The sequence below is a fragment of the Halichoerus grypus genome, chromosome 10, assembly GCF_964656455.1.
Source record: "Halichoerus grypus chromosome 10, mHalGry1.hap1.1, whole genome shotgun sequence".
Taxonomy (NCBI): Eukaryota; Metazoa; Chordata; class Mammalia; order Carnivora; family Phocidae; genus Halichoerus; species Halichoerus grypus.
The window spans coordinates 113,542,281-113,681,577 of record NC_135721.1 but is presented as its reverse complement, the minus strand read 5'-3'; the positions used below and the strand labels follow the sequence as shown (position 1 = coordinate 113,681,577).

Here is a 139,297-nt window from a genome sequence, read left to right as displayed (position 1 = left end):
CTCACCCAGCCCCTGCGGGAGGAAGATGGGGCACATGAGCCCGACGTTTCTGCCTCCTCTCTCCCAGGGCAGCCCTCCCGCAACTGTTGCTGATCAGAAGAGCGCATCATCCCGGGGTAAGAGCTCTGCTCCGGCAGGAGATACGTCTCCCTAAACATTCAATGCCCCTGCTGACCTTGACTCATTGTGTTGTTTCGGTCAACTTAGCTCCACTAAACCTCAGTTCCTTCATCCATAAAATGGAGATGTAACATCACTCTTGCAGAGCCGTCGAGTGGGTTCGTGCAATAAAATCTTTACAGTGTTTCATATGGTGCTGGTAGTCAGGGTGAGTGATGAACAATGAAAATGAATAGCTTACGTGGCTCATTCACAGCCCTTATTAGATGACAGGCACCATTGTAAATGTTTGACGCTATTAACTCATTTGTTCCTCACCACAACCTCAGGAGGTAGGAAATATTATTGTTCCCATTCTACAGACGGTGAAACGGAGGCACAGAGAGTCTAACGACTGGCCCAAGGGCACATAATTAGTGACTGGGATTTGAACAGAGGCAGTGAGGCTCCAGGCTGTTCTTACAACCACTACACTGTGCTGACTTTAAAAATGGTAGCTGTTATTTTTCTTTTTAAGATTATCTATTTATGAGAGAGAGCATTTGCACACGAGGGCAGGGGGAGGGGCAGAGGGAGAGAAAGGATCTCAAGCAGGCTTCACACCCAGCGCAGAGCCCGAGGTGTGGGGCTCAATCTCACGACCCTGAAATCTTGACCTGCGCTGAAATGAAGAGTCAGGCGCTTAACCGACTGAGCCACGCAGGTGCTCCAAATGGTAGCTATTATGAATTATAATAACAAATTTATGTGGCCAAGATCATGTTGACCCATTTCATTTGCTCCATAGCCCTATGAGGTAACTTCTGTTACTACCCCACTTGATGTTGGAGCAAACTGAGGCAAGAAAGGTGATTTGCCTCAAGTCACAGAGCTAGTAAGGAGCAGACCTGGGATTCAAACCCAGGCAGCCTGGAGTCAGAGCCCTCACTCTTAATCTCTACATTATATTACCTGTGTATTTGATGATAATGAGAAGGAGAGGAGGGAGGAGGAGGCGGAGGAGGAGGGGGACGAGGGGAGAATAAACCTACCTTACGCTAACAACCTACAGTGTGTCCAGGTGTCAAAATTTGAGTGGATCCATCAAGTCCCCTCTGTACAGACTCTGACGTAGAGAGATAGCAGGAGGGCAAAATCTTTCGCCATAGGAGTGGAGACTGAGAAGATGCAGAGAGAAGACCAGAAAGTAAAGCCCAGGAGGCATAGTGACCAGAAGCGGAAGCCACAGGGTAGGACAGACTGTGCAGAACAGGCTACAGCCCCGGTTCCCAGACTTCCCCTGGGTGGGGGGTGGCGGGTAGGGTCATGCAGACTCGGTCCCCAGGCCCTCACCCAGCAGCTCGGATTCAGCAGGCCTGGGTGGCACCCAAGTGCCAGCATTTCTAATGTGTGCCCGAGAAGCTTCTGATGAGAGACTGATGAGGACCCGCTGTGACAGGTGAACAGCTGATCTGCGCAGAGAGAAGGGACGTGTGTCCGAGATGAGGGTGCTCCCCATCCACTCCCCACCCGTCCCAGCCTTTTGCTGGGACAGACCACATGACTAAGTCTAGCCAAAGGGCTGGGGGCAGAAGGGACATACATCCCTTCTTGGCTGACGTGTCAAAGAGCCAGCGAGTGACTCTCCAGATGTATCTTCCCTGCTGTGGCATCTGGTGACATTCCGGATGGTGACTGGGTCCCTGAGCAGGAGCATATTCCCCGACCAATGCACACGTGGCGTGAGCAAGAAGTGGACCTTGGTTGTGTCGAGGCACTGAGCTACCAGGGTTTGTCAGAGCAGCAGAGCTGAGCCCACCTGTCGGTACCACGTTGTGACACTGGAAAGCTGGGACAACAGAGTGAACTCTTCTAGATCCAGGCCTGTCCTTCACCACCAAGAGTTTCTGCTCCTGGATGGTGATGACATTCTACCTCTCTTATCAAGCTGCCTGTCTTTGCAGCAAGCCCTGCTTGAGTTAGCGCCATTCCTTGCAGCCCGTGTGCCCCACCAGGAAGATCTCTGGCCCTTCTGGTGTGCTGGCCTTATAACATGCCTGCTAACTCTTTACACCCTCCCTCAAGAGGTGGAGTCTAATTCTCTTCCTCTTGAATATGAGCTCTCTTGTTGCCTGACTTCTACTGCAGGGAATGCAATGTAGTGAAACCATGTGACTTCCAAAGCTATGTTCTTGGCACCAGCCACCACTCTATGAGGCCACATGGAGGGGGCATCTGTAGGCATTGCAGCTGACAGCCTCAGCTGAGGTCCCCAGCAACAGCCAGCATCCGCTGCCAGACACGAAGAAGCCACACACACAGCCACCACGTGACTGCAGCCACCCGAGGGACCCACAGCAAGACCCGCCAGCTGAGCCCCGCCAATCCCCAGAAATGTGGGAAATATGATCTACTACAATAATGACAGGTTGTTGCAATAGTAAAATGATTGTCGTTTTAAGTTTGGGGACAGTCTGTGACATACTAGACAGCCAGAAAGGGGGCCCTGCAAGGTGTCCCGCCTGGCCCAGGACTGGAAGCTGGCACCATGCAAAAGTGAGCCTCTGATCATTTCTCATTAGTCACAGTGTAAGTCCTGAGCTGCCTGCCCTAACCCGCTCTGGCTATCACATCTTGAATGGCTCTTCTTCCTGCTCCTCATTTTTTAGCTTCCAACCTCATCTTTCTTTTTCACATCTCTGTCCCATCCTCTCCTCACCCTTGGATGCAAGGCTTGGGTGTATAGTCTTGTTTTGCTGCTTTAGCAGAGAAAACATTGGATTTTCCTTTCTGAGACCACGACGTCATGCTCCCTCTGGTGCGTACCGTCCGTTCCGGACATCCGTGATTTCCAGCCCAGCCCTCTAGGAGCCCATGCTGAAGATGCCACTTATACTCCAAGTCCCCGTGCCCCAGCCTCTAGGCTTGGGCTGAGTTTGCTCTGACCGGGGATCAGGAACTGAACCTTGGCTCCAGATGTGGGGTCTTGGAGAACAACAAATACCCCAGCAGAGAAGACAGGCCAGGGGTCTATCTTCCTAGATTGGTAGAGGGACACTTGGCACGGGTTTTTGGTCTTGGGGCCCAGCTGTGGGAAGCTGGGAGGGGCAGTGGGTGCTCGTGGTTGACATTGGACATGGCAGACCAGTGTCCTTCTGCTTTGCACGGCCAGGCAGGTACCTCGCTCCATGATGCTTGCCAACAAGCTTGTCTAAATGTAATAGTCACAGTTTCATGAATTAGCACATAATCACAAGACAGTAACGACAAAGTTGCCATTTATTAGCCTTTCCAATGCCAAGTGCTGGGTCAAGTGATTTCTATGCATTATCTCATTTAATCTGTACAGTCATCCCAGGAGGTAGATATTATCCTTTTTTTTTTTTTTTTCAGATAAGATAACTGAGGCTCAGAGAGGTTGAGTAACTAATTGAAAAAAGTAAGAAGGGACTCCTGGGTGACTCAGTTAAGCGTCTGCCTTCAGCTCAGGTCATGAACCTGGGGTTCTGGGATAAAGTCCTGCATGGGACTCCTTGCTCAGTGGGGAGCCTGCTTCTCCCTCTGCCTGCCACTCCCCCTGCTTGTGCACGCTCTCTCTCTCTCTCTCAAAAATAAATAAATAAAATCCTAAAAAAAAAAAGTAAGTTAATGGTGGAGCTGGAATGAGAACTCAGATTAACAACCATGTTTGTAATCAGGAGCATGCACGTTAAGATCACGATGTAATATCATTTTGCACCCATTCTCTTGGCAACAATGAAGACTGATAATACCAAGTGTTGGTGAGAATGTGGAGCAACAGGGACTCGGAGACACTGCTTTTGGGAGTGTAAGTGGCCCACCATGGAAAACGGGTTTCTCGTAAACTTGAGCATTCACCTACCTCCAATTCAACCCTCCATTACACGCCCTGGAGAAACTCTTGTTCTTGTGTACCCATGGACTTAGACACCAGGGATTCCAGCAGCACTGGCAGGACTAGCCAGAACTGTGTCAGTCAGAGACAGGCAGGAGACAGAAGCCGCCGCCGTTATTTAAGGGAGAGAATTTAACATAAAGAATTGCTGGGGCGCCTGGGTGGCTCAGTCGGTTAAGCATCCAACTCTTGGTTTTGGCTCAGGTCCTGATCTCAGAGTCATGAGATCGAGCCCTGTGTTGGGCTCCGTGCTCAGAGGGGAGTCTGCTTGAGATTCTCTGCGCACAGCTCCCACTCATATGCACCCTCACTCTCTCTAAAAAAAAAAAAAAAAAAAAAAAAAAAGAATTGCTAACTAGGTATAAAGTTGTTAACTAGGTGCCTGAAGGGTTGTAAAAAGAACTCTAAGATATAATGAAGGTAGTGCTTGCAGGAAGCATTTACCAACCCCGCGCTGAGGGTAAAAATTATTAAAATTTAGAAACAGAGGAGGAGGCCTGGGGAGTAAACTTCAGAAATTTGAGAAGGGAGTTCTGCTCACCTGGGGCTCACGTCTCGCCCACTCAAGAAGGCCCAGATGGGGCAGCAACTGGGCTTTAGGGGAGGAGCCTCCGGCCATCCGGAGCTGGTGTCTCTGGCTTTGGGAGAAGGGCCCCTCGGGGCGGGGACCTGGAACCTTGGGAAGAGAGATGCTCCTGTGAGAAGCAGCCCTGCTGGCTGGTGCTCCCAGGAACTGGGGCCCATGGGCAGCGGCAGAGAACGGAGATGAAGAAGCAAGCTCGTTCTCTCTGCTCTAGCCCTGCGGTGTCCCTCCAGGCTCACCCTGCTTGCTGGCAAAGCCTCTCAAAGTCGAACCCGGAGCAGCTGGTAACACAGAAATGTGGTTTTCGGGGTCCCAGACCCAGCATCACAGTACAGGTATTTTTTTTAAGTATTTATTTTTAATTGTGGTAAAATATAACAAGGTAAACGTTACCATTTTAACCATTCTTAAAAAGATTTTATTTATTCATTTGAGAGAGAGAGAGAGAGTGCACATGAGCAGGGGGAGGGGCAGAGGGAGAGGGAGAAGCAGACTTCCCACTGAGCAGGGCTCCATCCCAGGACCTGGAGATTATGACCTGAGCTGAAGGCAGGTGCTTAACCGACTGAGCCACTCAGATGTCCCCATTTTAACCATTTTTAAGCATGCAGTTCAGTGGCATCAAGTATATTCACACTGTTATACCACCACCACCAGCATTTATCCATAGAACTTTTTTCATCTTGCAAAACTGAAACTCTGTACCCTTTAGATACTAACGCCCCATTGCCCCCTCCCTAAGCTCCTGGCAGCCACCCTTCTACTCTATGTCTCTACGGATTTGACTACTCCAGGTGCCTCATGTAAATGGAATCATACAGTGTCCTTCTGTAACTGGCTCATGTCACTTAGCATCATGTCTTCAAAAGTCACCCATGTTGTAGCACATGCCAGAATTTCCTTCCTTTTTAAGGCTGACCGGTATTCTATTTTATGTATGTACCACATTTTGTTTACGCATTCAGCTGTTGCTAGACAAGTATTTTTTATACTATCAAATATTGTATTAAGATCCCAGGTTAGTCTGACTATAAACATTGTACATATAACACACCTTCCCCCCTTTGCCTCTGTATACAATGGGTTTACTTTTTCAAAGCCATAAAAATGATATTCCAACAACATGCAAGTGGATTTTCAAAAATAAAAAGTCCTACCAAGAATTGAGCCATCTTTTTTATTATTATTATTATTATTATTATTTTTTTTTTTTTTTTTAAAGATTTTATTTATTTATTTGACAGAGAGAGACACAGCGAGAGAGGGAACACAAGCAGGGGGAGCAGGAGAGGGAGAAGCAGGCTTCCCGCCGAGCAGGGAGCCCGATGCGGGGCTCGATCCCAGGACCCTGGGATCACGACCTGAGCCGAAGGCAGACGCTTAACGACTGAGCCACCCAGGCGCCCCCATCTTTTTTATTATTATTATTATTATTTGACAGAGAGAGACACAGCGAGAGAGGGAACACAAGCAGTGGGAGTGGGAGAGGGAGAAGCAGGCTTCCCGCGGAGCAGGGAGCCCGATGCGGGGCTCGATCCCAGGGTCCTGGGATCATGACCTGAGCTGAAGGCAGACACCCAACGACTGAGCCACCCAGGCGCCCCAAGAATTGGGCCATCTTAACATGAGACCTTTTAAATTTTCTGCTGTCTTATTTAAAGTCTTTCTTATAGGCAGACATAATCTGTCAAAGTGATGAGGCCAGCACCCCATACAACTGAGCGTTCTGCCACATCATAGACCTTGGTCTGCGGCCGCGGGGCTGTTGCCAACCCTGAGTGAGCGAAGTGCCTTTTTTTTCAGCATTTCTCTTTGCTTTCTGGAATATCTCGATTGTGTTCCTCAGGATAGTGTCGGTTGACCTGGAGGGAAACCCTCCTCAAGTCAGCTTAGGCAAAACCAAATTGGTGTGTGTGGTGGAGGATGGTGGTGGTGGGATTTACTGGTTTCTGTCGTGGAAAGAATGCAGGAGTAACTCACAAAACTAGGGCCTGAAACCAGGGACTAAAAGGAGCTGGCACCTTCCTCTCTGCCCAGCTCTGTGGCCCTCCCTCTACCTCTCTTTCTTTCCTACTGCGCTCAGGTGTCCTTCACCTGGCACGGCACATGGCCCTTGGCCGTCCCCGGCTTTGCAACTCCAGCGGCAAGACCATCCAGAGAGGGATCCCAGAGAAGGGCTGTGATTGGCTGCTCTGTTGAGTCCCGTGGTCCCCGGTTGGGCCAATCATGTTGTTAGGGTGATCGTGAGTTATTATTGGCCAGGCCTGGTCACATGGCCATCCCTCGGGCCAGAGTGGTGGCCTATGGCTTTCAGACAGAGGAAAGCGCAGGTGTGCCGGGAAGCCAGGAAACAATGGCTGAGTCACTATGAGGGGGGCGGGGGCTCTGTTTTTCACCATAGCAACGCGAGACATCCTGGGCGCACACTGAGTTCTTTGTTCTAAATGCCGGAGGGCAGGATTGCTGTCATGGCACTGGCCAGAGGCGTGTTTAAGAAGTATGTCCGCATCTGGTATCTTATTTGTGCCTCACCAAAAACCCTGAGGAACAGCAGAAAAAGAGTCGAGTGACGGGTTTAGGGACACGCCGCGGATGAGGGCAGAGAAGAACCCAGAGCCCTGGCTCCCTGACTCCCATTGTAGTGCTCTCCCCCAGCAACATCACAGTCGAAGTTTGGACAGGTGGTGGGAGGGTTCAAGCACCAGGGTCAGGCCTGACCAGTTAAGGGAGGGAGCTTCGTCTGCTGTCTGTCCCTTGGAGGAGCTGGGCGAGCCCCTGGGAGGAGATGGGGGGGCGGCCCCTGCTTTCCGAGCCTGCTCGAGCTCTGCGGGGGGACGTCCCTCCGCTGGACCTGGCGTCCTCCCAGGGGGCACTCTCAGTGCGCAGCTCCTGCAGGACACTGTGAAGATGCCTCAGTGTGAGCAGGAGTCTCTGGTCTTGAACTTGCATCTCAGCCTGGGAGAGAGAATCAGTGTGAGGGGGCTGGGCGTTCCCCAGAAAGCTTATTCCCACATCACTGTCTCATTGGAGACAAACCCACAGCCTCGCAGAAGCCGTGTCCACCCAAGCCTCAGTTTCTTCATCTGCAAAGTGGAAAGCAAATTACTTACCTTTCAAGGCCCTTAGGAGGACTGAATGAGTTAGCCCGTGCTCTAAAATACGAGATGCTTGGGGCGCCTGGGTGGCTCAGTAAGTTGGGCCTCGGACTCTTAATTTGGGCTCAGGTCATGATCTCAGGGTCATGGGATTGAGCCCTGCATCCTGCTCTGCGCTCAGCAGGGAGTCTGCTTGAGATTCTCTCTCTCCCTCTCCCTCTGCCCCCATACTCATGCTCTCTCTCTCAAATAAATAAATAAATCTTTAAAATACGGGATGCTCAACTACCAAGCTCTGTGATCATCTTCATCATCATCATCATCATTATCAAATGTTATTCTTATTTACACCCCCACTGTATGCTTTAATCCTCACTGCAACAAACAAATCACTTTATAGGTATTAAGGTGAAAGTGACTTCATATTAAAACAAAGTGGAGTGCACCCTACAGGCAGGCAGGAGCCCTTTGGAACAGTGATCCTCAACGTAAGGTCCAGGGAACCCTTGGATCCCAGAAACCCTTTCAGGGGTTCAGAAGGTCAAAATGACTTTCATTACAATACTAAGATATTGTCTGCCCTTTCATCCTCTTATGAGCCTACAGTGGAGTTTTTCAGAAGCTACGTGATGCATGATATGGTATCTGATTGCATGCAGAAGCAGATAGGAGAACCCAGCAGTTTTCTACCGTTAAGGAGTTTACTATTGTTCTTTTTTTTTTTTTTTAGATTTTTAAAAATTTATTGAGAGAGAGAATGATAGAGAGCATGAGAGGGAGGAGGGTCAGAGGGAGAAGCAGACTCCCTGCTGAGCAGGGAGCCCAATGTGGGACTCGATCCTGGGACTCCAGGATCACTAAGCAGTCGCTTAACCAACTGAGCCACCCAGGCGCCCCTACTATTGTTCTTTTTAAATGCATTAAGTAAACACTAAAAATTTCTCCTTTGTCCACACTGGTAGATAAACTCACATAATAAGACGTTAAAACTTTCCTTTTCTGACTAGGTGATTCTCACACATGATGCAAAATTGAGAAGCTACAAAAGGGCATGTGGGGAAGTTTCCCGCATCTCATCCCACCCCTGCCCGCAGCTCAGTCTGCTCCCCCAGAGGCGTCACTGGGAACAGTATCCCTCCCATCTGTCTGTCTCTCCAAGAGATAATTATTAATATTATTTCTCCACTGGAATAGCCTTTTATTTTCATGACAAACTAATTCTTTCACAGTGTGAAGATTAAGCCCATCTCCTGCACTCCAGCCGTAGCTTCCTTCCAAGAGAGTAGATGGAAGGAGGGAGAACCACCTCCTGAGAACACTGGGGCTCCCCAGGCTGCAGTGCGAGTGGTAGCAGGGCCACCCTTGCCATGCCTTCCCAAATTCTTGGGAAAACATTAAGTCTGTGTTTTCTCAATTTTAGGGTTGTCCTCCCACACGTTTTTATCATTCAACCTTTAGCGCTGCTCTGGGCCCATGCTCTCGAGAACGCAGTGAGGCACCCAGCGGGGAAGCAGTGGTAAGGGAGGTGGGAGACTCCATGCCCTTGGAGTCGAGGGCCAGGAATCCTGAGCAAACTGGCTTCCACAGGAGGGAGGTGTCCCATCGCACGGGGCAAGAGGTCCTGCGGTGATAAGGCGTGCTCTGGGCTCAGTTTGCTCAAGTTCCGCACTGAAAGCTCTTTCCTGCCTCTGAGTGAGTGTCCCTTAGGCATCAGGCTGGTTTGCCTTGTCACAAGATGGCAACAGTTCTCTCCCCTCTTTTAGATCCCCCCAGATCTTTGGGGCTTCCATGATCCTCATCACATAAGGGCCATAAAGGGAGGGGACAGCACCGGACTATTGTCCATAGTAGTCATGTTACCGATTTGTTCCTTCTGCTGCATGAAGTCACTGTCCAGGACTGATCCTTCCCTGACCGTCAAATGGAGCCTCTTGGCTGAGCTTAGGTGTCCTTTTGGAGTCATATAAATTCCATGTGATCGAGGATAAAACAGCCTCGCCTGGGAAATTTACAAGTCTGGCATCTGTAAGTGGAGACTCATGGCTCCCGTCTCTTGGCATCATGTGGGGGGAGGTGCTTGGGCCTGGGAGGCTGTGCCCCAGGTGGGCTTCCCCCAGCCCTGCCTTGTTTTCCCTCTTTATGTGGTGAGAGAGAGTTACCTTATCAGGTGGATATTGGCCTTTTGTGTTTAGGCACCAAGCAGACTCAGTGTGGGAGCCCAGTGTTTAGGGGAGCATAGGGAAGTCCCCTGCCCAGCCTCTGGATCCCTGTGGACTATGAGCAGCTGCCCCTCCTGCTGCTGGAGTCCCCTGGTCCCATGAGAGGCCCTACTGGGTCAGCCCTACCCACTAGGGTGAGGACAGGATTGGGTCCCAGCTGGTCTGTTACCTGGCAACCCAGAAAGGTCATTTTTGGATAATCCCATGTGTCTCTCCCCTGACTGAGAAGCTGGCCTATTGGGATCCAAACCTTGGGTGCTTTTTGAGGTTCCCCGAACCACTTCTTTCTCTCTCTTGCCTGGTGTCCCCATGCACTTTGGGGGCATCCCTCAATTTTTGGACTTGGAGAAAACAGCACAAAGAGGGGCATAAGGCCTGGCTTCTTGAGCAGCCCCCAAGGGACCAAGTAACATAATCCATAAATTCAGGAGAGTTAATGCCTTCGGGGTGGATCTTTACCACAGCAAATAGGAGACGGCAGTGAGCTGGGCAGGCCGAGTTCCTCTTCTTCCCTCCCCCCAGGGTGCAGCTCCCCTTGCCCTCCTGCAGAGAAACCTGCGGCCAGAAAAACCAGCTGCTGAGAGAGCGCTGGGCCTCTTGAGGCCCCTTGCAAAGTGGTGGCCTGCTTGGTGACAAGGGGCGCCGTCTCACATAGCATCGCCCTTTGCCGCTGCTCCCTGTTTCCTTCGCTCTCACTGCTTTGAGCTGCATCTCCAAATAAATCGTTAGGACCCCAATCCTTGTGTGGGCTTCTGCTTTCTAGAGGGTCTGGGCCAGGACAGTGGGTGTGCTGGGCAACGGTGGTGACAGCCAAGCAGACACGAAGTGGATTACACCTGTCTCCTTCCCAAACTAGTACAATAACCCCTGCACTGTCGGTATTGTTATCATCCCCATTGTATGGTGAGGAAACTGAGGCTCACAGAGGTAAAGCCGCTGGAGGGCCACACAGTACAGAGCTGGGCGCACTCCCAGGACTCGGTGTAATTCTAAGGCCAGTCTGGCCGGCACTGCACCCGGAGCCTCCTCCTATGTAGGCCACGACCTACTTATCCAGGCACCTGAGAGCTTGTGTGCTTTATGGCTGGTATCGGGGGTGGGGGGTGGCCCACAGGACCTACACCCTAGCTGCAGCCTCTGCCCCAGCCGGGGGGCTCCTGCGAGGGGGTCCCAGGGAACCTGAGAAGATATGGGGTGGAGTCATCCGGTGAAAAGAAATGCAAAGCCTTACCAGCTCCTTTCGCAGCCACTCCAGGGTCTGCCCAAGACTTGGGGTTGGCTCTTCTGTTTTCATCGCAGCGTCCTTGGAGAGAAAGTTGACGCTGACCTGTTGATGGGCCCAAGGGACCTTGGATTTGTACAGTCTCTCCTACCGGCTTCTGGCAGGGAGCAGGGTCTGGCTAAGTCACTGAGGATGGAGTTAATGAGAGCAGGACGTGGCTTACGTTGGAAAAATGTAGTTGGTTTTTTTTTTTTTAAAGGGCTTCAGTGCTCTGAACAGAATAAGGAGGGAGGGAGGGAGACCACTGGGGTATGGGCACTTCAGTACCCAGTGGTTCCAGAGTCCAAAGTCTGATGCCAACAGGATCATAGTGACTGTAAAGCTTTCAATGATAATAATTATCAATATATTATGAATTATGAATTAATAATTATGAGAATAGGTGTCCCTTTCTGAAGGCTTAGTTTTCTCCAAGTGCTTTACATAGGTAGGACCCCATTTGGGGCAGATACTGCATCTGTGTCCCTAACCCCTCTCTCCTTCCTCACCTCTCCGAAGAGTCACTTTCCAGGTCCCCTAGCTTCTGGGGTGTCCTTGTGACCCATTTCTAGAAAAGGAGATCAAAGCAGAAATTTGCTGTTAGACTTCTAGGGAAACTTACCTTCCTGATAAAAGGAAAAATGTCAATGAAGCTCCCCCTAAACTCCAACTTTCTTCTCCTTCCTTTGGCCTGGAATGTGGACGTGATGCCTGGAGCTACAGTAATCATCTTGCCACCCTCAGACAAAGGCCAAAAAAATTGCAGAGACATTAGAAACCAACAGCATTGGCCTGTTATGTGAGACAATAAAACCTCATTTTTAATTGGGCAAACACAGGCTTACGGACACACCATTTATTCTTCACAACACACTATCAAGTGGGTATTTTTTAGTTGTTTCTTTGAGTTAACACTTATTGAGTGTCTACCATGTGCCAAGTTCTGCTCTAGGCACTGGGGATACAACCCCAAATCAGAGAGACATAGGTCCCACTTTTCTGGAGGACATTGGAGTGGTTGGAAACAAACAATAATCAAATTAATATTATGATGGAAATAAATAAGGTCTATTCTCACATGGGGTTTAAAATAATTTATTCTAGCCACATGAACTAGGAACCCCAAACTAAGAATTAACACGGTGATCCCAGACAAAGAGCTGAGGGGACCAGTAAAACCAACTCAACCCATTTTGGAGGGACTTGCTCTCAACCCAGGCTGCCCAAGCTGCCCAGAGACAAAGCTCCCCTACAGAGGAATTCAGAATTCAGAATTACAAGGAACCAGCCACCATAAGTGAGAGTCAGCAAACACCGTCAACAGCAGGGTTAGGCCCCTCTTCTCCCAACAACTTCAGATGAAGATAACAACAAAGTATTTTGGAAAGAATTAAATTCATTACAAAAAGGAATAAAAAACAGAAAAGATTACTAAAAAAGGCAGATTCAAAAAAGAACTAAATCAAATTCATAGAAGTAAAAATGAAAGCAAATGTTTATAAATTAAAGAAAAAAAGAGTGTACCTTTAGAGTAGTCCTGGATTCAGAGCTAGGGCGGTGGGTACAGGACCTAGGGAGGCAGACTGGGACTCAGCGGGAGGAAAGTGCCGTGCAGAATTCTCCCCAGCAGGCACTCAGTGGAGTGAGGAGGCACAGCCTGAATGATGGGGGGGGGGGGCTCCACTGTCTTGGAGGCGGGACCTGGGGCTCCTGGCAAGCCTGTGATCCACCAGGCAAGAAAAGGGGTCCCTACAGGAAGCCAGGACACCTGGGATCTAACCCCCAGCTCTACCAAACTTTCTATGTGAACTTGGGCCTCATCTTTTCCATCTTAGGTAGAATGAGACTCAAAATAGTCACCAAACTGAGTTGTAAGAAATGTTACCTTTCAGGGCGCCTGGGTGGCTCAGTCGTTAAGCGTCTGCCTTCGGCTCAGGTCATGATCCCAGGGTCCTGGGATCGAGTCCCACATCGGGCTCCCTGCTCCGCGGGAAGCCTGCTTCTCCCTCTCCCACTCCCCCTGCTTGTGTTCCCTCTCTCGCTGTGTCTCTCTCTGTCAAATAAATAAATAAAATCTTAAAAAAAAAGAAATGTTACCTTTCTTGTGCCCCGGGGTTTACAGCCTGAGATGCATTCTGCCACACGCAGAGAAAATTTTAGGTGCAATTTCTCCTGGTTCCGCGGTCACTCTTTAGAACCAGAGAGGGTCTGAGAAACTCTTGTCTGCCACATTCACATTACCTCCTAACCACAGGGGCCAGAAATGATTTCTTCCAGGCAAGTCGCCAGGCTGTGTGTCCCATGGCCCTGTAATTAGAGGGCAATTGCCTGGGTCAGAGGTGGATGCCCCAGCCTGAGGCAGCTGTCTGCAGATAGGACAGGACAGGACAGTTTGCGGGTATGAAACGGTGTGAGAGAAGCTGGGTCCTGCGTGGTGACCAAATGACTCAATCAGGTCTTCTCTCAGAGAAGGGGAATTTGCCACTGATGGAGAGGTCAGATTGTCACGGAACACTGTGTGACACAGCTCTCCAAAACGCCATACCTTCCAACAACAATCACTTCTTTTTGCTCTTGACTGGGATGGTCTGCAGGGGTGCAGCTCTGAGCCTGCTCCGTGGGCCACTGGAATCACTAAGCGGGTTTTTCTCTTGCCAATGGCAAAGGATGGGAGAGCAAGTGGAACCCTGCAATGTCTCTTACGGCCGAGACTCAAGACTGCCGCGCTACCACTTTGCCGGGTACCACTGGACGGAGGGAATCACGTGGCCCGGCCCAAAGTGACGAGGCAGGGACGCCCACTCTGCCCGCAAAGAGATCCTGCCAAGCGTGTGGAGTCAGGGAGGAGTGGAGAAGTGGGAGCCCCAATTCTAGACCAGGAAGGAAGTTCGGTGAGGAGGGGCCCTGGGTGCAGAGGGGCCCGGGGGAAGGTGGCAAGCAGAAACCAGGAGGTGGCAGGAGCCCGAGGCAGAAGGAATTGCCGTGGCATTGGCGGGAGACGCAGAAAAAACGAGAAAGATGCTGATTTCTGAATGACAGTTGAAGGATAATTTAGGACCACCAACATTTATTGATCTACTCTAGACCAGGCATCATGCTAAGCCCCCGACACACATAACCCCGTTTCAGCCTCAAAACCTTAGGGCTGCAGTTCCCAAACCATGTACCCCGGCACCCCCGAGGCCCTGCAGAAAACTCACAGAGACACTGCAAAATATTTTACAATTTTGAGGGAGGTACAATGATATCTGCTGGGTACTGGGCAAACTACTATTAAGTTGTTTGAACCTAACTGCTTAATGAACAACCCTTTTCTTTCTTTTGGTATTTCTTTCTTTTTTTTTCTTTTTTAAGATTTTATTCATTTATTTGACAGAGAGAGAGAAAGAGAGAGAACAAGCAGAGAGGAGGGGCAGAGGGAAAGGGAGAAGCAGGCTCCCTGCTGAGCCAGGAGCCTGACACGGGACTCCATCCCAGGACCCCGGATCATGACCTGAATTGAAGGCAGACGCTTAACTGACTGAGCCACCCAGGCGCCCCAACCCTCTGGTATTTCTTTGAGCCTGGCACACTGTGAAAAAATTGCAGAGATGCTAAGGGTGCTGTGAACTTCTGCCCATGAGGTGGGTACCCTTGTTTTCCGTGCTTGGTAGTTGATAATAGATAGATCCTATTATTAACCTCTTTCATGGATGAGGAGACTGAGGCTCAAAGGGGCATGGATCTTCCTAGGATCCATCCAGCAGGTGAGCAGCAGGCCTAGAACTAGAACCTGTCCTCCCTGACCTGTCCCTGACCGGGACGGTCTTGCTTGATGTCTCCCAGGAGTGGAGGGTCATGGAAGGGCTCAAGCCAGGCCCAGTGCATTCTCTGCCTGACACAGTAGTGGTGTTGATAGGAACACTTGGCAGTTCGAGTCTGCGCTCTGTCCTTGCATCTACCACTGATGCCTAATTACCCTGGAATTACCCTGGAAAGCCATTGCTTGTGGTTGACTTGTTTTGATGCCCTTTCATTTATTTTTAATCCCACTCTCAAGATTCTGGCTCACAGCACATTTTATACTTCACAGGCTCCGCAAGGCTTGGCACACAGGGATAAGGGGTGGTGGAGCCAGGAGGCCTGAAAAGGGAAAAACTTAAACCCTTGAGTGAGGAAAGATGTCCTCACCAAATACAAAAGCCAGAACGGCCATCCATTCATCATCCATGGGCAGCTAATAACATGGCTTCTGCGTGTCGGTCCCTGCACTGGAAGCTGCAGGTATAGAGCGGTGAGCAAGACAGACCTCACACCAGACCTCGGGGGCCTATGGTCCAGCTAGTGAGAGGATCCATTAGCAATCAAGTGGTTCTTTATACTACAAGCATGGCATATATATATAATATATGTTATATTATATAATATATATGCCAAAACATATGATATCTATGTATCATATTATAAAATATATATGCCAAAATATACTATATAATATATAATGTATATATTAAATAATTATATATTATATTATTATATATTATTATTTTATATATAAATATATTATTTATATATATTATATTATATATATATATTACATTATATTATATTGTATTATATTATAATGAATGAATGAATTTGCAAACGAAGAAACTATGGCTCCACTGCAGATGTGAATTGCCCACACAAGTCAGCAACTGTGGAAAAAATTGTAGGTTGTCCCTCAATATCTCTTCGCCCTTTCACACATGGCGAAAGACTACATTCCCAGACTCCCTTGCAGGTAGGTGTGGCCATGTGATTAAATCCTGGCTGATGGGATATGAATGGAAGTGATGCGACCACTTTCTGGGTTGTGCCTTTAAAAGGAAGGAGAAGGGTTCCTGCCCCCTCCCCTTGTCCTCCTTCTGCTGATTGGAACGTAGACAGAAGGGCTGGAGGTGGAGCAGCCATCTTGGGCCACAAGGGGGAAGATGGCAGAGCAACAAGATAGAAGGAACCTGGATCTCTTGTGATTGGTGAAGCCACCACGCCAGCCTTAACTGCCAAGTATACTTTAACGTGAGGGAGAAATAAGTTCTGTTTTATTGAAAACACTATTGTTTCGGGTCTCTATTACAGGTGTCAAGCCAATGTCCTAAAAATATAACAGCAGAGCCAGCAGCAGAAGCCAGGCTCCTTGATTTTCCCCACTCAGGCCCTTTTCGTAATCCACCCCCCCATATATTTTATTTTCTCCCACATGTTTTCTTGTTCATGACCTGATCTGTTCCTCACAACAACTCTGTGAAGTCCATAGCAGAGACAGGATGTCCGTGATGTTCACTGGGCAGAGAGGGAACCCAGGAGGTGAGAATGGTAGGTGACCTGCCCTGAGGCACATGGGCAGAGTTATTCCTATCTCTTGGATGGGGCAAGTGGGCTCAGAGATGTCATTTAGTTCTGCCTCCATGTCTGACTCCTAGTCTAGGGTCCTACCCAGCCTTTGGTGCTGTCCCTTCTTGTACCCTGGGCACCTTTGCCCTCATCCCCGCTTCTCAAAATACAAGTGAGGTGGAAGTTTAGCAGAGAGAAGCCTCCTCATTGTGACAGCCTCGAGCCCTCCCAGCCTCCCGTCCCACCATGCAAGCACACACTAACACACCAACCAGAGGGGGCACAAAGATGGAGTCCAGCTGGCATGGGGGGCCCAACACCACCTCTCCTTCTGTGGCTGCTTATCCCCTTCCAGCAGGCCCCCCCTTCAGCCCAGACCAACAAGGCCAGTAATCCAATCACTTGTCTGCTCCCCTGCCCTGCGTCTCTGCACTTGTAGGTCCTGAGCACATGCCCCGTACCCCTGTATCCTGTAGCGAATGCTGCGAGAGCCCCACCCATAGCCCCTCAACACCCACCTTCTCCATATGTGTCCAGGCCTCCTACCGCAAAGCACATCTGACTCTCTGCTTAGGAAACACGCTTGACCTACGCAGAGGACGGGCTGGAGCATGCGAGCAACCCTCACCAATGACAAACAGGGGCCAGTGGGTGAATGAATACCTCCCTTCCCTTGGCTCTCAGGAATCCAGCAGGATGGGGCCCAGGTGCCCACAGCAGTCACATGCTTGTCGATACACCTGCAGTGTGTGGGAGGCCTTCCCTTTTTGGCCTCGCCTTCCTACTCCTCTACTGTGCTTCCTGGGACCACCTCCTGAAAAAGCCACTTGCCCTCAAATTCTTATCTCACGTCTACTTCTGGGGGAACCGAACCTACAACACGTCCTATCCTCGCGTGCCCCGTGCACACGAGTCCCATGCACCTCTTTCTGAGCCCACCTGTGCTGCACGTGAGCGTCCTGTACACGGTGCGCTAGCCCCGTGGTACACAGGTGTCCTACACATACCTGTCCTCGGCCAGGTACCCAGTACACAGTCCTACATCCTAGGTCAGGCAAGCGTAGCCCCTGCCCCCGATGAGGCGGTAGAGACTCTGGTGAAGCCGAATGGGACAATGGGAAGAATGTCCTGGACCCCAGCTGGACATGGGTGTGACTCTGAGGCAGCTCCAGTTCCCTCCCCTGGTGGATGAGCCCCACGTGACTAAGCTGTCATGGGCGCAGGGGAGCTAACCCAAGTGGTGTGCAGCACGGGGAGAGGTGGCACAGGGGAGGGGCTCCAGCAAGCCCCCGCCTCCTTTCTTCGTGCGCCCACCATCTCCCAGGGGGTGCTTTAAATCCAGGGAACCCCGTGCCAATTCATTTCCTCTGATCCCTGAACCATGTCCCATTACCGTGACATTAGAGCCTCTCGGTAAGAGCATCAGAGCGCCAGGAAAACCAGATGGGCCAGGTTGGAACCCGAGGGTAAATATAAAACAAGTGAACATACCCAAACACCAGAACTCAGCAGGATGCCCAGAGACAGATGAAAGTGAACGGGGTGGGGGACAGTGGGCATGTGGCCGATCAGCGCTGGAACTTTAGGTCTGCCTGATGTCCCCGAATCAACCTGGAACCCAGAGGTCCTTGGCTCTGCTTGCACTTCTACTAACCCTCAGTGTGGCCGTAGATCAATCTCTTTTCTCTTTGGCACTCAATTTTTCCAAATGTAAAAATGGGAATAATATCAATAACTCGGAAATTTTACATGTGCTTTGAAAATTATGATGGGACCCAGCATGGTGGTTATGGACGCTGAGCTGAAGTTCGGATTTTTTTTTTTTTGAAGATTTTATTTATGTATTTATTTATTTTAGAGAGAGAGGAGAGTGCACGCTCACTCCAGAGTGGTGGTGGTGGGGGGGCGAGAGGGGTAGAGGGGGAGGGAGAAGAGAATCTTAAGCAGATTCTGTGCTGAGCCTCAAGTTTGGCAGAGTTTGATCTCATGACGGTAAGATCATGACCTTGAGATCATGATCTGAGCCGAAACCAAGAGTTGGACGCTTAACCGACTGAGCCACCCAGGCCCTCCTGAGGTTTGGATTTGAATCCGAGGTCTGTGGTATACTGACTGTGGGCAAGTAATTAACTTCTCTGTGCCTCAGTTTCCTCAGCTTAAAATGGGGATAATAGCACCTATATGGTAAGGTGGTTAAGGTGATTAAGTGGGCTAATATTTGTAAAGCACTTAGAATAGTGTCTGGCATATGGGGAAGTTTATGTAAGTGTTTGTCAAACACACAACTCGTCACTATTACTTTATCTCTGTTTAAGTGTTGTTACCTCTTCCAGGAACACTTTTCCTTTCTCCATCCTCCTTCATGTAGCAAAACCTCAATCTTACCTGGGTTATTCTTTCGTATCACCCTCCTGGACACACTGTTTCCAGAGTTTTCTCACTTGGAACACAGGGGGGTGGATTGGATCTGTATTTTTCAAACTTCAGCCACTCACGTACCTCTTTCTCAATTTTTGCCTACCACCTCTACTTTGATTTACTTATATTTGTCTTTAAACTGACCGTATTAGATAGGAATAGTTCCTCTGAGTGACAGAAAATCCCAAGTAATAGTAGCTTATATAACATAGGAGTTTATTTCTCTCACAAATAAAAGTATGGGAAACTATCCTAAGCTGGTTGTCCCATGGTCATCTGGGATCCAGATTCCTTCAATTTTGTTGCTCCTCCATCCTAACGTGCTTCCACCTCATGGTCCAATATGGCTGCACAAGCTCCAGCCATCAGGTCTGCATCCTGGCAGCAGGAATAACAAAAGAAGAGAAGGAGAGCATATCCCCTTCCTTTAAGAACACTCAATACATTTTGCCCACACACCACCTCCTCTGTCAGTCTAATGGCTTACTGTTACACTTGGTCATACCTAACTGCAAGGGAGGCTGGGAAATGGAATCCTTATTTCAAGGGCACTGTGCCAGGTACTGATCAGTGGGAGAAAGGGAGAGGAAATATTAGAGGAAACCAGCAGATTACGTTGCCCCAATTTTATAGAGACTCATATAGTTTTCTCTCTCACTCTAAGCAATAATATCCATGATATCTCTGATTTCACGGGCTAGTTATATGTTTTTCTAAAATACATTAAAATAAATACCTAGCCGTTAAAATAAATACATATATACATATAGGCATGTGTGTTAGGTACAGATATCAATATACACTAGAGGGTGGGAGACTGCTCCGGTCCCCAGTGACCCAGGCCTCTGCTTGTTCATACCCTTATGTAGACCCCTCCCCTTGAATCTGGACTGAACTGTGACCTGCAGTAAAGCAACAGAATGCAGCAGAAGTGACACTAGGCCTGTTTCAACCCCCAGCCTTTTTTTTTTTTTCTTAAAGATTTTATTTATTTATTTTAGAGAGAGAGAGAGAGCAGGGGGAGGGTCAGAGGGAGAGGGAGAGAAAGAATCCCAAGCAGACCCTGTGATGATCTCACAAACCTGAGATCATGACCTGAGCCGAAATCAAAAGTCGGATGCTTAACTGACTGAGCCCCCAGGCGCCCCTCAACCCCCAGCTTTAAGAAACTCCCACAGCTCCTTCTTTTGTATCCTGGGGAAAGTTGAGTGCTATATAAAAACTGTGACCACCTCGAGACCATCATTGTGTGAGGAAGCCCAAGCTAATTACCTAGAGACCACGTGGAAGAAAACAGAAAAACCCAGCTGACAACTGACAGCGAGAACCAGGTCCCAGATACATGGCCATGTCTGAGCTTTTCCAGCCAATTCCCAGCACTATGGACCACTCCAGCTGACGCCGTGTAGAGCAGAACTGAGCTGTCCCCGGCGAGCCCAGCCCAAACTGCAAACTGAGCAAATAAATGGTGATTTTCTTTTAGGCTGTTAAGTTTTGGGGTGGTGTGTTATGCAGCAATATATAACCAAAGCACATTTATCTGTATAACAACTAAAATCATGTTATGCATCATTACTCTTGGAAAATTCTGGATTAAGTGACGCTCTAATGTTCTAGAAGAGCGTGAGCTCTCTCTCTCTCACGCACGCAGACTCAGACATCACCAGATAGATGCACAAGCAGGAAATTGATTGAAGACTTGTGGCATGCCAACATGACCACAATAACCTCCCAAATGGTCTCTGTTTTTTTTTTTTTTTTTTTAAAGATTTTATTTATTTATTTGAGAGAGAGAATGAGAGACAGAGAGCATGAGAGGGAGGAGGGTCAGAGGGAGAAGCAGACTCCCTGCCGAGCAGGGAGCCCGATGCGGGACTCGATCCCGGGACTCCAGGATCATGACCTGAGCCGAAGGCAGTCGCTTAACCAACTGAGCCACCCAGGCGCCCATCAAATGGTCTCTGTTTTTTCTCTTGTCCCCTTGCACCTGGGAGCAGCCGAAGAGAGAACGTTTGCAAAATGCAAATCTGATCACATCACTCCCCTGCTTATCACCCACTGCAGTGTGCACGAGGGGTCTCCTCAGGTTCAACTATACACTCACACTCAACAGATGACCATAAGCCACACTTGGCGTTGACCTACTCTGAAGCCTATACGACAGGAACCTTAGCCTGCTAGCATGGCCCTCAATGAATGCCAGCACCAGGCACTTCTCTCAGTGGGGGGTCCTTCCTGCCGGCCAGCAGAGTAAAGCACGGGTTCAAGGGAATGGGATCCCATCAGTGGGTGCAGGAGCCATCCTAGCTTAAAAGCTTCATGCCCCACGGGAGCCCACATCTTTGGACCTGCCCAGTTACATGAGTCACTGTGCTCAGGAAACCCAAAGTATGATTTTCCACCAGGTATTTATTGTTCCTTCCAGTCCAGATGTAGGTTACCAATCTCTCGATCCTTGTTTTTTAAAAAATTATTTTTTAGAACAATTCTAGATTTATAGAAAAATTGGGAAGGTAGTACAGAGAGTTCCCACAGACCTGGCACCCAGTTTCCCCTGATTATTAACATCTTACGTTAGTACAGGACATTTGTTACAATTAATGAACCAAAATGGATACATTATTATTAGCTAAAGCCCGAATTCAGAGTTCCTTAGTATTTACCTAATGTCCTTTTTCTGTCCAGGATCCCACTGAGGATACCACGCTACATTTAGTTGTCACGTCCCTTTAGGCTCCTCTTGGCTGTGACAGTTTCTCAGACTTGCCCTGTTTTTGATGACTTTGACAGTCTTGAGGAGAACTGGTCAGGCATTTTGTATAATGTCCCTCAATTGGGATTTGTCTGATGTTTATCTCATAATTAGACTGGGGTTGTGGGTTTTGGGAGGAAGACCACAGAGGTAAAGTGCCATCCTCATGATAGCCTATCAAGGTACATGCTATCAACATAATCTGACTGTTGATGTTGACCTTGACCACGTGGCTGAGGTAGTCAGGTTTGTTACGTATCTCTCCTGTAAAGTTACTCCCTCTTCATACTGTGCTCCCTGCAGGTCACTATGCTCAGCCCACCCTTAAGAACTGGGGAGTTATGTTCCCCCCTCCTTGGGGATGGAGTATCCTATATATTTGGAATTATGCATGGGAGATTTATCTTTTCTCCCCCTCTTTTTCATTTGTCATACTTTAGGTTACAATCCAATATTATTTTATTTGACCAAAATTGTCCAGCCTTTGAGAGCTCTTTCAGGTGCTCCCGATGTCCTTTGACACACCCCCATCCTTGTGTGTGTGTGTGTGTGTGTGTGTGAGGGTATTGAAGGACTTCCCTCCTTCCTGGCACCCTAAGGCACTCCATGCTCATCTTGTATATGTCCTGCTCCAGTTCCAGAATCAGCTGTTTCTCCCTGGTTCCTTGTGTTGGTGGATGGTATTAGAAACCAAGTTTGGGTACCATGTGTGCTTGCTGCTGTCCAGTATCATTGTCTAGGCTCTCTGAGCTGATAGAGAAAGGAAATGTACATGTGTATACTAACCTGTGTGCATACACGTATCTATAAATATTTCTGTATGTAATCTTCTGCGTCTCAATTAAGCTAAACATGAGATCATACTGATATCTCCAGTTTTTTTTTTTAAAGATTTTATTTATCTGAGAGAGAGAGAGAGAGATAGAGAGATCACAAGCAGGGGGAGGGGCAGAAGGGGAGGGAGAGGAACAAGGAGACTCCTTGCTGAGCAGGGAGCCCAGTGGAGGGCTAGATCCCAGGACGCTGAGATCTTGACCTGAGCTGAAGTCAGACGCTTAACCGCTTAACCGCTTAACCACTTAACCGTCTGAGCCACCCAGGCGCCCCTGAAATCTCCGCTTCTAATCAATTACCATATGGATCATCCCAGCCTCTTCCTCAGGGGTCATTTTTATTATAGCAATGTTGCCTAGTAACATAGTGGACATATGTTATCTGTTTCCAAGGAAACAGAGCTAGATAGTTAACCAAAGGTCAAATTCTCATGCAAAAGTGGAAGAGGTTTTGTTAACCCTTTACTCACACGCATCAGTGGCTCCCACGGCTCTGTGGGTAAGAACAAACTCCGTGGCTAGCGCTGCAGCCACCTGGCTTGCCGACAGTCCAGCCTCATCTCCTCCCATGTTCCTCCACGGCAGCCACCTCTGCCAAGCCTCACACCGTCCTCCTTCTCTCCCAGGGCCTTTGCGCATGCCAGTCCCTCTGCTGGGCAGGCCTCTTTTCCCTGCCCTCTTTATCTGGCTGCCCCTATTCATCCTTTGGACCTCAGCCCAATCCTTGCTTGGGCAGGGGAGCCATCCCCATCTCCCGGACTAGGTCAGCACCCTGCCGCAGGCTCAGCACAGCACTGCGTACTTTTGCTTTATGGCCTTTACTACGGAAGCAGTGTTACATTTTCTCACCCTTTCCTCCCACTAGAATACGAGCTTCTTGAGGGTAGGGCTGCAGTTTATCTAGTTAACCAGTATATGACAGGTGCTCAGTAAATATTGGCTCATTTGCTTCATTCTTCATTTAATAAATATTCATCAAGGGCCTTCTATGGGTTGGCCCCTTTTCTAGTCTCTGGGGATACAGGAGGGAGGGAGACAGGCAAAGCTTCTGCCTCTTGGTATCTACTTTTTAGTGGGTGTGACAAAAACAAATAAGCTCATGTCAGGAGTTGATAAATGCTATGGAGAAAAATTCAGAGTTAAGGAGTAAAGGGTGTTGGGGCACTGCTAGTTTTAAAAGGATGGTCTGGGAAGGTGTCTCCGAGAAGGGGGCATCTGACCAAGGACTTGAAGGAAGGAAGGGAGCGAGCCCTGGGGATATCAGGCAGGAGAGTGTCCTGGGAAGAAGGAAGAGCAAAGGCAAAGGCTCTGAAGCAGGACTGCACACGCAGGGGGGGAACAGGGAGCGCTTCACACGGAGGTCTCAGCCAATCACCAGAGCCCCTACTACGTCCATTTCACAGATGAGAAGCTGGGCTCCAGGTGACACACGGCTGGGAGTGGCAGTGCCGGGAGGCACACGGGAGTCTGGGGTCACAGCTAGCTTCCCCTCAAGGTCCTGAGCAAGAGGCCAGCCTCTGAAGGCAGGGAGAGACTGAAGCCTCCCCACCCCCGAGGTCCCACCCAGGGCTCCACCACTCAGGCCTCAAAGGCACAGACACCCAGTTTCCAGGCCATCCTGGTTGACAAGGACTGCACAGGCCTTTGGAGCAGGACGTGTCAGGCTCTCCCATGAGGTGGCTGAGGAGCCAGGACAGGGCATCCTCTTCTGCCTATCCTTCCAGGTGGTCGACCCCGGCTGGTCTTCTGAAAGCCCCCAGAGCCCGCATTTTCATGATCCCACTGACAGAGGTGAACGCTGAGGCTCACAGAGATGGGATGACCTAGCTGAGGACATGCAAGTGAGCTGGCCTCCAAGTCTTCGTGGAAACCCCACGATCTTCGGACCGAACTTCTCTCGGGGCTTGTCCTGGGCCTCCACAGACGGAGTGTCACCTTCACTTTTGTGCTCTGGGCACCTCCCTTGATTCCACCTTAATCTGGGCCCTGTAAAGGAAACAGTGAGCGCCTACCCACCTCTCACCTCACACACTGCGCTGGGCTCTAGGGGATCAGACCCGGGCCCTGGCCTCCAGGAGCGGCCGGTCGGATGAGGGAGGCTGACCCGCAAAGAAAATAACTTCCAGAGATCAGAGCGATAATGCGGGCAAAGGGCCAGCCCAGCTGAAGGGGCCCGAGGTCGGCTTCCCAGGGGAGGAGGCACTGCAGCTGGGCCTGGGAGGGCGACCGTGTGTGCAGCCATTGGCAATTCCCCAAGAGAACACCCACCTTGGACTGCGCACCCCACTGTCCCACAAAGAAGAGCCGGCAAAGGCGGGGGGGGTGTTCGTCAGAAGCTTCCTTTCAGCCTTCAGGTGGCGCCCTTGAGCCACGGAGCCGCTCGCGCCTGGGAAGACTGTCCCGACCTAGGGACCTGGGAGAGGACTCGGGTCCCACCTGGGGGCTGTGCGTGTTGGACGGGGTGGGGGCGGAGGGAGCGACGCGGCTCCGTGCGGCAGGGACGTCCCAGCGGGGCATTTGGGGGTGGGGGAGAGGCAGGCGGCGGGGGAGGGGTCTCCCTCAGCACCCACCCCCGCGCCCCGCGCCCCGCCCCTGCACCCGGCCCCGCGGGCTCAGAGCTTCAGTTCCCCGAGCTGGCGCGCCGGCGAAACAGATAAGCCCTCCGGGGACGGGGAGGGGCAGGAGCCCGATCCCCCGCCGGCCCGACACCCAGCCTGCTACCCGCCTCCCGCTCCCTCCCCGCGCTAACTCTCCGGGCACCCTCGCCGGCCGCGGGCGGAGCTCGATCGGCGGCGCTCGGAGCTCCCCGGCTCCCGCCCCTGCCCCTCCCTCCCCGGAGGCCCCAGCGGCCGCCGCCGTACAGCCCGGCGCGGCGCCAGCAGGTACGTGCGCCTCCGCAGCGGTTCCGGGCCGGGCCGGGCCGGGCCGGGGAGGGGGCGGGAGCCGGGGAGGGCGAGGCGGTGGCGGCCGGGCCCGCGCGCGCCCGGGCTGCGCCGCAGCGGAGACACCGGCGGGCGGGCGCCGGTGCGGGGAGGCGGGCGGGCGCCCGGGGAGGACGCGCCCCTGCCCCGGCCCGCGGGCCGCCGGTGCCCGCGTCTCCCGCGCGCGGAGACGGGGAGGGAGGCCCGGCGCAGGTACGCACGCGGACCGGGAACGGCGGGGGCCGGCGGGAGGCCGAGGGCCCCGGGCGCGGAGGGCCGGCGAGGGAGAGCTAGCCTGACCTCGCGGCCCGGCCGAAGGACACGCGGCGAGGGGAACCCGGGCGCACGCGGGTCCGCGGGGAGCCGGGCCTCCCTGGGCCGCCTGGCCGCCCTGCTACCCGCGCCGCCCGGCCGGGTCGGGCCTGGCCCGGCCCCGCCGCGTTTGTGGTCAAGGGCAGGAGCAGGGGGTGTGAGGTGCGGGCAGGCGGGCGCGCGGGATGCGGCGGGCAGCCGGGGTGCTGGGGTTTTCTGCGCGGAACTTTGGGTATAACAGCGTGGACCTGCGTGTGCGTTTGTGCGCGCCCCGAGGCTTTGTGTACAACTCGTGCGTGTGTGTATCGATGGGGTTCTGTGAAGCTTCACCCACGGCCGCTGTGCGTCTGTCTCCCCGCGTGTTAGTGCGCGCGGGGGTGGGGTGGGGTGGGGTGCTGGGCCCCAGGCGGGTCTCGGTGGGTGCCGTCCGGGGTGTAGTTCACTGTGTGTGCGTAACCAGCTCTGCCCCTTCCCGGGGTGTGAGTCCCCGTGTGGTCTGCGGATCTTGGGGTCACACTGCGCCGCTTCCCATGTCTGTGGGCGCTGCCTGTGGTAAAGGTTCCTGGGGGTGTGCATGTGGATCTGGGCTGTGTCTTTCGGGTCCTGTTGGACTGCAGATGAAATTTGAGTGATTGGAGTGTTACTGGTACGGTTGGCGGGGCCGCGGTGCGGTGAGCAGTGGACACCAGCGTCTTTGTCAGTTTGTTTCTGCTTGTGTGTGTGTGTTGGGGGGGGGGGTAATTGGACATGCCCTTGTATAACTGGTGGGGACTGGTGGGGATCTCTGAATCTGTGTGGAGACATCACAACTCTGGGTGACAGGGAGCCTCTTTTTTCTCTGCCCTTTTCCTAACTCTGGCATCCTAAGAAAAAGTTTTGGGTTCCTGCTAGGTGAAAGAAAGCCCTGCTCCCAGAATTAGGGTGCCCTGAGTTTCCTTGGGATATGGAGGTATCAGCATGCTGGTCTGGGAGGGGAGTTCTTTGGGCCACTCCAGGAGCTGAGTTCTGTGGAGGGTGCTGAAGATCTGGGTGGAGGGGGGCACATCTGGACACCCACTGGGCGGGAATGGTCACCGCCCCTCCCTGTTTGTGGTGGCACTCAGGAAAATGCTTTTGGTGCCAAGAGTAAAAAAGCCAGCCAGCACACCACACCACACCTCTCCTCTCCGTTTACTGGAAAGTGGGGACAGCCTGGGCAGAGCCTGGCTCTGAGTAGGTAGCCCACTACCCCGGGTCGGGGGAGGGATTGTCTGCCTGGGCCGGTTGCCAAGCCCTTCCTGAGGGCTGGCTGTGTTCCAAGCCAGGGGGCTGGGACCGGGACGGAATTCAGACACATCCCTGCCCTCAAGCTGCTCCCTGTGGTCTTCAACAGTGGGACAAAGTAGAGTCTACCAGTGGGGGCTGGAAGAGCCAGGGAGGGAGGGTGGAATGATGCCACAGGTGCAGAGAATGCGGGTTTGCAGGTTTGTAGGTGATAACAATTCTTAGGGAAACTGTATTCAACTTGTGGCCCCCACATGCGTGCCAGGGGTCCTGCCACGGTTTGTAAAGCAGAGGTAGTAATTCCTGCTCACGGGGCTGGTAAAGGTTACAGGAGAGACTCCCGAGTGAAGTGCCTGGCTATAGGGTGGGCGGGTGCTCAGCAAACGTTTATTAAATTGGAACTCGGGAAAGAGGGACGTGGTGGTAGGAATGGGTTGTAAGTGGAAATGGGCTTTGTACTCACATGAAAGGCCCTGTGTGTGCTAAGAGGAGGTATCTGCTGCAAAGTCCACGTTGGAGGGAAGATCAGAAAGATTGAAAAACGTGCCTTCTTGCACTGAGGCTCTCTGAGTTTCATTCATTCATTCGTTCCATTCATTTGCACTTCATTTGCTCATACTCTTTCTCTCTCTCGCTCTCTCTCTCTCACACACACACACACGCATGCACGCACACACACAGAACCACAGGGCACGGGAGAATACACTCAGGTGTGGGAATGCAGAGAAACATCTAGAATCGTATATATGTGTGTGTAGACATACCAGGGTGTGCGAGCTACTCTGTACCTGGGGGTCTCTGTACAGCACGGACACTTGGGTCTATGTGGCTGGGCCCTGGGTATATGTGCTCCCAGGTTGTGGGTGTGTACAGGGAAGGGTCGGGAGTTCTAGATGCCAGGTGGGAGCTGGGAGCGGGGGCAGCACTGGATCTACCAAAGGGAGGACGCATCATCCACTCCGGCTGAGGGTGGTTGTGAGGGAATGAGGGCCTACGTTGGCCAGATTCTTCCATTTTGCAAGCGAAGCCAGGAATCCAGAGTTTAAAATGTAAAATCTTTTGCTTTTTATATATTGGCAACTACTTCAAAAATAAGTGAACAGACCAGAAACAACAAAAAAGCAAAACTTTGACGAGCCAAATATGGTCCATTGGCTGAAGCTGGCATTCTCTGACGGGAATGCACGTGTGCCGTCTGGGTGTGGGCGGGTGTGTTCGGATACTTGGGTGGGGTATCTCCTCTTTGAGCAGACACTGACCCCTTCCCCCCGCCCCCTCAGCTCCCCTTCTGTGGTTCCCATCCAGGTCCTCCCCATCTTCTACTTCCATAAAGGCATTCGGCTTTGACCTCAGCCATGGCTCTCAAATGGGCTCCTTCCTCTTTGCCCTCTCAGCCACCATCCCTCCACCCCTGACCACAGCAGATCCCTCCCTGGACCCCTGACCTCCGCTCTCCTCCTTCCAATTCTGTCTTCCATGGAGGAAGGAGCCCGAGAGAGCTTCCTGAAACCTAGGCAGATCAGCACTCTCTGCGCCCACACCTCGCCTCCCTGGCTCCTTGGCCTGGCCTCCAGAGTCCTTTGAAAGCTGGTCCCAGCTGACCTCTGAGGCACCCCTCTCTAGAATGCCCTCACCCCCCACCCCCCACAGCTGGGGGATTTCCCACTCATCCTCTGAGGTCTGGTTCAAATGCCACCAACTCCTAGAAACTTCCTTGACTTTCCTCTTTGTCCCCACACCATCGTCATCATCTCTGCCCCTCCCCGTGCCCGCAGTCACCCTCATTTCATCATGACAGTGTCCATTAATTGAACTGGCTGGGGCCTCACATTATTTTATGAAATCCCCGCATCAACCCTAGGAGGGAGGCGTTTCACTTATTCCCATTTAACAGATGAGAACATTGAGTCTGGAGGGGTCACCTCACTTGTCCAAGTTCGAGTGGTGAAGCTGGGATTTGAACGTGATAGCCATTGTCTTAATGATAACTTACTGAGCACCTACTGTTCTGAGTCCTTTATATGGATGATCTCAATCCCTACGCCAGTCCCATTAAGTAGGGAGGAGTAGTGTTATTGTCACTTAATAGACAGGGAAACTGAGGCCAGAGAGGATAAGTAAATTGCCCAAAGCCGCGCGCCAGCCGGTGGTGAAGCAGGGTCCTGGCCTGGATTGGATGGCACCACTCTGTCATTGTCTGATTCCCCATCTATCCCCACCTCCGTCTGGCAGGCTCCCCCAGGTGGGAACTGTGCCCGGCCGCCCTCACACAACTGAGGTCTGGTGCCAGCAGGCTCCTGGTAGAGGTTTGTTAAATTCGACTGACTTTCTCTTTTCTCTTTTAGCTGCCAAGAGGCCAAGGCATGAGCGGGGGCCTTCCTTCCCAATGGCATCTCCCCCTGGTCTGGAACTGAAGACACTGCGCAATGGCCCCCAGATCCCAAGGAGACCAGCTCCTGTGGGCCCGGCGGCTCTGCCCAGGGAGGGTGTGGAGAATGTCTGCTTTTCCTCAGAGGAGCGCGAGACCCATTTCCAGAACCCAGGGGACACCAGACTGGGCAGATCCCCCAGCCCCCCCGGAGGGGGGTTCCCCTCATGGCCCCGATCCCAGCGGGACGATCTATCCCTGCGTTCAGAAGAGGGGCCAGGCCTAGAGCCCGTGAGCCGCCCGGTGGATTATGGCTTTGTTTCTGCTCTCGTTTTTCTGGTGAGTGGGATCCTCTTGGTGGTGACAGCATACGCCATCCCACGTGAGGCCCGAGTCAACCCTGACACAGTGACAGCGCGGGAGATGGAGCGGCTAGAGATGTACTATGCCCGCCTGGGCTCCCACCTGGACAAGTGCATCATCGCGGGCCTGGGGCTGCTCACCGTGGGCGGCATGCTTCTGTCAGTGCTGCTGACGGTCTCCCTGTGCAAGGGCGAGCTGTACCGCCGGCCCACCTTCGTCCCCGGCAGGGGCTCCAGGAAGACCTACGGCTCCATTAACCTGCGCATGAGGCAGCTCAATGGGGATGGGGGCCAGGCCCTGGTGGAGAACGAAGTTGTCCAGGTCTCAGAGACCAGCCACACCCTCCAGGGGTCTTAAGTAAGAGCCCACCCCGTGTGGCTGCTTCAGCTGCAGGGCTCCAAGGCCCCCGAGAGCCTGGGGTTGCAGACTGAGCTCCACGGAGGGCCCTGCGGAAAGAGCCTTGGGTGGGTGCTGGAGGGGGGAGTCCCGGGGCCAGGCCCAGGCGGCACGTGGGAGAGCGGTCCCCTGATCTGTTTGCAGCTTGAGGTTTTGCCTAAGGTTTGTTTGGAGGATGGCTTCTGCTGCTAAAAATACAAAAATTTGGAAACCACTGCCCTTGGAGGATGAGGTTTCTTGGCATTTCCGAGGATTGAGAGCCCTTTGAAAGGCTGCCCATTCTGTTCCTCATGCCTTGGGGAATTCCGGGATCTCTGCGGTCCTCATCAGCCAAGTGTGGGTGTTGGGCGACCTTGGAGGGACCCCCTTTCAGCCCTGACCATCTGTTGGGAGGTGGCTTCCTGACGACAGGAGAAATCCACACTGAGGTGACCGTCCCCTCTCCGGGCCTCAGTCCCCCCTGCCTGTGAAGTGAGAGGGTTGGACTGGATGATCCCCAGGGCCCCTCCAGTTCTGCCTTAGGAATGGGAGCCCAGTAAATCTCTGCTTCTGGCCACTCTTACAGGAAAGGAGGGTGGTGTCTGGCAGCTGCTCACCATTCTCGGTGCCATTTTCTGGCCCGGCTCTGGTGGCCCCCACTGTCATACATGTAGCAGCCCACACAGTCCTGCCGAAGAGCCCCCTAAGTCCCCTGGTTAGGCTGGGTTCAAGTCCAAAGTTGGCTACAGCCTGATTTGGGTCTTGGGATCGAATTACCTGCAGTGACCAGATCTCAGCACATATCTTGCAAGGTCAAGTGCACAGACAAGAGGGCTCTTTCATACAAGAAAGGGTGAGGGCTTTGTTGTATTTCTGTGGACATGATGTGGGCTTCCAGTACCTCCCCCTTCTCAATACTATGTCTCTGGGCCTCACCTTATTCAGGTAGCAGGAAAAAAAAATTTTTAATGCTGAATTTGTAACCTCCCTTCCCCCCCTTAGCAGTAAAGCGAGCCCCAGTGTATGTGGGGAGAAATCAGGCACGTTCTGGTGGCCTAGAAGCTCCTAGTGACCACCTTGTGTTCCGTTTTTTCCTGTGGCATGTTTGCAGGCTCCGTCCAGACTCTTTTCAACTAGTGACAAGGAAAGGAAGTGGGCCCTAGGGGGCAGGGAGATACAGGTCCTTGAGGACTGGGGGAGGCATTGCCCGGTGTGAACGGCCCTCGGGGGCTTGGAGAGTACGTGCCTTCTAGGCCCCACTGGTGTGAAGACTCTAAAGGCATCATTTCCGTGAGCCCCCCGACCCCACGCAGGTCCTACTCACTCCATCTCAGTTGGCCAGGTGGGCCCTGGATCCTAACTGTCCCTTGGAGGTGGAGGGTGGGGTGGGAATGGGGTCTGTAGGCTATAGAGCCGTCCTGATTAGCTGTAACCCGAGCCTTCGATCCGGCGAGCGGAACATCTGGGCAATGTAACGTCACAGCTGCTAGGACAGATCAAATATCTGCTCCTGCTGGCAGGTTTTGCCAGGAGTAGAGGGTTGGGGGAGGACTGGAGGGGACAAGGGCTGTTCAGCGTGGCCTGCGGGGTTCCGTTCCTGGCGTTGAAGGGGTGCGGTTTGGAAAAGAACAAAGCCTCAAGTGGGTAAAAGATGCACAAGTCAGGGCTTCCCTGATGTGTCGCTTGCCCCCACCCGTGCTCCAGAGGACTGGATGCACAGAGTGGCAGGAGCTGTTCTAGGTAAACTACAGTCGAGTTGAACATCCCAAATGATGGGCTGAGGCCTTTCCAATCCCTACAGTGATGATAACACTAATACTGGTCCAAGCCATATGGACTACCATGACGGCGGGGGCTCATTTGACTCCAACCTGTTGAGTGGATGCATCTGGGACCATCAGTGCCTATCAGTTTAAAGGCAATGAATTGTATTTAGGGGCTAAATCTATTGGAAGATGGAATCCCGGGAATCCCAGGTTTGCTCGAAGCCAGAGAAGCCTGCTTTGCATCTTCCTGCAGAAACTCCTTTAGAAAATGTGTACAATGGATCGAGGCAGTGATTACCTCGTCAGTAAATTAAGAAAACTTGAGCGATGCCAAAAACATTTCCCCAAGACTGCAGCTGAGCTCTCCCAGCCAGTGGGGCAGAAACAGGTTTAGGAAGGAATCGGAGGAGCATGGCGCAGGGTGCCGAGAACTTTCTTTGTAGGTTTTTTTGGGGGTAGGTGTGATGTGGTCCCAGGGGACCCTGTGGTCACTGGAACGTGCCTCACGTGCAGGAACTGCCTCTCCTACCCGACATGCTACTGGGGTCCCCCAAACCTTGCTTCCCTAGTGTGTTTGATAGCCACTTTGGAGTTGGTAAACCTGGCTTTGAATCCAGGCTCTGTGACCTTGGGCAAGCTACTCCACGTCTGTTGTCTTCTCTGTCTGTGAAGCGGGAGAGGTATGAGGTCCAGTCACTAAGAGCCCTCCTTCCCCACTTCAGTTAGGGATAACTGGATTAGGCCTGAAACCTCGGGGCCCACATCCTGCCTGCCTTCTCTCGTACCTCTCATCCTACCCATGAGCACATCTGGTTGGTTCTACATTAGGAATCTGCTCCCTGCCCAGTCCTCGGCCACAATTACCTGCTCCACATTGCACATTGCTATTCTAATTTCTCTCCTGTCCACCCTCTGTGCCCAGTTCATCTTCCACTTTGCAGCCAGACAGATTTAATTGGGTCAGGTCACTCCTCTGCTCAAAACCCTCCTATGACTCCCTCTCACTCTGGACAAAAGCCAAAATTCTCCCTCTGACCAGAGGTGGATGTACTGTCCAGGCCCCTCACTCGCCCCAGACACCTTCCAAAGCCCTGAGTCAAAATTTTATTTGTAATTTTGATTTTTTTAAAGGATGGCCCCTTAAATTGCATAAATTCAGGTCCCCCTAGATGTGGGTCCATCCCCCACGGTGGCCCATGAAACCCTACACGATCCAGCCCCTGTGGCTCTCTGACCTTATTTCTCACCCCTTGCCTCTTTGTTCACTCCAGCCACACTTGTCTCCTTGCCGTTCCTCAACCCCGCCAGGCACACCCCCCACCTCAGGGCCTTTGCATTTGCTGCTCCTTCTACCAGGAAGGCATTTCCCCTTAATAAGTGCAAGGCCCACTCGCTCACCTCCTTAGGGGCTTTATTCACATATCACCTTTTCAGTGAGTCCCCTGCTGACCGCCTATTTAAAATTGCACCCTTCCCCCATCTCAACCTCATTCTCTCTTTTCCTTCCCTGCTTTATTTCTCTCCAGAGCACTCATCGCCACTGCTGTGTTTTATACTTACTTATTGTCTCTCTCTCCCACCACCTTCCCCACTGGATTGTAAGCCACACGAGGGCCCAGGGCTAGAACAGTGCTTGACACATGGTAGGTATTCCGTGTTGAATGAATGAATGTAACCCAAGCTTCTCTGTCTGCTGCACTGCACTCAGGCCCTCCCTGGGCAGGGTCCCAGAGACCCGCAGGCCCTGCCTCACCCCCTGGAACCCCCTCTAGGGGTGGGAGATAGTCATGCAGAAGATCCTGTGGCTGGAAGTAGGGACAGAGTTTGCCCCTGGGACCTGAAGTTGGAGCTTGGGAACCCATTTGCCTTCTTCTCTCAGGCCCTTGGTACTGCTTCATGTCGGAGAGGTAGAGAGCTTTTTCCTCCGATGGAGGAAGGCGGTTCTTCCCCAGCCTTGTTGGAGATGGGTTCCAGCTAGTCTTGGGGGACATTTACTGGATATTTAGGAGCCTGTGAGACACACCAGCCTGATTCTCTCTTACTCAAGAATCTTGAGTGCCCAGGCCTGGGCCTTTGAAACAGTGTCTATCCTCACCTCTGTTCACTGACCCCCCAGGCATCCTGTGAGTCTTCAGGCTGAAAATACCTGCTGTCTGAGATCTACCGTGATTGCTCCCTTCCTTGAGAATAAGCATGACCTTCTCTGGGATTCTCTTTAAAACGTCCCCCTCGGTACATGCACACACCTACACCTATGCACGTGCAGGAGCACATACTTGTGCATGCACGTGTGGGCGTGTGCACACGCGTACACACGACTTTCTCTTGTCTGACCTAGCTCAGAAGCCAGGACACATCCTCTTTTGAAGCAGCTCCAAGCCACGGCAACCTCTGGATTATTGAGAACGTATTCTCTTTCTCCAGAAGTCACAAGCCTTGCAGTTCAAGTTTCCCCTGTCCAGGTGCTGCTGGTGTCCCTATCCTTCCTGCTTCCCTGTGGGGCCGAGGGGGAAAGATGTCTGTGGAGTGTTTCCACCTGGCATTTGGGGAGGAGACTGTGTGGTCCTGGCTGGGGACCAGATGAGCTGGGTCCTGCAAGTCACCCCTTCCCTGGGGGCCTATGGGCCAGTCACTGCCTCTCTGGTCCTCCAGAATGAAATTGGAAACCTTCCCACTCTGCCTTGTCTGGGGACTGAGGAGATCAGGAAACACAAGCAGAGGGCATTCCAAAGTAAAGAGCATGTTACCCTGTGTCTGGAGAGCTTTGGAGGGGCAGAAGGAGAGGGGGAGGGGGGCATTATGAAGCCATAGGAGCTGGAGTTCTATCTATGGGTTCTGTCTGCGAGGGAAGTAGGGTGTTGGTGGCACTGACAAAGTCAAGGAGATGCCCTCCATCTGGGCCTGTTGGTTTCTCTGGGAGAGAGTAGACTCCCCTTGATGTCACCAAGGAGGTAGATTTCAGCTAAGGGAGGGAGAAGCTTGCTGAGACCTTGTCCTGGCTGGAGTGGCAGGGAGCTCCTTGTTAGTGCAGGTATGTTAGATTACTGGTCAGGTGTTGGGTATCTTTAGGGACGGAGCATAGTAGAGTTGGGGAGGATTTCATCAAGAGGCTCCCCCAGCTTCCAACCTCCCTTCTTTAAGGAGAGCCAACATCCCAATGGCCAGAGCCTGGCCCTCTGTATCTTCTTGTCTTTGGCCCAAATACCCTCTTCCCCAGATCATTCCTCTTCCTGGGTCAGGTCATCCAGGAGCAAATGAGAAGGCCCAGGGTATCTGAATGGTGCGGCAGGTGGCAGGGTTATTGCCTTCCTTTTCCCAGGAGGCCTTGCACTTCTGAGCTTTGTCCCTACTCAAATTTCAGAGGTTTGGGGGCAGGGCCCCTCATGGAGGGGGTTGACTGAGATGGCCCATCCGGTAAGAGTATACGGGAACTGGCTCCGGAGTCTGATTACCAGGATGCCTGGTGGATGTCTAACGTCCCCAAGCCTCTGTTTCCTCATCCGTAAAACAGGCTGCTAATAACAGCACCTTCCCCAGAAGGCATGGCGAGCAGTAAATGAGACACCTGTAAAGCACTTAGCCAATTTGTATTGTAAAGCCAATACGACTAGCTATTCACATTCATTCATTCGCATCTAACCAGCATTCTTCCTTGAGCAAGACACTGTGGGGACACATGGCCCCTGCCCCTACGTTAGTCACAGACTGCCTGGGAAACAGGACAGTGCACATCAGGCTGTGTGTGTGTGTGTGTGTGTGTGTGTGTATGTGAGCGTGCGCACGAACAAGTGTGCGGAGGAAGTATCTGATTGAGTTGGGTCAGAAAAGGCTTTCCTGGAAGGGATGACGACTAACAGGAATCTTAAATAGGGAGGCAGTGTCTGATATGAGGAGTGTCTGACGTGGGGAACAGGAAGGGTATACTGGGCAGGGGACCAGCATGAGCAGAGGCTTAGTGGCATACAAAGCCTGGGGTTTACCAGGGAGGGGGAAGTGAGGGAAGGGGGTCTGGAGGTTCTGTGCTGGAGTGTTGCAAGGAAGCATGCTGAAGGGCAGGCATGTCATCATGGGGTGACCACAGTCCTCAGCTCCCAGAGTCGTTATGAGGACTCTTGAGTTTGCACTGTATAGGGCAGGGCACGGGGCCTGGTACACGGAGAGAGCTCACTGCCGACCATCGTGACTGCCTGCAGACAGTCCACCACAGGGCACCAGCCAGCCAGAGCTGAAGCAAGCGCCCCTTGCTGATGGCAGATGTGTTGTAGGGGTGACACTGGCACTGGGAGGCCAGCCCATGGGACTGTGGTCTCCAGCCGCAGCCAGAGGACATGACCTCGACCTCCAGGCTCCGGCTCGGCAGCCCATTCCTTCTGCACCCTCAAGCTGCCAAGGTCAGGTGCTGGCTGCTGCTCACCTGGGCCTAGGGGGAGGTTAGCGAGTGGAAGGATCTTCTGGCAGGGAAGCTGGCCCCAGGGGAATAGGGAGGGCAGGGGAAGAAGGGGCTGCCGTGCTGACCTCTTCCCGGAGGTGGGGCATTGGGGCCAATACTGACTTAGTGTCAAGGGCATTCAGAAAAGGCCGTGTCCCTCCCTCTCCCAACTCTTCTCCTCCTCCTCCAGTCTCCTTAACTTCCTCCTCTTTGGCTCCTTTCTTCGTGTCCACATTTTCTTTCACTGAAGCCACTCCTGGGGGTTAGGGGCCCGCAGGTGAGTTGTTACTATTGCTGACTCCCTTTGAACCCCCAACTCCCCTCCTGAGAGTCCCCACCCTCTCCCATCACAGATGAAAGCAGAGCCCACATGCCCATGCCTGCAGGGCTCAGCAGGTGACATTCACGAAGGAAGCAGGAGGCCGTGGTCAGTGGTGGCAGGATTAAAGGGGCGCTTGCTTCAGCTCTGGCTGGCTGGTGCCCTGTGGTGGATAGGCTCAGGCTTGCCAGAGCTCCTGATTGGTCAAGAGCAACTGGGCATCTGGACATTGTGGGTAAAAGGATGCTGATAGGGATTATCCCACGGCCTGAGAACTGTGAGGCGAAACAGAGGACACGGGAGTGTCTGATGAGATGCTGCCCGCCGGGCCCAGATATCTGCCCCCTGCCCCCTGTCCGGGGCTTACTAAGTCACTCCGAGAGATGGGTACGCCCTCAACAAGTGGACCGACCTTTGCCTCTTGCCTGGAGTCTGAAAGTGCAAGGCCTGCAGACCACCTGAGTGCTGGCCATCTGAGATCCTTCATTCATTCTTTCAATAAAGATTTGAGCACCAATTCTCTGCTAGGTTTGGAGATACAGTACTGACCAGATGAAAAACGTAGAGAGTACTCTGGAGAGGGCTTGAGATATATCTTCTGGAACTCAGGAGGTGTTTGTGAACAAGTAAATGAGGTCTGTTTCTGCCCTGGAAAATTTCTGACGTGGGAGGCCATGAAGTGGCCTGTGCTGGCTTGAAGGGACAGTGGTGTTGGGGAGGAAAGGCAGTCCTGCCTTCCCTCCTGGTGTTCTGAGGCCCGGAAAGGTAGGCACATGGAGGACCCCATGGCTGGAGGGGCCCCGAGTGTTGGTGTAGCGAGGGGAGGGGAGGCTGGAGCTGTGAGGGGGGGGGGGGCACAGGTGGCTGTGAAGCCAACACACTGATTCGAGAAGCAGATGGGCTGTGAGCCTCTGGTGGACTAGACGGAAGCTCCCATCCTATCTGAGGGTTCAGGACAAAGCTCTCATCACCCCCCCAAAATTACACCTGCTGTTACCTGGGGACCCCAGCATCAAAAACCCCACCCAAAGCACCTAGTATGAACTAGAGCAAGAGCACCTCCCCCCCACCCCATCCGCATCAGGCCAGTGAAGAGATACTTCGCTTCTCTGTTTTCCTTCTCCTCATCCTACCACAGAGGAGCAGCAAAGGTCTAAAAGAGGTCAGGGGAGACCTCTTGCAACTGCGGTTCTAACTGGACTAGACTGAGTCTGAGAGTCAAAGAAATCAGTAGTTATTGCTTGGGCTGTAGATGCGGAGATGAGAAAGGGGGCATTGACAGAGGTCAGCTGGATGAAAGAAAACACTTCCTGTTTGTACCTTTCATTGAACCAGTTATGCATTACACACGTCAGTCATCCCATTTGTAAGTGAAATACTGTGTTCTCTCTCTGCCGGGCACTCTTCTAAGCATTTGCCTCTAGTAGCTCATTTAAACCTCACAACTACCTTGCAGAGTAGGTGCTGTCATTACTTCCATCGTACAGATGAGGAAGCTGAGGTTCAGTGACTTGCCCAGGGTCACACAGGCTGGTGCCCAGCAGAGTCAAGACTCAAATTTAATAATATGCCATCATGCTTCTTAATTACATTTAATAACATGCAGGCAAGAGCATGTTGGTGGGTGGATCTGGGCCGTGGGCTGCCACTCTGAGGCCTGTAGTTTCAGTGTGTTGGGAAGCTCTGTGGGGGAGAGGCGGAGGGCAGGAGTGGGGAGGGGAGTACTGAACTGGGCCAGGCCCATGGCCCCTTAAGAATCATGGATTCTCACAGATGGGCAGGATCTTAGAGACAGGTCGACCTTTAACCCCATTGTACTGATGTGGAAACCCATAGGGGGCAGGACTTGCCCAGCATCACCATGGCTCAGGCCCTCTGCCTGTCCCCCTCTTCTTCATAGGCTTCTCACTTGAATTTATGTCCTGGGAACCAGGAAGCCTACAGGATGAAACTGCGTTCCTGTGATTCTAATCTGAAGGAGGGGAGGGCAGGACTGTCTTGGAAGCAGAACACCTAGGTCCGGGTCCCTTTCTCTTAGGGATGCCTGCCTGCCCCAGGAGTGGGCCATCCTGGATTGGAGAGCAGCCACCACGGTCGGGCTTACCCTGGCCCAGAGGCAGCTGCACAGAAGGATGGTGCTGACCAGGGTGCTGAACCTGGATGGCCCCTTCCTCTAACACTCAGCCTAGCTGAGGGGGGAGGGAGGTGGAAGGGAAGGAGACTTCCAGCTTCAGGAATGGGTTTCGCACAGAGATCCATGCTTCTCCCCTGGAGAGGGTGTGGGGATTTGGGTACAGCAGTTCTACGAAAGAGCACTGGCTTGAGAACCAGGCTGACCCAGGTTCCCATCATGGTTCTGCCATCCCTAGAGGGGCAAGCCTAGCACGGCAACCATTGCTGCCAACAGTGTTTACCTTGCGGGTGGCTAGAGTACTACACGAGACTAGGAAAACCAAGCACACCGTGGGCACCAGATAAATGCTTGTTTCTTGCATTGGAGGGCAGCCTTATCTTGAGCCCTCAGCTGTATCCATCCGTATGGCCTCAGTAATAATAACTGGCACCCACTGAGCTCCAACTATCTGTATAAGACACACTATTTGGTAGGACCCTGCAACAATCCTAAAGGTAGAGGTATGGCTGACTTTGCCGATAAGGCCACACACCAGCAAAGGGAAGTCTGTGAGTCATACCCATACCTGCCTGATGCTCAGACTCCTGCTTGGCTTCGAGCAAGCCAAGCCTACTGGACCTTTTCAAACCCTCTTTTTCTCATCTAGAGAATGAGGACACTACCCCATTATGGTTGTTACGATTTGAAGATATAACGTATGCTATTTTACAAGGGTACATGCATATTTAGACACATATATGAAACACATGTGAGTGACCCACGGGGGTAAGGGAATGGAATGGGTACGGGGCCAAAACTTGAAAAACAAAATGAGGGAGTTCTTGCATACGTTAGTCATAGTGTGTCATGAACCAAGAAGACTGGCTGAATCCTTTGCACCTGATAGCCAGGTGAAAGGAAGTGTTACAGGTATTACACCGGAGCGTCTCTAACTTTTCATGTGCACGTGAATCACCTGGTGAACTTGTTAAAATGCAGATTCTCGTTTACTACGTCTGGGGTGGAACCTGGGATTCTGCATTTCTAACAAGTTCCCAGGTGATGCTGCCGGTGCAGCTGGTCTGAGTAGCAAGGATATAGAGAGTCTTCCCTTTCCTTCTCCGGAGTTCTCAAACTTGCCGGATCATAAGCATCTGAGGAACTCATAAAAAACAGATTTAAAAGCCCGACCGTAGAAATCTGGATCGAGGTGTGGGTTGCGGCCAGGATGTACTGTGTACTTTGAGCAAGCACCACAGGAGACTGTTAAGCCCAGGCAAGCTGGGAAGTGTGGCTGTGGTAGTCCTCTCTACCCTGGCCCTGGTGCAGCCAGACCCAGGACACAGAGTAGAGAGAAGCAAAGAGAAACAGGGCCAGCTCTAGAAGTGAGAAGGAAACAAGGCAAGGAACAGAAGATGGGGACGTGGGGGCTGCCAGAGGTAGGACAAGTGGTCTATGGCAGGTCACCATAAGATAAAGATTTGGAATCAAATGTTTCTTTTCCTTGTAAGCCACTGGGTAAACACAGAAATTTCAAACCAAGCAAAAGCAGTGCCATGAACTGCACTAGACCTGGAGAGGTCATGAGAACTTGCCTACAGACAAGACCCATCCTATAGCACATCCTGACCAGAACCTTTCCAAGTTAAACCAACCCCTCTGTAGCTTACCAGCCATGGTCACCCCAAGGTGGCTCCTACCAAAGCCATGCTCTTCTCCCCAGGGGTGACGGGTTCTGGTCTCTATCTTGCTCAGCCTAGGTCAAGTTCTTTTTTTAAAAAACAAACAGAAGACAAAACCACAATGAGATACCACTTCGTACCTACTAGGATGGCTCTACGCAAGAAGACTAGCAAGTACTGGCGAGGGTGTGGAAAAACTAGAACCTTCATGCCCACCGTCAGGGTATGGTGCGGCCAGTTTGGAAAAGTCTAGCAGTTCTTCAAAAAGTTAAACTGAATTGCCACACAATCAAGCAATTCCACTCCTAGGTATAGACCGAAGAGAAATGAAAACCTAGGTCTACACAAAAACCTGTACACAAATGTCCACAGCAGCATTATTCACATAGACAAAATGCGGAAACAACCCAACAACTGTCCATTAACTGCTAAGCGGATAAAGAAAATGTGGTATATATCCACACAATGGAATATTCTTCAGCCGTCAAAAGGAATGTAGTACTTAACACCGGCTACAGCGTGGACATGAATCTTGAAAACGTGAAGTGGAAGAAGCCAGACACAAAAGGCCACATATTGTGTGATTCTACTTAGAAGAACCGTCCAGAACAGGCAAATCCTTAGAGAGAAAACAGACTAGTGGTTGCCTGGGGCTGGAGCGGGGCTGGGGCGGGGCTGACTGTTAACAGGTTATGGGGGTTTCTTTTTGAGGTGGTAAAAAATGTTCAGGAATTCGATGTGGTGATGGACGACTACACTGTGAATACGCTAAAAACCACAGAATCGCACACTTTAAAAGGGTAAACTTTATGGGTATGTGAAGTATATCTCAATAAAGCTGTTATTAAAAAAAAAGTAACAGGTTATTGAGTGCTGATTTTATTGTTAGGCTTCCACCTTTCGAGTTCCACAAGACATACCTGCAACCATTCCCGCTGGCTGCCTGGGGACTGCTCATGGCTGGAAGGAGGGAAGTGGCAGCATGATGTGGAAGCTGCTGAAGGCCCCGTTCACCTCCCCCCACACAACTAAGACATTGTCTGTGTCCTTGATACAAGGAGACCCACGCAAAAAATGGCTGATTCTGCAGATGAAAGTCATGAAGTTTCTGTTCTCAGAAAACAGAATTATGTCTAAGACCATCCTTTCGACCTTTGCTACTAGAAAACCTAAGTGGCAAATCTATTGTTCCAATTATCTTTTCCTCGAATCATGGTTCTAAAAGTGATCTTTCCCTGCTTGTCTGATGGTTTCTAGTGTGATGTTTCTTTAAGTGCTTCCTTTCATAATAAAGGATGCTTGTGTGACCAAAGTGCCCCAAGTCCTTTCCGTAGCAGGTATGAACCAATTCCAAAACAAAAACATTCCACCCATTTGCAGGCCCCTGAGGAAGAAGACTATGGTGATTCCATTTGTAGCTCTGCCCAATCTCTGAGTCTCTCTGCACAGCAGAAATGTTCTCAAGGCTGTGAGGTGGTCTTTTACCAAATCAGTGCTTGAGATGGGGTCTGCCAGAAATGCCCAAGCCTGCTCATGCTAGCCTCCCCACCCAGGCCCCAGTTTAGTGTACCCCTAACCCACACACAGACAGGCAGTCCCAGGCTAGAGCATATTAGCACACACCTCAGGAAGGCTCTGGTAGCCTACCCTCTGCCCATAGATAAATAGTATGCCCTAATATCAGGGAAAGAACCCAAGGAGCTGAGAAGTAAAAGGACCCACCCATGGATGAAATGCTAGTTGTGGAGGGAAAGTGACTAGTGCCTTGATCTCTTGCCTCTGAGCCTGGTGCTCTATGGTGCTCTTTCCACTCCAGCACAGGGGTTCATCACTGACCACGTCTGTCAGGCCTCGGGCTGAAAAGGATCCGGAGAATACCAGAGGTCAGGTGGGCCTGGACAAAGGCCACAGGCTTCTAGAGGCTGGGCTCCCTGCTCCTGCCAGAGTTCAATACCATACCCAGATGGAGCCCATGCTCCTCGGCTCCTCTTGTCTGGGCCCCGAGGGGCACCGAGTTACTGTAGGTAAGTACCGGACAGAGCCTTGAAACTTCATTCCTTCCTTTGCCCCCGTTTCTACAGGTGGCCACACACAGCAGCAGACACCAGAATGTTTTAGAGTAGGAAGGGCCCCTCAGATTTCATAGGCAACAAGAAAGCCCTGGGAGGGGAAAGCCCTTTGGGTCAGCTCAGTAAGTCAGTGGCAGAAATGAGATCAGCCTTCAGGTCTGTTTATTCTTCTGCTTAGAGGCTGCCATCGTCCAGGCACAGACGGACTGGAGGATGTGTGCAGACAGGCGGGACTGGAGGATGCTGCCCTTCTCAGAATGACGCAGGCTTTCTGCAGTGTGCCTGCCCTTGTGAAAGTCATCCTTGTGGCCCTATGGGGTTTCCAGCCCCTCATTTTCGGCCTTGCAACCACACTGGGACCCACCTTAGTGATGTCAGGAGCAAGAAAGCAATTTATGACGGGAAGGGGCCTAAGAAGCAAGAACAGGCCGTGGGTAGAAGAGTCATTTAGCCCCACAAAGATTAAACTCTCGAGTCTCAGAAATGGAAGGAGCTGGGCAGTAAAGAACAGTGGGAGACTGGCAACATGATTTTTGTATTGACATTTGGTTCTTATAATAACATCCAAAATGCGTTCTGTTCTTATGGCGCTGCAGCTGGGACAGCATCGGGCCGAGGGGAGATGTTGCCGGAGTCTCCCTTGAGAAGTGTGGGGGAGCTGGTGGTGAGAGAGACACACTGATTTCTCTTTGGGACCTATATGCAGCCAGGTGGAGAGCTGCAGCAGGTGCTTTGGCTCTGATAGGGGGTGGGGAGGCGATCCCAGCCGGCCCGCAAACACATGGGCAGAGTCCCTTGCCCCCAGCCCGCAAGAACACGGTTGCTGATGGGGCCAGCGGTGGCAGCTCCAGGACAGTGGAGGGAAGGCTGGGATGTTACATTCTTGAGGCCTTCACAGGTACATGTCATCGAAGCCCGGCGGGGGGAGATGGTCTGGGTTAGGTCTGGAATGGAAAGAGGGGCTGGTGAGTTGGGAGTGATGGAGGGGCCGGGGCACACAGGCAGATGGGCCCTGAGGGCAGAGGGAGCCTGTCCTCCAGAACGATGCGGTACTTTGTGGGGCTGAAGAGCATGTGCTCTACAGCCAGGGCTTGAATCCTGATTCTCCCACCTGGGAGAAGTTAATTCATCTTTCAGGGCCTTGATTTCTATAGGATGTGAAGGGTAATATGCACCCAGGAGTGTTGCTATTAGGATCCAGCGAGTCCCCGACACAGACTAAACTTCAGTAAGTGTGAGAAGCTCTTCCTCCTCTGAGTGCTCCCTGAAGGGGGCTGGGGGAAGGGGGGCACCGAGGAATGGGGAGCTCCAGGGAGCCGTCAGGCAGGGGCCCGGAGGCGGCCCCACTCCCTTGGCAGTGGCGGAGGCGGCCGCAGCACCTCTGCACCTGCAGTCACACCCCTCGTTCCTGCAACGCTGGGCGGAGCTGCCATCAGGCCCCACTTCCCAGCATGCATGAGTGAGTACCTACCCAGATGGGCTGGTCCCAATGGGTCCAAAGGGGTCAAAGCGTGCTCCTGGGGGCACAGCTCCTGGAGGAAGACGGTTTGGGAGGCCCGAGGATGGGTCAATGAGTGCTCTTGGGAAGCCAGACCTCAGGGGATCCACAATCATGCCACCTCTCCGACACCTGAAGCAAGAAGAAAAGATGGGTGAGCAGGTGTGGCAAGGAGCTGCTGGAGAAGAGGCGAAGGAGGGGAGAGTGGACTAAGAATGCCTGGGCCAGCTACTGTGGGCAGCTCAAGCAGACACAGGTGGATGGTTACCTGAGCGCCAGCAGAAATGGGCAAGAACAAGAACAACAAGAGCACGCGGCCTGTCCTTGTAGCTCTCCAGGCTCCCTGAACCCACAAAACAGAGATTCCTGCCATGTCCTACACCCAAGGGGGACAATTTGATCAAGAACAGGTGCCAGAATGCCAAGGTCCATGAAGAACCATCACAAGGCTCCGCAGGGCACTACTTTAGGTCTACGGACTAGTAGTAGCATTGAGACAATTCATGATGCTGGCTTTCTTGCGGTTTCCTTAGAGGGCCTCAGGGTGATCTGTGACCCCCCGCTGGGGCCAGCAGGTGACAGAGGAGCTGCCTGCTTGGCTTGCTCGGCCCTCCCCCACAGCAGAGCTCGCCGCAGGGCTCCAGGCACGGCAGAGTAGAACAGTGGGGGGACTTAGCAGCCGCTCAGCCACGGCGGCCTCCTTCACCCCAAAGGAAGACTGACGGAAAGCTCTAAGGTTAGAAGATGAGCAGGGGCTGAAAAGTCACAGGAGTAGGCTGTGTTGCTGACCCCTCCCCAGCAGTACTCACCCAAAGGGGTCCAGGTCCTCTCCCCCGACAGCAAACGGGCCCAGGGGATCACACCTGAAACAAACAAGGGGCAATTACCACAAGTCCCAGAGCAGTCGGGCGCCTGGGTTCCCAGGGGCTTGAACCCGACGCCCGTGGGGTCACAACTCCACTCCCAGGCAGGGGAGAGCCCTGCCTGAGACCATAACACAAGGGATACTTCAAAGTGGTCTTCGGCACAGACTAACGCTGATAATGTTACAGGGGCAATACTGAAAAGAGCTGACCACAAAGCAAACACAAGGAGGATCCCAATACTGTCAAAAATACAAATATTAACCATGGTATCCTCCAGATAAAATTTTATTTATTTACATTTTTCTCAAGTTCCTAAACTTTGTGTAAAGAACCAAGAACTTTTAGATCAGAAAATATCCGAACACTAAAACCAGAACGCCAAGACCAAGATTTAAAAGCTTCCAGGATGGAGTGAGATGGGTGCCCACACACAGCTAGAACAGGGTTCCGCAGCCTTTTTCCATGATGGCCTCTGCAGAGGCCACTTCATTCCCACAGACACTGCGTATCTGTTTACGCACTGCAGCCCACCGGAGGGCCACAAACCACTGTCACCTCGAAGAGTTTTCCACCCCAACACCAAGAGCCCATTTTTACTCTCACTGGGAATGCGCAAGCCAGAAGCATTACGAGGGTGTGCTTTCTGGAGAGCAATTCCATACTGTCTGACATATATACCATAACAGGCGTCTTTCAGAAATCTTAGACTCTTTGACCCAATAGTTTCATATCTAAGTATCCATCTTAAAGAATACATCATTCAAATTAAAATAGCACCAGAGAGACTTTAATCAAGGGAACTGGAGTTGGCCTAAATAGGGACCAGTTAGGCACGTTATGGTATATCCCTAAATGCAATTATGGAGACAATGTTCTTAGAGAGTTTCAAAGTGAGATGAAAAGATGCTTATGCTCCAGTGTTAACTGTGGGGGAAAAGGACAGCCTAGGAATAGCCTAGGAAATCAATGGTGAGAAATGTGTGTGTGGGTGTGTATGTATAAATAAAACTAGAAAGAAGCACACTGAAAATATAAACAGTGGTAACTTACTCCTGAAATGATTTTCTTTATACTTTCCTGCTTTTTTCTATTAAGGATATGGATATAATAAAACAAAAAATATTTAGAATTTGCAAAAGCGTGCTTTAGAGTCTGCCTGGAGTCCTAGCGAGCGATACGAACCTGGCAGTTGTGAGGTTGGGGGTGGGGTGGGGTGTTCCTGCCAGACCTCTGGAGCTAAACAGCAGCTAAAATATGCTTATAGGTAAGGAGCCATTAAGTAAAGAACTGGGAAAAAAATCCAGAAGAAGGTGTTTCTTCAGCCAGTTCTACCTAATATGCTGGAAAGGATACTGTGATTTAGGTGGATGTGGCTAGGTTTCCAAGGGAAGGAATTTTTCCTGACCTAGATGACTGTTCCCAAGTCATGGTTCATGGAGCTGGTGGTGGAAGTTTCTGGTGACCTCTGTTATCATCCTGCCACCCTGGATACACCAGGTGTGCCGGAGAGTTGCGAACACCTTACTTACTATCCCTATGACCTGCCCTGCTACAGATCAGCAAACAGAAGGGGCTTCTAATGGCTATAAGAACACCTGGGAGAACAGAGCCGTATTGTTCCTGAAACACGCAGCCTTCTCTCTTTCTCTCTCCCGGGCCACAGAGCGTGGGGCAGGGAGAACAATGGAGGCTGGAAAGGCAGCTGCCGGGCCCGCCCTGACCACTGGGTACTTGAAATTGTCACAGCATATCCTTTGACTCAACACTTAACACACCCTCACTGTAACACATGCACACTTCTGTGAACTCGTTAAGTGCACGCTCAGAAGCCACATTAAAATAGTCTCAGTCCAGAACGTGTTGAATGAGGCAGGCTACAGGGATTAAAAGAAAGGTAATTTTTGTATATGGTCTCTGGAATCAAGCCCCTACTACTTCATCTGGTAATCAACTGAAGGAGAGTGTTACACACTAACGCTACAGGCGGAAGAGCCTGGCTGGGCCCATGGGACCGTATGTCCCAGCCGCAATGGGGCCCCTCTAGGGAACGTGAGGGTGGTCCTGACCACACACAATTTCTTCCTTCTGTGCTCCCCTCTCCTCTTAGATAAAAACAACACTCACTCCTCATTTCAGGTCAGGTTTTGCTACCGAACAAGGTTTGGCACCAGTCTTATGGAAAAAAACCCCTTGGTTTCCAGAGCTCTTTTGATATCAGAATTGCACATAAAAGATTATGAGCCCAGAAAAGTAAAAATTCTCCTTCTCACCTCTGTTCCCCAGCCTCCTAGGTCTTCTATAGATGACTAAGATATCAGTTTCTCATATGTCCTTCCAAAGATACTCTACATATAGAGTGAGCAAATATGCATCTCTCCTACTTTTTTAACAGATGGATGTGCTGAGCTCCTTATATACATTATCTCCTTTTGTCTTTGCAGCAGCCCTCTGAATACATGATTTTTATTCTTATTTTACAGATGAGGAAACTGATGCTCAGAGAAGCAAGGCTTCTTATACAAGGCCACAAACGTAGTAAGTGGCCAATACAATAGTCATCCCAGGTCTGCCCAACTTCAAAACCCATGCTCTTTTAACTGATGTATTGAGATCATTTACATTTAATGTGATTTTATGTGAGATGTTTAGATTTATATCTATCATTTATTATTTGTTTTCCAACTGTTCCCTCTGTTTTTCATTCCTCTGTTTCTTTCTTTTTTTTTTTTTTAATTAATTTTAGGGTCTCTGACTAGATCTCTTTGTAGAGTTTTTTCCCAAGTGGTTGCTCCAAGGATTGAATATACATACTTAACTTCTTCAGTCTACTTAGAAACAGTATTTTACCGTTTCAAGTAGAAGGCCAAGACTGTACCAGCATAGACAGGTCCACTTATTCTTCTCCCTTTATGCTAGAGTTGATCCGCATTACACCAACATACACCGAGATGCTGTGATTTTTGCTTTCAACTTTAACATATTTTGGAGAATTCAAGAGGAGAGCAGTCAATTATATTTACCCAGACATTTACCTTTTCTATTGCTCTTCTTTCATTCCTGATGTTCCAAGTCTCCATCTGGTATCATTTGCCTTCTGTCTGAAGAACTTCCTTTAGCAATTCCTTTTGAGAAGAGCTGTTGACAAAGAATTCTCTTAGTTTCCTTTCGCTAAGAATATCTTAATATCCTTCGGAAATAAAGCAAAATATTTGCTGGATACAGAATTCTGGGTTAACAATTCTTTTTTTCTCCACACTTTAAGAATATGGATCTACTTCTTCCTGGTGTCCATGATTTCTGATGAGAAATCGACATTCAAGTTCTTATTCTTCTGTAAGCAAGTCATTGTTTTTCCCTAGCTGCTTTCATGATTTTTTTCTTGATCTTTAGTTTTAAGCAGTTTGATTACATGTCCACACATGGACTTCCTTGGGTTTATCCTATTTAGGGTTTGCTGAGTTTTTTGAATTTGTGGGTTTATGTCTTTTGCCCGATCTGGGAAGTTTTCAGGCATTATTTTCTTCAAATAATTCTTCTGTACTGTACTCTTTCTCTTCTGAGACTCTGATCACCCCAATGTTAGACCTTTTATAATTTGCCCACAAATCCCTGAAACCTCATTTTTAAATCTTTTTTTCCCTCTGTCTTGAGACAGGATAATTTCTAGTGTTCTATCTTCAAGTTCACTCTTTCTTCTGTTATTTAACCATTCTGATGATACTCATTCATCCAGTGAGGTTATTTTGATTATTTTATTTTTCAATTCTAAAGTTTCCATTTGGTTCTTCTTGATAGCTTCTTATTTCTTTGCTGAGACCTATTATTCCCCTCATTTCAAGACTGTTTGCCCTCACTTCTTGGAGCATTTTTATAATAGCTGCTTTATATCTTTGCCAGATAATTCCAACATCTGTGTCATCTCGGTGCTGGCATCTGTTGTCTTTTTGTGAGTTGACATTTTCTTGGTTCTCTGCATGCCCAGTAATTTAGGATTGTATCCTGCAAAGTCTGAACATTTGTTATGAAGCTCTGGAGGAATCCTGCTATTTTTGTTTTAGAAGGCAATCAACATAGCTGGGTTCAGGATCCAAATTCTGGTTTCAATGTCAGTTCTGTTTTCAAAGCCTTTTGCAGTGCTCTTCAGTTCTGTACCACATATGTGCTGCACTGTCCGAACCACCTCGGCAGTTCTACTCAAACTGTTATGTGCAGATGAATCAATGCAGGATCTTGCTAAAGTACAGATTTTAATACAGAAGATCAAGAATGGGACTTGAGATTCTGCATTTTTCACAAGTTCTCAAGTGACCTGATTTTGCTAGTCTGGGGAACACAAATGGCTTGGCCTGTCAGAGTACAAGTTCAGGTGGGAAATTTTGGTGGTCTGGGATTATCTACTTTGTTCTGCTAAGTGTGGAAACCTAGGACTGAGGACATGGGGATGCTGAGAAGTGTACATGAAAGTGTGTATACATGGTCATGTGGAGCACCAGTTACAGTGCTCTGAGTAAGTGGGACACTAACCCTTTCCTCTTCCCCACCCTGAGGATATCCTGTGAGTTCAAGGGTGAACTGGGAACTGAGAATGGCTGGGAAGTATTGCATTTAGGCTAGGTGAACAAAGATTTTTAAAAGAAAAAAAAGAGGGCGCCTGGGTGGCTCAGTTGGTTAAGCGACTGCCTTCGGCTCAGGTCATGATCCTGGAGTCCCTGGATCGAGTCCCGCATCGGGCTCCGTGCTCGGCAGGGAGCCTGCTTCTCCCTCTGACCCTCCCCCCTCTCATGTGCTCTCTCTCATTCTCTCTCTCTCAAATAAATAAATAAAATCTTTAAAAAAAAAAAAAAAAAAAAAAAAAAGAAAAAAAAGAAAAAGATATGCATAAATTATACTAACAAATTGTAAGAAAAATGTCACCATAAACACGATTCTTTTTGCTATTCTTTTCTAGTCTTCTTTCATAAACATGCTTTTATAAAATTATAATATTATAATTTTAGATCCCGCTGCTTTCCTCCACTTATGTCCTGTATTTCCCAAGTTGTCTGTCTTTGCTATTGACATTTTTAATGACCAAGTAATACTCATTCAAGTGAAGCAAATTTTTAACATTTCATCTTCGACTGTAGGTACTGATATTGCTTCTGGTCTGTGTAACTATAAATAATGGTGCAATTAATAATTTTTGTGCACATGTTTTTTTCCTGTCAGAGATCAGTAACTGTTATCCTCTGCTTGTCCCACCACTGTATGATGGAGGCAAATCTGTTTCTCTGGTTAAAAGATAGGAGTTGTGTTCAGGAGCTTCAATTGCATCTGACTTAGACAATTTAGAAGGTGAGATTGGGTCCTGCTAGCTGAGGAGATTCAGGTAAGATTTGACACTGAGCTGATACAGTAATGGGTAAGACTCTTAAGAACCTTAGGGGAGGGAAGATGTATTTTGCATTTGGGAGGCCAGAGGGTAGACTGTGGTAGGTAACATTTCTTGAAATGGCCCTGCTCCGAATTCCATGCTGTCTAATCCCCAGAACCTGTGTATGTGATGAGAAATCACTCTTGTGATTGTTTTATGTAATATGGCACAGCTGACTTCACAAAGGGGCGATGATCTGAATAGGCTAATCTACTCATACAAGACCTTAAAAAAGTAGAAAACTTTCTCTAGTTGGCAGCAGAAGAGAAGGTGGAAGGGGAGAGTCAAAGCATGAGAAGGGCTTGACAAACTATTGCTGGCTTTGAAGATGGAGGAGGCCACATGAGAAGAGGTGTTGCAAGTCTTCAGGAGCTGAGAGAGAGGCCCTAAGCCAACAGCCAATGAGGAAAGGGGACCTCAAGTCATACAAAAACAAAGAACTGAATTTGGGTTCAATTAGTTTACAAATGTTATGGGGATGATGCTTTTCTAAATAATTTGAAAGGAAATGGAGACTAATTCCAGCAATATGGCAAGGATAGGGAAACATCAAAATATAGTGGGAATGCCCAGTAGTACAACTGTTCAGGAGGACAACTGGGCAACATCAAAATCTTAAAAACAGGCTTAGTCCTTAATGGAGTAATTCTACTTTCAGCAATGTATGCTAAGGAAATATTCAGAGATGTGCTCTAAGTTTGAAAGTATGTTCACTGAGGTGTTAGCTGTGGTAGCACCAAATTAGAAATGACTTTGGCTAAAAAACCTCATGTGCATCATCCTTGATTTGTCTCTCCTTTGTTAAGCTAACCCATCAGCAAGTCCTGTCAGGTATACTTCCAAATATACCCAAGATCATCTGCTTTGTCTACCATTTACTACCTACCACCACTGTTTCTTGCCTGGGTGCCTGTGTCAGCTCTTGACCTGGTCTTCCTGTTTCTACTCTTGTCCCTTTATGATCCATTCTCTACAAAGGAACCAGAGAGATTCAAAAATAAAATGTAAACAGTATGAAGTCCCTCCTTTGTTAAACACACCCAGGGGTTCCTACTGCTTCTGATCTTGCCCCCAAGGCTCTGCATGCCCTGGCCCATGCTTACCCCTACAGTGTCATCACCCACCTCTCTACCCCACCAGTTTACTGAGCTCCATCACGCTACTTTCTCTTTGTTTTCGGAACAATCTAAGTCAAGATTGTTTCTTTCAAAATGATTGCTGACATGTGTGTTACAAGGAGGAAATACTAAGGGCTGAATCCTGCTCCAGTGTTTATGAGCTGTGTTGGTTTGGGTAAGTTAATTAACCTCTCTGTGCCTCAGTTTTCTTTTCTCTAAAATGGAGATAACAATAGCACCTATCTCATTCTCGTTATGAGGAATAAGAGAGATTACAATTTACACTTAATGTAACTGCTTGGCACACAGTAAGGGCTTACTAAATATTAATAGCTGTCAGAACCTAACTGGGATTCCTCAAAAGAAAAGTCAGTGGTTCAAGGGGTCCCAACCAGACTGCTTTCTACTCCAAATGTTCTGATGGGTCCCATTACCCAGGATCAAATCTAGCTCCTTAGCACACAGCGCCCCTCATGATGTGCTCCTTACATTCCCCTACTCCTTCCGTATGCCAGTACAGGCGAAATATGATGCCCCCGTTCCCTCCCTTGTCCCCCCAACACACACACACACACACACACACACACACACACACACACGAGATGATTTCACAGCCTCATTTATACCCACTGTCCCCTCAGCCATACATGCCAATTACTCCCAATATCACACAATTTTTATTAGTCCTTAAAACTTCGCCCATCAGGTATTATCTCTGTGAGGCCTTTCCTTCTACCTTGTCCCACTCAATCCTTCAGAATAATCACCCTTCTCTCTGTGCTTCAGTAGACCTCAGAAATACATCATTGTTTTTAAAAGACTTATGATCTGGAATGAACAGGGCCATCAGCCTGGATCGACTGTGAACTCCTTGAAGGCTGGGTCCATACCTCGTCATGTATTCCCAGTGCCCAGTACAGTGCTTGACATACAAGCAACACTTGGACCTACTTGGGAATAACAGATTGTGAGAAGGTCAAAGGAAAGGTTTTAGAGTTAGACCCAAGTTCAAATTCTGGCTTCACCACCTAACAGCTGTGTGATTTAGGGCAGGCCCTGAAATCCCTAAGCCCTAGCTTTCTCTCCCGTGAAATGTGACAATACTATCTATTTCTCAAGATTGTTTTAAGTCTCAAATGAGAATGTTTACAAAAGTGTAACACCTCGAACATAACGAAGAGTTCAATAAGTGGTATCCAATATTCTATTATTATATCACAATTTCCGCTTTATACTGGTTGTGATCAAGTTACTTATTATAGATGAACCTCAGTTTCCTTACTTGTAATGGGGATAGCCCTTATCAAACTCATGGGGTTGAGAGGATTAAATAAGAACATATGGATGAAGGCCTAGCTTGTTGCTTGGAATAGCTGACACTCAACAAGCAGAGGCTGTATAATTATTATTTATTATTATTTTTTTTAAGATTTTATTTATTTATTCATGAGAGACAGAGAGAGAGAGAAGCAGAGGGAGAAGCAGGCTCCCAAGGAGCAGGGAGCCCGTTGCGGGACTCGATCCCAGGACCCTGGGATCATGACCTGAGCCGAAGGCAGACGCTTAACCGTCTGAGCCACCCAGGCGCCCAGAGGCTGTATAATTATTATTGAACTAACTTGGCCATCCATGGAAAAAACCGAAGAGATCAAGTTTATTTGGCTCCAAGAGGAAAAGCAATGAGGGCAAATTTTAAGAACAGGGAATAATAGCTTCATGATTAATAATTTAATGAAATTAAATGAAAATTTAATTATTAAGGTGACATAGGTAGAGGATAATTCTTTTCAAAATACGGTGCTGGATATCAATATAGTAAAATATCAACCTATCTTGTACCACACATAAAAATTAATTTCAAATGGATTACAGATCTAAATATAAAAGGTAAAACAACAAAGCTTCTAGAAGAAAATATATGAGAAATTCTCCATGACCTTAGGGTAGGGCAAAGATTTCTCAACAGATCAAAAAAACACCAAACATAAAGAGAAAGCATCGATAAACTAAATTACATACAAATTAAGAACATTTAAATTTAAAAAAACACCACCAACAGAGTGAAAAGGCAAACTATAGAGGGAAAATAGTTGTAATACATTTATCTGACAAAGGACCTAAATCCAGAATATATAAACAATGCCTACAAATCATAAAAAGACAAGACAACGAAAGAGAAAAATGGGCAAGAGATTTGAAAGACTCTTCAACAAAAGGGGATATCTAAAAGGGCTTGTAAACATTTTTTAAAACGAAAAAGAAAGGATGCAAAATGTCCTCCATAGAATCCTGGGGGTCCCCTGAAACTCGTTTCAGGAGGTCCATGAGATCAAAGCTATTTCATCTTAGAAGCTATGTGCTTTTTTTCACTGTGCTGAATTTGCACTGATGGTACAAAAGCAGTGGTGAGCAAAACCACCGAAGCCTTAGCACGAATCCAAGCAGCGGCCCTGAACTAGCTGTCAGTGTGCCCTCCCTCACCCGCCACGCACTACACACATCTAGTGTCACTTGAGAATGTCCTTGATAAAGTAGCAAAAAATTACCAAGTGTTCTAAAACTGCCATCTTTGAACACACCTCTTTTTTACTGTTCTATGTGATGAACTGGGAAACAGGCATAAAGCGCTTCTGCCGCATACAGAAGTACAATGGTACTTATCAATACTTTTGCAGTTAAGTTGCTAGCTGAACTGGCCATTTTTTCATGGAAAACCATTTTTACTTAATGAATGACTTGACAGACAAACCACGGCTATTCAGACTTGGGCTACATAGTAGACTCAAAACAATGTGAGCCTGTTACTACAAGGAAAGCAACTGACATTGTTGCCAATGATAAAACTGAAGATTTCAAGTGAAAATTAGCAAGTTTTCCAAATTTCCAAAATTTGGAAGTTTGTATTCAAATTTGATGGCTTCCCAGTACTGATGGTGATGAGATTGGTAATATTAATAAATGTGATTTGATATTGGATAATCAAATGAGTCAGCATTTAGCAAATCTGCATAACTCAGTGAACCACTATTTCCCAAATGATCAATACACCTTCTTCCAATACCATACCTGGGTAAAAGATCCACTCAAAGGACATGACAGACCAGTGGATTTAATTTAATTTTTATTTTTTAAGATTTTATTTATTTACTTACTTACTTACAGCGTGGGTGAGCAGGGGGAGGGGCAGAGGGAGAAAGAGCGAGAATCTCAAGCAGACTCTGCACTGAGCACAGAGCCTGACGTGGGGCTCGATCCCATGATCCTGAGATCATGACCTGAGCCGAAATCCAGAGTCAGACGCCCAACCAACTGAGCCACCCAGGCGCCCCTCAAAACATTATTAAACTACTCTTCTCTTTTAACTAATAACTTGTCTTGGTAAGGCTTCAACAAAAACGTCACTGCCTGCAGACTAAATGCAGAAGCAGAAATGAGAATCTAATTGTCTTCCATGCCTGATGATAAATAGGTCTGCCACAATGTGAAACAAGTCATTCTTCTCGCAGAATTTTTGTGTTTGGGAAAAAAAATATTTTTGTAAAAATTTCTTATTTGTGTTAACATGTGATGGGTTTATTATTGTTGTTTTTAAGTGAATGAATAAAAGTGTATTTTTAAAATTTCAGCTGTAATTTTTAATATGGTAAATATTGATTGATAAGAACCCAAGCAAGAACTCTTCTTTTTAAAAAAAGATTTTGAGAGAGAGAGAGCAAGCGAGAGAGAGAGAGCATGAACAGGGGGTAGGAGAGTAGAGGCAGAGGGAGAAGCAGACTCCTCACTGAGCAGGAAGCCTGAGCGGGACTCGGTCCCAGGACCCCGGGATCATGACCTGAGCCAAAGGCAGTCACTTAACCAACTGAGCCACTTAAGTGCCCCAAGAACTCTTTAATAATTCAAAATTTAATAATTCTTCCTCAATAATTCAGAGTTCAAGACGGTTTCTGAGACCAAAAATGTTGAGATCTGCCAGCGTGGAAAATTTAACTCAATGAATCAAAAGAAAAAAACTATATACAGATGCATACAGCTTTACTATTTAAGATGAGAAATTGAACATGCTTAAAATACCCCATGGAGGTTAGGCAAACTGTAGCGTATCGGCAAGATAAAATATCAGATACTAAAAAAGATATGTTTAGCACTTTAGTAAACAGATGATGAAATTTTAAAAAGAAAACGCAGAACACAAAATATTGGAAACATTAAAAATATGTAAAGACAGACTGGGACTGAAAATGAATTTTGAATGACAAGAGCTCTACATCTAAGGGTTTATTTTTAGTGAAGCCCGTTAAGCGTAGGAAAAACTGGTTTTTCAAAACAGCGAATAGGATTTGGGGCATACGGTCTGACTGAGGACAGATGGAGCAAAGGGAAATGGGTTAGAATCGTTAAGACAACAACAACAAAAGTTGGGCTTAGATTAAAAAAAAAATCCTTCCCTTAGAGATGGGCTGTTTCCAGTAATTCTTCCCTAGAGATCTCAGGAGTAGGACAGACCTACTTTTCACTACCAATTCTCCATCACAATGGAACGTCCTCTCTACGTGTACTCCTGGCCTAGAAGCCAGCATCAGACCCAGTAGCCCTTGACAAGGTCTGGATACACATCTCCACATACTTAGGGAAGCAAATCTCTTCCTGCATGACGACGGACACCCTTTGTGTTTGCTTTTGGAGGTTCCCAGGGGTGGGCTACACAAGATGGGGGTGTGGAAGGCGAGCGGTGAGACACAGGACCGTATCCTACGGAAGGAGGCAGAGGCTCTTTCCCACTCAGAGTACAAGCCGCGGCTGTTCGGTGATGGGCTAATGAACACCCTGCAGCAGCCAGATGGGCCGGCTCCCATGCTGCTCTTTTTCCCTCCTTCCTGCCCTCAGGCCCCACCCCCAAATCCTGCATTTGAGGAAAAAACAAAAAGGTGAAAGTGTGAGTGCTGGTTGCCTGGCAACTTGGTGGTGGTGGGGGCCCTAATAAAGGAATTGATGTCATTACAGACATCTGTGCTGACAGAGGAAGGGGCTGGCGAGGAGGGGGGGTGGAGGGGGGGTGAGTGGCTGACAAAAAGCCTCCTAAACATTCGCCTCTTCTCCAACCATCTCATGTAGTTCAGTGTCCTAGTCCTGGGAGACAGACTGGCTTGAGAAAGACCTAACTGAGGGAGGGCAAGGAGATGGATTTTTCTCCACACTCCGTGTGCACTCACTATACTGAACTTGTACACAAACTGATTATTACATGAACTAACACTGAAGGGTGCAGTGGGGAGAGCATAGGCAGAGCATAGGGCCCAGTCCTCACCCTCACAGTTAGGTAACGCTGGGCAGTTACGCTACGTCCTTATGCACCGTCTCCTCCTGTGTAAAGCGGGGATGCTACTGATCTTCTCACAGGCCTGTCTGGAAGATGAGCCCCCATAAATGAAAGCACCTGGTTCAGCGATCAACCCAGCCACCAGCCAAGAAACGGCAGTTACTCCTCTCCTTGATAAGCGCAAACAATGTTGATGATAAATGGACAATGTTCATAAGGGGCTGGGCCTAAATGCAGTCACCCAACACAACCTCCAGGTCCACACTCTCACACCTAAGTGGCTCTACTGCATCCAATCCTTTTCTGGGGGAAGAGGCTAGTCTTGAAAAACATAATCAAAGGTTCTGTCTTTGGGAGGACCCTCCACTCATTTCACCTTCAGTCTGGTTTTGATCTCGACCTGCTACCTGAATGGGATCTTATCAAACATTTACTGTATTCTCAGCAATGAACTCGACACACCACATCCTGAGAGACCTCTGAGACAGGCGTAATAATTCTCAAGGTGCAGATGAGGAGACCAAGGTGCTCCCAGGCTAAATGTGTTCACTGAGGGACAGGTAAAGCTACAACGTCAGGGTTTGAATCTAGGCCTGTGCTCTAGACCGCCATATGATACTCTCTCCTCGATACAGCGGAGGTGGGTGGGCTGGTGGAAAAAAGGGACCAAGTCCCACGTGCTAAGACTGGTATGCTGAAACAACGAGGCTCAGCTTTCTGCCTTACTACTGCCCCCCTCCCCGCCCCCACCACTGCACTTGGCTCTAACCACTTCCTATCCTTCCGGGGCTCTGCACAGGTCAGGCCTTCAATGCTGGAACACCCTTCCTACCCTACTCTTCACTGACTGACACATCCTCCGCATTCTTTAGGAGCCTGCGGAGAGGTCAGCCCCTTCTTGGGGAAGCCTTCCCTGAACACCAAGCGTGGTTCAGGCTCCCCCTGCATGTGCTCCCTAGGACACTGGCCTTCCCTGATGAGATGGCAGCAGGAGAAGATGGCGTCACTGGTCTTCTCGAAAGCACCCAAGGCTGGATCTAGTGCCTCACACCTAGTGAGCTCAAGAAATACTGTGAACTTAAGAACCTAAGTGGCTCCTTAGCATCTACATTTTTAAATACTTTTTATTTTAAAATAGAGTCACAGGAAGTTGGAAAAACAGTGCAGAGAAATCCTGTGTACCCTTCACCCAGTTTTCTCCAAGTTATACCACCACAAAGCTCCCTCATGCTACCTCCCCCACCTTTATAATCACACCTACAGTCTGCCCCTTCCCTAACCTCTGGCAAACACTAATCTGTTTAGCACGTCTATTAATACTGTTATTTTGAAAGTTGTTGTGTAAGTGGAATCGTACAGTATGGGACCTTTTAGAATTGGCTTTTTTCACTCAGCACGATGACCCTGAGGTCCACCGTAACCGTGTGCATCAACAGTGTGCTCCTTTACACTGCTGAGTAGTATTCCACGGGGTAAGTGTGCTTACCCACTCACCAACTCAGGGACGTCTGGATCGTCTCCAGTTTTTGGCTATTACAAATAAAGCTACTATGAACATCTGTCTACAGGCTTCTGCATGGGCATAATTTTTGTTTCTCTAAGATAAATGCAGAGGAGTGCAATTTCTAGATCTTACCAGGAAGTGTTTGCTTAGGAAACTGCCAATGTTCTTGAATGGCTGTACCATTTTACATTCCCACCAGCAATGGATAAGAGATTGAGTTTCTCTGCACCCTCTCAGCATTTGGTATCATTTCTATTTTTAATTTTAGCCAATGAAGGATTTCATTGTTTAATTTCCATTTCCCTAATGGCTAATGGTGCTGAATACCTTTTCATGTGCTATGTGTCATCTGTGTATCCCTTTAGTGTGCTATCTCTTCACATCCTCATCCCATTTTCTAATTGTTTTTCTTTTTAACCTGTAGAGTTTTGAGTGTTCTAGATCTTTCTAGATACGATTGCTCTGTCAGGTGTGTGGTTTGTAACATTTTCTCCCAGCCTGTAGTTTGTGTTCTCACTCTCCTAACAGGGTCTTTCACAGAGCAAAACATTTTTAATTTTGATGAAGTACAATTTAACCATGTCTTTCTGTTAAAGGTTGTGCTTTTAGTGTCCTGCGAACGCTTCAGCAAGCCCTAGATTCAGAAGATTTTCTCCTGTGAGTTCTAAAGTGTTGTAGCATTAAGTTTCACATTTAAATCTGTGATCCCGTTTGTGTTACCAGCTCACATTCGTTCTGAGCCCTGGGCTGGTACTGTTGCTGAACTCATTATTATTACTGTTGTTACTGCTATTATTTGGTAGATTCCTTGGGATTTCCTATCTTGACCATTATGTCATCTGCAAACATGAACTGTTTTATTTCTTCCTCTCTTATCTGTATCCCTTTTATTTTTTGTCTTAATGTGGTAGCAAAATGTTCGGTACTACGCTGAGTAAGAGTGGTGAAGAGTGGATACCTATACCTTGTTTCTAAGGGGGAAAGCATTCAGCAGCTAATTTTAAATAAATCACTTCTGCTGGTATGATGATGAACCCATAAAATACCACTTAGGTACTAACAAACTACTCTCTAGTTGAAGGAAAGACATCAAAGTCTCAATCATGAGCAATCTCTTATAGTCTGAACTCAGGGACCTCATTTCCTTTTTTTTTTTTTTTTTTTTTAAAGATTTTATTTATTTATTTATTTGACAGAGAGAGAGAAATAGCGAGAGAGAGAACACAAGCAGGGGGAGTGGGAGAGGGAGAAGCAGGCTTCCTGCAGAGCAGGGAACCCGATGCAGGGCTCGATCCCAGGACCCTGGGATCATGACCTGAGCTGAAGGCAGATGCTTAACAACTGAGCCACCTAGGCGCCCCTCAGGGACCTCACCTCATTTCTATTGTTATATGTTCACATTTCCAATAAAGCCAAGGCTAGGACCTTTTTTTTTTTCTTTTACAGTTTATTGAGATATATTTCACATATTATAAAATTCATCCAATTAAAATATACAGTGCAATGGTCTTTAGATGTTCATAGAGTGTGCAAATATTCTAGTTAGAACATTTTCTCACCCCAAAAAGAAACCCTGTACCCATTAGCAGTCATTCCCTATTCATGCCCACCAATCCCTCCACCTCAGTTCCTGGCAATGACTAATCTACTTTCTGTCTCTATGGATTTGCCTATTCTGGACAATTCACATAAAATCATACAATACATATCTCCTCTCACTTAGTAAAATGTTTTCAAGGCTCACACAGGTTGTGACATCCATCAGTACTTCATCCTTTTTTTACTGCTGAATAACATACAACTGTATGCATGTGTCACTTTGTGTATTTGATCATCGGCTGATGGATATTTAGGTTGTTTCCACTTTTTGGCTAGTATGAATAATACCATGGACATTCACGTACAGAAGTTGTACGTGATTATGTACACAAACAAGTACTATTTCACTGTGGTTTGGAGTTCCATTTCCCTAATGATTAATGATGTTGAGCATCTTTTCACATGCTCATGGGCCAGTCGAACCATTTTTAAATTGGGTTGTCTTTTTATTACTGAGTTGTGAGGGTTATGCATTCTGGATACAAGTCTATTATCAACTATGATTTGTAAATGCTCTCTCCCATTCTGTGGGTTATCTTTTCACTTTCTTGACTGTCCTTTGATGCACAAAAGGTTTTAATTTTGACAAAGTCCAATTTGTGCTTTTGGTGTTGTATCTAAGAAACTACTGTCAAGGTCATGAAGATTTATTCCTGTTTTCTTCTAGGAGTGTTATAGTTCTCTTATGCCTAGGTCTATGATCCATTTTAAGTCAATTTCTGTGTGAGGAAGGGGTCCAACTGCATTCTTTTGCCTGTGGATATAGAGTTGTTCCAGCACCATTTGAAAAGACTATTGTTTCCCCATTGAATTGTCTTGGCACGCTTGTTGAAATCAATTGCCCATGGATGTACGGGTTTATTTCTGGATCTTAATTCTATTCCCTTGGCTTTATATGTCTATTCCCTTGGCTTTATATGTCCATCCTTATTCTAGTACCACACTGTCTTGATTACTGTAGCTTTGTAGTAACTTTTGAAATTGGAAAGTGTGCGTCTTCTAACTTTTTTCTTTTTCAAAATTGCTTTAGTTATTCTGGTTCTCTTGCATTTCCATATGAATTTTAGGATCAGCTTGACAATTTCTGAAAACAAAAACAAAACCCCAGAAAACAAAAAACCTGCGAACAAGAAACTCTGGGATTGGGATTGCATTAAATATGTAGATCAATTTGGAGAATATTGCCAATATTAAATCTTCCTATCTATGAACACAGAATGTCTTTCCATTATTTAGATCTTAATTTCAAAAACGTTTTGTTGGTTTTCAGTGCACAAGTTAACTTCTGTTCAATTTACTCTTAAGTATTTTCTCTTTGGGGGGGGTTATTATAAATGGGATCATTTCCTTAATTTTCAGATTGTTCATTGCTAATGTACAGAAATACAACTGATTTTTGTTTTTTTTTTGATCACGTATCCTGTCACATTGCTGAACTTGTTTATTTTAAGAGCTTTTTTTAGAAGATTCCTTCAGATATCCTATATACGAGGATCTCATGTAATTGGCAAACAGTTTGTTTTACATCTTCCTTTTTAATCTAGATACTTTTCCTTTTTGTCGAGTGATTGTCCTGGCTAGAATCTCAAGTATGATGTTGTATGAAAGTAACAAGAGCAGACATTCTTGTCTTGTTCCTGATCTTAGGGGGAAAGCATTTGGTCTTTCTCCATTAAGTAGGATATTAGCTGTGGGCTTTCTGCAGATGCTATTTATTGAGTTAAGAAACTCCTATTGCTAAATCCTTTTATCATGAAAGGGTGTTGGATTTTGTCAAATGCTTTTTCTCTGTTGAAATGAACATGTGGTTTTTGTCCTTTGTTCTATTAATGTGGTATGTTACACTAACTTATTTTCAGATGTAAAACCAACCACTTCTGGGATAAATTTCTTTTGGTCATGGTATATAATCCTTTTTCTACGTTGCTGGATTTGTTTTGCCAGTATTTTGTTGAGGATTTTAAAATCTATATTCAAAAGGGATACTGGTTTGTAGTTTTCTTGTGAGGTCTTTGGTTTTGGTATCAGGGCTCCACAGATCCAAACAAGGTCCAACACTGTATTTAGTTGACGTAACTCTTTTAATAACAGCCCCACTCTCCCTTTTTTCCTCATGCCATTCATTTATTTGAAAATGAAAACAGGGTTAATTTATCCTGTAAAAAATTTTCATGTTCCAGTTTTGGCTGGAATACATGTATCCTCATGTGTCTATTTAACTCATTCTTCTATCCTTCATGCTTCTTTTAATCTGGGAGTTATATCTACATCCAGGCTGCTGTGTAATTACGACTGCATCATATTAGAAGACACTTAATGTCTGGCTACCCCATTTTTAGTGTTAAGATTGATCTATGGGCTCAGGTGCTAGCATAGCAGCCTGATCTATTCATTATAAAGTTCTCCATCAACCTATTACCTAAGGGTTTTAGCAAACATTGACGATTTGTGCCTAGGTACATTATTTCAGGAGAAGTTGCGACATGGTTATTTTTGATTCTTTCGGTTCTTCCAAGGCTAAGAATTTTAATCTTCATAATTATAAACTCCAGGTCTGATTCCCAGTTAGGGTGGCAGGGCCTCCAGGTGCCACTGTGGAAGCCCTGGGGGATTTTTGCTTGCCACCTGGTTGGAGGGTCCTCACAGCACTTGAGGCAGACGCCAGAGACTCGCACGTTCTACATAATGAATTCTACATTAGAAGAATGACCTGCATCCCACACAACTTTCAAAGTCTTGTTAGGTATTCAGGGAGGCGTAAAGCCTTCATAAATTACCCAAGTCTAATGAGACACTGTCCATCTAATATTTTGTTTGCCATTCTCCTAAGAACTGTTCATCATTTCTGAAAAGTCACGTTAGCAACAGCAATACAGTTTATACTATTTGAGTTTTGCTCCAATACATATGTATATGCCAGCTTTTGTTATTGTCAAATTCAACGTAATTCCATATACAAGCGCAAATGTCTGACTAAATTTTCCAGTGTAACTGTGCTCAGGCATCTACACAATCAAATAGACATTATCTTACTAATTACTCTCTATTTCTCATTTATATGATAGTTAGGACTTTATACTGATTCCTTTTGAAGTGTGCTTTCAATTCGATTATCTATGAATTTCATTTCAAGAGAAGTAAAGGAGATTTCACAGAATATTTGTTTTGACATGGGCAGTGAGTCTGAAAGAGCTGAGAATTACTATCTACTTAAAGTGTAAAAATCCACCCCAACCCCGATTGCTGTCCAGCGCTTGTTCTTCAGTCTTGCCACCATATCCTGGCTACATCACAGCCAGAACACTGCACTGGGATTTGACACGTAAACTGCAGCCCTGGCCCTGCCTCTTTATTAGTGGCTGGTGACCTCAGGCAGGTCATCTTACCTCTGTTCCTGTCTATAAAATAAGGAGGTTAGATCAGACAAGCTGTTCCCAACCCTTCAAGTACTTTTTATTATTCAACCTCCCCATAGGATTTCCAAAGAGTGCCAAAGAGACTTACCAATTGTTATTTATTGTAATAAATTAACTTCCCATTTTCTTTTAACTAATCAAAGATATAGAACTGCAAAACAGGATAAAATAACAATGGTAGTGAACACTTACTGAGTGCTTATTCTGGCCCCACAGTGAGCCCCCAGGCCCCAATTACTACCACACTGGGGACTCCAAATGGGGAAGCACTGTCTCAGCCACAGACTAAGGTCTTCCGCTGGTTCTTGTCTCTTTTCTCAGAGCACGAGAGTCTCCTGTCGTAGATGCTGCCACCCTAACCTGCTAAGATCCTGGATGAGACATGCTCATACCCCATGCTGTTTTGGAAAAGTTCTGAAGTTGTCAACGAGGTTAGGTGACTACCATGAATGAAATGAAACAGACAAGACAGTTGGCCTACATCCCCTCTGGGAAGGTACTTCTGCATCTGCATTTCCCTGAAATGCCTAGCCCTGGTCCCTGCAACCCGAAGAAGCTGGGTAGTCAGGGTGACTAGGAGTTGCACCAGAACTCACTGCTCCACTTACGTCTCCATCCACCAAGACTCTGACAATCTGTTGCAGACACATGGAGGCGAGAGAGGGGACCAGGTGGCAGGATGGCTATGGCTAGAATCCGGTAGAAGCACGGGCTGGCTGCCCGCTGGGGGCTCTGTACTCACCAGGGAGGCTGCCGGCTCGTGGGTGGGTGCTGTGGCTGAATCCGGAGGGGGTCCACCTCTCTGGCAGTGGCAGGCGGAAACTCCTGGTGGGGACTGCTGACACTAGCCTTGTCCCAGGGCTCATGGATAGGTGTGATGATTCCAGACACAATGCGAGACCGAAGTTCCTCACTGTTCTTGTAGGTCCTGTAGGAAGGAGACGAGGTGGCAACTGCTGGCACCTGGCTGGCAACCCCGTATACGCTATTGTGGTGGCGGCGGCGGCAACGGCGGCCCTGACAGCTCTTGGCCTTGCGCCTGGACTGTTTGCAAGGGTGGGAACGGGCCGCCCGGCGGACCTGTGTGAGGGGGGCAACAGCCCGGTGTCGTCTCCGAGATTTGGGCCTAAGCTTCTTAGGCATCTGAGTTGCCCCTCCTCGCTCACCACCCCATTAGAAAGAGGTGACGGTGCAGGGGCACAGGGCCTGGACTGGCTGCTCCTCCGTACCTGCCCAGCCCTAGCCTCAGCCTCATTGTGTGTTCATCACGTGTCATGGGAAGGGTCACGGATGGCCAAGACTCTTGGGGAGATGAACCAGGTTCGCGGCCTAGGTAGGCAGGGTTCTGGGGGCTCAAGGTCCAGTTCTGTCACCAACTCAGAGCCGTCAGAAGGCTGCGCTGGGCCTCTTTTTGTCTGCCTGTGACAGCCAAGCATTGTGAGCTGTAGCTGAGGTGTTGAGGCAGGATGAGGTAGCGATGAGTGGGTAGCGCTCTAGAATTCCTAAAAATCTGGTGTTTTAAAATGAGCCATATCCTGGGCCAAAAAGCAAATCTTAAAAACTGAAACTGTACAGAGTATGTTCTCTGACCATATGGAATGATACTAAACATCAAAATAGAAAGAAGTCTCTAAATACATGGAAATTAAGCAACCCAATTCCAGATAACCCTCAGGTCAAAGAAAAAGACATTAAAAAAAAAAAATACAAAGCACTGACTAAAAATAAATACCTAACATATTAAAATATGTAGGATAGAGGTACCTGGGTGGATCAGTCGGTTGAGTGGCCGACTCTTGATTTCGGCTCAGGTCATGACCTCAGGGTTGTGAGATCGAGCCCTGTGTTGGGCTCCCGGCTCAGCAGGGCATCTGCCTCGGATTCTCCCCCTCTTCTTCTGTCCCTCCCCCAACCTGTGCACTCTCTCTCTAAAATAAATTTAAAAATCTTAGAAAAAAATATGTGAGGATATGGCTAAAATAGTGTTGAGAGGAAACTTCATAGCACTAAATGCTTATATTGGAAAAGAGGAAAGAAATCGATAATCAAAATTCTGACCTCAAGAACCTAGAAAAAGAGCAAATTAAACCAGAAGCAAGGCTGAAGTAAGGAAATAATAAAGATTAAAAATCAATAAAGAGAAAAATAGGAAAATGAGAAAGAATTAAATTAAAATAGGAAAATAAGAGAGAATTAAATTAAAAAACTGGTTCTTTCAAAAAATGAATTAAAATTGACAAACTTCTAGCAAGACTGGCAAACACAAAAAGAGAGAAGACACAAATCACCAATATCAAGAATGACATGGGATATTACAACACATGTATTGCCACTGGAAGGATAATAAGAGAATGCTAACAATAACTTCAACAACTTAGAACAGACCAATTCTTCAAAAACCACAAACTAACAACTCAGCCAAAATAAAATAATCTAAAGAGTTCTATTACAGTAACAAAATTCATACCTAAGCACCCAATACAAGAAATCTCCAGAGCCAGATGATCTCAGTGGAGAATGCTACCAAACACTTAAAGAAGAATTAACATCAATTTACAGTTATTTCCAGAAAATAGAAGAGGAAGAAACATTTCCCAACTCACTTTATGAGGCCAGGATTGCCTCACATATATCAAAGCCAGACAAAAGAGAGCATAAAAAACAAAACTACAGACATGCATTTCCCATGAACTTGGATGCACAAATGCTCAACAAAGTACTAACAAGTTGAATTTAAAAATACATAAAAAGAATCATCACTGCTGGTGTGCAAGGCTGGTTCACGATTCACAAATCCCTACCATGTCAATAAGCTAAGAAAAATCGTATGATCCTATCAATTGATGCAGAAAATGCATCTGACAAAGTCCAACATGCAAATCCACTCATGATCAATCTCTCAACAAACTAGGAAAAGAAGGGAACCTCTTGAGCTTCATAAAGAACACCTACAAAAACCTACAGTTAACAAAATACTTAATAGGGGCGCCTGGGTGGCTCAGTTGGTTGTGTCTGCCTTCAGCTCGGGTCATGATCTCCAGGTCCTGGGATCGAGCCCCACATCGGGCTCTCTGCTCAGCAGGGAGCCTGCTTCTCCCTCTCCCTCTGTCAGCTGCTCCCCCTGCTTGTGAGCGCTCTCTCTGTGTCAAATAAATAAATAAAAACCTTAAAAAAAACCCCACGATAATATACTTAATAATGAAAGACCTGAGTTGACTAGAGGATATTTCTGAAGCTATGTGGGAGGGAGAGACCTGGGAGTAGGGAAGGAGGGAACAAAAGCTGAGCTATGACTTTCCCCCCCCTTTTAAGGTTTACTGGAATGGGAATAGAGGTAGAAGTCTTACAAATTAAGTTTGTTTCCCTTTAACTGGGAAGCCACTGAACAGGTAAAAGTGGCAAATATGGATTGTATTCCCCTATGGCTTAGGTAGTATGTTCTTGGGACCTTAAATACTGAGTTTTGGAACAAGGCTGCTCATATATATGGAGCAATAATAATACAATAACTAATATTTACTGAGCACTTACTATGTGACAGGCACTGTCCTAAGTCCTTTACAACCATTAACTAAGTAAGTTTTCAGAACACCTATTAGTTACAAATCCAGTAAATAAAGTCAGAATTTGAATGAAAATAACATTAAAAATAATGAAAGACTGGGTGCCTGGTTGGCTCAGTTGGTTAAGCAACTGCCTCCGGCTCAGGTCATGATCCCGGAGTCCTGGGATCGAGTCCCACATCCGGCTCCCGGCTCAGCGGGGAGCCTGCTTCTCCCTCTGACCCTCTCCCCTCTCATGCTGCTTCTCTGTCTCTCTCTTTCTCTCAAATAAATAAATAAATAAAATCTTTAAAAAAAAAAAAAAATAATGAAAGACTGAATACTTTGCCTCAGACTGGGAACATGGCAATGATGTTCTTTCTCACCACTCTCAAATAACGTAACACTGAAGTTCTAGCCATTGCAATAAAGCAATAAATAAGTAAGAAGAAAAAATATACAGATTAGAAAGAAAAGAATAAAACTTCCCTTTTTGCAGATGACATGATAGTCTACCTTGAAATTCCCAAGAGATCTACAAAAAACCCTCCAAGAACAATGAGTTCAGCAAGGTGACCACATAAAAGATCAACACACAAAAATAAACTGCATTTCTATATACTAACAACGAATATTTGAAAATCAAAACTAAGAGCAGAACACAATTTATAATCACCCCCCTCCTCCAGAAAAGAAACAGCAAAAACATGTTCAGGATCTACATGTTGAAAATTACAAAATGATGATGAAAGAATTCAAGTAAGACTTAATAAATGGAGATATACCGTGTTCATAGTAAAAATGTCAATTTTCCCCATTACAGGTTTAATGATCTATAGGCTTAATGCAACTCCCAGCAAGTTTTTATTGACATAGACAAGCTTATCCTAAAGTTAGTACAGAAAGGCATGAGCCCTAGAATAGCTTAGACTATCCTGACAAGGTAAGTGGGAGGAATCATTCTACTCAATTTTAAGGTCTACTATGTAGCTACATTAATCAAAACTGTGTGATACTGGCAGAGGGACACACATAAAGATTAATGGGATAAAATAGAAAACCTAAAAACAGGCCCACATAAGTACAGACAACTGCTTTTTGAAAAAGTTGCAAAAGCCAGCTGAATGAAGGAAGAACAAATGGTGTTGGGAGCAACTGGACATCCATAGGCAAGAAAATGAACCTCTGTCTAAACCTCACACCTTATATATAAAAATTAACTTAAAATAGACCACAGACTTAAATGTAAAATATAAAACTATAAAAAGCTTAGGAAAAAACATAAGAGAAAATCCTGGGGCTCTAGAGCTAGGCAAAGCATTCTTGACACCAAAAGCATGATCCATAAAATTGATAAAACAAATATTATGAAAATTTAAAACTTTGTGAAAGACCCTGTTAAGAGAATGAAGAAACAAACTACAGGCTGGGAGAAAACATTTATAAGCCATCATCTAAGAAAGGACTTGCATCTAAAATATATAAAGAACTCTCAAATACACAACAGTAAAAAAAACTCAAACAATCCAATTAGAAAATGGGCAAAAGACACAGACACTTTGCCAAAGAAGATACACAGATGGCAAATACACACATGGGAAGATGCTCAACATCATTACCCATTAGGGAAATACAAATTAAAACCATGAGGAAATACTACTACATATCTATCAGAATAACTAAAATGAAAAAGAATGACAACACCAAATGTTGGTGACGATGCAGAGAAACGGTATCACTCATACACTGGTGGTGGACATGTAAAACAGTACAGACACTCTAGAAAATCATTTGGCAGTCTCTTAAAAAAACTAAACATGCAACTGCCATTGTGCTCTTGGGCATTTATCACAGAGAAATGAGAATTATGTCCACACTAAAGCCTGTACCTGAATGTCCATAGCACCTTTACTCGTAATAGCAAACAACTGGAAACAACTAGATATCCTTCAAGGAGTGGTACACCCATACCATGAACTACTACTCAACTTTACAAAGGAACAAACTATTGATGCATGCAACAACTCAGACGGATGACAACAGCATTATGCTGAGTGAGAAGAGCCAATCCCGTTAGCTTAAGCTTACATATTGTATGATTCCATTTACTTTTTTTTTTAAAGGCAGAGATTTTTTTTTTTTTTAAGATTTTATTTGTCAGAAAGAGAGAGAGCACGAGAGAGAATGCACAAACAGGGGGAGTGGCAGGCAGAGGGTGAAGCAGGATCCCCTCGGAGCAGGGAGCTCAATGTGGGACTTGATCCTAGAGCCCTGGGATCATGACCTGAGCTGAAGGCAGACGCTTAACCGACTGAGCCACCCAGGTGTCCCTTAACATTCAGGAAATAAGAAAATTTTAGAGATGGAGAATAAGTGGTTGCCAGGGGGTTAGGGATGGGGAGGGACAGTGGGTGTGACAATAAGAGGGATCCTTATAGGGGCAGCTGGGTGTCTCAGTCAGGTTAAACGTCTGACTCTTGATTTTGACTCAGGTCATGATCACAGGGTTGTGAGATTGAGCCTTGCATCTGGCTCCATGCCTGCTTGAGATTCTCTCTCTCCCTGTCCCCTTGTCCCTCCCAACCCTCTCTAAAAAAGAAAAAAAAAAGAGGGATCCTTATGGTGTTAAAAAGGCTCTGTATCATTTTATCAATGTCAATATCCTGGCTGTAACATCTAGTACAGTTTTGTACAATGTAATCACTGAGGTAAAATGTATAAAGGATACAAAGAATCTCTGTATTATTTCTTACAACTGCATTTAAGACTACAATTATCTCAAAATAAAATTTTTTGTTTTAATTTTTAAATAGGCTCCACGCCCAGCATGGAGCCCAACATTGGGCTTGAACTCATGACCCTAAGATCAAGACCTGAGCTGAGATCAAGAGTTGGACCCTTAACCAACTGAGCCACCCAGATGGCCCTCAAAATAAAAAGTTTAATTAAAAAATACATTTTTATTATATAACCAAAAGATAAACTGAGAATACTAGATCAGTGCTTTCAAGTTTTCTCTCACATAGAAGGGGGCCCAAGGAGGGTAAGAGAGAAAGCCCAGGGACTTCAATTTCTTGCCCTTACCCTTTCCACCAGAGCAATTTTACTTTTACTAATTTAGTATGTCAATCCTAAAGAACACTGTGAAGAAAGAGTTCCCTGGTTCAGAAGTGTAACACGTGCAATGGCTTGGAAGATCTAAGGGCCTGTGGTCTCTACATCCCTACAACAATCAGGTTCTTGCTCAGAACACAGAACTCTGGGGACCCTGCTGCTTCCCTGACCAAGTTGGGTGGAAGGGGTAAATCTAAATCCTCTTTCCTCTCAATCAGATGAGCTGTGTGTGATACAGCTAGAAGGCCTCTGATCTCCTATGTAGGATGTGCGTTTACCTGCAGAATTCAAGTCTGAAGTTCTTGCACAATTTCTAAGCCTTAGTAGCACTGCCATTTTGGTAGCAGCAAAAGACAGCCTATAGCCTGTCATCCTGCAAGGGCGGAACCAGAAGGGGCACGGCAGAAAGCAACGGGTTTATACTCCTTAGCAAATCAGAGTTTGCTCACCAAGGGCCACAAATTCCCACCTAGTGTGGACGAGACATGCCATGATGACCTAACAAGGAGGGCTGGATGGGGGAAGGTGACTAGAGACAGGCAGTTCGGTGTCGCTGGCAGTACGACGGAGCAGGGAGGGAGGGCCCGATGATCAGGAGGCAGATCCATACCCCAGCTCTCAGAGCCTCAGTTTCCATGGAGATGGTGCCTGGCGATGAGATATTTTTCCCTCTGTATGTTTACTAAGAGCTGCTGCACCAGCCCTGAGCACTCTGGGCTGACATCTCATTTTGTTCTCAGAACACTCTGAGGTAGTACTGCTGGTTCCACATTTCAGTCATCAAAAAAACAAAATAAAACACTCCCCCAGCACAAAACCCCAACAAATGTACTAAAAAAATAAATAAATAAATGGAGACACTCACCGTTTCTCTCAGTACTGCTGAGGGAACTAAATGCTGTAATGAGCATGTAGAGCCTAGTACAGGACCTGGGTTCTTCCACAGGTTTCATCACCTTCTCTTGCAATACAATTCCAGAATGAAGAAGTCAAGAGAAAGGCTCCGTCCTTTCCTTACCCACTTTAGGGGTGCGGGGGTCTTGGAGTGGGCAGCACCCGAAACAGCAGCTTGGGCTGCTCCCTGGGCTGGCCTCACTGCACTCATTCCACTGTCCACCATATGCAGAACAGGCCCAGGCCCTGCCCTGCCCTCAAGGAGATCACAGGCCAGGGTGGGGAAAACCATCTCTAATCATAAAATACCCACTTATTAAATGCTTAAAACGGTGTTATGAAACCTCAAACGTGGTGGCGGGGGCAGGAGAGGCTTCTCTGAGGAACTGATGTTTCAATGGGAACTGAAGGAAGAACAGGAGTTGACTGTGTGAGGAGGTTGGGGAGAGAGCTCTAGGCAGGGGGGAGAGATCTCAAAGGGGCGGGGCATGGTGGCCCATGGCCCAGGCACAGCAACTAAGAGGGAAGTGGTACGGGACAGGGTTGCAGGGGTTAGGCTTTAGGCCTCATCAAGGATTTTGTTCTTTATCTTAAGAGCACACAACATTCACTGGAGGGTTCTGAATATTTTTCAGATTAAAAAGATTTTTTTAATTGTGGGAAAATACATATAAAATTTACCAACATAACCATTTGTTAAGTGTATAGCTCAGTGGTGTTAAGTATGCAGATTACTGCATGATCACCACCACCACCACCACCCATCTTCTGAACTCTCCATCTTGCAAAACTGAAACTCTGTACCCAGTAAATAATAACTCCCCATTCTCCATTTTCCCAGCCCCGGCATCCACTATTTTACTTTCTATCTCTATGAATCTGACTACTATAGGTATCTCATCTAAGTGGAATCATAAAGTGTTTGTCTGCTTGTGAGTGGTTTATTTTGCTTAGCATAATGTCCTCAAGGTTATTCCATGTGGAAGCATATGTCCAGCTTTTCCTTCCTTTTTAAAGCTGAATAATTGTAGGTATAGACCACATTGTATGTATACCACTGTACATATATACTACATTTTGTTTATCCATTCACCTGTTCTAGGTATTCATGGTTACCTACATGGCTTCCATCTTCTGGCTATTGTGAATAATGCTTCTATAAACGTGAATATACAAATATCTATTCTGGACCCTGCTTTCAATGCTACTGGGTGTATGCCCAGAAGCACAATTCTTGGATCATATGGTAATTTAATTTTGTGAAGAACCACAACACTATTTTCCATAGTGGCTGCACCATTTTATATTTTCACCAACCGTGCACAAGGATTCTAATCTGTCCACATCCTGGACAATACCTGTTATTTTCTGTTTTTTGTTTTTGTTTTTTTGATAGTAGCCATCCTAATGTATGTGAGGTAGTATCACTGAAGGATTTCAAGCCAGGGTTTTAACCATGACTACGTTTTAAAAAGGCTGGTCCGACTACTGTGTGGGAAATCAGCTGAAGGGTGGGGAGCTGGAGTAGAAGTAGGGATCTCCTCACATAAAGACTGCATGGAAGAGGGGCAGAGACAAAGGGGTGGCCTCAATCATGGAGGCAGATGGTTTGCAAGTCTGAGAGGAGTGGAGTGGGTTCAAAATGGTTATTCCCAATTAGATATAATAAAATGCAACAGGGTTTCTAGGCAGTTCTGGCTGTGAATTTATACCGATGCCAGGTTTCCTCTAAAATCAAGGAGGTCAATGAGGATGGCAAAAAAGTCTTATAATGGAATAAAGTGGAAATAATTGGGCCTAACCATGTAACAATTTCATTACACTTGTGGAAAAAGAAGCATTCACCTAAGTACCCTCTGAACATAATACCCTGACTATATACATCCTCTGTGGGACAGAGTTGAACAAAAAGAATTGGAAAGAAATTGTATGTGAAACTTTATTTGGTTGATTTATTCTTCGTTGATACTGATGTAGCAGGTCAGAAACTCTGTGTGTATTTTGGGATCAAACAAATGAGTACATATGTTGAAGAGAGCTCAAGTACAGAATAAAAGAGTAAGAATCCCATGGTGTTAGATTAAAAATGAAAGCATCAGTTTAAAATTTAAGAAAAGACTTTAAGGAAAAAGATTCCAAGCTCTATTCACTCACTGAAAGGGCCTAGAAGCAATGGCATCCTTAGTATTAATGAGCACATTCAGGGCCCAGATTTTGTTTTTTAAATATGATTCCCCACTAACAGAAATCATGGCTCCTTAGAAAACCAGCTGACTTCAAGGCAGGGGCAAAAAAAGTACAAGGTGAGGCTGGAACATCTTACTGTGTTAGAAAGTACGAAACACTCTACAAATGATGGGGACATGTCAAAAGGACAAAGGAGGCAGCCTAAAAGGGTTCCCACTGGTCAACTTTGGAACAAAGCATCCAAAGAACGATAGAAACGGACCATAACTTAGGATACAAAAGAATCTTTAAGTCTACACTGGTATTTTAAAAAATAAAAATAAAGGGGACAGGAAGAATAGAAAACTTTTTTTGTAAAAAAAAATGTTGATAAATGTAGAAAGAATGATTCAGATAGAAAGTTACTGTCTTACATTCATCTCTGTAATAACAGACTCAGGTGAGAATCATCGATAGATGCCAAGACTGCTGGATGAAAGACTGCTAGGAGCAGAGTACTCATGGGCTGCTGGTATAATCCCACAGATCACTATTAAACACAAAGGAAAATAGATGCCTTTACTAGAGAGAAAGCTGGCAGACACCACCAAGTGATCAAACTGAACAGAGCCAACGAGACAGACGTCTGCACCTGATGTGAGACACTGAAGAGAGCACAGCCTCACCTACGTAATGCTCTTGTCAAAAATGTTCAGGCTGAATCAAATGATGAGCAAATAACCTAATAAATCTGATCACTAGGAAACAATCTGAACATTCTACATGATAACTGACCTTCAAAAATACCAAAGCCATGGAAAACAAACATCTAGGAAACCGTTCTGGATTAAATGGAATTAAAGAGCCATGAAAATAAATGCGATATGGGATCTTTGGTTGGGTAAGAAAGAACCCGCAAACCAAAAAACCAAAACACTAGCTAAAAAGGACACTCCAGGATGACTGCAGAAATATCAAACATGGACTGGGTATTAAGTGATACTCCTGCATCTGCGCTCCATTTCCGGAGTGTGAGAACTGTCTTAAGGTTATATAGGAGGATGCCCTCGTATGAACAAGGAGATACTGCTGAAATATTTAGGGGTGAAGGTTCACAAAGTCTGGAGATAATTCTCAGGTGGTTCAAAAACAGAATAGACACAGAAAAATTAAGCAAATGTGGCAAAATGTTCAAAAGTGGTAAACCTAAGTGATAGGTATATGGGTATTCACCTCCTATTTTTTGCAAACCATCTTTTCTGTGGGGTAGCAAATTTCAAAATAAAAAGTCAAGAGAATGAGAAAATAAGCCAGACTGGGAGAAAATCCTTGCAAAACACATATACGATAAAAGATTGTTACCCAAAATATACAGGGAACTCTTGAAACTCAACAGTAAGAGAACAAACCAACCATGGGCCAGAGACCTTGACAAACACCTCGCCTAAGAAGATATGCAGATGGCAAATAAGCATATGAAAAGATGCTCCAAGTTGTATGTCATTTGGGAACTGTAAATTAAAACAAGATACTACTACACTCTTATCAGAATGACCAAATCTGAAAAACTAACACCACCAAATGCTGACAAGGATGTGGAGCAACAGGAACTCTCATACGTTGCTGGTGGGAATGTAAAATGGTGCTGCCACTGTGGAAGACAGTATGGCAGGTTCTTCCAAACATAAACATACTTGGGGCTCCTGGGTGGCTCAGTTGGTTAAGTGTCTGCCTTCAGCTCAGCTCATGATCCCAGAGTCCTGGGATTAAGCCTGGCATCGTTTTGGTCTTCCTGCTCAGTGGGGAGCCTGCTTCTCCCTCTCCATCTGCCCCCCCCCCCGCCGCTTATGCTCTCTTGCTCGCTCTATCTCAAATAAATAAATAAAATCTTAAAAAAAAAAAAAAGGTAAACATACTCCCACACTGCCAACAGTGAACCTGAACGTAAACTATGGAATCTGGGTGAGAATGTATATTGATGTAGGTACTTCCATTACAACCAATGTACAGGATGCTGATAGTGGAGGCTGCGTGGGGGTGGCTGGAGGGGAAGGTGTTCATGGGAACTCTCTGCACTAGTTGTTTGATTTTGCTGTTAACCTAAAACTGCTCTAAAAACTGAAGTCCATTTAAAAGAAAAAGTTGAGGTGGAGACCCGATTAGGTACACCTTTTCTCCAGGAGCCTACTGGGACTGACCCCACCGGCCTGACCCCCCCCCTCCCCTGGAGCCACTGCAGCACTTATGGACTCTTGCTTACATCATTCTACTTCATGTGGCATTTCCCATGTGAATCTTCTCTTAAAATAAATTAAGAACAGAAAAGAGAATTTAGACCTTGCAGAGAATCTAATCCCACTTCCTCATTTCACAGATGAGGACATGGAGGTCAAGAGAAAGAAAATGTCCAAGTTAGAGGTCTGGGACCTAGGGTCTGGACTCCAGCTCCAGTGCTCCCTCCTTTGTAGCTGACTGCCTTCATGACACAGTACTGGAAGTGACTATGCCCAGGAGACAAAGATCATTCTATTAACCTTTCTTGACTCTCTGGGCTTCTCCACCCCATTCCATTGTTTCTCTCTTCTTTTTCCCAGGGAAAAGTCATCACTTAGTACCTGTGGAAGTCAGCCAGGTGTTCTGAATCGATATAATCATCCAAATTCAGGGTCAAATCTGATACCTGCTGTGACCCACTTTCCTAGAAAAATGAAAACAGAAAACAAGAAACTGGGGATATTTCTGGACTAATGGGAGAATAACAATTAAATATTCAAGTTAAAGAACTATACATGCACAAAGAAACACACCAGGAATGTCTGTAATATGCGAAATACCCTTTTTTTTTTAAGATTTAGTTTTCTTATGTTAGTCACCATACATCATTACTTTTTGATGTAGTGTTCTGTGATTCATTGTTTGCGTAACACTCAGTGCTCCACGCAATACGTGCCCTCTTTAATACCCATCACCGGGCTAACCCATCCCCCCACCCCCCTCCCCTCTAATACCCTCAGTTTGTTTCTCAGAGTCCATAGTCTCTCATGGTTCGTCTCCCCCTCCGATTTCCCCCATTCATTTTTCCCTTCCTGCTATCTTCTTTTTTTTTTTTTTAAACATAAAATGTATTATTTGTTTCAGAGGTACAGTTCTGTGATTCATCAGTCTTATACAATTCACAGCGCTCACCATAGCACATACCCTCCCCAGTGTCCATCACCCAGCCACCCCATCCCTCCCACCCCCCACCGGTCCAGCAACCCTCAGTCTGTTTCCTGAGATTAAGAATTCCTCCTATCAGTGAGATCATATGATACTTGTCTTTCTCTAACTGACTTAGCAAAATAACCTTCTGATGCTTGGGGACTGCTCTGATTTAAAAATACTGCCTTTCTCAGGCAGAGCCCACTAAACCTACTTCCCAGGATCTTTTGTAGTCTGGGCACAGGCATGTCACTGAGGTGCCAATGGCCACATATCTCTGACTTGGAGGTGGGCAACATGGAAAAGCAGGCCCAGCAAGGGGCAGACATCTTGCTGACGAGGGTAGCAGCAGAGGCATCAACGGCTCATGAGAAGGGGCTCCAGGGCCTGCAGCCTAAGCCCGCACCTCACGCCTGGGCGGTGGCAGCAGCAGCGGTTTCCATGGTGTGGTTTTGAGGCACTGTCTTGAAAGCCCTGCCTTGAACCTGTTTCTCTAGCCCTTCCAACAATTCAATGGCTATCCCAGTTCTTTTAATAAACCAAATCTGTTTAACTAACTTGAGGTAATTTTATTATTTATAACTAAAAACTCTGATACAAGATGTAAATGTTCGTCAAAACGGAAAGGGGTAAGATGAACACAAGGAAAGAGAAGGAAAAATAAGATAAAAACAGAGTGGGAGGCAAACCATAAGAACTCTTAACTCTAGGGAACAAACTGAGGGTTGCTGGAGGGGAGGTCGGTGGGGGGATGGGGTAACGGGGTGATGGGCATTAAGGAGGGCACTTGATGTAATGAGCACTGAGTGTTATACACAACTGATAAATCACTTAATTCTACCCCTGAAACTAATAATACAGTATATGTTAACTAAACTGAATTTAAATAAAGGGAAAAAACCCAGAAAGGGATAAATAAATTACGGTATTACAGAATACTACATAGTAGTTAAAATGAATAAGATACATCTATATGCATTCCCATGTAAAGACCTCCAAAAGATATTGAGTGAAAACAGCCAGGTACAGTGCAATACAGACTGCATGCTACTTTTATATGAGCACACAGGGACAACCAGGACAAACTTAACAAGAGAGTCATTGCTCTTGGGGTGCTTATAGTCCAGTGGCAGAAGACAAACAACAAACCAAAGGACAACTAAGTACATAATTGTGGTAAGGACCAGCAAGGAAATAAAATGATGAAGTAGGGAGGCATAATTCAGATTTTTCTGGCAGGTGAGAGTAGGTAGTCAGGACTATACTTTTTGAGGAAGTGAAAAATGAGAAGGAATTAGCAGGGGCTGAAGGGAGGAGGGTGTGTGTGAGGCAGTCCATGGTGTGGGGAAGAGTTTTCCATCCCTGGAAATGAGAACTGTAAGGGCGCCAGGATAGCAGGGAGCCAGGCTTATCTAAAGAACTAAAACAGCCCCTTGGCCTACAGTAAGCTTTTTTCCATCCCTGTTGTTACCGAAAGGATTTACCCTAAATTACGTAATTATTCCCCTGTGATGAAGTCCCCTCCTTGATAATACCGGAAGGTGAACATCTTTGAGCACAAAGCTTTTCTATATGGAGGACTCCTGTCTTGGTTCCACAAGTAGGGTCACTGGGTAAAGTCCTCATAAACATTTAAGGCTCTTGATCTGTACTGTTAAACGGGCTGCACAAAGGTGATCCCAATGTCCGCTCCCACCAGCAGATGCCAACATGTCCCTGAGACTCACCAGCACATTAATGATCATGCTGTTCTCCACGGTGACAGCCTTCACAAGGAGCTTTCTGGACCCATCCTTAGACTCATACCGGAGGACATACAGGTCTTTATTGTTATTCCATTCGGCCGGCAGCAGTTCTGATTTCTTATCATTGGGACCTGGCTGAGAAGACACCAGGGTTGAGAGAAGGAAGATCTTCATAGCTCAACACAGAGCTGTGAAGGACCTTGAGGACAATCTAATCCCACTTCCTCATTTCACAGATGGGGACATGGAGGTCAAGAGAAAGAAAATGTCCAAGTTAGAGGTCTGGGACCTAGTCTCTGGACTCCGGCTCCAGTGCTCCCTCCCTTGTAGCTGACTGCCTTCATGACACAGTACTGGAACCTGTCCAGAATCTGCAGCCTTGGTTTGATAAGAATCTCCTCGCAGTCACCTGAAGGGATACTGTGAAATTCTAGGATGGTGTTTTTCTAAGTTCAGAACCTGGACCATCTGCAAGAGGATCACCAAAGTGTTGACTAAAAATAAAGATTCTAGCGTACTCCCCTCCAGACTACTGTAGTGGTTTCACAAAAATGATGAACAATTTTCATACACACACGAAATGGAGCATACGTACAAGATAAAACATCAGCGGACACCTATGTGCCACCTGCTTAAGAGAACACCGCCACGGCCAAAGCCTCCAGCAGCGTACTCCTAATGAATCTCACTTATTCCCCTCATGGGTAATCGCTTCTCTGTATTTTTTAAAATGTCTCTACTTTCCCTTATTGCTGTATTACTATACATACAACCCTAAAAATATATTGTTTCACATGTGTTTGAATTTATATAAATGGCATCACCTTTATCGCTTCCTTTTTTGTCAGTTATTGTAAGATTTCACTGTGTCAACACATTTCACCACGTATGGTGCACTCTACGGCGCTCCACGCAGCACAGTTCACAGCTGTACGGGGTGGTGGTGTTCGAGCACACTGCCAGGCACACGCTCACTTGCTGATGCCTATGTGGACTGTGTACAGGTCCACTGTTACAAACGCTGCTGCTATGAACATTTGTGTATACATCTGCTAGTACACAGGTGGATGCACTTCTGTAACGTATGTGTGGGAAAAGAACTTTTAATTTATAAGATAAAGTCAAACTGTCTTCCAAAGAGGTACAGATTTACACTTCCACCAACACTGTATGAGAGTCCTTGCAGTTCCATGTGGTCAGCAACATTGTCACTGTCCAATTTAAAAATTTTTGCCCTCCTGGTGGGTGTAAAAATGCATGACTGTGAGGTGTGAGGTCTTCTTTTTCCTTTTAAACAATCCTAGGGCTTTCCTTTTACACACTAAAGTTTGAGAAATCGTTTTTAAACCAAAGGAAAAAGTAATAGAGTGATTTCTAGGTGGGGAAAGATTTCTTAAGATCCACAAAAGAAAAAAAGAACTGTCTTTGAGACTGTTCCAAATTGGAAGCTTCTGTTCAACAACAGACACGGCAACATTAACAGGCAGCCACAGGCTAGGACAAGTTGTTTGCCATGGCTACAGATGAAAAAGAACGAATAACTAGCACATTAAGGAAATGCCTGGAAAATGAACAATAAAAATTGGGAACCCACTTGGAAAACTGGCAAAAGATATGAACAAGCCAAAGAGCGAGCAGATAACAGTATATAGAGGGCCGTTCAACTTCACCAGCACTGACAAGTGCAGGCTGAAAGGATGAGGTTCCACGTTACACCCGTCACACCAGTATTACCCATTTCTCCATTTTTGTTCATGTGGGTGTGGGGACAGTGGGGACCCTCAGACACTGCGGATGGCCACTTACACTGCTGCAAACCCTCTGGAAAGCAGTCTGGCAGCATGTGGTGCGCACTGAGGTAAGTGGACACCCTGTGACCCCAACCTCCATTCCTGGAGGAAACTCTGTGCACAAAGGCACAGGGGACATGACAAGGGATCTTCATCACAACCGTGTCAGGAACACCAACATGAAGGTGAAATGAAAAAATATGCTCACAGTGGGATACTACATAGGAGTTAGAAGGAACAAACTAGATCAAATTGTAGCATCACAGATAAAGGTAAAAAATAAAACTTAAAATATAACTTAAAAAATATAACTTAAGGGGCGCTTGCATGGCTTAGTCTATTGGGTGCCCAACTCTTGATTTCAGCTCAGGTCTTGATCTCTTGATCTCAGGGTCATGAGTTCAAGCCCCGAGTTGGGCTCCACGCTGGGCATGGAGCCTACTTAAAAAAAAAAATTTATATATACATAAAAAACTTAATAGAAGTTAAGAAAAAATGAAATTTACAGCCTGGTACTATTTATGTAAAAATTTTTTTAAAACACACAAAAGTAATCTATATATTTTTTCATAGATACCGATTTATATGGCTAAACACGGAGCAAGTGGATTGGGAAGCTCTGCACTCAGGAGAATATGGTGGAACTGGACCAAAGATGAAGAACAACAGCAAAAGACAGAAGTCCAGCACCACAGCCTTTACATACATCAAGGACAATGGGAGGCCAAGAGCAAAGAATCGTGGGTCTCTCCACTTTGGTCACCCGCTTGGTGCTCAGGAATCCAATGGGGGAAGTGGTCCCAAATACAATTCAAGATGTTGCAACTGCCATGGTTTAAAAGCTGGCTGGATGACAAGGAAACTCACAAGCCTGAAGCAAAGAAACGAGAGTGACGAAAAAGAAAAATGAAACGAATCAAACCAGTCTGCCAAGTGAGAAAGAGAAACAATCCCTCACTTCCAACTGGGTACATTTCCTGTAACAGGTTTAGTGGATTTAAGGTTTACTTTGGAAGCTAAGATTTTGATAACGTGCCTTATCTTTGTTCTGTCAGAGGCCTTTGAACTTATATGTATATCCTCCACATACAGCATTTAACCCACCAGAATTTTTCCTTGGAATATGGTAATTTGGTCTGCTCACTCTTCCACAGACTCTGGCTTCTAGGGCAAGAGAGAACCCTGGGGTCAGATAAGGCTGATACCTCTTGTTGCAGGGGAACTGATGGTCCCAGCCCAAGGGCTACCCTGATATGGTGAAAAGAGGTGGGACCAAGAGGGACTGGCCCTGGTGATAACAGGCCAGATTTGGCATTTCAACTGTGTTCTAGGCCCTGACATCAAATATCAGGCCCCCCAGAAAGCTGCAACTGGAAAGTAGCCAAAGCATATGCTGTGTAGTTTAATACTCTCAGATGAAAAATTTAAGGGCTCAGAGGGGCTGAGAACTGCCTAAGGTCACAGTAAGTCAGATGCAGAGCTGGGTTTGGCATTCAGAGCTCCTGGCTGCTTGGTCTATGGCTGGAGATTTTTCCCAGCCAGATCCACTAGACTGGCCCCAAGAAAATAAGGATAGTTGTCCACTTAGGCAACATCCTGGGGCTGGAAGCATTCTTCAGTGGCCATGGGTTCATCCCTGGGTCTCTGGGCTAAAATGCACTCAAAGAAACATAAACAGATCATTTTGGGCATTTCCTCTCTTTTGTCATAACCTTTAGATTCCTACAAAAGAAAACAAAATTCTCGAACCTGTATCTATAGCCATCTCTAACCCCTTGCCACCTAACCCACTTGACACCTCTGTAAAGCTCTTAGGAGGAATGGTACTAACTCCAAAAAAGTAATCCAAATTCAAATATTGGATTTTTATTGAAGCCAGTGGCCTCATTGCTCTTCTAACCGAGTTTTACATACACAACTGCCCTGCACAACAGGAGATAAAACCAAAGAGAAAAACAGACTATTTAGCTTTCTATTTAACTGTCAATATACTATACGATGAAGCACACACTTTTGGGACCTTCCTCTCTCCTTATCACCCCTACAAGGAGGTGGCTGGAGAGGCAACATAAACATTCTCTGAGCGTGGCAAACACTCTTGGTCTCAGCGGAGTCTGCTGGTCCCAGGACAGAAAATTAAACCCTCTCTTAAATAAAATAGATGCCTCTCTAAAGGGCTTCTACTCCCATGAAAGTTGACTCAGCAGCATAAGTCAGAGGAGGACAAGTGCAACCTGAGCTTGAGCAGCACTTCAGGGAAAGGGCACAGAAGCAAAAAGGCACACCAGAGAGCAGTACAAACACCCAGCCCCAGAGGGCATGCATGATTTAGCGCTGGGGTGGACACATGGACAGTGGTTAGTGCCTTTCAAAACCCTCCTCCCCATTCTCCCTGGCCTCCTGCATGACATCTGGGGCCGGAATCTTTTTCTGGCCTGCATGATCTCAACAGGTGGCACCACGAACAGAGTGGAATTAGATGGACCTTTAGGAATCAGGCAAGGATCTTTTTTTTAAAACCTGTATTAAAACGAGATTGTATTCCTTCTGCACATTTCACCTGAAAACCTGGGGCCTAGAGTATTTGGCAAGGGGATGATGCCAAAGGAGGCAATGACCTATATGAACTGATGTCCCTAAGCTGTCAGAATTCAGAGCTGCGGAGAGGTGTGTGAAGGGACGAGTGGTGACAGATCTGTATGTAGTGTTGGTATATCCTGTGAAGTGGGGAGAAGAGAGGGAGTCGCACAGGTCGTCAGTAAGAAGTTCCTGTTCTGGGGCGAGAGATTCCAACTGTATCAGAGCAGAAATAGCAAGCTGGGAGTAAACAAGGTGAGGTCCATGAGGAGGGGAAGAGAACAGGGCAGACCCGTTATATCTGAAGGACAGGGCAAGGGGTGGGGGGAACTGAGGGCCCATGGACGAGACCCAAGGGCAGGACCAAGTAAGTCTTCCTCCCCTCTCCAATTCCACTGCACTCCACGCCATTCTACACATCAACTTCCTGGACTTCCCAGGCAAAGCTGAAATGAAATGACAGGGGCAAGTGAAAGAGTCACTCAGGATTGGAAAGGTGAAGCGGGGCAAGTGAGGAAACATAAAGTTTCTGTTGGGAACACTGTACACTGGAGCAGGAGCCCAGTACTCGTGGGTGGAGACCCCATCTCTACCGGATTGCAAGGCCTGAGATGTTGAAAGGCAGGGTAAGTGGAATGCAATGCAGGATGGACAGAAAGGCCAAGAACAGAGCTATCTGGGAGGAAAATGTGGTTCCTGCTTCCAGGTGTGTATGTGAGTCCCCTTCTTTTCCAGCCTTATATCCAGTCTTAGACTCCACATGAGGGAACAAGTATGTGTGAGCCTGGAGGGGGATGCTAAGGGTGTATCTGGGGTTCCTGTGAGGTACTTGAGGTCTGGGACGAGGAAAAAAAAAAGAGCCAGATATCCATGACAGTTCTTGTCCTTCTGATGTGACTCCTGTTGGTGGGCATTAAGCGTGAGAGGAGGTGGTGGTCTTGCTCACTGCTCTAAAGGACAAAGGAATGGGGCAGCAGGGACTGGAAGGGAGTGCCTGGCTCTCAGGGCTCGGGATGTGTAAACTGTGTTTGAGGAGGGATCCTTAAGGCTCTGTGTCAGGAGAGGAAAACTTAAGATGCTGGATGTACATCTGAGAAACTAAGAAAGGATTAGGGAGTTAGAACTGAAGCAGTTAGAAATGAGAGTAAGGTTAAAATCTCATCACAAGAGATGCAAGGGGTGAGATGCCCTACTCCCCAGAGCTGCTGTAGGTTGAGGGTGAGAAGGCAACAGTGAGGGTCAGGCTGGGAATCCTGCGTGTATGTGGGGTGTGTGGCTGGGAGGATATTTTCTCTGATGAAGTAGAAGAGAACTGAAGGGGCAGAAAGGGAGCCAGGCCCAGTTCTCCCAGGAAGCTAATGTGCAGGATGATGTAAAGGGTGAAAGTCACAGGGAAGGGGCAGGGAAGATGAACAAAGGCTCCCCCAAAGAATTATGCAGTAGGCAGGGCCCAGCAGTCCTGGGGCTCTGTGGGTGTGACGACAAGGTCCCCAGCTCTAAGAGGCAGAGCCTGAGGATGGGAGAGCGGGAGGGGCTGACCCTGTAGGGGCAGCAGTTGGGGAGGTAACCTTACCTGGCTCTCACATCCAGGGTGCAGGGGTGTACCTGTGGGGGGTGGGGGTGCGGCACAGTGGCTGTTTCCCAGAACCTGAGCTGGGGATGACAGCGGTGAGTGGGCTGCACTGGGCCCTTCAGTAAAAGGTGAAAGGTGTGTGTGCTCTCTGGGCCCGTGCTGAGGAGTAAAGAAAGGGTCCCTGAGGGCGGCTGAACAGATCAAAGATCACCCGTACAAGCGTGCTTGGATTCAGATTATCCGGTGGAGGCCCGAATACAATATTGAGTACCGCCCCCGCCGCTGTGTGGGAAGGAGCTCGGCGGAGTTCAGGCAGGTGGAGTGCTCAAGGGGAGCTACGCCCCCGTCTCAGTGTCAGGTCCACACGATCCTGGCCTGGGAGACTGCCAGGCTGTGCCGAAGCGAGCTTCTGTTCTTGGGTTTCCAAATCATGTTGCCCCAGCTGTGCTGTGAGGGGCGCTGGGCCTGGCCAGTAGAGCAGCTCCCCGACCCGCACACCAAACCGAAGGTGCCAGAAGCCCCAGGGCCGGGACTCGGGCGGGGGAGCGTCAAGCGCTCCGGCCCAGAGCTCCGGTCCTTGGATCCCGGCATTAGACACCTCACCCCACCACCCTGGCCCCGGGCCGGCTCTCTGGAGTACCTGGTCGCCGACACCCAAGGCGTAGTAGCCGTGCGTCACCACCTCCCAGTGCAGAAAGCAGACGAAAGCGTCCTGCGCGCAGGTGATGGCCGGCGCCGCCGATGCGTACAGTACCTCCAAGCCCGCCATGGGCGCCCTCGGCTCCTGCGGGCGGAGGAAGGAAGGGAGACAGTGCCGTAAGCCGACTGAGTCCTGCGACTGCTGAGGACTACCCTCCGCTACTCCACCCGCCCAGGCCCAGTCCCCACCTGCGGCCAAAATGGAGACGCCCGGGGGCGGAGCGCGGCCGCCGGAAGTAGCTCCAAGCGCCGGCTCAGGAGCGCGAATGCGCCGGCTGGAAACTGGCGCGGGGCACTTGAAGGTTCCGCCAGGCAGCTCGCAGGCGCGGCGGGGCTCTTTAAAGCGGGAATCTCCTTTTTCCAGGTCGCTGGAGGGACCGCCACAGGCCGGATGTTAAATTAGGTCGCGAGGAGAGGCCACCTTGTCTGAGCCACAGACTTCCCATCCGCAGAACGGGATGACATAGGGGCACTTGGAGGTCCGTGCAAGCCCGGAGGTGGCATCTAATTCAGGCTAGGAGTCAGGGAGGGCTTCTTGGAGGAGGGGATGCCCGGTGACACTGAACCATAATGGAAGAGTGGGAGGGAATTGAGGCACAAAAGTATTCCCGTAGAAGGGACTGGCCCACACAAAGGCATGAAGGTGTGAAATGCGGCTAGTCCTGTGTGATGAAGGGATCAATGCTGCCTCCTGAGTGAGACCTTCCCCCATCTCCTCTGCCCACAATTTCTCTGTCCTCAGTGCAGTTGGCATCAGTGGGGTGCCAAGGAGCAGGCATGGGACAGCAAGAGCCATCAACCTCAACGGGGAGGAGAATTTTATAATTGAAGCTTAATAGAATGGCTGGTTTATAATAAAAAGCAGACTGGCCAGTTTTCTTACTGCTTTTAACTTTTTTACAGCCAAGACACCCCCATCATTGCCTGCACCTGGGCAGAGAGCTCCCCCACCGGTCCCTTGGTTCAGCCACTGCTTTGCATACAGTTATAGCTTGAGTCTCACAGAACTTTGGTTCCCTATAATACATCATCATCCCTGCATTAGTCATCCCTCAGAAGCCAACATGAGACAGGGATTTGAGTGGTTTATTTGGGAGCTGATTCCAGGAAATAGCAGCAAGATGGTGGGGAAGGGAGACTAGGAAGTGACCAATAGGTGTTATGTGATCAAGCCAGGTACCTCTGGGCACCTGAGCTCAGTCCTGTCCAGCAACTCTGGGAGACACATTTCCCAGACTTGTCCCAACTGAGGGTGAGAGAATTAAGGTGGTTTTTTGCACTCACTCCCTGGTTGAGGAGTGCTTCTGGGGGCATGAAAAGCCCTCAGGTAGAGAATTGCAGAGTTTAGAGGAAGTGGCCTTTGGTGCTTAGAAATGACTGCTAAGGAGTGAGGTGGACACCATGGCCTCTGCTATTCCCCAGCCCCCCCACCCCCACCCCCAAGGGTGAGCCGCGCCTTGCTAGTCTGTGGCCCAGCCGGCAGCATGGAGTAGTCACTAGCATCTGTATATCACAAGAATGAGGTAAGCTCTGTCCCTTGCACTAGGCTGTGTGCCCTTTGGGCCAGTACTGTGTTCCGTCCACCCATGAACTCCAGGGTCCTCCATTGATGAGAACAAAAGAGAGGGTCCTCTGGGACCAGAGGGTTGTCTGTGTCCTGCCCCTGGTCCACCCAGCACTTTCTGGGCACTTACCACCATCGACAAGAGTCTCAGTTGTCCCCGTGAGGCCTGTGATTGGCTGAGAAAGGAAGCAGGTAGAAGGTGCTTCCCCAGCTGGGCCCTCGCTACCTGGGCAGTGCAGAGCCCATGCCAGGGATAAGGGCGAGGGCCCAGGATGTTTAAAGGAACATGGGAGGTGGCTGCAGCCACCAGCTCCTGGTTGCCAGGTGACAGCAATGTGAGGATTCCAAGCTCCCTGGAAACTGTCTCCCTGGAAACTGTGAAGAGGTGAGCAGAGGGGCAGGGCCCAAATGGGCACTGAGATGGAATTATTCAGCGCTGGAAGCCTTCTGCTTTTTTGGCCTAGCATCATTCTAACAACCTCACCTCCTCCAGGAAGCCCTCCATGATTAATAGTGTTCAGTACGGGAACCCACTGGATGGATTGGAATGTAAAGATTAGGGAAAGCTGCCTCTAGCTTTTAGAGAGTTGCAGGAACTGCAGGAGAGCACCAGCAATGATCACAGCTGCCTCTTGTCCTAAGGCAGTATTCAAGGGAAAATCTGCAGAGGTGGCTGCAAAACTGAAAAGAAACTCTGGATCCACAGCTATTGGAGAAGCAATAAGGTGCTTCTGCTGCCTCCCATTGCCTGGATCTAACCCGGGGAATCCTGCTGACAAGTCATTCTGGAAACGGGCAGGCAGGACGGGGATGGTATTGAGGCTTTGACAGACAAATTGACCAATACATCTTATTTAATTCCCATCACTCTTTAAGGTAGAAACTATTATGACCTTCATTTTTAAAGTGAGAAGAGTAAGGCACAGTAAGGTTGTACAATTGCTCCTAAGTGATGCAGTCAGGATTTGAACCAGATGGTATGTCTATACAGTAAATCGCCACATGGCTATGCCCCGAGATAGCATTGAAGGGGTTTGCTGGAGAACCTCAAGGTTCTGAGGTCTGCACAGGAGAAAGTGAGAGAGCTGTGACTGAGTTTTTCAGACTTCAGCTGGAGGCTGGGAAGGCTGGGAACAGGGGAAAGGGTATAGGCTGGGGACAGAGAAACGGTCTAAGCATGGGAAGCCTCTCCAACCACAGGGACACGAGGGCCCATGCAGAGACAAGAGAAGCCACAAGAGGGCGCCTGGGCCCACCCAAATGCCCACCTAGGGAAACCAGGCAGGGTGAGGTGCTTATCTCCCTTGTCCTCTTTCTAAGGGGAGGTTCAGGGGAGCCTTAGACTGGGGACCCCACAGCAGGCTGTGTCCTCAATGTGGTCAGAATTTTCACGCACGGAAATGCCTGCTTGCAGCTCTGTGCACTGTTGACCCCAAGGGGAGACTGTCCTCAGGGAACCCCAGTCCCAGCGGTCAGAGGGTCTGTTCTGCTCCTTTCTGAGGCCATTCTCCTTCGCGAAGACATCTTTGTATCCATCCTTTCTCAGACTTGGTCCTGATCCTCTCCCCTGCCCCCCTGCCTCAGCCACGTCTAGTCCCAGCCCCAAAGTCCCATCAGGCCCTTGCCCCACCTGGTGTGGCAGGTGGCAGGGGTGACCAGCCTCATCTTAAGAGGTCAGAAGCTTTGCCTATTGCTCCCCTAACTAGAGCATCAGCTTCATGAGTGCAGGGATGGCATCTGTTTGGTTCACTGCTGCCCCTCCAGCTCTTAGAACAGTGCTTGGTATACCTAGTGGTTCCCAATAAATATTTGTTGAATCAACAAATAAATGAACAAATGCACAGATTGGACAAGTGTCTAGATCTTGGAGTCAGGCAACCTGGGTTTACATCTCAGTCCCAGTGCTTATTCCCTGTGCAACTTGGGGCAGATGACTTATCAAATTGTCAAGTAGGGGATTATAATGGTGTCTCTGGTGGGGTTGTCCAGAAGATTCCTGGGGATGATGTCACTAAAGTACCTCCCATGGCGCCTGACCCGTGGCGGGGGCTCCTAAGCAGTGGCTCATCATTTGAGCTAATGAGCCCTTAGAAAGCAGCTGCTATTTATTGAGGATTTACCATGTAACTGGCACTCAGCTTACATTCTCCAATTCCATTTTCTTAACTACTTGGTGAGAGGTTGAGGAGCTCAGAGGGGTTCAATAACGTGCCCAGGGTCACAAAGCTGAGAAGAACAAACTTGGGTTTCTGTCCAGATGTTGAAGACCACAGCGTGCAAGGTCAGACTTCTTGGGTTCAAGTCCTGGCTCTATCACTTACAAGTGGTTTGACTTTGGGCACGTTTCTTAGTAGGGAGATGTCAGAAGGGGCAGAGGCCTGGGCCATTCTTTCAGATTTGGAGGAGTCAAAGACACCACCAACTATAATGCTGCAGCTTCATTCCCTTGAGATTGAGCGACCTGCCAAGGCCTCTGGAACCTGCTTTTTAACCCAAGCACCACCTGGACCCCTAACACACACCGGCTAATTTCCAAATGTATTCTTTGGACTCCACCTGGAGCTGGAGTTACAATGTAGTCAAGTAGGCAGGACACACACACACACACACACACACAGAGCTTTGGAGGAAGAAAGGGTTGGCTTTAGCTGTGTAACCTGGGCTAAATTGCTCTGCCTCTCTGAGCCCTAATTTCCTCATTTGTAAAGTGAAGGGTAATAAGTAGTGTCCCGTAGGAGCATCATCTAGAAAATGCCCATGGCAGCACTGAGTCCTGAGCACTGGAGGTAAGCAAGGGGCAATGGGAAGGTCGATTTACAGGGCTATTGCCAGAAGGATCTAGCATTGATTTCTACAGCCCTGTTAAAGGTCATTTTCAGAAAAAGGTAAAATCCTGATTTTCATACATATCTGGAAGGGAACATGTGTTAAAGACTTTATTTTACTTGTTAAACAATGAGGGAATCAGACAGATGTTAGAACCGGTTCAAAGAAAAAGTCAAAAAGACACGAATTCATATGGACTAAAAGAACTGAATTAGAAATGGAGGTAAAGCTAGTTTCTCCACAAAAGGGAGGGAAGTGAATTCTACCAGACAAGACAGAGTATGCATGCTGATGAGTTACTCACCAAAGAGGAGCAAAATAGCTCAAAGACAATGAACAGGGTGAGAATCAGACCACAGGAAGATGTTCTACTCCTTTCTCAGCGGCCCATTTTGGCCCAGACATTCCAGGCCCATTTTCTCATCCTAGCAAGTGCAGTGCTTCTCAGCTCTTCTGGGATCGGTGTCCTCATCTGTAAAATGGGGTCACTAACTGTCTGGCCTCCCAGGGTTGTCGTGTAGGTGACACAAGCTGGTGGAATCTAGTGTCTAGATGGGGCCTTGCGCATGGGGTGGATCGGACCCTCAGTTCATTCTCCTCACAGCTCGATACAGAACAGACCGCTATAACCTCTGATGAGGGGACCAAGGCTCACAAAGGTGGTCGCAATTGCCCAGTGAATGGAAACTGGGTTAAAACCCAGGTCAGTCTGGCCTCGCAAGCCCTGTGATGCTGTTGAACACCTGTGTGACCCGAGCCTCCCCTCGCTGACCTGTCTGTCCGTCTCCCCAGGAGGGTTGGATCCGCTGACTTCTGAATGCCACCTCCCAGTCCCTCCGCTCCGTGGGGTGCTCCGTGGCCAGAGCAACTGTGGGAACGGCCTGGTGAGCAGGTGGCGTGAGTATTCCGGTCAGGGACACTGATGGCCAGGGATGTGGCAGGGACGCAGTCCAGCCTCTGGCATGCAAACCTCAGCCTGGCCAGAACCACCATAGTTTCCACCTTGCTCACAAGCCTGGTAGAAAGGGCCAGCCCTGGCTGGACTTTAACAAGGAAAAAAAAAAAAGATGTTTTCCAATTGCTGGGTCAAACTCCAGGTTGGCGAGGATGGGAAGGATGAGGCCCAGGCCAGCTCATCAGAATCAATGTTTTCCCTCTGCCTACCCACGGCCTAGCTGCTGTCCTGCACACAGCTGTCCTCTTGGAGCATCCCTGTGACAGCTGCAAGGCAGGTTGTTCTGCTTTGGGTCAGGGCCTCCCATGCACCCAGCTCTCTGCCAAGTCCTTTGGTGGAGCTAAGGGAGGGGCCCCTGTCTTCAGAGGGTTTCACTGTCACGTCTTCATCAGGGACGCGGTACTTAGGATGCTTGGTGTGCAAAGGAAGGAAAACCCAATGCAAACTGGTTTGGACAAAAAAACCCCCAATTTATTGGCTTATGTAACAAAATTGTCTGTCCTAAGGAGACAAGTGAAATGAGGAGAAAAGGGGGATAGGAGTGAGGCAGGCATGGGAGGATGCAGAAGATCTCCCTGACAAGAGACATTTGAGCAAAGACCTGGAGGAGGTGAGCAAGTGAGCCAGGAGGAAATCCCAGACAGATGGGACAGTAAGTGCAAAGGCCCTGAGGTGGGAGTGTGCCCAACATGTGTGTCTGGAGCCTAGGAAGGGAGGGGGGAGGTCAGAGTTGAGGTCAGAAAGGGGTCACCTAAAATCCTGGCTTCACCAGTTGTTGGCTGTGTGCCCTTGAGCAAGTCCCTTCACCTCTCTGTGCCTCAGATTCCTCATACGTAAAATAAAAGTAATGATAATAACAATACTTACCTCATAGCTGTGGCCAAAATTAAATTAGGTGCTATGTGCAAAAGATTTGGAAAAGTAAAAGTGGTAGTGTTGGGCTTCTGAAAATTCTCTCTTCTATAAAAGCACTGACAACATGGGCAAAAATTGTCAGAATCAACATTTTCAGAATTCTTGAAATTAATCAAAGGCTCACAGCAATCAAGGAAGCATTTATTAAAGGAAAATGGCTAAATCTTATTAAGAAGTGACCTTTCTGCCCCCTCTCCCCACCCCCAACTCCATGGTAAACTTAGAATCCAGCAGCCTGGCAGCCACCAGAGGTGACAAAATAGGGTTGCATCTCCTTCAAAGCCTCATTCCCAGAGGATTGTCATTATTTGTCCTGTCTGATGGTTCCCTGGAAGACCCCACTTGCAAGCTGTCTTTATCTGACCTGACTCTGAAAAAGCAAAAAAGCTTTTCCTCCTGGGGGCATTTGACAAAAACCATTTAGAGGCAATTGTTTAACTTCGGGGCAGCCTGAGGTGGTGGATAACATTTGGCAGGAAACAAAAGGCTTACCTGGGCTAACCAAAAGGCTTAAAAAGAAAAGCTGAGGAATGGAGTGTCCATAGAGGGCTGTGAAAAGCTCTGACATATTCCTGGGAATCTGGAAGGACGTGTATATGTATGTGTAGGGCTCTGTGCACCTAAGACTGTGCAGATGCGTAGGAAATATCTGAGAAGATCCTAAGCTCTCCCTTCTGGCTATCCTTAGGGCTGGGCACAAGCAGGAAGTGAAGGCGAAGGCAGAATTATCCAGCACTTGGCCTGAGCGCTGGGAGCATGCCCCAACATGCACAGACTGCCCCTCAGCAAAGACTGGGAGACTTACCCATTCCTGGCGCTTAAGGTCATCTCTGCCCAACAATTCACTGACCACTAAGGTAACTGAACAGGGATTTCAGTCCCGCATGCAAAAGAATACAGACCTTAGAGAATTCATTCAGAAGTCACTAGAACAAACAGCAGCAACAACAAACCTTGGGGATAGAGAGAATCTGACTTCCAGAGTCACCACATTACAGCACGTAAAATGTCCCATTTTTTCAACAAAAAAATTATGAGACATGAAAAGAAATAAGAAACCATGGTCCCTACCCAGGAGAAAAACAATCAATGGAAACTGTCCTCAACAAAGCCCAGACAACAGGCTTGAAGCCCAGACAAAGACTTTAAATACACTATTTTAAATACATTCGAAGAGCCAAAGGAAGCCATGTGGAAGGAAGTAAAGGAAAGTAAGAATGATGTCTCACCAAATAGAGAATTATAAGAGAGATAGAAATTATATAAATAGAGCCAAATGGAAATTTTGGAGTTGAAAAGTACAATAACGGAAGTGAAAAATTCACAAGAGGGACTCAGCAAATGACAGCTGGTAGGAAAAGAATCACTGAACTTGGAGTCAGGTCAACTGAGATGATCCAGACTGAAGAATGGAGAAAAATGAACAGAGCCTCAGAGACTTATGGCACATCATCAAGCATAACATTGTGTGCATAACACGCATCCAAGAAGGAAAGGAGAGAGAGAGTCAGAATATTTGAAGAAATAATTTGATGAAAAACATGAATCTAAGCATCCAAGGGGCTCAACAAATTCCAAGTAGGATGAACTCAGAGATCCACACCTAGACACATCATAATCAAACTGCTGAATGTCAAAGACAAAGCAAGAATCAAAACAGCTAGAGAGAAGTGACTCATCAGGTACAAGGATCCTCAACAAGTTCACAGCTGATTTCTCCTTAGAAACCAATGAGCTCAGAAGGCAATGAGATGAGATATTAAAAGCCTGGGAAAAAAAAAAAAAGACTGTCAATCAAGCATTCTACATCCAGCAAAACTATCCTTAAAAAGTGAAAGAGAGGGGGTGCCTGGGTGGCTCAGTCAGTTGAGCGTCCAACTCTTGATTTTGACTCAGGTCATGATCTCAGGGTCCCTGCCTTGGGCTCCTCACTCAACATGGAGTCTGCTTGAGATTCTCTCTCTCCCTTTCCCTCTGCCCCTCCCCACTCTCACTTTCTCTCTCTCTCTCTCAAATAAATAAATACAATCTTTTAAAAAAATGAAAGAGAAATTAAGACATTCCCAGATAAATGAAACCTGAGGGAATTTGTTGTTAGCAAACCTGACCTTCAAGAAATACTTGTACGCTGAAAATGAGAAGACATCATTAAAAGAAATTAAAGATCGAAATAAATGGAAGACATCCTGTGTTCATATATTAGAAGATATAATATTGGCAATACTCCCTCAATTGATCTACAGATTGCTTGCAGTCCCTATCAAAATTTTCCCAGCTGATGATTTTGAAGATATTGGTAAGCTGATCCTAAAATTATATGGAAATGCAAGGGACCCAGAATAGTAAAAATAATCTTGAAAGTAAGGACAATATTGGAGGGTCCACACTTCCCTGTTTCAAAATCTACTACAGTGCAATAAAAACTGTGTGGTACTGGTGTGAGGACAGGCATTTTGGATCACTAGAGTAGAATTGAGAGTCCAGAAATAAAGCCATATATTTATGGGCAATTGATTTTTGATATGGATGCCAAGATAATTCAATGGGGAAAAGAATAGTTTTTTTAACAAATGGTACCGGGACAACAGAATATCCAGGTAGAATGGAGGTGGATCTCTATCTCGATCCATATATATTAATGAACTAAAAACAGATCAAAGGCTTAAATCTAAGAACTAGCACTAGAAGAGTCTTAGAAAAAAATTTAGGAGTAAGTTGATTTCTTAGATGTGACATCTAAAGCACAAGAAACCAAAGCAAAAATTTAAAACTTTTGTAATTCAAAAATACTACCAAGAAAGTGAAAAGACCACTCACAAAATGGTAGAAAATATTCGCAAATCATTTATCTGGTATGGTTATAGTATCCAGAACATATACAGAACTTTTATAATTGAACAATAAAAAAAATCCCACATAGCTCAATTTAAAAATGGCCAAAGGACTTGCATAGACATTTTTCCAAAGAACATATACAAATAAACACATGAAAAGATGCTCAACATCCATCAGTCATTAGGGCAATGCAAATCAAAGCCATGATGAGATAGCACTTCACACCCATTAGAATGGGTCAAATAAAAAAGTGCACAGTAACAATTGATGGCAAAAAATGTAAAGAAATTAAAACTCTCATATATCGCTGGTGGGAATGTAAAATGATGTCGCCGCTTTACAAAATAATTTGGTAGTTCTTCAAAAAGTTAAATGTAGAGTTACCATGTAATCCATGAATTCCAATCCTAGGTATATACTCGAAGGAACCAAAAACATATTCACACTAAAACTTGTACATGAATGTCCATAGCAGTAATATTCACAATAACCCCAAAGTGGAAACAACCCAAATGTCTATCAACTGATAAATGGATAAACAAAATGTGTTATACCCATCCAACAGAATGTTACTCAGCCACCAAAAAAGAATGAAGTACTAATACATTAGATCACACGGATGAACCTTGAAAATGTTATGTTAAGTGAAAAAAGCCAGACTGAAAAGGCATATATTGTATTCTATTTATAGGAATTGTCCAGAATAGTCAAATCCTTAGAAACAGAGAGCAGACGAGTAGTTGCCAGAGGCTGGGAAGAGGGGCAATAGGGAGTGAGGGAGTGACCGCTAATGGGGATCGGGTTTCTTTTTTTCCCTTTTAAAAAATAGACTTTATTTTTTAGAGCAGTTTTAGGCTCACAGCAAAACTGCGCAGAAGGTGCAGAGATTGCCCATATACCCCATCCCCCGGCATAAACACGGGCTCTTCCTCTTTCAAAACCCCACACCAGAGCGGTACATTTGTCACAATCAGACCTACATCGACACAACATTATCACCCAAAGGCCAGAGTTCACATGAGGGTTCACTCATGGTGATGGGGTTTTTTAGGGTGATAAAAATGTTCTGGAATTAGGTTGTGCCAATAGTTGCATAAACCACTGAATTGTACACTTTTCAAAAAGGTGAATTTTATGTGATTATGTGAGTATCTTTTAATGTGAATTACCTCTTAATAAAAAAATGTTAGAACAGTGCCAGACCCAGGGTAAGCTTATGAAACATTAGCTGTTTTTATCCTAAAAATTTTTTTTTTACCAAACGTAGTAGGTTGGGGGAATAAATTAACTATAATTTGTCTTATTTTGACCTCTACTTATTAGAGAAGAGAAAATGGGGGAGGGGAGCAGAATAAGAATGATTCTCAAGTGTGTGCCGCTCTTTTATAAAACATTCTCAAATCTTTTTCTAAAGCTGCTGCCCCACCCACCACAAGGCAATTATAACCCTTGGTCATTACTGTGATTATTTTTTTTATCACCTCATTATTTTGTCTCTTTCCCTCCTCTAGGTGAGCGGACAATTTGTCTAATTCACCTGGCACTTCTAACGTACAGTTGGAATTCAATATACCCATTTGTTGGGTGAGTGGATGAATGAAAGAATGAACACCCCCATGATCTCGCTTGAACTGCAAACCAACACTATGAGGTTAGACTAGGTTCATTAGCTCCACAAAGTTAGAGAACTGAGCCTCACTGGGGGCAGGTGATGAGCCAAAGGCGCTGCTTCCTCTCTGAGGAGGCACAGGGACCTGGAAAGTCCATCTTCCTCTGCCCTCGGGTTCCTTCCTCTGGCCAATGCTGTTTCTCTTCCCAAACTGAGTGTAGGACTACTCTTGCCAAGTTTCCAGTCACCCCCCCAAGAGTTATTCCTGACAGTATGTCCCCTCCAGGGCTTGTGATCATCCTTGTTTCAGAAATGCCTGGGTCACACTTCTTCGTTAATAAAATGAAATTCAATTTTCTCATTCCTAAAATGGGTAGAATCCATGTTCATGTGTGTTCAGCATGATCTACAAATGCAATGCAATCTCAATCAAAATTCCAAGAAATCTTTCTTTCCTTCCTTTATTATTATTATTATATTATTATTATTAGTGAAAAATGTCAAGCTCATACTAAAATTTACATGAAAATCCAAACAGCCATGAGTAACCAATAAAGTCTTGAAGAAGAAAGGAAAATTTACTCTAGCAGGTATCAGGATGTATTATGTTAATGTATTATGGGACCAGAAATCAGAACAACATAGTTTTAGTAGAAATGGAATGAGTAGAGGCTGGAAACAGATCCACACATACGTGATACTTGATTCAGGACAAAAGTGACAGTGGAATACAGGGTATACTATAAATACATGTACTTTTCTTTTCTTTTCTTTTCTTTTTTTTAAGGTTTTATTTATTTGACAGCAAGAGACACAGCGAGAGAGGGAACACAAGCAGGGGGAGTGGGAGAGGGAGAAGCAGGCTTCCCGCGGAGCAAGGAGCCTGATGCGGGGCTCGATCCCAGGACCCCGGGATCATGACCTGAGCCGAAGGCAGACGCTTAACAACTGAGCCACCCAGGCGCCCCAAATACATGTACTTTTCAATAAATGGCGGTAGGTAAACTGAATATGGAGCTGGGGGAAAAAATGAAATATTGATTCTTAACATCATACAAAAAATTCCAAGTGGTTTATGAAATCAAATGTGAAAATTAAAATGATAAATAAAACAATAGGTAAATATCCTCATAAGCTTGGGTTAGGCTAGGTTTCCTCAAACACTTCAGAAAAATACTAACCATAATGAAAAATAGTGATAAATTGGGCCTTATTAAAATTAGGAATGTCTTTCATCCAAAGATACTACTAAGAAAGTGAGAAGGTAAGCCACAGAGCAAGAGAAGCTATATTTGCTTTATGAACAACCAACAAAAGACTTGCTCACTGGAACGTATAAAGAGTGCCTCCATTCGTGAAGAAAAAGATGAACCAGTTTCAAAAAGGACAACACACACAGACAAGCAGTTCACAGAACAGGGGAGCAGGAAGGGTTCATCTCAAGGCTACTACCACTCTCCTTCCAGGGCTTCTAGTTAGTGGTTGGCCGAATTAGCTCTTCCTAGAACTTGCTTCCCCTGATTTCTAATTGTAGCATCATCCACAATTTATTTGGGAGGAAGGACTGGAAAGGCAGTAACAATAGTATCTTCTAACAGGGTAGGGGCTCCCCTCGCAGGTGAAGGGGGAAGGCAGGGGGCGGGGGGGGGGTGTGTAAGCACCATCCTGCCTTGCAGATAAGGAAACTGGGGGCCTCCAGCTGCTTGCCAGGTCGGTAAGAAGGTTTGTGATAGAGTCACTGCTCCGCCCTGGGCCTCAGTGTCCTCATCTGTAAAATGGGTTGGGCAGTTTCTAAATTCATGTGCCTGGTTGAAAAAAAGAGCAAGAAAGGAGGACCAAGAAAAGGAGAGGAAGAAAGGAGGATGAGATACAGAGTGTCAAAGCAGTGGCTTAGATTTCAGCTTTAGTTTTTTTTTTTTTTTTTAGGTTGTAATGAGAAGAGATTCAAACCAGATGCGGTCCTGGTGGCTTGCAGGAGCTGGGGGTGGAACTGTGCGGTGATAATGCCACATTAGCTGGAAGCAGTATATCTATCAACAGCCTCAGCCAGCGCGAAGCCGATGGCATTTGCAGGAATTGTGTCCCCACGCTGGAGTTCAGCCTTTGAAAGGGCCTCAGACCCCAACTGGCCTTCTAAACTCTTCCAGGAAGGGCCTGTTCTTCAGAGGTTGTCCAGCCCCCCCACTCCCACTCACACCCCTGCGGAGAACCTCACTGACAGGGCGAGGCCGGGACCCCAGTCACTCTCTTGGCGACACTGGTGAGGCCGAGTGGGAGGCGGGCGCAGCCCAGAAGAGCCAGGCTCAGTGGGGGCCTGTGGAGCGCGGCCCAAACAGCCCTCGGGATCACAGGCCACATTGTTATTATTTTTTAATTAAAATGGCGTCTTTCCCCCTTATTACAAAAGCCGTGTCTGTTTATTTTAGCAAAATTAGACAGGCCAGACCAGGAAAAAGGAAAAATTAAAAATGACCCATGACCCAGAGAGAGCCATTGTTAACGCCCCAGTGTGTTGGAGGGGGGTCCCGGATGGAATGCACAGGCGCCCAGACAGTTAATATAAATGTGAATTGGATGGCACTAAAATTAATAAAAATGTGTGACTTGAGTGACATTAAAATTAATATAAATGTGTGAGCAGGGTGAATTAAGTTATGTGAAAATTAATATAAATATGGGAATTATGATATTTAAAAATGTCAGGAAATGTTTGAATCTGTAGAGTAATACAGAGTACGCAGCCAGTGTAAAGACATTCAAAAGTCAAAGAGATTTTATTTTATTTATTTTTTGACAGAGAGAGAGACAGCGAGAGAGGGAACACAAGCAGGCGGAGTGGGAGAGGGAGAAGCAGGCTTCCCGCGGAGCAGGGAGCCTGATGCGGGGCTCGATCCCAGGACCCTGGGACCACAACCCAAGCCAAAGGCAGACGCTTAAACCACGCAGGCGCCCCATAAAGTCAAAGAGATTTTAAACACTGACTTGGGCTCTAGTGGTCACCAGTCTGCCACCTCCAGCCCTCTTAAGATCATACCATTGCTGGGTGCCTGGGTGGCTCGGTCGTTAAGCGTCTGCCTTCGGCTCAGGTCATGATCCCAGGGTCCTGGGATCGAGTCCCACATCGGGCTCCCTGCTCGGCAGGAAGCCTGCTTCTCCTTCTCCCCCCAACCCTGCTTGTGTTCCTGCTCTCGCTATCTCTCTCTGTCAAATAAATAAATTAAAAAAAAAAAAAAGATCATGCCGTTGCTATGTATCCTTCTAGATCTATCAATCTATCAATCAACCTATCCATCCATCTATCTAAATACTTATATATGCATACATAAAGATAAACACACATTTTTACATATACATACATATATACAGATAAACACACGTAGATACACATACATGGAGTAGAACTTTACGTGGATGCTCATATAATACTCAGATAAAATGGAAGCTCTTGGGTTGAAGGAAGATTTAGAGCTGCTTTCACCCTTTTTGCCATGTTCTCACCCTAACAGCAGCCCCTAAGTAACTCTGGGCTGCAAAGGAATCTGGTTTTGAAAACCAGTCCTTTGTTCCAAAGGTTCCCAGTGTTCAGCATTTCGAGGACCAGTAAATTCCACTTTCCGAAAATGAGGGGGCACTGATCTAGGGCTGCCAACTCTCTTCCCAACAAATGTGGCAGACATGGCTGAGCTGCCCTCTTATTACTTCTAGCCTGCCCCCCACCCCCTTCCTTCTTGGTTTTGTCTGAAGGGGCCATGTATTCAGTCCCAGGCAATTCATCAACATGGTAACCCCATTTCCTTTTGGCAGATTTCGTATTTCCCTTGCAGCTGAGAGCAGTCCCATGACCTAGTTTAGCCAATAAGACAGAAGTGGTCCTCAGGAGATGTCTAAGTAAGCTTTTGCTTTCCTGTAAAAGGCAAAATGTCGTTGGTGGTATCTCATCCCCACGCTTCCTACCGAGACCAGAGGCAGCCTTCTTGGCACCGTGAAGCGAAGGGTGAGAGAATCACAGAGACTCCTCCTCCCTGCTTCACATTGTGAGCACTGACACTTCCCCAGTGGCCTCTATCTCCAGACTTCTTCTGGTGTGAAAAAAAATAACCCCCATTTGTTTATGTCCCTGTTAATTAGACTTTCTGTGAAGTTTAGAAAAAAGAAAAAAGTGAACATTCATTATCATCCTCAAGCCAAAGAGGTAGAGAGGAGACAACGTTACAGAAAAAACAAAGTTTGATGGACATCTTGCTGTTGTCTCCGTGTTTCTGATTTTGCCATCCACCAGCAGCCACTTTTCACAGAGCCGCCTTGGCCCAGGGACAGGCATCTGGAAATTGTCGATTCTGACCACAGCAGCAGAGCAAATGACCAAAGCACAGCCCATCGTCAGACTTCCAGTCACTCAATAGGGCAGCTCTTGGTGTTGGACATTTGGATCATTTCCAGTTATTTCCCTATAAACAGTGTTGCAATGAACATCCTCGAAGCTAAATTTTTGCCCTCATCTTTACTGATTTTCTTAGGGAAAATTCCCAGAAGTGGAATTTCTAGGTTTTAGGCTTTAGTTCATATTGCCCAACTGTCTTGCAGAAAGAAAAAGCCACGTTACAACGGTCCCCTCCCCACAGATGTTTCACACAATTTGGACTGATAGTGTGAGTAGCTCCAAGATTCTTCCCAAACAGCACTTTGGGCCAAGATGGTTTGAGTTGACCACTCAACTCAAACCCTGCCCCCTCTCACCAGAAGTCCTCATTTATACACTTGTGCCACCCCCAGCCCTCCCAAGATCAAGGCCACTTGCATATTTACAAATGGTCACTGCCCATCTTACAATCCTCCCCTGCCCTCCTCTTTCCCCCCGCCCCCAGAGTGAAGGAATAATGTCGGGGCTCTGGTCAACATCTGAGCCTGCTGACATCCCAGCCTCATCACCTACATCTCTTTGGCACATCCAGCTATTTCTGTTCTACAACCGTATCACAAGCTATTGTGCTTCTGTGTTTTTGTCCATGATTTCATCACCACAAAACGCCTTCTCTCTCTTCCTAGCTCAACTTGCAAAATTCATCTCAAACATCACTGCCACCAGGAAGCCTCCTCCACCTCCCCACTCTGGCCAAGAGGCTGTGCTTGGACCCCCCCCCTCCCCTACGGTGCTTTCTCCTACGATGTCCTGATCACACTCCGTGGCAACCACCATCCACCTGTCTTACTCCCCCACCTGACTGTTAGGTCCTCAAAGGGAGAACTGTTCCCTGTCCTCCTCCCTGCTCCTCCGAGAAACTCTGCCCACCCTTTGAGCCCTTGCTCAAAGACCTCCACAATCCCCCCACCCACCCTGGAAGTCTTCCCTGGTGGCCTTGGAACCCCATCAACTCCCTTGGGGTCTGGCTTCTCTGGCCTTGCCCCTCAGGAGGCAGTTGCCAGAGGGTAAGGCCAAGAACCATGCCCGGACTTTGTCACTGTCTCAGTCTGCTTGGGCTGCTGTCACAAAACAAAAACCCTAGTCCAGGGGGCTATAATAACAAACATTTATTTCTCACAGTTCTGGACGCTGGCAAGTCCAAGGTCAAGGTGCTGGCAGAGTCAGTATCTGGGGAGGACTCACTTCTTGGTTTGCAGGTGGCTGCCTTCTTTTTGTGTCCTCACATGGCAGAGACAGGACTCTGTTCTCCTCCTCTTCTGGCCAGAACACTAATCCCATCATGGGGGCTTCCCCCTCATGACTTCATCTGAACCTAATTACCACCTCCCCTCTCAAAAGCCCTGTTCCTAATACCATCACGTTAGGGGGTAGGGCTTCACATATGGATCTGGGGGGGGGGGACACAAACAGTCAGCCCATAAGACCCCTGACAAACTGCAATTACAGGTACATCTTTCCCCTCTCAGCCTGATCTCCCCTTTTGCACAAGGAAGGGATCAGAAAGTTTCGACTGTTCAGCAAACTCTAAGGGAGCATTTATCCTCCCAGGAGTCATTCCCCTTTCTTCTGGCAAACACCCTGATTCTCTTCACTCCAGCAGGGTTGAGCGTGGGGCTCTGGACCTACGCCAACCTGACTTAGGACCCCAGTGATTGGTTCGGGCATGTGGGCATGTGACATGAGAGCCAATTTGAGTGAGTCCCGAAACTGCAGCTGGGATTGCTGGAGACTGTCCCTCCTTTGTGTGGCTCTGGAACCCAAAAGCTACCTAGGTTGCTGGAGAAGGGGATCCACACAGATGGATCAAGAGAGAGGCCAGAGTCTGATGACATTGTTTGACCTTTGTATCTAGCTTTTCCTAGATTTGATTCTCTCTTCCCTCCCCTTTTCTTCTCTTTCTCCTCTCTTCTTTATTTCTCTGTCCTTGATTCTCCCCCTCCCTGACTCCCAACCTGCACCAGCTCCTGAGCATCTCGCCCCCCCTGCTGCCCTATTCCATTCAGGTCAGGTCTCTCCCAGGCGGTGCCTGGCCCAGCTGCAACCTTACAACCCAGCAGGGCAGGAATTGGGTCTTCAGGGGGCTGTGAGAAACAGTCTGCTGAGGGCACATGGAAGGGACAGAGAGACTGGGTGACAGATAGTGCTCCTTGTCTTCACAGAGAGCTTCTTTATTTGGGGCTCATGGCACCATCGGCATCGGCATCCTTGTTACCAGCTTAGGAGCTTGCCCTCTGCTGGCTCTGCACGCTCCTCACAGCACTGGGGAGGACCCATTTGCTCATTTTTGAGCTAGTTCAAGGTCCGCACTAGACAGTACAGGGAGAATTAAAGGGAATGGTCTGCATTATGGCTTTAACATCTTCTTGCGATGTTGATTGGCAGGAAGAACAAAAGACATCTATGTTATCACGTGGTTGGACCCCCACGTGGGTCCATACATCTTCTCACCTAAGCCTGAGATCAGCATCTCTTCCTAGGACCATTGCTCCCCTGCCAGGAGCTTCTTTCTAATCCAGCCTCCAAATCACCAACACTGGGCTTTGCCTAAAATGTGAGGTATTCAGGTAATTCACAAATTCAGGGAATTGGTTAATTACATATTGTGGCACAACAAATCACAAAACTAATTGGCTTAAGACAGAGGTATGCAAACTATAGTCCTCAGGCCATATTTGGCCCATTGCTTGTTTTGGTAAATAAAGTTTTATCGGAACACAGCCACACTCATTCATTTACATACACTCTATGGCTGCTTCTGCAGAGTTGAATAGTTTACATAGAGACTATATGGGTCACACAGACTAAAATATTTACTCTCTGGCTTATTACAGAAAAAGTTTGTCAACCCCTGGATCAACACTACAGTAATCTTTTATTATCTCTTGTGGTTTCTATGGGTCAGGAATCTGGGAGCAGCTTGGCCACGTGATTCTGGCTCGTGGTTCTGGCTCAGGGTCTTTCTGGAGGTTCCAGTTAGGTATTGGCTGGGGCTGCACTCATCTGAAGCCTTGACTGGGGCTGAAGGATTCTCATCCAAGAAGGTTCACTCGTGTGGCTGGCCAATTGGTTCTGGTTATATGCCGGAGGACTCAGTTCTGCTTTACATGGGCAACCCAGGATAGCTTGAGTGTTTTAACGCATGATAGCTGCTATCCCCAAAGGGGAGAACAAGATCAAGAGAACAAGGTAGAATCTCAATGCCTTTATGGGCTAGGTTCAGAAGCCACAAACTGTGACCTCTGCCATTTTCTATGGATCAAACAGACTAGCCCTGATTCAATGTAGGAAAAGATGACACAAGAGAATAAATACCAGGAGGTGGGATCCCTGGGGCCATCTTGGAGGCTGGCTACTATATGGAAGATGCAAACTCATGCTTTCATGAGCATACTGATCTATAAATGTATTTTCTTAGGTTTGCACCATGCTTCATGTCAATATTTTTAAATTTGGAGATTTCACAAAATATCTAAATTGTCCCCCACATGCGTAACAACAGGATGGTGGTGAATAACAACTGCCTTCTTTGCGTGGGGCAGGATTCTTTCTAGTTTACCACATTTCTCACCATCCTTTATTGATCTCTGACAGGGAAACTGGATTTTAGTGATCATTAATAATAATCCTTGACCTGGGGTGCCTGGGTGGCTCAGTCGGTTAAGTGTCTGGCTCTTGATTTTGGCTCAGGTCATGATCTCAGGGTTGTGAGATCCAGCCGCACATCGGCTCTGCACTCAGCAGGGAGTCTGCTTGAGATTCTTTCCCTTCCCCTGCTCACACTCTTTCTTTCTCTCTCTCTCTCTCTCTCAAAAATAAATAAATAAATCTTTAAAAGAATAATAATCCTTGGCCTGTTTCCTTACTGTAGAGAAATACTTCACTGCAACCTCATCTATATTAAAAGAGGGCAAAGAGAAGATACCTTAAGAGAGCCTCTCATTTTAAGAAGAATCAAGGGGAGCACATTTCTTATTAGGAGAGAAGAATATTTCTGTATATTTAAAATGAACATAACATATATGTACTTTATTTTATTTTATTTTTTTGAGAGAGACAGACTGTGTGCACATGAGTGGGCAAGGGGTAGAAGGAGAGAGAGAATCTTAAGCAGGCTCCACGCCCAGCATGGAGCCCGACTCGATCTCACAACCCCGAGGTCATGACCTGAGAGTCGGACGCTCAACTGATTGAACCACCCAGGCCCCCCACATATATGTCTTTTAAACAGCTATGATCACTACACCATGTAAATGTTACTGCCTTGCCTGTGGAGACCAATTTCCTTAGTTTGGCATTGAAGATCTTTTGTAATCTAGCACTGCCTACCTTAAAGACAAGATGGTGGAGAGATGAAGCGTTCAGACCCTGGGATCAGACCAGCTGGTTTGTTTGTTTTTTTTAAGTTTTTTAAAAGATTTTTTAAAATTTTATTTGAGTGAGAGAGAGCACAAGAGAAAGCAGGGGGAGGAGCAGAGGGAGAGGGACAAGCAGACTCTGAGCTAAGCACGGTACGGGGCTCAATCCCAGAACACTGAGATCATGACCTGAGCCAAAACCAACAGTCAGATGCTTAACTGACTGAGCCACTCAGGCACCCCTGGACCAGCTGGTTTTAACTACCAACCCCACCACTCATCTGCTGTGTCCTCAATTCTCTCATCTCGAAACTGGAGACAATAACAATACTCATCACATAGGGTTTTGTGACCACGTTTCCTCCTCTATCCCCAGCCCTGCCAGTGCCCTAGCTACCTGAACACTCCAGATTATTTTAGGCCCCTGTGCCTTTGCACGTTCTGTTCCCTCTGTCTGCAGTCTGCATGTCCTGTTTCTCTGCCGCAAGGCTTAGTCCACAGCTACCCACTGAAGTTGTCCCTAACACTACTCACCAGACCTGTCTGGTTGTCCCGGATACGATGTGGGATGGTTCTTCTTGGCCTCCTTGTGATTGGGTTGGAGCCATGTGACAAGATCTGGTTAATGAGTTGTGGGTACAAATAGCACATGTCTTTTCCAGGCTGGAGCATTTAACAGCAGGTTCAAGACTTTCCAGAACTGTGTCTTCCCTCTGCCACAGCAACTAGACCCTGGAGTGAGGACGGTGGTGTGAGCAAAGCCGCAGGCATGCCATTTTTAGATGTGTTGAGCAAAAAACAAAAAATCCGCCTTGTGGTTTAGGACTCCAGAGTTGCGATAACAGCTCTACCTAGCCTGTACTGACTTCTTTCGTTAGGAAAGCTTCCGTAAGCTTTCCTCAGACAGAGCGGATCATGGGCCCATGGGTTGCCATGGCAACCAGCACGCACCTCTACCAATACATCATACCCTACGGCCCTGTATTACATAACTGGGTCCCTGGTGTCACGGTGCCCACTGGTACTGTTTTCTCCTCAGCATGGCCTGCCTGCCCTTATTACCCATCGTAAAGCCGCTCCCTCCGCTCTGCTCTCAATGAACACCCAGCTTATTTAGTTCTTGGTACTTTATTCTCATAGGCAATTATTTTTATTTACTGACTTGTTTATTGTCTGCCTCTCCCACTGGACAATAAGCGTATAGCCCCGGGCCGGAGCTCGGTGTCTGCCACAGAGATACTAGTAAATGAACCAAGGAAGGAAAACCGTGCATCCCGTGTTTAGCATGGTGCCTGGCACAGTGTGTGAGCCTGAATGAATGAATGAATGAATGAGTGAATGGCTCCTGGTACCACTCAACAACTCAGCCACCCTTGGCCATGTCTGCGAGTGTCCTCTCTCAGGCTGCTGGTGCGACATGGGACTCCAGAGGCAGCAGAAGGCCCGGCATCAGGGGCTCTTGCTGCTGCTTTTTTGTTTTCCCCCATGCTGCAAAATCTCCTGCGACCGTTTAAAGCCAGGAAGCAAAATCAAAGGGCCCTGGATTCAAAGGACACTAATTACCTTTCAAAGAGTTCCCCTTGGCTTTAGCCACACGATTCCCGTCAGAGGCTGTGGGAGTTTGTGGTTCCTGTGTGCCGGGCTTTGAAACTGGGAGGGATTAATGGGGCTTGATTAAACCACAAATGTCAGGAAGTGCGGAGGGCAGCTCCAGCTCGGAATGCTGGCCACCTCCGTCCTGAGAGGGAGGACAGCCACCGACCTCCCCTCCCCCACTAGGCTGGAGCTTCTGATAAAGGTGGGGGAGGGATTATCCCCCCTACACTTCAGGGTATCGCTTCCAGGCTTCTATGAAGCTCCCTGACATGCGAATTGACTGACATGCTAATGAGAATTTAGTTTGGCATTTTGTCCAAGGAGGAGTAATCAGAGGACTGTCCACTAATTTTCCATGCCCTGATGTCTGAACAGCAACCTCTTCTACTCCACAACAGGCATGTGCTAAAATAATTGATAATGATCATAACAGGCACCAGTTCACTAAGCACCTACCTTAGTACCAGTCACTGAGCTTGTTGCTTTATATAGTTGACCTCATTTCATCCTCATAACCTCCCCAGAGGGAGGTAGGGGCTCTCATTAGCTCCATTTCACAGATATAGAAACTGAGGCTCAGAGAGGTGTAGTGACCTGCCCAAGGTCACACAGCATGGAAATGGCAGCCTGGAAGTGACAGACCAGTCTCCCTCACTGAACCTAAACGGCTCTACCCTTTCTCATCTTTTGGAACATTCTAAAGGACTCTCCCTCTGATACTCCAGTAGGAACGATTCTATAAAAAGCAAGAAGACAGTTAAGATAAGAGAAGAGGAAAGACATGTTGGAGAAATCCATACCAACTGTGGTGGAGCCTCATTTCATTTGTGAGCTGACCCTGAACCATTTTATTAATCCCCCAACTACTGAGGAAGAAGCTGGTAACGCTTCCTATCAGGAAGCTAGAACTCAACTCAGCGAGAAGACAATGTGGATTTGCTTGTCCCCAACAAGCCTTCATTATAGAGCTTGGAAAAACCAAACACCTACTTTCCCAGCCTTCCTTGCTGCCAGAGGGGCCCATGTGGCCAGTTCTAGCCAATGAGACAAACACGGAAGCCTCCACTTTCCTGATAAGAGGGACATACATTGCTTCAACGGCCTTCCCCACTTCTTCCTCCTGCCTGAATATGCTGTGACACTTGAGTTGTGGCAGCCATTCTGTGTTCAGAGGAAAATGCCAAGAGAATAGCACACCTTGCTGAACCATCAAACCAATGCTAGCCCCCTGTCTACCTCTAGAATTTTTGAAAGTGAGAAGAATAAAACCCCTTTCATTTAAGCCCCTGTTAGCTGAATTTTCTATTGCTTGAAACCAAAAGCCTGTTAATGAGTACAACAATTCATCCTATGTTTCTTATTAAGAATGAGGGTAGTTCCTAGAAACCCCATTCCTATAGATTCCCCTCACATCTCTGTCCAGAATTTTGTCCAGTGTCTTTTCCTAAACTAATTGTTTGTCAGAAGGAAAAAAAACCCAACATAGTCAGCTTAGACCAGTGGTTCTCAAACTTCAAAGTGAATCAGCAATCTTACCGGATGGCTTGTTAAAACCCAGATAGCTGGGTCTTATCCCCAGAGTTTTTGATTCAGTAGGTCTGAGGGGGTGGCTGAGAATTTGCATCCCAGGGAAATGTTCTGCTTTACCACCTATTCGTATAAAGTTGGAGAGAATTCATTGTGGAGAAAAGTAGTCAAGGAAGCCTTCTTGGAGGAGGGGTCATGCACTAAACCTTAAAGAAAGCTTAAGGATGGAGAAGAGGTATAAGGATGGTAGCAGGAAGGAAGGCCCTGAGTGAGAAAGGAATAGTCAGGCAGGAGGTACATAGAGCATGAGAAGGTGTGGTCAGGTCAAAATGAAGAATTAGATTGGATTGGGTAGGTATCAGAGCTGATAAGGGCCCTTCAGCGTTAGCTTCAGAAGCCAGGAGGTGATTTTGGAGGCAAGAGAAAATCAGGTGGGTTGAGAGCTCAGTCTTTGTTGCCAGACTTGAATTCAAGCCCTGGCTTCCCTATTATTTTTATTGTGTTTTCCCTGAGCAAGTCAGTTTATCTCTTTGAACCTTCATTTTGCCAGCTATAAAATGGGAATAATGATGTCTCTCTCACAGAGGTTAAGAGATGTAAATGATATAATGCATATAAAGCACCTAGTGTTAAATACATAACAGCAAAGAGAGAAAATTATTTTGAGAAAAACCTTATCCCAAACTCTCATGATATGTTAAAAGTCAGACTGAGGGTTCTATCACCAAATGATGTGGGGAAACACTGAGTAAGTAAAGTTTTCTCTCCTGCAGGATTTTGCAGTCTTTAATATGCTAATATGAAGGATGGATCTCATCTGGGAAGACAGTGGCTTACAGGATTTCCCCAAACTTGTTTTTAAAAATGCTTTTAACTATATACATCCTTGTGAATAATTTGAGGAATGCTCCTGTTTAGCAGAACAATGAGAAACCAACATAAAGCATCAATGTACTAATTACAAAAATTGGCCATTTATACTCTGACAAAGGATAAAAATTGCAGTGTTTTATCGATCCATTAGGTTATATTTCTGTATTAGTCAGCTTCTCTAAATTATGCTGAGGTAACAAACAAATCTCAAATCTCTCTGGCTTACAACAATAAATGTCTATTTCTCCCCCAACCTACGTTCCAGGATTGGCTGCAGTTCTGGCCACGTGGTCTTCCTTGTGGGACCCAGTGACCCTATTTGGGTTATGCTGCTTTGGTGGAAGAGGAAAATACCCACACCGGAAATATGGGATGGCTTTTAAAGCTTCTGCTCAGAAGTGGATTATGTCATTCAAGATCACATCTTATTGGCCAAAGTAAGTCACATGGCTAGGCCTGATGTCAATGGCACCAGAAGAATAATCGTCTTGCAGAGAGAGCTTTGGGAACAAAAAAAACCAGTGTCCACTCTGTCATTTTGGAAGTAGCCTCCCTATTTTAAAAGACTGCCTGATTTGGATTGTTCGCTAATCCAGAAAGACATTCAATGAATCTGTCTTTGGTGTTTCATGGTTTCATTACTGTAACCTTAGAGTGAATGCATCTTGATGTCTTAAAGGACAAGTCCTTCTTTTTTAGGCTTAGCATTTCTGGTCTTTTATTCCCCAACATGGATTTTACCATCTAATTGTCAAGTTTTGTGAAAAACTCTGTTGGGATTTTAACTAAAATTGCATTACACTTATAAATTAAATTGGGGAAGGAATCGCCATATTTATCACACTGAGCCTTCCCATCTGTGAATTTGGTACATTTCAGCACTTATATAGGCCACTGTGTATGTCCTTCTCTACAGATTTATAAGTTTCTCCATAGAGTTTTTGTACATCTCCTGTTAGATTTATTCCTGGCAATCTTAGAGATTTTTGTGGCTAGAGTGAATGAAGTCTTTTAAAATATATATATTATAAAATTTGTCACTGGGACACCTGGGTGGCTCAGTCGGTTAAGCATCTGTCTTTGGCTCAGGTCATGATCCCAGGGTCCTGGGATTGAGTCCCACATCGGGCTCCCTGCTCAGTGGGGAGTCTGCTTCTCCCTCTGCCTGCTGCTCCCCCTGCTTGTGTTCCCTCTCTTGCTGTGTCTCTCTCTGTCAAATAAATAAATAAAATCTTAAAAAAACACATAACATAAAATAAAATAAAATTTGTCACTGATGGTATATCGAGACACTATCGATGTGTGAATCTTGATCAGCTATCCAGCAACTTCACTGAACTCTCTTATTCTGTGAGAATAATTATAGCATTTGCAGATGGCAGTAATTTTTATTCCTTTTCATCATAACTTTCCCTTGTCTTCTTGTCTCTTTTTCTTTCCTTTCCTTTTTTTTTTTTTTTGCTCCCTCGTAGTTTATGAAGTATATTTAACTCTCCAGAAACTCTGTAAATTTGGTATTTTGATTATTCCCATTTCACAGGTGAAGAAACAGAGAAAGAGAACCCAAGTCTGTCTTACCCCTAAATTTGTGTGTCAGGGCTGCTTCGGGTGCAAGTGACAGAAGAGAAAATCAGAGTAGCTCTCACAATTGGGAGTCAGGCTTCACTGGATCTGGGGGCTCTCACTGGTGCCACAGGGGCGGTCTCCCTCCCTCTGCCTCTCAGCCCATCTGTCCTCTCTGCTGGCTTCATTCTCAGGTGGGAATTCCCCATATGCCAGTAAAGCCGGTTGCCTGAGGCTCTGGGCTTACATGAGCCCCACCGTTGGCAACCTTCGAGAAAATACTGAGACTGTGTTTCCACTAGCATCCATGTTAATCCCTGAGAAGTACTCTGATTGGCCAGCCTGGCCTTGTGCTTACCCCCTAGAGGACAGTATAACTGACAGCCTACTAAAATCTCTTAGAGTTGGAGGCGGGAGAGAAAGATCCCACAAGGAAAAGATGGGGTGAGGGGGAGTGATGCTAGGGGGCCAGAATGGAAGCCGTCCCTTGTTATCAGGCAGTCCCCACTGCCCCACTGACTGGGGTGGCCTGCATTCCAGCTTGGCTTTGCTGCTAGTACTTTTGGCATATTGTAATTTCAGAGACCCTTACTTTGCTTACTTATTTGGCAAACAGAGAGCTTAACCACGTGGGTGGGAATCAAATGAGGAAATTCATGGAAAAGAAGATCTGCAAAATAAAACACTCTGTAAGGAATTACAGACAGGACAGTGCATCGTCACTGGCCTTAATTAGTATAGTCACCCCTCAACTCAAGAACCTTGAATGGCTCCCTACTGCCCAACTTATCAAGTTGAGGGTTCTTTGTGGGGCTCACAAGACTCTTCAAAATCTGGCCCTACTTGGCCCACCCCCTTCCTCTCTAACCCTCCTCCTCCACTCTAAGCAGGCTGGTCTTCCTTTGCCCCACACTTCTTTGCTTCAGAGTCAACCCCATGGCTCCACCTAGTGTGAACACACTGACTTGCCTGAGTGACTCTGGGCAAGTTATGTCCTTTCTGCGAAACTCAGTTTGCTCATCTCTTAAATGGGAGCAGCTGCTTCGCAAGCTCATTGTGAGTATTACATGAAAGAATGGATGTAAAAAGGGGTGCCTGGGTGGCTCAGTTGGTTAACCGTCCGACTCTTGATTTCAGCTCAGGTTATCAGGGTTGTGAGATGGAGCTCCACATTAGGTTCCATGCTCAGCGGAGAGTCTTGAGATTCCCTTGCTCTCTGCCCCTCCCCTCCAAAAATAAATAAATAAATAAAATCTTTTTTTTTTTTTTTTTTTTTTTAAGAATGGCTATAAAGCGGCCAAGTGTACAGTGGTTGGCAGGAAGTCCATGTTTGCTCCTTCATTGCATACCCATTTCTGTGCAGTTCCCCTGGGATTACCTTTCAGAGGGTGATCAGAAAGGAAGATATTTCCCCCTTTGGAGCACTTGGGCCCACCAGAGGCTCTTATGTCATATTGCCTAGAAAAAGAGTAGGATCAGCCTTCTAGGTCCAAGGACTTAAAGAAAGACCTTCCAGAGAGGAAGAGAAAGGGCAAATGGCTGAGGCTTTGGGTCAGTGAGGAAGTAGATGCTTCAGCCATGCTGAGGATGTGTTCTGGGTCAGGCTGTGGTTTGGGATGGGCCTGAGCCTGTAGACAAGGGAAAGGATGGCCAGGAGCAGGCTCTGTGATGGTGCATGAGTTGAGACCTGAACCAGTGGTCCCATGAGACTGTGTGTTCCAGGGAAAGCCCACCCAGGGAGACACGCTTCTGCTCTTGGCTCTACACTCGTATTTGTGCCCTGAGGACGTCACTTCTAGTCTTCACCTGACTGTGTGAGCTGGATCTTCATCCACTTCTGGCTTTGAAGATGCTGCTGACAACGTGCTGGTCAAATCCAGCCTGCAGACCCATCTGGCATGGCCACACAGTGCGTGGTGCTTTTATAAATGCCTGCGAACTCTTTGACTCTACTCCCACCTAGAGGTGGGGTCTATGTATCCTGCCCCTTGAATCTGGGTGGGTCTGTGGCTGCTTTGCCCAGTAGAGTATGGTAGAAGTGACCTTATGGGACTAGAGGCTGGATCCCTTCTGCCTGGTTCTCCTGCAGTGCTCACTGTCTGGATTTGCAGTGCTCCCTCTCTGGATACTCGAACCAGCCACATGATGGGAGAAGCCCGGGCCACATGGAGAAGCCATGTGTAGGCGCTCCAGCTGAGCCCGGCCTCTGAATCATCCCAGCCCAAGCACCAGATATGTGAGCAGAGAAGCCCCCAGATGATTCTAGCCCCAGCCATGTGAGTCTTCCCAGCTGAAGCCCTGGACACCATGGAGCAGAGTAAGCTATCCCCACTGTGTCCTGTCCAGACGTCTGACACAGAGAACCCATCGACATAATAAAATGGTTGCTTTACGTCACGCAATTTGGAGTGGTTTTTTACGTGGAAATATTAACTAGAAAATAGTGCTTTAAAATTTTTTGATCCTGCCAACATTTAAAATTAGGAGATTTCCAATATAAATTTGGATTTCTGGTTTTTAATAAGAAATCAGAAAATCTGGTTACACTAGCATGTCTGTTGGGCAAAAACTGGTCGGAGCTGCCCTTTTGAGAAGGGATATGGATGTCCTGTCTGCCTCGGCTCCCATCTGGCTGTCTTTGCTTGTTTAGGTTACCTGCCTGGTCCCTGTGGGCATATGGGTGTGCTGATTCTGCACCAGAACCATCCAACTGCTTTGTAGGGCCACCCAAGATCTCAGCATCTTTTCCCCTCCTGTGATGGCCTGGATATCCTTGACCTCTGTGGGTGCCCCCTTTTTGTCCCTGGAGCTACAGAAACCCACCAAACTAGGCAGGGTTCTACCCTTTTCTCTGCTCAGAAAACCACTTCTGTGAAATAAAAACCAGCCGGAGCTGGGGGTGGTGATGGCTGTGTCTGGAGCTTGCTTGTCCTGTAAACAATTTCCTGGTGATAATCTTTCCAATTATCCCTCCAAGCTGGAACTGCTGTGTGAAATCAGGCTGGGTGCCCTCAGCTTCTCCTGTACATCTTGCAGTCATTAAGATCTGGCCTTATATTTCAGGGTGAGCTGTCCAGAGCCGCCGAGGCCAGGATTTCCAGGATCATTGATGCAGACACAGAGAATCACAGATTATAGAAATTTGTAAACAAATACAGGGCAGATTATAAAATCGTACACACAGCAAGACTCTTAAAAAGCCAGTCTATCTTAGCACTAAGCATAGATGAGCGAGGTACAAATTCCAGTAAATATAACTATTTTTCCTTACACAAACTTAAACTTATCAGCTTCCATTCCTACAACTAGCAGACACTTAATTGATTAGTTAATTCATTCAGCAAATGTCTATCAAGAGCCTCTATGTACCAAGTATTTTCTCTTTTCTTTTCCTTTTTTTTTTTTTTTTTTTTTTTAGGTGGTAGGAATATAACCATGACATGTCAGATAAAAATCTCTGCCACTATGGAGGTTAATTTGTATTCTAGTGGGAGAGACAGATGAAAAACAAATTAACAAATAAATATATGATAGAATGTCAAAAGTGGTGATAAATGCTCTGAAAAAAGATCAAGCAGGGGTAAGAGATAGGTAGTGATGGAGAAAGAGTGTTATTTTATACAGGGTGGTCAGAGAACATGTCCTGACAAAACAGCCTTTATGCAGAGACCTGGAAGACATGAGGGAGTGAGGCCCATGAAGACCCAGGGAAGAAGGGTCCATCTGGGTGAGGGAATGGGAAGTGCAAAGGCCCTGGGGCCAGGCTGGAATGTGCTTGGCCTGTCATGGGAGAAATAGCAGGAAGACCTAGATGGCTGGGCAGACATGAAAGAGGAGAAGGAGGAGGAATAGAGACTGAGGTTGAAATCTCAGTCAGTTTAATGTTCTTCCCTGCTGGGTTTGTCTAAATCCTGGAGGGGCTTATATAATCCCAGCATGGGAGAGAACATCTAGTCCTACAGCCATGCTCTCTGCCCCTACTATGCCCTCTTCATTCTGATTTTTAGCCAGGACTCTTGGCTTTTGATGCTTCACTTGTGCCACCTTCAGGTGCCTGATTCAGCTCAATTCTCTGACCTGTGGGAATTGATGAGAGGTAAGCGTCTCTCTAGGCACCTCCTGAAGAATTTTCCTGTACTGTGATAAGAAGGAGGGATCTGGCTAGGACTCAGCCAACTCCTGTCTTTTTTTGACCCTGACATGTCCTTGAAGGGATGAAGTGTGCAGGAGGAGAGTGGAAGCAAGGCTCAATCTAGTTTGGGTGAGGTCTAAAGCTTTTACCATTTTGGGTGACCCTCCTTAAGAAAAAGAAGAGAAAATTATGAATATACATTTAGGTAGGAATGTGAATATTTCTTTAGAATGAGAGAAGAAAATGAAAATAAATCACAAATTTTAAAAAGCTGATAAATACCACAAGCAATATAAAATCCAGAAAAATAACACACTATTTTTATTAACTGACACCCCCTATAATACTTTTCCCCCACAGTTTGGCTGCAGATTTTACATCAGAAGCCATGGAGGTGAGAAGAAAGTGGAACAAGATATTTAAGGTGCTGAAACAAAAGAACTGTCAATGCAGAGTTCTATGTCCAGCAAAAATATCGTCCAGGAATAAAAGTGAAATAAAGACATTCTCAGGTGAAAAAAACAAAACAAACAAAAAAAACCCAACAGAGTATTCATAGCCATCAAAGTTGCTCTAAGAGAACTACTAAAGGAAGTTCTTCAAACAGAAGGGAATTTAAAAGATCAGGAACAAACAGCAACATAAATGGTAATAATGGGTCATAAATGGTAAATATCTGGGTAAAAATAATGAGCTATTTTTTTTCCTCTTGAGTTCTTTAAAATATATGGACATGTAATGGTGAAAATTTGCCCGATCATTGTCTGTTAGAAATTTCAATGTATGTAGATGTGATGTACAAGACAACTGTAACATAAAGGAAGAAGGGTAAACAGTCATATTAATGGAAACGTGTCTATATTCCACTTGATGTGATAAAATATTGGGTCTAAATAGATGATGACAAGTAAGTATATATATTGCAATCAATAGAACAGCCACTAAAAAGAACCATACAAAGAAATATAATAAAACACAATAGATAAGTTAAAATGGAATACAGAAAACATTCAAATAACCCAAAAAATAGTCAGAAAAGGAAGAAATATGGAATGAAAAATAGAGGAAACAAATAGAAAACAAACAATAAAATGGTAGTTGTAAGTCCAAACCTATCAATAAATACACTAAACATAAATGGTCTAAACATACCAAACAAAAGTCAGAGATGGCCAAAATAGATTAAACACCCAAACATGACCCAACTGTATGATGTCTAATAAGTAACTCATTGCAAATATGGTGACAGGGGCAGGTTAAATTTGAAAGGATGAAAAATGATATACCATGGCAACAATAATCACAAGAAAGCTGGAGTAACTATATTATATCAAAGAGAACTGCAGAGCAAAGCAAATCACTAGGGAGAAAGAGAAACATTAAATAATGATAAATGGGTCTATTCACCAAGAAGACAAAACAATCCTAAAGTGTGTATGCACCTAAAAGAAAGAACTTTATGATATAGGAAGTGAGGAATGCCTGGGTGGTGCAGTCGGTTAAGTGTCCAACTCATGGTTTTGACTCAGGTTGTGATCTCAGGGTTATGAGATGGAGCCCGATGTCTAGCTCCACACTCTGCACAGAGTCTGCTTGAGATTCTCTCTCCCTCTCCCTCTGCACACCTCCCCCCACCGGCTTGTGCTCTCTCTCTCAAATAAATAAATAAATCTTTAAAAATATACATAGGAAATGAAAATTGACAGAACTGAAAGGTGAAATAGACAAATTCATAATTATTGTTGAAGACTTCGATACTCCTCTCTCAGTAATCAATAGAATTAGCAGACAAAATTAGCAAGAAGACAGAACTGAACAACACCATCAAACAACAGCATCTAATTGACATTTACAGAATACTCTACCCCAAAACAGCATAATGCACATTCTTTTCAAGTGCACATGGAACGTTCACTAAAACAGACTTTACCTGATATGAGGAAATAGGACAAAGAGTATGATAGTGCAGGGGAAAAATCCTTCGGTTAATATCCTAAGATGTATTAGCATACATAGTCTTTGAATCTTGGAAGCAAATTCAGAGACTCTTAGAAGTATAAACACAGATTCTTTGGACATGTAGTTTCATTGGCCAATTGTTGAATCCTAGACGTATATAACAAAAAATACTAGCATCCTGAATATTTTAAAAGCATAGAATCTTAGAATAACTGCTTAATAAATTTGTAGACTCTTGGATATGTGGAATGTTAGATACTTAAAGGGTATCTAATCCAGTGTTTTCAAAATTGATGTCCCAGAAGATAGTACTATTTCAAAAAGCCTAAAAGAAATTATACCTTAATAAAGGCAGTTTACAACAGACATAAAAATCTTTCACAATTTGGACCTTGTAGAAGAAAAATAAAAAGAGTCCCTTAGGGTGAAAGAGCTGAAAAGCTAATATAGTCCAATGTTATTGTCTTACAAATGGAGAAATTTGTAAAATAATGCAATTGCATTACGGTGGGAGAATGCATTACTGGTCCCAATTCTTTACCTCTCTCTGTATCATGTCCTTTGCAGTTCCTCCCACAAAAGAGGTAATGCTGCACTCAGCCAGGTGACTTGTTTTGGCCAATAAAGTGAGGCAGAAATGACAGCGTGCCTGGGCTTTATGAAGCCTTTCATGCTTCCATCTGCTGCCCTGTGTTTTTGCCATCACGATGAGGATGAGGATGTATCTGGGCTCCCACAAGGGGAAAGTGAGAAACGTGGGGCCGTGCTGCCCCAGTTAATGTGCCCTGGCCAAGCCCAGCCTTGAGCCAAGTCCCAACCAGCCCACAGTCACATGGTCAAGTCCAGCCAAAACGAACAGAGTCCCAGCTGACCCACAGATGCATGAGATACAATAATAAATGTTTCAAGCCACCGAGCTTTGGTGTGGCTCTTACCCACCAACTGCTCACCGGTACAGGGAAGAGACTTAATGGCAACCAAGAATTCTTCCAGGTCTTTCCCCATGGTGTCAGTGTTCCCTCAAGTGTGGATGAAGCACCATGGGTGGACCCAAGGTGCCCTAGGCAGGACTCAGGACTCTGAAAAGCACTGAATCACCCAGGGAGAGTGTTATTCCACTTTCAGTTCATCAGTCCTAATAATTTTGAGGACAAAGTCTCAGTTAGGCACCAGTACTCTTCAACTCCTCTCCAACACTTGCTAATCTTCTTTTAACAAAGAACGAACTCAGGTCTGAGCTTTTCAGACAGGCAAGAGGATTGGGCAAGAATTTAATAATGTTATTTAGTTTTCAGAGCATTTGTTTTTACAGTCTCTGCTAGTCATAGAAAGAGATAGATACTGCCTTTCTGACTTAGAGGTGTGATCTGATTTCTTATTATTTTATTTTTTATTTTTAATGATATTTCCTTAAGTAAATACATTTTAAGATATTTATTTGTGTAAAGAGAAAAAAAAGGAATCTAAAGAAAAATATGGAATCGATAAAAATGCAGATGTTGGTGGATCTGGCCCAAACCACACCGTGGTGATACAGTACCTTGGCATTGCATCCCACTGCGGTCAAGGGCACATCTAGGCAGTTCAGCTGGGCGCTCAACTTGGGAGAGAGGGAATTGTTTGAAACAAACATCGCCAAGGTCATGGGTCTGTCTAGGAATGTGCTTGCCACAGCTCCCTTCTAGAATTCATACTTTGAAGCTGATTCATATTATGTGATATCTCTGGACTGTGAATTGGATCCAGGAGGGTCCAGCTTTCCCCATCTCTCTGTGTGACCTTGACTGGATCCCATGCCTTTCTGGGTTTGACTCAAGGGGCCAGTCTCTGTATGTAAGGAAAGTAAGTAAACTGAGATTAATTTGCATTGTGGGCTGGTGTGGGCTCAGACTTCTTTGGAAAAGGGGGCTGCTCATGTCTGCCTGCTCTTATTCCCTCGCCAGTTTCATTTGGAGATTTCTCCCCATGTGGTTTAGCAACAGGCTGATTAGGGACCCTAAAACTGCCTTGAAGAAAGTCAGTGTGTTACGCCTCTCAGTACGAATGTGTTTCTCTTGCAGATTCTTGGAGAGGCGTGGGCTTGGGTTTGAGTTTTTCCTGGGGCCTCAGTGTTATGGCTTGAATTATATCTCCACCCCCCTACTACTCCCCTCCCACCCTACAAAATCCTATGTTGAAGTCTAACCCTAAGGATTTCAGAAGGTGAACTTATCTGGAAATAGGATTGTTGCAGATGTAGTCAGGTTAGGATGGGATGGTGCTAGAGTAGGGTGGGCCCTAATCCAATATGACCAGTGTCCTTATAAAAGGGGGCAATTTGGACCCAGACATGCACACGGGTAGAACACTGTGTGAAGACTGGAATTTGCTGCCACAAGCCAGGTAACTACCAGAATCCAAAAGAGAAGACTGGAACAGATCTTTCCCTGATACTTTCAGAGGGAGCATGACCCTACCGATGCCTTGCTTTTCAGAACTGCGAGGCCACGAATATTTATTGTTCTAAGCCTGCCACCCAGTTTGTGGTACTTTGTTATCAGGAAGTTAATATACCCAGAGTCCCCATAGTTCAGGGGTTGCAAACTCAAAAACCTATAGGGCCAAGCAGATAATGTAAAGCAAAGCCAGCTGGAATGGGGCTGTGGCCCCCTGGAGAGCACACACACCCTCTAAATGGGGTCCCCACTCTGCAGTCCAGCCCACTGTGGCCATGTTGAAATGTAGGCCCAGGGTATCCAGAACTTCAGATTTATTTTATTTTATTTTATTTTATTTTATTTTATTTTATTTTAGAGAGAGAGAGTGAGAGAGAGCGCACGCACAAGCAGGCAGAGGGAGAGGGAGAAGCAGGCTCCCCACTGAGCAGGGAGCCCAATGCAAGCCTTGATCCCAGGACCTTGGGATCATGACCTGAGCCAAAGGCAGACGCTTAACTGACTGAGCCACCCAGGTGCCCCTCAAACTTGCAGGTTTTCCAGAGAAGCCAGAAATCTGACCTTGTATTTGAAATCTTACTATTGTTAAATGTTGACAACTACTTAAATATTTAAAATTCTGTGTTCAAAAACACTAACCCCACCACCAAGAGCAGCACTCTACTAGTACTGTCCCCTGTTTTTGATGTCTACCTTATAGCCTCACATTAAAAATTCAGGTTTGAATTTGATCTAAATTAAAAATTAAATTAAAATCTAAATTAAAAATGTCCTGGAAAATTCTGGAAAGATGGCAGCAATGATAGATGCCTAGTATTTGGATCTTCCTAACACCAACCCCCCCCCCCCCGCCCGGCATAAAAACAGAGCAGATATGTGGATAGCAAACCATAATCCATAGGTAACATTTATAGTAAAACTAAGTAACAAAATTCCCTTCAACTCCAAGTATAAGCACACTGTGGGCGAACGATCGACAGCCGCAAAATCTGTGGGATATCAAGTCTGTGCTGGAGGAAGCTGAGGAAAGCAATCTGTTTCTGGCAGACTTGAAAGTAGGAGAAACCCCAAAGCCAACAGGTATTGAAAATCGAGCAGGATTGAGATGATACAGATGAAGAAGAAAGGCCTTGACTCAAGTCGGGGAGGGGACGAGAACCCAAGTATCTCAGAAAGCAAGCCATGGTATTTTGGGACATTGCATAAAAACAGCAAAAGAGGAAGCTCTAAGAACTTAGAAAAGCTCCCCAAACAGTGCATGCATTCTAAATGTCCCCCTTTAAACTAATATTTTTTTTTTAAGATTTTATTTATTTATTCATGAGAGACAGAAAGAGAGACAGAGGCAGAGGGAGAAGCAGGCTCCCTGTGGAGCAGGGAGCCCGATGCGGGACTCGATTCCGGGATGCGAGGATCATGACCTGAGCCGAAGGCAGTCACTTAACCAACTGAGCGTCTGCCCCCTTTAAACTAATTTAACATAAAACTGAGCCTCAGAAAAGTATCAAGGTCAAATCCCATACTAAGTTATTGGAAAAACAAAAGAATATGGACAATAATATCCCTACAGATGCTGAAATCCTTCATAAAGTAGACTAGAACTGCAATGTATTATTTCCAATGGAGCTAAAAGACTTGAGGAAAAACTCGGAAATTATATTTAGAAATAAAAAGAACACCATTAAAATAAACTAGGGTAGAGTGAATCAGCAAAATAAATAATACTTTAAGAGAAAGGGAAAGTGGAAATGGAGAAAGTACTTAAACAATAAAAAAGAATTGAAGACAAACATTAAAAACAACAACAACATCTCAAGAGAAAGTGACAGATATTGGTAGACCAAGTAGATACATTATATGGATAACAGGAATACCTAAAAGAATCAAAGGAAAAAAAACCAAACAGAGTAAACACTAAAAACCACAACTCAAGAAAGCCTTCTTGAAGCAAGAAACAAATTTGAAATTATGTATTGAAAGAGAACACCACATACCTGACAACATTGACCTCGATTGACCAAGACATATTCCATTAAAATTACTTTAAAGAAAAATAAAGGGCATCTAGGCAAAAAGAGCCCTTGCATAAAGGAAGAACATTGGATTATCATCAGGTTTTTTTTTGAAAGCACTACTTTACAGTAGAAGAAAACAGTACAATGAATTTAGAATATTGGAGGCAAGAAAATGATGACTGAAGTTTTTGTATCCATTAAAACCAACTTTCAAATACAAAGGGCACAAAGTGTTCTCAACATGCAAGAACTCTGACAAATTGTTTCCATGAGCCTTTCCTGAAGAATCCATTAGAAAATGAGCTTGGGACAACAAAAATGAATAGAGAGATGTCAAAAACAAAACAAAACAAAACAAAACATTAATGATACTTATTTGCGGAACTAAGACTGGATGTTTCTTGAAAGAAAGAAACATAGTATTGACTTCAGTATCTGGCTTTTGTATCTGATAATGTAAACTTTAAAATGGGGAGGGGAATGTGAGTGTTTATGCAAAAAATTGTAATCTACTCTTAGTGATTATAGTTAATGATGACAGTGTTAGTATTATTAACCTAAGACTGCTGTGTGTGTAGCATGGGATCAAGCAAATGACTAATTGTGGGCTACTGCTATTATCCCCTAAGACACTGAGAACTAGAATTCTGTGGGTGAGAGAAAAGATACACATACATTGGAAAGAAGTTAAACAACCTGACTTCTGAGTTCGAAAGTACTCATGAATTATTTTACATACTATGTTGTAGCTCTGTCCACTAACAAGGCCTAGAAATAATGACCAGCCCACTAGCAATGAGCATCCTTAGCATCCAGATCATGGTCTTGAAATATCATTTCCTATTAAAAGAAACCAGGACTCTTTGGAGAAAGAGTTTGGGGTCTGAGGGTAAGAAAAGCCTGGAATATTTTGTCATATTACATAGAAATGTTGCTAGATATAAAGACTAGTGCAGAGATGTCCAAAGGACTCAAGATCCAACTTAAAGTGTTTTTTTTTTTTTTTTAAGATTTTATTTATTTATTTGAGAGAGAGAGAGCACATGAGAGGGCGGAGGGTCAGAGGGAGAAGCAGACTCCCCGCTGAGCAGGGAGCCCGATACGGGACTCGATTCCGGGACTCCAGGATCACGACCTGAGCCGAAGGTCGCTTAACCGACTGAGCCACCCAGGTGCCCTAAAGTGTTTTTTACTGGCCAAAGATGAGATAATTTGAGTGTCAGGATAAAAATGCAATGGATTAAATGCCATAATCTTTAAGTATACATCATAAGTGCAAAGGCCCTGTGGCAGGAATATTATTTAGTGTGTTTCAAATAATCCTCATAAATTTCTTAGAACTACCCAGCAGCCCTCACTGGATGTTGTATCTCGAGCCCCAGTGACTCGTTTGGTTCCAATTTTGATGATTTGTAGCACCTGATGCTGAAGCAGGGCTGCCTCTGGAATTGTTAACACCTTGTAAATCTGTCCCTTTTAAGTGACACCATGTGCATATGCTTTGGCACAGTTATAATTTCAGTTTTGCTTTTAATTAGAGGAAGCCCCCTGGGGGATTAACTATGTGCTAGCAAAGGCAGTTAGTTAGACATCCTTCTGCAGAGTGCTCATAACTGAACATATGCACCGGTTGCTGGGACAGGCTGGTCCACTTGGGTCGCCTGGGAAACTGAGGGCTGCGGATGCGGCAAGGGCAGCTAATGACCCCCAACAAGCTCAGGTGACTGCCAGTCTTTTCTTCTAGGATGGAGTCCTTAGGTTGGCAGCAGCTCTGTGGAAGGGGGTATCAGAACTGCTTTCCCTTTTAATGGGGAAACTGAGACAAGACTATCTTAGAATTCCTTCGGGTAAATGCTATTCAAATCATTCGTGAAACATTTACTGAACATCCACTCGGGGCCTGGGTCTGCGCCCACACCAGGTCTAAAGGAGTAACCAAACCGTGATTGCCCAGGAACTTATAGACATTTTCACACTTTGGTTCAGCTGCCTGCATATTCTCTCTAGTAGAAGCAGTTTCGAGCTTCCAAGCTGGAGACTTGAGATGTAATCTGTGAGCAGATTCTGGCAGAAGCAAGGCCAGTGTGGTGGGTAGTTCATGGGCTCTGAGTATCCCCAGACCTTCCTTCTTCTCCCATTTCTCTCTCTCCTCCCTTCTCAAATATGTCTTGGACACCCATCATGTCTCACTCCCTCTTCCGGGCACTGAGGCCCCACCTGTGAGCATGACAGATGCAGTTCCTGCCCTCAAGAAGCTCACAGTCTAGTGGGAAATTCACTGAACCAGTAAATACATAAATCTAATAATCGCAGACTCATAGGTGCTGAGAAGGGTATGGAGTGCAATAAAGAAAAACAGGGGGCACAGGGTTATTGTTTGGGGGGAGGTGACCCTTAGACAGGAAGGTGAGAAGTCCCTAGCCATGCCGAGACCCAGGGATGCAGATGTCCAGGTGAGTAGAAGAGCAAATGCAAGAAAGAACGGGGTGCATTTGAGAGAAGGCAGGCCAGGATGGTTGGAGCCCCTAAGCCAGGGAGAGAGTGGAATCGATCAGTTTGAGAAGGAAGCTGGAGTTGAGATTTCATGCCAGGGTGAGGAGACATTTTGCTGGACCTTAAATAGAGACGTACTATGGTCTGGTTTATGATTTGCTGAGATGATTCTGGCCATTCTGTGGAGAGGGCATTGATAGGGGAGCACAGAGTGGAAGCAGAGGGAAGGTCAGGATGCGACGGGGGCCAGCCAGGGAGGATGGTGTCCGGGGCCAGGTATTAGCAGTGCAGGTGGGGAGGAGAATTGGGGGCTGTGTTGTGGATGTGGCCCCAGCAAGATATGCTGAAGGATTATAAGTGGGACTGGACGGGGAGACAGAAGTCAAGGTAAACTCCAAGGTTTGTAGCCTGAGCAACTAGAGAGGTGTAGTTGCTGTCTGTTGGGAGGGGGAAGATAGAGAAGAAGCATGTTTGGAAGCAAAGATCCAGACTTCCAACTTGTGATGTGTCCAGGCTGAGATGCTGTGCATCAGCCAGGTGGAGATACTGAGTGACTAACTGGGCAGGAACTCAAGGACAAGTCTAGGAAAGGGAAATGAATTTAGGAGTCCTCAGCATGTGGGTAGTAGTCAAACCAGCGGCTCACAACTTCGGGTGCACATTGGAAGCACCTGTGGAGGTTTATAAACTGCCCAGGATATAATGCAGACTGTTCAATCTCTGGGGGATGGGGCCCAGGCGTCAGCATTTTAAGGCTTCCTTGGTGATTCCAACATGCAGCCGATGCTGAAAGCCAGGGCCCTGAACACTGGTTGAGACTGTGGGTGGTTCTCTGGGTGCAATCCCAGGACCAGCAGCATCACATCACCTGAAATTTGTTAGAAATACAGATACTCAGCACTGGGTGTTATACGCAACTAATGAATCGTTGGACACTACAACAAAAACTAATGATGTATTATATGTTGGCTAATGGAACATAATAAAAAAAAGAAATACAGATATTCAGGTTTCATCTCAGACTGTGGAATCACAGACCATGGGGGTGAGACCCGGTCATCTGAATCAACAAGTGCTTCCGGTGATGCTGATGCACCCAGAGATTTGAGAACCCTGGGGATGGGTGGGCGGGGGGGGGGGGAAGAAAGAGAAGAGCACAGGTGTGAGACCTGAGTCAGTCTGCCAGGTGGAGGAGCAGCTAGGATCCTATGGAGGAGGGAGTGGCCAACTGGTCAAATTGAATATCACGGATGCTGCGGGGGATTCAAAGAAATATAAGGCCAGGAAAAGGAGCACAGGATCTGGCAGCGAGGAGATCCTGGGGGGTTTGGCGAGGCTGCTTCAGCTGGATTGAAGAGGTCCCAGGGAGGAGATGGACTTGCAGGTGAGGCATCCCCATGGTTCTGGGATCTGGGCTGTGCTTAGTATTTGCTTTTCTCTCCCCCTTAGAAAAGTCTGTAGTTAAACAAATGCAAAGTATTATCGATCTCTTCCAATATCGATTTATTTTAACAGGTCATGAATAACAATAAAGACAGATTGTTGTCTGACATGCCGTGGCCTTCAGGGCGCTCCCAGCAAAGTAAGTTTTCACAAACACTCCATGAAGTAGAAAGGGAGACACTGCGGGTTAATTATCCAGGAGCCAATTCTTATCTCTTCTCCTTTGCTCCCTCCCACCGGGGAGGCTGAAGATAGATGCCTCCGACTGGCATCCCCCTTTCCTTGCCTGCTGGGGTGGCAATGTGGCCCATGACTGCCCAGTGGGATGTAAGGGGAAGCAGCTGGGAGGGTTCTCAGAAAGACATCGTTTCCAGATAAAAGAGACAGCCACGTGAGCAGGGTCCATAGAGGGCATCTCACCTTTCAAAGCTTTCTTCTAGCTTTGAACATGAACGTGATGCTTGGCGCTCACCTTTAGATCACGAGGCAACAAGTTTTTGGACAAAAGGCAAATAATTAATGGCACAGTGGATATATCGGGAAGAGGGAGATGGAGAGGGAGAAGGAAAGGAGGGGAGAGAGAGAGAACGTAGGAGCACTTGGGTCCTTCGTCACATGACTGTGCCAGAAAGCCCGCCCTGGTGCTTCCTGCTTTCAGGCTTCTTGTTTGTGAGATATTGTTTAAGCAACTATTGGTTGGGGCTTCTGCTGTTTGCAGCTGCAAGCATTCCTAACTGATTCCTAACTGATCCAGATGGGGGTCTTACTGACTTCTGGCAGAGGAGAAAAAGGAGGAATGAGGAGACCAGACTTTCCGAGGGTCTCACAGCAGTGAGAGGTGGGGCTGGGGTTAGATTAGGTTCACGGGCTCACCCATCCATGCTTGTGTCTGGAATCACTACCTCCTGGAGGCAAAGCCTATGTCCACGCAAATCTGTTTGCAGAGGCCCAGGGCTCTTTGAGGAAGTGACATGTCAGCTGCGATAGAAGTCAGGGTGGGAAAGGAGTATTTGAGGCAAGAGGGGGTCGTGTGTTCAAAAGACCAAAAAGCTGTAAAGGACTGAACGTTGGAGGATGGACATTGAGCATGGTGGGCCAGCGAGGAAGGGTCATGGGCTGAAGTTGGAGGGGTTGGCACGTACTAGAAAACATCTGTGTGTCATGGCAATTACACTATTGTTCCTAATTTCTCACCTTTTCCTGGATCCATGCCCTTTGCTGTGAGACAAAAAATGGTGGAGTCTTCATCATGAACACATGTAGTTCTGCCCATTCTTTGTGACCATGGCGGGCGATGAGCAAGAATTCCGTGCACCCTGTCTGCATTCCTTGTTCAGTACCGTTTTCTATCAGAGGTTTCTCAGTCAGTCTCAAACTTAAAGATTTAGCTTCACATTTGAAAAAAAAAAAAAACGAAACATGCAAAACCACTTGCCTGTTCCTACCTGAGCCTGAGGGACCCACAGGGAGACTTCAGTGTCACCCCTTCAGGGTCGGCAGCTTTGATGGAGGTCATGCCTCCCTGGGGTAGCCAACAACTGCTGGATGAGCAGGGTGGGAATAAAGATCTAGACACTTGGGCCCCTTTTGGGGCACACTGAAGGGCAGTTCTTGCTCCTGACTTCCCCACTGGGCTGCCCAAGACTGTATTGGGCCTGCTGCTTGGTCCTTCTTCTCCTCCCTTTCTTCCACAGATGTTGGTTCCTAATAAACAACTCCTCCGCCCCAAACTCTGTGTTTGCCTGCTCAGATCCTCACCACGTCAGGTGTTGGCTCCTCCCAATCTCCTTTCCAGAAGATCCAGGTTTCCTTATGAAAGCCGGACCCTGCGCAGGAGCTCTGCAAACCCGGGGTGAGGTGAAGGGGGGCCTCAGTCAGGCTGCAAAGGCATCCACTGCACCTGCCCTGCCCCCACCCCCAGGAAATGGTGCCATGATGCCTGGTATCTACACAGCCAGTGAACACCTTGGGGCCAAGATTGTCTAAAGCATCTTGTCATTTCTTCCTAATCAGAGCAATCAGTGGGGGTGGCTTCTGCACCTCATTATACATTTTCCTTATTTGTTCTTTTTCTCTCTGTCCCCCCAGCTGGGGAACTTCCTCTTTCTTTGAGAAGGAATATCTTACTCGTCTCTGTACCTTGAGAACTGGCATGGAGAAAGTCCTAATAAATGTGTATTGAATGAATGCCTGTGAGTCTTGCTTCCTCTCCTGGACTGTGACGTCCTTGAGGATGGGACTCTTGTCTTCTTCTTCCTTGGTACCGCAAGGCCAAATGCCCCATGAGACACCACTAGAGGAGAAGGGATAACTTCAACTGGGCCTTGGGGAGAGCTTCCAGGGGAAACAGCTGTGAGGTGCAATAAGATGAATATGGGGGTTGGGGGATGGGAGCGGGGTGGGGCACCAGAGGGTACTTCATGAAGAAGGGGCAGTGTGGGTGTGGAACCCTCTCGGCATTCATGAGCCCTTTGGGAAACACCTTCCTGTTCTCCCTCTGAGGAACATTCCCCACTCTAGGTCCAAGTGTGGTTAACCCCTTCCTACCTACAGGACTCAAGCCTGCAACATGGCAAGTTTGGGGAGGGGTTCTTGGCCCATTGATGTCAGTGAGCTTCTGTCTCCGGATATTCACTAGAATTTATGGTAAAGAGAACAGAAATCTGATAGGATGTCTTCGGCTGCAATTACAAAATAAAGCAAAACCAACAATAAAACAGCTGGACAGGCTTGAACAAGAGAAAATGTATTACCTCACATAACAGGGAGTTCATGGCTAGGGCATCATCAGGGATGGTTCCTTTGTTCAGTGATATGATTGACGGTCTAGGTTCTGGTGTCCTATTTGGCCACCTGAAGCACATCAATCTGTCCTCACAGTCACAAGATAGTTGCTGCAGATCCAGGCATCACATCCAGCCATGATAAGATCAAAGGTGGAAAAGGAACTGTTTCTTCCATTGTGGATCTCACATCTATTTTCTACATTGACCTCACCTGCCCATGTTCTAGCCAATCACAGGCCAGGAAAATTGCCCCAGCCGATGCATTCCCCATCAGGGCAGTATCTCCCCCAAGAGGCTGAAAATTTGTTTGGTGGAGGTGATTGAAAAACATCACAGACACTACAGTGGTTTGTGGTCCTCTAAAGGGCATGAACATATATATGGTATATTTGTCATATTAAAATGTCATGGGGCACAATTAGGAGGAAATATGTCTAAAAAGCCTCCTGAGGAGGACAAAAATTAAAAAAAAAAAAAAAGGTTGAGAAACACTGCCTTAGACCAATGTTCACCTCCTGAGCCTGGAGCCCACATCCTCTGAAACAGGTGCATCTGGGGAGGGCGCTGAAGACAGGACCAAACCAGGGCCCCCCACCAAGGAAGTGGGCAAAGATTGTACGGGCAGCCACCCCTGACTATTACAGGCACTCTTTCCCTGGGGCTGCTACAGGCGGGAGGCTGCGGGGTGTGGAGTTGCTAAGATGGACAGAGAGTGGCATTTAATTAGCAGCGGCCGCTAACGAACATCTAAATGTACGCTCTTTGTCCTTAGTGTTTAAACCAGCTTGAGGGGCGCCTGGGTGGCTCAGTCGTTAAGCGTCTGCCTTCGGCTCAGGTCATGATTCCAGGGTCCTGGGATCGAGCCCCGCATGGGGCTCTCTGCTCGGCGGGAAGCCTGCTTCTCCCTCTCTCACTCTCCCTGCTTGTGTTCCCTCTCTCGCTATGTCTCTCTCTGTCAAATAAATAAATGAAATCTTAAAAAAAAAAAAAAAAAACCAGCTTGAGTTAGGCACCTGCCACTCGTCACTAAACAATGACTGGCTTATGTGATAAGCAGAAGCTGTTAAGTTCTTTCGCATGACAAGTGTCCAGAGGTTTGTTTCCCGGAGTTAGAGGTAATGAGTTAGAGGTGTTGCAGGCCTCCAGCCCCAGGGGTAGAGGCAGGTCCAGCTCGGAGGAGGCTCACTGTGGCAGACTATTAGGAGTTAGAAGCACCATACATGGAGACTAGATCTTAAAACAGTATTGAGTGGAAAAGATAAGAAACAATGATATTAATAGCATTTATGTAAATTAAAAACATACACACACAACACGACATCGTGTATTCTCCAAGGACATGGGCATATTTACCGACATTTACCAGGTGTGTTAGAGGGGATGCCAAGGTGCGGGAAGATGATAGCAGGGATGGGGCATGAAAGAGACAAATAATAAAACAAGGGAGGCTCTCACTCTGACCAGTAACAAAAGTGCAGCTGAAGCTAAAGCCTATGATTACCCCTAACTCCGCACCTGACTCCCACCTGGGGGAAGAAAGGACGGGGATGTCTGTCTGGGGCTGACGGGCAGCTCTGTGTGGCGGGAGGGCAGGGGATGGGAGGAAGGTAAAACCTGAAATTTGAAACCCTTCATGGGGGTGGGGGGCTCTGAGGCTGTCCTGGGGGTGCTCTGAGGTTCTGAGGCCGAGGGTGTTAGCTATGCTTTGTAGACAATGGGGAGCGATGGAAAGTTTTGTAGCTGGAGGAACATGGGCTCTGTGTTAGGCTTTTGGAAGGTCACTCTGAGCTGTGAACAGTTGACCTCTTGATGGCATGTTTTAAAATGGCTCTTGATTGGGAAATGGCGATTTAAATAGATATAAATGCAAGCCACTCTAGACTGAAGGATACAATCGTGTAGGCATCAGCAGGCAAGGTCCTTCTCTGAATGCAGTCAGACCCTAATTATGTGTGTAAATTTGGGGTTCGATACCAATATCACATTTTCTAAGCTCCTTCCCATAAAAATGAAAAACAAGAGGACTCTACATAATGATTGGGGAATGTCAAGTGGAGGACTTTGGGTCCCTTGATGTTTTCTTCACATGATTATCTCAAAATTCAAAGAGCAAGCAACTGGTAAACCTGGGGGATGAGCACAGATGCTCTGTGCAGAAAGTGTTGCATGCATTTCTCCTCTGGTCTGCACTGCACCCGGGAGGTAGATGCTGTGATCCCATTTCAGAGATATGGGAAAGAAGGCTCAGGGCCCACCCTTCTCATCAAGAGAGCAGGCAGATGCTCAACTCACTCCTTTCCTATTTATTTTCTGTTTTCCAGTTTAATTTTGGGCATGTTTTTTCTATTTAAAATTATTTGCTGGCAATAGAATACTGTACTCAAAGAGACAAAAATACCCAGATTCTCCTAATGAGGAACAGGGGACACTCCCTTAGGGAGAAGGGAAGAAACAGCTCAAGGCAGAGCAATGGTGGTGGTGGTGGTGGGGAGGTAGGACTGGGGACAGGGGGTGAGAAAGACCCTTTGGGGTAGGGGAGGGATTGGCTGCTCATACCATTCATGCAAGAGGGTCTTAATGACTCCTTTCAGGGACCTCAGATTTCCCATCTATAAGATGGAGACAGAAAATGGAGGAGGGGGAGATTTGTTTCCAACACGGTTCCCAGGATCTGCCCTGTTAGCACAAAACACAGATCCCCAGGTCCCCAGGTCCCAGGCCAGAGATACTGGGTTAGTAGGACGGGGATGGGGCTCAAGTGAGTCAGGTGTATGCTGGCGGGATTAAGCTGACGTTCCAGGGTTCTGGAAAGTGATGTATTCTCTTCTTTTAAAAATAAACTTTATCCTCCCCTGCAGACCACCCCCACTTTGATTTCTTGGTTACACATGTATTTCCTTGATTCTAGGACACCTTCCTCCATAGACTCGAACTTTTCTAAAATTGGGAGAAGTCTTACAATTCCATATGGTCGCATTTCCTTCTTCCCTCTGAAAAAAATGCTGTTCAGTTGACAGTGCATCTCATAGCTCATGGCGTCACCACATAAGGGAAACCATATAATATTCTTTCAGCCTGAGAGTCTGGGGAAAAAAATCACAAAGGAGACAGGATCACCCATAATCACATCCCTGGAGGGATCTATTGCCAACATTTTGTCATATTTCTTTCCAGTCTCTTGTCTTTGTTGTTCCAAGTTTGAGCACCTACTCTACGTGCCCCACATAGGGACTCAGAAGTAAAACACTTCTAGCCACTCTGTGCTCGCATACTCGGTACAGGATGGCTTCAATCCATAGAACAGCCCTAAAAGGTGGGAGACGGTATTTCTACTGAACGAAGGCGGAAGCAGGAGCTGAGGGGGTACAGGACTTGGAGTTGTCATGGTGAGTGAATGGCTGAGCTAGGATTTGAGCCCAGGCAGCTGGGCACGCTGTTGCCTCTCCAGGCAGAGGCCCGCCTGGCTCAAGGAGGGAGGGTTCACACAAATAAGGGTCAGGACCGTGGGACAGGGTAGTTTCTTGGTGGGACCAGGGGCCTCCTGGAGAACCATGCAGAAGCTGTGTTAGCAAGAACATAACTGCAGCTCTGGGATTTGGGTTCATTCCAGGTACGACTCTTACAGATCATCTATTTAACCACCTCAAACCTTGATTTCCTCATCTGTAAAATGGAAATAAATGATACCTCCCTCATGGGGCTGTAGGAAGGATGAAGAATTATATATGCAAAGTACCTGGCTCAGAAAGAATTCTTCATGTGGAGAAACTAGAACCATGGGGGTGTGGATCAAGGGTGTAGAAGAAATATTGGAAGTCTTTATGACAGGTCAATATCAATATGACTATTCTAATATTTTAACCAACTTCTGTCTGAGCAATTTTGGATAAATTCTAGGAGCTATATTGGGGGCTTCTATTATGAACAGACTCATCATATTTTTTGTCAAGAAAAAAAAGCAGTCTGGTTCATCGTGAGCAAAAACAAAAATGATTTTCAAGCTTGAGGTAGGAAAAACAGTATATCACCTTCTGGCTTGGGATTTCTCTTTCAGTGCAAGTTCAACCCAGAACATCCTGCTCTTCAACCCCAAGGATGGGGCATGGGTCTCCATGCTTTTAAGCCCTCCCAGGGGATGCCGATGAGTGGCCTGAATGGAGCTGTCCCTTCCTGAGTCAGCCGCCCATGGGTCCGGGCCCCTACCCACCCTCTTGATGCCCACAGCCTAGCAGTGAGGGGGTGGGGGCGGGGGGGAGGGGAGTGGGGACAAGATACAGCAGAGCTGTCAATCCCTGGTGCTCAGGTTGAAGGACAAGAGAGAGAAAGACAAGGCGAAGCTGGGTGGGAGGGGGGCGAGCAGTCAGGGAGCATCTACAGAGGGCCAGCCCTGGGAGAGGACCAGAAGATGTAGGGGCTGGGGTCAGGATGCCTGCCTTAGAATCCAGATCCTCCATTTCCCTGCTGTTCGGTCTCAGGGGGTGATTTGCACTCTCTCAGCCTCTCTGTTCCCTGTCTGTAAGGCAGGTTGCTGTGCAGACTGCATGCAGGGATGCCGGTAGGGGCCCGGCTCCGTGCCTGGCATACGGCGGGAGATGTATGGCTTATAACTGTTAGGAGCGTAACTGTTGTCATCATAGTCGTCTTGACCCCTCATCACAACACTGAGAAGCTGGTGCTATCATTCCTGTGGTTTTACAGAAGAGGAAACTGAGGCTCAGAGAGGTTAAGTGGATTGCCGGAGGTTGCACAGCTGGAAAATGGCGGAGCTGGAGTTGGAACGCCAATCTGCTCTAGAATTCGCACCCTTTCCTTTTCTGGGCTGGACAAAACAGACAAAGCAAAAATGGAGGCTTCCAGCTGGTGAGTGGTCATGCCGACTTGAACCCTGAGCAGCCCAGCCCTGAGGTCTGTGCTTGTTGGGGACATGAGAGAACCTCCATCCTTTGCTTCTGACACAGGCCACACCAGCCAGACAGGACCCCGAGGAGACAGGGCTGTAGAGTCTCCAACATGGAGGGTTTTTGACAACTGGGCCTCGTTCGGAGTTAGTTATTCTGGAAAAGCAGAGGGGGGCTCAGGAGAAATGGTCTTATTCCCAGGCATATGGGAGCCGGCTGTCAGCTAATATGGAAAATGATTAAGACAGCTTAATTTTTTTATTTTTTTATATATACTAATAATGAAGCTGGAGGAATTTGGAGGAGGAGGTCCACAGGAGAGGGGAAAGTATTACAGATGTTGGAATCACGCATGGGGGATGGCTCTGGCCCTGGTGGGATGGCAGGCCCTGCAGCTGGGAGTGGGGGGGCGGGGAGGGTCCAGTGGCATCTGGCCTCAGCAACGTGGAAAATCCCCACAGTCTGTCCAGGGGTAAGAGTGAGCCCGGCCTGGGGTTTGGGGGGGACAGGGAGGCTGGGGTTCCTCTCTGGGCTGGTTCTAGTCCCCACATGCTGGGCATGCCACATGCTGGGCAGGAGGGCTGGGCATGCCACATGCTGGGCAGGAGGGCTGGGGAAGAAGGAGAGCATTTGCTCAACAGATAGGGCAAAGCACGTGAGAGGTGGGCCAAGGAGGCCAGTGGAGAACTTTGTGGGGGGCAGCTAAGACCCTAGAGCCAGGGGGCCATCAGTGGGTGCTGTGAGGACCTGGAGGGCTTCCTGGAGCAGGTGGAAAAGGGACTGGCAGGATGGAGAAGCTGGCAGGGGTGAGGAGGACGAGCATTTCTTGAACACCTGCTTGGAGCCAAGCACAGAACTAAAAATTAGATTAGGAATGCATTCATTCAACAAATATTCACTGAGCACCTACTATGTGCTGGGCTCTGGGGATAAAGCAGGGAAGAAAGCAGACAGAATCCCTGTCCTTTTGCTGCTCACCTCCTGGTGGAGGAAGGGGACAATAACCACATAAGCAGATAAATCCCATGTTGGGTGATGATACAGGTTGCAGAGTAAGAAAGCAAAGAGAGATCCCAACCATTTACCAAGTACCAGTTGGGTGCCAAGCCCATGCACTGGTCAAGGGCTCTGTAGCTGTTGCCCCTACTTTAAAATCAGCTCACATTTATCACGTGCCCAGCACCATTCTAAGTGCTTAGGTGGGTTACCTCCTGTGATCTGGACAGAACAATAGGAGGGAGGTACTATTACTGTCACCCTCATGCTACAGATGAAGAAACCGAGGGGAAAGAACCCAGGTAGGCTCTAGGACCTGCAGGCAGACCAGATAGACTCTGCCTCTTGGTGGAGGTGAGTGGCAGGGTTCTCGAAGAGCATGTGGGAAAGGAAATATTGTTGTGGCCATTTTTGGAAAATACAATCTACCACGGAAAGCCACTTGACAAACAGGGTAACAGAAGCTCCATCACCCTTCCCTCTGTCCACACATGGACAGAGCCCAGTGGTCGTGCCTTCCAGCCTGGGGTCCAGAAGTCTGGCCTGCCCCTCCTGTCCTTTGCCCTGGTAGACCCATTCTTGCACTGCCAGGCCAAGGCTCTGCGAAAGGTAGCCGGTCCGTGCTTGGCTGGTGGCAATTCAGCTGGGGTGGAGGGGTGTGCAGCTACATGCTTCCTTTCCTCTGAGATGGGTGGATGGGGGGAGCATTCTTCCTCAGCTCCTAGACACATCTCCCCAGGTCTCAATCAAGGACAGAGCCCTGGGATCTGATTGGCTGAGCCCCAATTATGAGCTCAACTCTGATCTATTCAACAACAGGGGAGGGGCCAGATGATGAACTAAGCAGAGTTCCCATGGGTGGGAGGTTCTCAGGAGAGGAGGTTGTGAGCTGGAAAAATACCCTCTAAGTCTCTATTAATACATATTGGCTTCTGCATTAGATTTTGTTTACTGGCTTGTGGGTTATTTAATTTCTTTTGTCCTCCACAACCAACCCATCAGCAAGTCCTCCAAAATGTATGCTAAATCAATTCCTTTGACTCCCTCTCTCTTGCCCCCAGCCACATCCAGGCCCCCATCATCTGCCATGACGGCCTCAGCCTCTGTCTGCTCCCAGGTCCACTCCTGCCTCCCTCTAGTTCATCTCTGCACAGCGGCCAGGGACATCTTTTCAAAATGCACACCAAGGGCACCCTGGTGGCTCAGTCGGTGAAGTGTTTGCCTTTGGCTCAGGTCATGATCCCAGGGTCCTGGGATCGAGCCCCGCATCAGGATCCCTGCTCAACAGAGAGCTTGCTTCTCCCTCTCCCTCTGCTGCTCCCCCTGCTTGTACACTCTTTCTCCCTCTCTCTGTCAAATAAATAATAAAATCTTTAAAAAAAAATGGGCACCATGTTCTATCTCTCCCTTGCTTATGGCCCCGCCCACAGTGGCCTCCCCTAAAATCTGGACTCCTGACTGAGGCCACTGCCTGCACATTTCACCTCTTCATTCACTCTTGCCACACTGATATCCATTCTGTTCCTCCAATATACCAAGCTCAGTCCTGCCTTGAGACTTTTCCACTTGCCATTTTCCCTGTCTGTGATAACCTAACCCATTTCACCACATGGTCTTTAGGGTCTCAGTTCAAACTTCACGGTATGCCCTCGGTTAGGCTAAAGTGCTATAACAAAAAGACCCTGAAATGTGCAATGGCTCAAGTACACTAAGAGTGTATTTCTTACTTACGTAGTGGTTGTGTCAGTGCAATGTGGCTCTCCTCCACATGGTGATGCAGGGATCCAGGCTCTTCCATCCTGGAGTCTTTTTGTCCCTTGCTTTCAGCCAGGGGAAAAGGAAAGCATGCGGGAAGCTCAACCACATCTGAAAGCCTAGGTTTGGAAGGAGCACTTACCACTTCTGCTCCCATCTCATTGGCAGGGAACGACCTGGTCACTTGGCCACCCCTGGATGCAGAGAGGGATGGGAAATGTTACCCCTGCCTGGGCAACTCCAACCATATATCAGCAAAGGGGAACATGGATTTTATAGACACTTGACTACCTTGGCCATGGGCAACTTCTCAGAGAGGCCCTGCCTCCCCAACCATCCCATCCAAAAAAATGTTCCTTCCATTACTCTACATCTCGTATCCCTAATTTTTTTTTTAGATAGGGAGTGGGGGCAGAGGGAGAGGGAGAGAGAATCTTAAGCAGGCTCCACACCCAGTGCAGAGTCCCATGCGGGGCTCCATCCCACAACCCTGAGATCACGACCTGAGCTGAAATCAAGAGTCAGACGCTTAACTGACTGAGCCACCCCGTGGACCCTCATATCCCTATTTGGTTGTCTTCATAGTACATTTTATTTATCTGCTTGTTTATTATCTCCATCCCCTTCTAGAAGGTAAGCTCTGTGAGGGTGGAAATGTTGTTTAGCTAGTTAACACCATATTCCTGGCACCTACATCAGTGTTTGGCCAGAGTAGATATTTAATGAGCTCTTTTTTTTTTTTTTTTTTTTTAAGATTTTATTTATTTATTTGAGAGAGAGAGAATGAGAGACAGAGAGCATGAGAGGGAGGAGGGTCAGAGGGAGAAGCAGACTCCCTGCCGAGCAGGGAGCCCGATGCGGGACTTGATCCCGGGACTCCAAGATCATGACCTGAGCCGAAGGCAGTCGCTTAACCAACTGAGCCACCCAGGCGCCCTTTAATGAGCTCTTGTTGAATCAATGAAAGGACAAGTAGTTTCCATTTTACTAGTGGGGGCACAGAGGAGACCAGGGGCTTCATGAACAGGAAATGCTTGGCCCAGGGGCTTAGCATATGTAGGAGCCCCGCTCATGCCAATTCCTTTCCATCTCCAATGTCAATCTTAAGGCTGCAGATTTCAGGGCAAGGCTAGGCTACAGTCTGTGAATCGGGAGACCTCAGTTTGAGTGTGGCTCTGTCCTGACTTCTGGGCGTGTCCCTCTTCTCTCCTGTGTGGGCCTTGGTTTCCTAGCCTGCAAGATGGAGTTGGAGCAGGTTGGCCCAAGGAAACTTCCACATTCCTCATGGTTCAAGAGTAGACGACCACCCCAGAGTACATCTGTACCTTCTTTTTCCAACTGCTGACCTTTGGGAGAAAGGTCCCCTCCCCTTCTTCCTCCCACTCTGAGGGCTTAATAAGGCTTAATGAGGGGCCTGGGTGGGCCCAGCTCCTCAGTGGCCACCAGCGCATACTTCCACCCAAGGGCCAGGGTAGGGGAGCATGGCTAATAACAGGTTCCTGGTAGGGGGTGAGCTTTCAGCCTTGGCTGGCCTTTCTGGGCCTCTATTAACAGACCACACAGGGAAATGTCTCCCCAGGGCCCATGATTTTCAATTTTCCACTGGAAAAGGCAGCTCAGGGGAGGTAGCCAGAAGGCCAGAGATACTTGCCGCCTGTTCTTATCTCAGCATATTCTAGTGTCTTCCCTTCTAGCTACCTACCCATTCTTCCATTGACCCACTCATTTACCCACCCAAGCATTCAAGTATCTGCCCACTTATCCACACATCCATCCTTCCATCTAACCATCTACCAATTTGCCCTTCCCTCAGCCAATAATCTAACATCCATCCATCCTTCCACCTACCTCTCCATCTACTCCACATTCATTCATTGTCTGTCCATCCATCTTTTCATCCATCCACACACACTCCCATCTATTTGTCCTTCCAACACAACTTGGGTTATCCAAGATCTATTTGGCATCAATTGTGTACCTTGGACTATAACAGAGATAAGTAAATCATTCATTCCATTCCTTTCAGGCTTTTTGTCATGTGATGACAAGTACATAGCCAAAAGTATTAGTTTGCTGGCTATCAGACTTAGGTTTGAATCTGAGCTCTGCCTTTGTGACCTTAGACAATTTCATGCAATGTTATAATTATCTTTATTTTTGAGCACCTACTTTATGTAGGCTTTATGCTAAACACTTTACAAATGTTGTGTCATTCCATTTTTTCAGCAGCCCTTTGAGACAGCCCCCATACTTCTCATTTTATGGACAGGGACATTTGGCTGGGTCACCACATAAGGTTGTGAAGGTTGTACATTGCACAACTCCTGGAGGCATTTTTCACATCACAATCTGTGGTAGGAGTATCAAGATTAGAATTTAGATCTAGCTGGCTCCAAAGTCAGCAATATTCCTGGAACCCTGCTGTCCTTTGGCACCTAAATGGACATCTCCCCCTGGTCACTAAAGTGTGATCCCATAAGTCTAAGTACAGGATGAGCCTTTTCCAAACTCTGGCCTTTGTTTCTCTGAGTGCAGCGAGAAGAAGGGAAAAGAAAGGAAATAGAATGTGCTGGTTCCATGACATGGTAGAAACAGAGGTTTCTGAGACATGGCAAGAGCTGCGGATGGGGAAATTGAGTCCTGGAGAGACCCACAGAATCCGAGGCTTAAAGATCCTCTGATGCTAATGATAAACAGCAGCACTGACTGAGCACATCCTCTGAGCTAAGGCCACGTGGTGCCCCAGTTTCCATAACTCCACAGTGGGGATTAATAACAGCACCAACCTCACAGCGCTGCTGAAAAGATTGAAGAAGACACGCAAAGGACCTAGAATCATGCCTGCCGTGAAGAAAGTGCTCAATAAATGTTACTTCCCATTATTCAGAATAACCCCCATGAAGCTCTGTGAGGTCGGAGTGTTTTCTTCCTCCAGGCCCAGCTGGTGTGAGGTCATGCACACAGGCTGCTTTCTGTCTCCCAGATAGTCCCAGATGAGTTTGCTCTGAGTGTGATTTTAATTAAAGTCCATGCTGCCAAGTGTCAGGCTGTCCGAGAGGGTGTCCCGGAAGGCGTCCTGGGAATGGCATCCTCCTCGTAGTTATGCTGCACCAAGTCCGAGTTCGAGCAGATGTTGCCTGGGAAGCACTTCAGGGTTTGGGCTCTGGTGCCAGACGGAGCTGGGTTCGAAGTCAGCCTTTGCCCCTTCCTAACTGTGAGCATGATTTCACCTTTCTGAGGCTGGTTCCTCCTCCGTAAATTGGCATAGCAAACAATAGTGCCTCAAACACAGCAGGTAAATATTGGTTGCTTACTACCCCAGAATTCATTCCCCCTTCAGTTTCTGTTTGGGGAACCTTTTCCTGCTCTTTGCTCAGTGCAACCTGGGGGGACACTCCCTAGGCCTTGGGTATCAGGGTGTTGTACTCCTTGGCCACAGAGATTGGTTCAGGGTGGGTGGCTGGCCTGATGCCGCCATCTTGCCTCCACGGGGACCCTGGCCATGAAGCCAACTCTGAAGGATGCTGAGCAGAAAAATGGAGAGAAACTTCCAATGATATCACTGGGGCCCTTAGACCCTGCCCCATCTGAAGCTCCAGCCTGGGCTCTCCGGTCCAGCAAATCCCCTTTTTGCACAAGAGGTTTGCCCACAACCAGAGGATTCAACTGATACAAGCCCAGGGCATGTTAGTGGCAGGATAGCATCGCTCCCGTGGGCAGCACGTGAAGGATCGGGCCTTGTCCTCAGGCCTCATTTGGTTTTGTGCTGCACACTTGGGGAGGCCTGGTTCCCTGGATTTGGGGTTCTGATGGGGTCCAAACCCTTTGGCTTCAGAGAATTTTTGTTCTGATGGTATCTTTAATTGAGGACTTTTGCAAGCCTCTCTGTGAGGGCTTGCATACTCTGCTCCATGAGAATTTAGGGACCATCCCCAGAGATGTTGTTCCTGTTTCCAATTATCCGAGCTCCATGCCTTGATTTTTACTGTCAGATGCTGCCTTCAGAGGGCTAATGAGTGGGTGATATGGGGGCAGAGAGACCCCACCTGTGCCAGGTGTGCGGCTTCGCCTTCATCACACCACACCCCTGCTCTGGGGTGTTCAGTGGTTCCCCATAGGCGTGATGTCAGGAGCTGCAGAGCAGGGATTTGAACACAGCCCTCTCCAAATGGAAGGTTAAACTGTGAGGGCAATGGGAAGTGATGTCTCTGGGTAAGGGAGCACCACGGTGTCAGTGAGACTACCCAGAGGAAGCAGGGCTGGGGCAGCCAGGGGAAATGAGCAGGAGGGGGAGATGCAGAGGGGAAAGAAAGGGATACAGAGGGGAAAGAAAGGGATACATGCAGGGCATGGAGGTGAAGACATGGATGGAATTTTGAGAGATGGTGCCGGTAGAATCCTGTAGGATTCACCTCCGATTTCTCTCTCATTGCTCCAGCTCCATGTTCCCTGCAGAATTAGGTCCCACTCTCTCCCCCTGGACAGTTGCTCTAGACTCCTCCCTGGTCTCTCTGCCTCCTGTCTGGATCTTCCAATCCACCCCCTTCTAGCAGGCATCCATTTTTCCATCCATCCACCCATCCATTTTCCATCCATCCATCCATCCAACCTTCCATTCATCCATGCCTGCATTCATTCACCTAGCAAATATTCCTGGAGGGGCAGGGCTTGTCATGTAGGACCCTGTGGCTGGCCCCTCTCTACCTGGCTGAACTTGCCTCCTTTCCCTGGCTTCCTGGGCAGAAATTGCCATCACCACCGCCCCACCCCCACTGCCCTTGCCCAGGTCACCTCTCCTCAC

The 139,297-nt window shown here is 47.1% G+C and overlaps 3 protein-coding genes across 5 annotated transcripts; 1 reads left to right on the top strand and 2 right to left on the bottom strand.

Annotated features, from left to right (window-relative positions):
* Positions 1 to 6,036: 6,036 nt before the first annotated feature.
* Positions 6,037 to 11,948, bottom strand: C10H20orf202 (chromosome 10 C20orf202 homolog). Its single transcript, XM_036121771.2, has 3 exons — positions 11,796 to 11,948; positions 11,144 to 11,239; positions 6,037 to 7,553 (listed from the first exon to the last, which is right to left on the bottom strand). Exons 1-3 carry the CDS (start codon positions 11,943 to 11,945, stop codon positions 7,320 to 7,322), a joined length of 480 nt encoding a protein of 159 aa, XP_035977664.2. The 5' UTR covers positions 11,946 to 11,948; the 3' UTR covers positions 6,037 to 7,319.
* A 13,410-nt stretch (positions 11,949 to 25,358) lies between these two features.
* Positions 25,359 to 30,368, top strand: TMEM74B (transmembrane protein 74B). 2 transcript variants are annotated; one of them, XM_036121769.2, is made up of 2 exons: positions 25,359 to 25,413; positions 29,373 to 30,368. In XM_036121769.2, the coding sequence occupies exon 2, from the start codon at positions 29,414 to 29,416 to the stop codon at positions 30,113 to 30,115; it is 702 nt and encodes a 233-aa protein (XP_035977662.1). In that variant the 5' UTR covers positions 25,359 to 25,413; positions 29,373 to 29,413; the 3' UTR covers positions 30,116 to 30,368. The 2 variants fall into 2 exon arrangements, with proteins under 2 accessions (XP_035977662.1, XP_035977663.1); XM_036121770.2 differs by lacking the exon at positions 25,359 to 25,413 and adding an exon at positions 25,565 to 25,665.
* A 10,937-nt stretch (positions 30,369 to 41,305) lies between these two features.
* PSMF1 (proteasome inhibitor subunit 1) lies at positions 41,306 to 84,811 on the bottom strand. 2 transcript variants are annotated; one of them, XM_036121767.2, is made up of 8 exons: positions 84,733 to 84,811; positions 84,485 to 84,628; positions 77,887 to 78,039; positions 75,574 to 75,656; positions 63,985 to 64,170; positions 44,819 to 44,872; positions 43,983 to 44,141; positions 43,028 to 43,455 (listed from the first exon to the last, which is right to left on the bottom strand). In XM_036121767.2, exons 2-8 carry the CDS (start codon positions 84,611 to 84,613, stop codon positions 43,404 to 43,406), a joined length of 816 nt encoding a protein of 271 aa, XP_035977660.1. In that variant the 5' UTR covers positions 84,614 to 84,628; positions 84,733 to 84,811; the 3' UTR covers positions 43,028 to 43,403. The 2 variants fall into 2 exon arrangements, with proteins under 2 accessions (XP_035977661.1, XP_035977660.1); XM_036121768.2 differs by lacking the exons at positions 43,028 to 43,455; positions 84,733 to 84,811 and adding an exon at positions 41,306 to 42,298 and having other exon boundaries at positions 84,485 to 84,726.
* Positions 84,812 to 139,297: the final 54,486 nt, after the last annotated feature.

What these genes read in the sequence shown, in the direction of transcription:
- C10H20orf202 (XM_036121771.2), bottom strand. Translation starts at nt 11,945, where the DNA reads ATGTCTCTGCAATTTTTTTGGCCTTTGTCTGAGGGTGGCAAGATGATT. An exon ending in TTTTTCCTTTTATCAGGAAG is followed by an intron (nt 11,240 to 11,795) that starts GTAAGTTTCCCT and finishes GCCCATCAACAG; the next exon opens with GTCAGCGTCAACTTTCTCTC. An exon ending in AGTGGCTGCGAAAGGAGCTG is followed by an intron (nt 7,554 to 11,143) that starts GTAAGGCTTTGC and finishes TCTCTCTCCCAG; the next exon opens with GCTGAGATGCAAGTTCAAGA.
- TMEM74B (XM_036121769.2), top strand. Translation starts at nt 29,414, where the DNA reads ATGGCATCTCCCCCTGGTCTGGAACTGAAGACACTGCGCAATGGCCCC.
- PSMF1 (XM_036121767.2), bottom strand. Translation starts at nt 84,613, where the DNA reads ATGGCGGGCTTGGAGGTACTGTACGCATCGGCGGCGCCGGCCATCACC. An exon ending in ACGAGCCGGCAGCCTCCCTG is followed by an intron (nt 44,873 to 63,984) that starts GTGAGTACAGAG and finishes TGTTTGTTTCAG; the next exon opens with GTGTGATCCCCTGGGCCCGT. An exon ending in ATTGGGACCAGCCCATCTGG is followed by an intron (nt 43,456 to 43,982) that starts GTAGGTACTCAC and finishes TTTCCATTCCAG; the next exon opens with ACCTAACCCAGACCATCTCC.